This window comes from Pithys albifrons, chromosome 7, assembly GCF_047495875.1.
Source record: "Pithys albifrons albifrons isolate INPA30051 chromosome 7, PitAlb_v1, whole genome shotgun sequence".
Taxonomy (NCBI): Eukaryota; Metazoa; Chordata; class Aves; order Passeriformes; family Thamnophilidae; genus Pithys; species Pithys albifrons.
This window is the reverse complement of record NC_092464.1, coordinates 16,593,017-16,714,912: the sequence shown is the minus strand read 5'-3', so window position 1 is coordinate 16,714,912 and position 121,896 is coordinate 16,593,017. Positions and strand designations below refer to the sequence as shown.

At 42.3% G+C, this 121,896-nt stretch overlaps 3 protein-coding genes across 8 annotated transcripts; 2 read left to right on the top strand and 1 right to left on the bottom strand.

Moving 5' to 3' along the window:
- Positions 1 to 261: 261 nt before the first annotated feature.
- On the bottom strand, positions 262 to 5,122 carry LOC139674447 (microtubule nucleation factor SSNA1-like). 4 transcript variants are annotated; one of them, XM_071560782.1, is made up of 3 exons: positions 5,013 to 5,122; positions 4,338 to 4,481; positions 262 to 4,069 (listed from the first exon to the last, which is right to left on the bottom strand). In XM_071560782.1, exon 3 carries the CDS (start codon positions 4,001 to 4,003, stop codon positions 3,659 to 3,661), a length of 345 nt encoding a protein of 114 aa, XP_071416883.1. In that variant the 5' UTR covers positions 4,004 to 4,069; positions 4,338 to 4,481; positions 5,013 to 5,122; the 3' UTR covers positions 262 to 3,658. The 4 variants fall into 4 exon arrangements, with proteins under 4 accessions (XP_071416883.1, XP_071416884.1, XP_071416885.1 ...); XM_071560783.1 differs by lacking the exon at positions 4,338 to 4,481 and having other exon boundaries at positions 4,980 to 5,122; XM_071560784.1 differs by lacking the exon at positions 4,338 to 4,481 and having other exon boundaries at positions 262 to 4,064.
- A 338-nt stretch (positions 5,123 to 5,460) lies between these two features.
- On the top strand, positions 5,461 to 60,359 carry WAC (WW domain containing adaptor with coiled-coil). 3 transcript variants are annotated; one of them, XM_071560018.1, is made up of 14 exons: positions 5,461 to 5,810; positions 5,937 to 5,973; positions 7,350 to 7,545; positions 26,554 to 26,660; positions 27,415 to 27,530; positions 27,996 to 28,108; positions 29,559 to 29,867; positions 42,598 to 42,843; positions 44,830 to 44,952; positions 45,937 to 46,085; positions 48,186 to 48,304; positions 54,969 to 55,152; positions 58,219 to 58,346; positions 60,190 to 60,359. In XM_071560018.1, exons 1-14 carry the CDS (start codon positions 5,770 to 5,772, stop codon positions 60,257 to 60,259), a joined length of 1,938 nt encoding a protein of 645 aa, XP_071416119.1. In that variant the 5' UTR covers positions 5,461 to 5,769; the 3' UTR covers positions 60,260 to 60,359. The 3 variants fall into 3 exon arrangements, with proteins under 3 accessions (XP_071416119.1, XP_071416118.1, XP_071416120.1); XM_071560017.1 differs by having other exon boundaries at positions 54,966 to 55,152; XM_071560019.1 differs by lacking the exon at positions 42,598 to 42,843 and having other exon boundaries at positions 54,966 to 55,152.
- A 27,042-nt stretch (positions 60,360 to 87,401) lies between these two features.
- On the top strand, positions 87,402 to 92,060 carry BAMBI (BMP and activin membrane bound inhibitor). Its single transcript, XM_071559958.1, has 3 exons — positions 87,402 to 87,739; positions 90,515 to 90,805; positions 91,257 to 92,060. Exons 1-3 carry the CDS (start codon positions 87,664 to 87,666, stop codon positions 91,673 to 91,675), a joined length of 786 nt encoding a protein of 261 aa, XP_071416059.1. The 5' UTR covers positions 87,402 to 87,663; the 3' UTR covers positions 91,676 to 92,060.
- Positions 92,061 to 121,896: the final 29,836 nt, after the last annotated feature.

Below are 121,896 nucleotides of genomic sequence, written 5' to 3'. Positions count from 1 at the left end.
AGGGTTCTCTGTAAAACCCAAGCAGTTCAATGATGCCGGCTCATAGGAGAGCAACCAGGGCAGGAAACAGCAGCGCTGCATCCTGTGTGAGCCTGACAGGACACTTACTCACAGATGGGAGCTCAGACCCCACAGCCTCCTGCTGGAACTGCCCACTGTGCAGCCAGGCACGCGACGTTGGTGTGGCCAGAAAGAGGTAAAAGGCAAAAAGAGAAAGCAAAATGTAGGCTGCCTCCATTGCTGACTTGTCAGTGGACTTAAAGGGGGGTAAAGTCCAGACTTCAGATGAAGTTCAGATGATTCCTAAAATTTGATTTATTGGGTAGCAAGAACCATAGGCAGTAGATCAGTACAAGCACACTTAGAGCAGACAGAAATGAAAAGAAATTCATCTGCCTTTCTATCACAACCCCTCATGCTCCAATCTTCCTGAATCATGACTTCACATTCACAACCTTTTTTTTCATTCTCTACCCTAAAAATTAGTGTCAACCCCTGGTTCACTCACCTCATTTCTGCAAGGTGATGAGCAGACACTGCACTGGGGAGGTGCCTGAACTGGAGGGTGAGCAGCTCCAGAAGGAGACAGTTATGGATTCCGAACGGCTGCTGGTATAAGGGACTTCACCCCGTGGTTTCTAGAACTACTTCCACATAGAAAACTACTTCAACATACCACCCACAAGCACTTTCTTTGATAACCACCAAACTCCATCATACAAAATAAACTTATGTTTACTTAGAAGGAGTCAACAGTCAAATAAAAACCTGTTGATCACTGGAGTTTTAAGTGCTGGGCACATATTTAAGAAGCATTACTATAAAAGCTGGGAATCATCATCTCATGCAGTTATGTTCTGTTCCCTGGAAACCAGGCAGTGGTGCCTTTACATAAATCCAGAGCTTTAGACCAGTGCTCTACGTGCACTGCATGAGACCTTTGAAAGAAGCACAGTCAGGAGTTTCAAAAACCACATCTCCTCACAAATCCAATAAGATGCAAGAGACCCAACACAGCACTTTAGACACTACAGTTTGGGAACCCAACTTTTGTCATTAAGGCTGCTAGACTGTAAGCTCTCAACCAAAGCATCAGATCCAACTGAGAGAGTCATATAAATTCAATATAAAGTCATGAATAAGTATGATGCTTTAAGCTTACAATCTGCCTTATTTCAGGTAAACTTTCTGTTGCAGGCCAGCCCTACCAGAGCTGTTGCAACCTGCACATTATCATCTCTTCCAGCAATACTGTGTACCAACTGAGTTTATTGTCTCCTATTCTGAACTGAAGCTGTTTACCAAAGGCTGTTTCTGTCAAGATTTATGCTGTCTGAAAAAACAGTGAGAAAGGTTTACACCAATAAAAGGATACAGTAAGTTCATTTGGGTTAACAAAGAATATGTTTGTAAGCACTATTTTGAATTACAGCTCTGAAGGTGAACAGTGACTGCCACATAACACTCATTCTACAGTCAAGCCCTAGAGACGTATTATTTCCCCCCAATTTGTAAATTCGATTTTAAATGGAAATATTACAGTTTGGGATCACTAAATGGAATTCCAACAACATTTCATCTTTTTATTTGAATGTTGGGAAGCCTCAGTGTGTGTAAATACCAGCCAGCAGTTACGTTTTCCCCTTAGTTTTGTAACAAAAAATTCAAGCATCTGCAGTATTTTAGTTTTGACACTGTAATAGCTACAGTTAGATGTAATAATGGCTGTGAGTAGACTTCTTTAAAGACTTGTAAGGTTTCTCTTCAAACTTTAGTTTTAACCGCCTCAGTAGAACGAGAGGAATTATTTAGGATTATTTTAAGGCAAAGAAACCTGTACTTATTGTGTGAGTAATACAGGAAATTAACGGTGCTGTTATCTATAAAAGAACTTTCTGAGATACAAATTCTTTTTCACAAACCATTTTGAGTTACCTTGCAGATACAAAGAAGCAGCAGTGTACATATGCAACTAAAGTTCCCGCTCTTTAGTTAATACTTTTTTCCCCGAGTCTTCCTATTTTGATGCAAATCAGTTACTACTGCCATTCTAAGAGAAGACAATGCCATAAAACAACCAGTCAAATAAATCACTTTTTTGCTACTAAAAATAGCAAAATTTTTGTGTAACATAAACAAGGGGGTTCTGAATGCTGTGGTACTACAACAGCAGTATCCATGAGATTATCTAATATTATCACCTCAGCATTACCCTAGGGAAGCCAGAGGAAATGCTATCCAAGTAAACTGTGATTAAGTTGGTCACACTAATCCCTGATGTAACATGGCAACCAGAGAACACAACATTTGCTTCCTATTACTGGTGAAGAGCTATTACTAAACTACTCACACCTGCATTACCCTTTATACTTGCACCTCAGAGATACACCATTATCAAGTAAAGAGATTACAATGGCACTTCTTTCAATTTAGTTAATTGGTAGTGAACGAAGATTTGACTACAAGATATAGTTTAAAAATCGTTCCTGCTATAACACACAAATGAGCAGGACAAAACTCATGTGTATGTACATGGACACAACCAGAGAGGTTCACTAGAAATAGAAAACAGGATTAAACTGAGATTTCTGCAATGCTGTCCTCCCAGATCTCTAAACTAAGTTCTATTTTAATATCATCTAAAAGAATGCCTGACAGATGGAAACCACTCCTCCTTTTCTTCACCTTTCATTTCTGTTTATTTCTCACCGTTCCAGGATGTCCACTACTCTTTACAATGTTATTACAATTATTTAATAGAACAGTATAGAATTAAAGGGCACTAAAAAGGTTTCCAGAAATTCTGTTAGTAGCTTTTAGCCAGGATTATCTTCTTTGGACTTGCATTTATCTCTGTATTTTTAATGGAATCCCAGCAATTTTTTCAGGACTTCCAGTCACTGTTGCAATAGTCACCTGTTGTTTATCCCTGAGCCATCGGTCCAGGTTCACCCAGTGCAGCTGCCGGTGCTGCCGTGCCCTGCAATGTGTGAGACACCTGCACCAAACCTGCCTTTCACTACAGCACCTCTCCTTCCTAATCAAGGCTTTTCAGAAGAGCTTCAGAAGTATTAAAACACCATACAGTCTTACAGCTTAACCCTCTGAGCTCTGCATTTGCCGTGTTTTCTCACCTTATCCCTCCATATTCCAAACAGGTGACTGTGAACAAAGGCAGTCTGTGCATGCATCAGACAGAACTCCAAGCTCCTGGAGGAAACTAAATAATTAATTTCTACTTGGTCCAACAGTAACACCTAACCATTTGTAAAGTGAAAAGTTGTATCTGATGTACTTGCAGCCACTAATTTTGCAAACAGGAACTTACCAGTAGCCCTCTGAAACTAACCAAGAAAACATGCTTTTTTTTTGTCTTCAGAATAGTCTTGAAGCATCACCATGTCAAAACAGCCTCAGATCTACCTCAGCTACCTATTTGCAATACAGTTGTGTAGTGTTTAAGTAATTAGATTTTTTTTTAGCAAAACAGCAATTTTATTTAATCTATTTGCTAGAGCACTTAAAAATAATAAAACATACAGACAGGTTGGAAGAAAATATCCCTTTCTGCTTACAGTGTTGCCGTAAGGTTCCGTGACTAACCACATTTCTCACCCACTGGAATTTTAGCTCTGTAGAGTCCAAACATTTGACTGTTTCACATTACACGGTGTTTCATATCTGGTGAATGCCTGAAGCTTCCCACCTCCTTCTTCAGGACATTAAGTAAAGTTCTAGAACTATCCAAAATCTTCATGTAAGCAGCTTCAGTTTCAGCCAGAATTTTATCAAGCTCATTCCGTGAAGCCACCTTTTGGGCCAGGGTTTCACATACATGATCCAGCTGTTCACTCAGGACTTGAATTTCATGCTGCAGTTTATTCCTTTCTTCTTCTGCTTGCTGGATTTGTTTGCTCAGCTCTTCCCTTTGCATACATAAGTCTTCAATGCATTTCACTAGTTCATTATTGTAACCCTGAAGAACAGCTCCCTGCTGAGTCATCCTGTGCTCCCTCCCCGAGTTCTGCCACTGCTCCCCGAAGTCCCGGCTCAGCAATGGCCTTCTGCACTGTGATGAGAAAAACACAACAAAACCAGAAAAAAAGTCTCTGAGAACGTTACCATGAATGGTGCAATAGCATAGACAGAGCCACAGGGTAAGATGCTCTGTTTGAGGTTAACGTGCTCATTCCAAGATGTGCCACGTCTCTTCCCTTTTCAACAAGGGGACAGGACAAAATTTGGCATCTGTACTTGCACCTTTACTGAAAACTTTTGATTCCTACGATAGCCTCATGACAAAGGTATCAAAGCATTTCTGGTATATTTTATAATACCTTAATACGATCCTGAATAGAGGATGCTTCATACCGCAGACTTCGAGGGTGTGGTCACAAATGACTCAGGATCACAGAATTGTCAGGGTTGGATGGCACCTCTGGAAATAATTCTGTCCAATTTCCCTACCGAGGTAGAGTCACCTGGAATAGGTGACACAGGAAGGCGCCCAAGTGGGCTTGGAATATCTCCAGAAAGGACCACTCCACGGCCTCCCTGAGCAGCCTGCTACAGTGCTCGACCACCCTGAACGTAAAGAAGTTTTCCCTCGTATTGAGGTGAAACTTATGTTTACCTCCTCGTCCTGTCGCCGAGCCCCAGCCCATGGCGGGAGCGGCTCACCGGGCACCGCCACAGCGGGGAACTCTCCCGGGACAGCAGAGCGCCCGGGGCCCCCGAACACACCGGGGAGACCCGGAACGCTGTGCCGGAGCCAGGACGAGTCCTTCCCGCGCCGCCCCCCGGGACACCCCGGCACCGAGGCCCGACCCGCGGCCGCCGCCCCAGGGACATTTTAACGCCCTCCTCGCCGCCGAGCGCGGCCCGCGGAACACGCGCCGCGCACAAAATGGCTGCTGTCCGTGCATTGAGTCCCCGGGCGGGAGGGGAGCGGGGACAGGTAAGAGGAGCCCTCCGCACACCTGTCTCGCCCCGCAGTTCCCCTGTTGCCCCACCTGCCCGGCAGGATCGTGGCTCGTCCCCACCGCGGGCGCGGCCCCTCTGCGACCTCCGGCCCCGCGCGCCCGCCAACGGCCGCGCCGGCGCGCCAGCGGTCACGGAAACACCCGAGCGTGCACGGAAACACCCGAGCGCTCACGGAAACACCCGAGCGCTGCCGAGGGCGGTGCCGCCCTGACGCCGCGCGGAAACGCCTGTCCGGAAACAGCCGATGTATTCCGAGGGCAGGGAACGCTCGGCAGCGGCGCCCGAGGCGGGCGCGGAGGAAGGGCCGAGCGCACGGAAGGAGCCGATGTTTGCCGAAGGGAGGGGCTGAGGGGCGTCGGGCTGGGCGGGCGCGGCCGATGTTTGCCGAAGACAGAGTCGCCCGAGAGCAAAGGGGACAGAGGGGACGGAGCGCGTCGGAAAGAGCCGGAAAGAGCCGACGTTGACCGAGCGCGGCGTCGCCCGAGTTCCCCGGATGTAGTTGGAGCAGCGGCGGCGGCGGCGGGCGCGGCGGGGGGAGGCGGCGGCCGAGTCGGTGCTCCCGGTGCAGCCGGTGTGTCTCAGCGCGCGCGGGGCCGAGCTGCCGGCGTCTCCCCTCGAGGCGATGGGCCCGTGAGCGCCGCTCCAGCCGAGCTGCCCGAGCCGCCCCCTCCCCCCGTCCCTGTCCCCGGAGCGCTGCCGCCCCCGCCTCCCCCCTCGGCGCCTGTGGCCCGGCCTCGGCCGTGCCCTCCTGGTCCCCTCACCCTCACACACACAGGCCGGGCATTGATGGTAATGTATGCGAGGAAACAGCAGAGACTCAGTGATGGGTAAATCGCCCCCCCCTGGCCCCGCGGGGCCGCCCCCTCCCCCCCCCTCCGCCATGTTCGGCCCGGCCGCGGGGCCGGTAACGGGCGCTCGCTAACGCCTCTCTCTTTCTCTCGCTCTCTCCTCAGCTGTCACGACCGCAGGGGGGACTCGCAGCCCTACCAGGTACCGCGGGGCCGGGAGGAGGAGCAGGGGTGGCGAGGGGGAGCTACTCCGGCGGAGGCTCCGGCGGCCGCCGCAGGCCGCAGTGCCGCGGCCGCCCCGGCCGGGCCCCCGACGGCGCTCCGGGGCCGCGGGGCGGGGAGGCGGCGGGGAGCGAGGAGCGGGGCCCCGGCCCTCGGCCGAGGCCTGCGGAGCCGGGGCCGGCACGAGCGGCCTAGTGCGACCCGTGCCGGGCTCGGGCCTGGGAGCCGGGGAGGGTGTGAGGGGCGGGAGAGCGGGCCCGGGGTCACCTGCGGCGGAACGGAGAACCAGGGGGAGGTGAGTGTTTTCCTTCTAAAAACAAAAGGCATCTTGTTCTTGCCCTCCCACCCCCCTCCCCAAAGTCCTTTCTTCTCCCTAAAACTGCTGCTGTGGGCTGTAACCCGAGCAGGGACATGGGCTTAGACCCTGGGCAACTTGGGGTTGTCAGTAAGGCTTAATTTCTACAATGGCCAGCTGCTGGGCACGTTCAGAAGCTGTAAAATCCGTGAGCTTTTGAGAATAACCTTAGTTTCTGTAAGGTGGGTACTCTGTTTCTTTGCTGTGTCTACTGAAGAAAACAGTTCTGGATGTCTGAGTCTGTGGACAGCCGTGTGTTGTGAAACTGCTCTCCTTAGGCCCAGAATTGAACTGTTTTGTTGCATTTCAGTGTTTTTGTATTTTTCTGAAGTGCAATACAGTAGTCCAAGTCAGCTGTCAGTGACAGTTCTTGCAAATGTAAATACTTGCCATTCAAGAGCTCCCGCTGCAAAACCAAGCAGGTCAAATTGAGGCAGAACATGCAATTTTTGGTAAATATGTAAAAAAGAATTGAAACATTCAAGTTTTGGCCTCCCAGAATTTTTTTTTAATTACATCTGTTGAGAGGGTTGCTAATACTGAAAAAAACATTGCAGAAGCTCAAGGTAATGATGAAACTGAATGGTCTTGACTAGAGTATGGGGGACGTACTCAAAGTTTACGCTGATTCAGTGTAACTTTAGGATTGTATTCTTAATACCAAGTGGTGACCTGTGCTTCTCCCACCACACAACTGTGACACATCCACTGCTGAAAGGGTGCAGTCCATCAGTGGAAAAAATAAGAGAAAGTAGGTTTTTCTTAACAGCAAGTTGGATATGATAGTGGGAGAAAATGGTTTGAGTTCTAATTACAGAACTTGTTGCTTTAATGTAGGTAATTAAAACTGGAAAGACTAATGCTGATTTTTTTAATAGATGAGAATTAATTAACTTTTGAAAGTGTTTTCGAAAGAGATGTAAAATTTAGAAATAACATTTTAACATCAGTCCCAAAACTTTATTTAATGTAAATGTCTGTTTTCTTATGATGTGTTCCAGGCTCTTAAGTACTCATCCAAGGGTCACCCCAGTGGTGGTGATCACCGTCATGACAAGATGCGAGACACCACAGACCCTTCACCACCAAATAAAATGCTGCGACGCTCTGACAGCCCTGAAAACAAATATGGTGACAACACAGGGCACAGTAAAGCAAAAAGTGTGCATACTCACAGAGTTAGAGAGAGGGATGGTGGTGAGTTATCTTTAACAAACCTTTATTTAAGCAATTACTAATTTCTCATTAAAATTTAGCCATTATCACTAAGGCGATGAGTGTTACGCTAAATGTGCCTTGTACTGTGCTTGGAAGACTGCACTGAAGCCAAAGTGTGAGTTTAATTGGAAGCAATCATTTACGCTTGTAACACCTATTAATTTTCTGATTTTTACAGGTTTTATAGTTTTCCATATCACTGTAAGGACTAAATACACTTTTTTTTTTTAAACTGGTATGTCTCATTTACTTTAGACATGCTGCAACATCTGATAACTTGAAATTGTTTTCTGGATTTTTCATCAGCAATAAATACTGACTGGTTTGGATACTGTTTTAATAACTTTGTGTGTTCTGGTGTTATATTGTGTAGGTACATGTTTCATAGACTAAACTCCATCCGAAATTTAAAAAACCTTCTTCAGCTGCTCTATAGAACTCTAACAATCAGAAAAGGGTAATCAAAGGCAGCACATACTGGAGTCTTTCTTGAAAGGAGCTTGCAGAAGTGTGTTCACAGTTAACTCAGCATTCTGTGTTTTCATAGGTTATTACAGACAGTATCCCCAGTATTTTTTGACTGATACTATTTTGTATTCCCACTTCCTAGAAAAAGGAAAGAGTAGGGTTTTCCCTGCAATGAACAGTGTTAAGGCAAGAAACATTTGCAGTTTAGAAATTTGCACTTACTGTCTGAATTTGGAAAAGCATTCTTTGTTTTGATTGTATCAAGTTATAAAATGAAGTTGTCAAGTAGAGAACCTGGAGTTTTAAATCAGTGCTTTTTCTGTATAAAGCTAACAAATTGTGGTGTACAGATACATGTATTGCTGCACTAGTTTTACTTGATATCATAGTAAAATAAAGCTAGTACTTTGAACTACCTTATAGAAAATACAAGTTCCACACCACAAGTGTGTTATGAGTATCCAATTGTTCTTTCAATTCCTGTTTGTTTTTCCTTCTTTGACTTAATGCAGGGACTCTGTACAGTGTGATAATGCCATAGAAGTGAGTAGATGGATTATACAAACAGGCATCTTTTGTTAGTACACTGATTTTCATTGTGTCTAATCATAATTGAAAGTGTAGTAATCTCAGGATTAAATGGAAGTGCAATGCCTGTAGGCTGCTGTTTTGTGCTAATTTTCAGGATACAGAGGTGTCCTGTCCACCTGTCCAGAGATATATGTCCCACATACACTTGCAATTCTGCTTAGTTTTGCTGCAGTCAGTAGTTTTTCTGCTTCACCTGAGGTACATCTGGTGGAGTTTTGCAGATGTGAAAAGATCTGGAGGATGAGGCTCTATGGAGGGAGTGTATCTGCTTATTTCTCAGTTGGAATTGTTTCTTAGATAGGAAAGACATTCTGAAGTTCTTACTGAGTCTACCTGGATGTAATAGCTGGGGAATGATCTGAAACATGGATATATACAGTAAGGATAAAGGAAAATTAATTATTTCTGATTTTGTAAATGGAAGGAACACTATCCCACTGTCCCTTCTCCTGACTGTTATCAGAGGGAAAAGTTTCATTTGTTTTGATCTGAAAGCAATTGTTTGCACATCATGTGTTAACACACTGGAAGAAGGAAGGAGTCTTCAACAGCCTGAGGGAAATTACTGGTTTTAAAAGTTGAATGTTTGTACTATTTAATGGAAATAAGTAATATTTTTTGTGTGTTGTTAATAAGGTTAGATTGGACACAGTTTCACCTTTGGAAACCATATTGAAAACAACCAAAGTTGCATTAAATCTTGTGTATGCAGTAAACCAAAGCTGAGCAGGTGTGGGCAGCAGGATACTAATTTGTGTGTGATTTACTGAATATTGCTGTCAGTATGAATTGAAGCTGGGTGTTGGAATGTAAACGAAGTGCTGTGATGTAATGGACATTTGCCTATTGCTAATACACAAAAGACAAAATAACTTACCATATTCTCTGTCTATTGAGTTACACTGAAGTGCTGTTATTGATAAAGTATTCACTGAATTTTTACAGTTAGATAACAGTGGGGAAAAAAAGAAAATAATTACTAGTGCTGAAATTTTTCATCTAAGACCTAGTATGACTGAATAGTATTAATTGGCTTTGATGCTACTGTAGTTTTCTGGCTTGTTTTCTTTCTTTTTACATTCTGAGGGGAAGAAAAATGTTGCATGGTTTTTATTTTTTGTAATTGCCATGCACTATTTTAAAATTGGTGGTGCTTGATTGGAAACTACTGCAAAGGTGTTCCTGCCTTCTTGTGATTAAGAAAACAAACATCATTGAAACATCTCTAGTGTGTATTTCCCAAAACTGCATTAAAGTGCCAAACAAAGTGTCTTTTTCTCTCATAGCTCAGAAAACAAAATAGGACAGAAATCTGGAGTACTGATACTGAACATAAAGTTGATTTAACCTGATCTCTCCCTCTCGAGTCAATGTTTAGAAAGTACTCCTCTATATCTCAGTGATTTTTGCTCTGAAGTGAAACAGGAGGATTCACTGCTGTAGCACCTTGATTTAGTCATGTCTGGTCCACTTCTCTGGGGTAAAGACAGCTGGTAAATGTCATTTAAAGCATTAAGTGTACATATTTGAAATACAAGAGCTATAATTAAATTGATTGAAAATTAATATCTGAAAAATGGTTGAACCACCTTCTGTTAATATCCTTGGTACCGGTATAAAGGTATTTGTTGTTAGAGCTTATTTTTGAAATACTCATGGCAGAATCTTTTGTGTTTGTAGAACTATAATCCATAGTAAGAAATTCTATTAAGGTTTTAAAACGTGTATTATGGGTAAGCCTTCCATACTGATACAGTGCAAACAAAGCATGTTTCAGAGTTGCTTACTGCATGGTTTCTGTGGGAGAGACTACAAACAGAGACAGTCATTCTCTGGAGAGAGACTTCCAGGTTTATGTTGGGCTAAACACAGTGGAGTACTTGCAGGTTTTTGTCACATCCCTGGTTTCCTGAGAGTACTTGTACATCCAGTGTATCAAAAAACTGCCTTAACTTTGTTCTTGCTTTCAGGTCCTTGTGCGTGGGGATGTTGTGTCTGTGTTCAAGTGTTTAACACAATGAACAGCTGCCCCCCCCTCAGTGCATCCCGTATTTGTAGGTCACCTGCCATAGGCAAGTGGGGGGTTGGAAGAGATTAGGGGGTCTTATGAGACCAACTCAAGTGTGAAGTTTCTTAACAGTAACAAATAGAGACTTAAAACCAGCATTGTTTATGAGGAATAGAACTATAAAGTGCCCTGTAGCTGTGGAAAAAATGTCTCCATTAAAGAAAGAGGGAAATACAAAGATTTGAGGGCTCTCATGCTTGAGGATGGATAGACTGAGAGCATGGATGACCATTGTAGGTCTTTTTAAATGCATAAATGAGGTGATAATGGTGCACAGAAAAGAAAGAGGCAGATAAGTAGGGTAGCTTTGGGAATACTGTAAGGGGGAGATACGTATATATGTGTGTATATATATAAATTAGGAGTAAAAATGCAAGATGGTAAAGAAAGAGAAAAGGACGTTTCTTATTAAATGTATGAAGTGGAATGACCCACAAAGACACACAGTAGAACTTTTGCAGAAAAGGTTAGTTCAGTTAAGCTACTTGTGCTCAGTGGTTTCTTACTGTAGGAAAATATGGGATGTTTCACTGCATTTAAGAGACTTTAAAACTTTGTTTGCTTCATGCCATGATCCTACTGAATTACTTAAAATAACAAATGGGGAGTGTTAATGTACATAGCATGAAATCTTTTGCTGGATTTTGTGCTGTTGTGCTGTGTAGGCTCCTGTCACAAAATTTGCTTATAACTTGTGATACTCAAATTCCAAAGTATAACTGAAGCTTTGTGAATGTTTCTTTTGCATGTGGTTTTTTTTTTAATTGGCAATTAGGAATATTGTCAGTGACCACTGTTACTGACTGTAATACACTTCTTAGATTAAAAATCCTGCTGCTATTAGAGACTGAATGGAATACCTTAAATAATGAGTTCCTGGTTTTACTGAAGTAGCAGTAGGAGCTTCTGTCATGAAAGGTTGCTGTGGTTTGTTACCAGAGGAGTTCAGGGTCCTCAGAGCACAGGGACAGCACACAGCCCTAAACAGAGAGCTGTGGTGGGTTTCTGTGTTAGAAACCCTGGCAGTAGAGGAGGACAGGAGGGTAACTGCTGATTAAATTATTAGTGTGATCATTGACCAGCAGTCAGAAATAAATGGGCCACTGGAGCAAGTACAAGAGAATGGAAACTGCCCAGGCAAAGAGCATTGTAAGTTGTGGGGCAGGTGGAAATAGGCAAGTCTGAGAGTAACGTGGTGAAGAGTTGAGGAAGAGGCTGGAATAGATTCTATCTATGTAGTTAGTGTTAATTGCTGTTCAAGTAATTACTCATTACTGTGAAAACTGTTTCCTCACTGTAACTGTACAGTCAAAGCTGGGATGAGAGAATTTTGATCACAAAGGAGAGCAAGCTCTCCATGAAATATGCTTTGAAGTCCCTGCAATGCCCAAGTGTAGAAGTGGTGATTCTCTTCTCTATTCCTTGAATATTGACTGTTTGGATGGCTCTAAAGTTGGGGTTTGGTGGTTGGTTTGTTTTTTAAGATAAATGAAATTGTTTCCAGAACCATTCACCTTTTAGAAGCTTTTGTCTGGATTAAAAAAAATAAATTGGGAAAGGTAGGTTTTTGTTTTCTGTTGTTGATAAAAGCTTTCTTACAAGTCTTACTGGTACCTTCAGATGGTGGGGTTTATGTTTACTTTCAAAGTTTAGAAGTTTTAGATAGGAAATAGCTTCCATTTATGCAGGATATTTGGTGATGTTTCTGAAGTGACTTTTTGCTGGATCAGTTGTATAAACATTTTTATTTGTGTTTAGTCTGTTGTGAGGATCTCTAATAGAAAAGAAATTGAAAAGTATGTGCTCAGAGACTTGCAGTAAAGGATATGACTTGTGTATGTATTTTTTTAAATTTAGAGGCTTAGAATGTTAATATTCAAAATTGCTTTTCAAAAGTAGCTGCAAAGCTTGCTTTTATATGGCACAGAATGGAAGATAAAAAGCCCTAATTGTGTATTATTGATAATAGGTAAGAATTGTGATATTAATATGATGATACTAAATGCTAAGTCTGTATGCATTTAGGTGGATGGAGTCCTCTGTTTTCTCTCAGTGAAGTTCAATTACCTGGTGTAGATCACTAGAGTAAAGATGTGTTAGTGGGAGACTTGATCTGAAATGGAAGCTGCATCAAATGTTTGTAAGCAGTGCTGTTTGTTTGTAACCTGTTGATGCAGCTGCTTCCTCAAATCTATAGCTATTAGGACTTTGACATTGGGAACTTGCACTTATTGTTTGTATGTTCTTTTGTTTGTGACTGTATAAAATTCAGATCTGTTAATAGGTCCTGTGAAGGTTTCCATTTGTAGCTGATCTGTATAAGCAAATATGCATCTCAGTTTTAGGAACTCATAAACTCAATTTTTGGATTGTTAGTGTAATGTGTTCAAGTCAGTCTACCTGCTAGACATGGTAAGCTTTTTGGTAAATTCCCTTTTTTTGGGTGCATAAGCTAATCATAAGGGAATGATTTTTACTTAGCATTGTGCTTTCTTAATGTGTGCTTCTTGCCTCTGACTTTGCAGAAATGGAATATACAACTTAACTAAACTTGTACTTTTGGGTTGCTTTTCTGAAGATGCAAAGAAGTAAGAAAACTCTTCATTTCTGATGAGCTGCTTCTAGGCCGTAGTAAAGATAGGAATTTGTAAATTATAAATGAGCTTTCTTTGCTGTATTTGTTCTGTATTCTCTAATGGTCACTTGATTGGAATTAATTCCTTGACCATGGTTTGGGACATGGCTGCTGGCTAAGAGAAATTCTGCTTATTGACACTCTGCATTTGTTTTTTCCAACCATTTCTACCTATTCAATATAAAGTATTGAGTAAGCCAAGTGTCATTAAAGCTATGCAGAACTTGGAAGAGAAAGTTCTGCCTCTGTTTTGGCTGAGAGAGCAGGTGATGCTGTAATAACTTTGCTGTGGAAAATAGTAATTTAATGGCACGCAGCTTCCCGTGTTAACTGCATTTGTTTACAAGCCAGGCTTTCATGCAATTGCATTGGCACTTCCAGAGAAAAATGTCACAATGTACAGAGACATCGTTCCCTATGTGGTTCTTCAGGAAGAAAAAAACTGTACTGGCAATGAAAGGCAGTTCTCAACAGTAATGCTTACGTTTTGTCAGTAGTTTGTTGTAGTATAAAAAAGAATCCTTTCTGGACTTAAATGTGGCACTTAAAAAGAGAGAAACATTTCTTTGTATTTCGAATAAGATCGATACAGTCTTAATGTTTTCTCTTGAACTATCAAGGGGTCACCAGACTTTTTTGTACTTGACTGAAGATGTTCCCTGCTGTAACTTCAGTATTGGAAGATACTGTTTCCCTTCTTGAAGACTTTTCACAGACTTCCAAGCTTTTGACAATACAGCTACCCAGAAAAAGCATATAAGTCCACCAAGCTGGTCCTTTATCCCAGTGATACCTGCTAGTAGTGTAAGGGTGCTGTTTACTTCTGTGCTGCTTTTCTTGTTTTACATGTGCAGGTTTGTTTTCCTACTAGACTAGAGTGGTTTTCTGTTCTGTAATCATACAGGGAATTCATGTCTAGATTTTGACATGAACCTGTATCTCTCCAATACTTGAGCCTATTAAAAAGTACTAAGCAGAGCACCTGTGATGTACCAGAATTTTTCCTGAATATTTTATACCCTTCCTGAAATCAGAGTTTTCTGCCTGCAGTTGTATGTACAGGGAGTAATCTCAGAATTGTACCATAGGCTAAAATTTTTATTTATTGATAGTTTTGTTGAAAGTTTTGCTTTGCAGAACAGTACTGTGAAATTCATTAATCCATAATAACTGGAAAGTCTATGGCAATGAATATAAAGGGAATGAAATTGCATCAATTTTTGAAGTGTAAGCTTCTAAAATAAATTGCTGATCCTGTAAATTTTAAACACTTCCTAAATTATTCAAAGGCATCTCTTGAATATGATATTCATTTATTTTCCTACTGTGGAATTTTTTTTCTCAAACCTTCAAAGCAAAAAAAGAAAGCAAACAGTGAAAAAGCCTGTAATTCTCCTGCATAGTTTTGTATCCTACCTTTTCCACTTGGGCAGTGTTTGTTTTTCACCCTGTTTTCAAGCTTATGAATGAGATACATGTTTTAAAATCACAAATTGTACTTGCCTACTGACTGGAATAGACTTGTGGAATGGTATTCAAGAGTAATCACAGAATGGGTCAGATTGGAAGGGACCACAGTAGGGCATCTGGTCCATCCTCCCTGCTCAGGCAGGGTCATCCCAGAGCACGTGGCACAATGTAGTGTCCACGTCGTTCTTGAGTGTTCCATGAGGGAGATTCCACAGCCTCTCTGGGCAGCCTGTTCCAGGACATGGGCACTGCACAGTAAAGAAGTTCTTCCTTGTGTTCAAGGGGAACATCCTGCCCATCCTCCCATTGCCTCTGCTCCTGTTGCTTGGCACGACCACGAAGAACCGGGCTCTGTCCTCTGGACATCCTTCATTCCTGTGCTTCCAGACATTGATGAGGTTTCCCCTCGGTATATCCAGTTGGAAAGTCTGTCCTTAAGTCACTGGAAACCGTGATTAATTTTGGGTTATATGATTGACAAAAGATTTAACTGTTTTTATCAGGTGGGTTAAGATCTTTCTATTCAGCTTTTGTGGCACGGTCTTGACTTAGTTTCAGTGCATGCAGCAATGTTAAATTGTGCTGGAAATTAATGGAAAACAGGAGGCCTAAAGACCTCTGGTTAGGCCCTGTAGTACTTTGGGATAATCATCTGTTCCTTACTGTGACTGCTGTTACAGAAGACAGTTGCAAAGGAACAGCATGTCCAAGTTTAATGTTGTATTTTTTCTGCCCAATTTTATAACATAACTTGTTTTGTTTCTACAGCAGAGGTATGATAAAAATGCTAATATCTTCCTGTCATCATGCAAAAAAGAGAAGTAATACAGTATTCAAGTGCTTCATGACAAAAGACAGCCAGAAATATGAGCAATCAGTTTTCAGAGCAACATGAGCTAAATTTCATGTGTCTGAGCAGCAGCAGGAATCTTCAGGAAGTCTTTTTTTTTGGTCTACACTTTTATCATTATTTTTCTGATGTACGTTGTCTACCTTTTCTGACATGCTATATATATCTAGGCATGCCAGGTTTTCTAAAAATATTATTAAGAAGCAAATTTACAGGTCCCAGTAACATCCAGTTACACAGATTAGTTCCTCTCCCTTGGCTTCGTAGATTTCTTAAGTGTTGTGCAGTTTTATGTCCTCCAAATTGTCTTCTGCATTGCTCTTCTGGGTAAATCTGTTGCTGAGTTTCTTAGAGCAGAGCAGAGTTACCAATTACTCATGTCTACCAGTAGCAAAAATACAAAAAGAAGATTATGATCTGTCCTGGTTATCTCAGTCCTTATGTTTCAAACATACCTGTTTAGTCCCAAATGTGGAGAAACTACAAAGAATATTTTTTAATTAAGGTACATAAAAAATAACACACATTTGTGCATGAAATCTGCAGTACAAGTTAGATAATGTGTTTTACCTGTTTGCTGTGTTCAGTTAATGTAATTATGTTCTTCTGGGTGCTGGTGTGTTGATGTCAACTGTCCCCCTTGAATAATATTGGCAGGAGTGCAGACCTTGTCTAGGGGTCTAGGGGCATCATTTGAGGAGTTTCCTCATTCAGACACCTGCTGCTGACAGATTAACAGACTCAATTTTAAAACCACTCATTTCTTTTGAAAGAATGTTACTTCTGTTTGCTTTAATATGAGAAATAATATCTTCTGCAAATTCAAGAAGTGTAAAATTCACCTATTTTTACTTGCAAAATTCTGCCTATGGGTAATGATTGCAGTTTTTGTACAGACCTTTTGAGAGTGTTTGCTTAACTAGGGAAATAAAATGAGACACTTAGGCAATCAAACAATTGTAAAATAGAATTTGAGTTTGTAAACATGACGTCAGGTTTTGTGAAGAGCCTTATTTTCCTGTAGTAAGGAAATTCCAGGAAAGACCAGTTGAATTTTACATGTATATTTAAGAATTACTTAATGGGAAGAGGGATGAATTATGTTGTCACCTACTGTGCTTTAGCTACGTGAAAGTCTTGTTGCACAATACCTTTGTTAAACTGAGCTGGCTTTGTTGAGATGAGATGGGGCAGCCTGAAACAAGGCTATGAATCCAATTTATTCAAACCACAATGCTGTGTATATTAACTCTTAGGTCAGTCCTTCCTGTCTCTGTGTCCACCCTGAGCTCTGGACCAGCATTACTTTATTTTAATGATGAACTTGTATGTGACAGAAATTGATTTACTTTGGTTTTAGTTTGGTTTGGTTTGGTTTTGGTCTGGGTTTTTTTATTTGTTTGGGGGTTTTTAGTATTACTAGCATCTCTTATTTTCAAAAACAATTTCCCAGTGGAAAATTAAATAAACAGGAAATGAAAATCCTTATCCTTGTATATCTATACTGTAATAAATATGTAGGTGGCATAGTATGTCCAGAACTGAAAATGTAGTTTGTCTAAGCCTAATAATTTCTCAAGTTATCTGAAAGTTTATTGAGCAATTACTGCTTTTAATTCTAAATATTTTCTAGTTAGCTTGTTCCTTTGTGGTGAAGAAATAACATGTCCAGGGGAAAAAAGTCATCTTGCTGAAAACAGAAGTATTCCAGAATTCTGTATGAGCAGATCAGTCAGTATTCAGATTTTAGCTGAAATAATACTTTATTGAGACATGGACACTGCTGTAGTAAGAAGAGAAGCAAAGTTCTCTTCAAATGACAAATATTAATAGCACTTGAGGAATGATCTGGAATTGAAGTGGAGGTTGTTTCCTCTGTTGTATTAGATCCTAAGGTACGAATTTGAGATAATCTGACTTAATATTTTTGACACATATAGAAAGGGGCATATACCTGCCTTTTTTGTTCTTTAGACATTATGTCTTCCACAGCCTTTTTATTAAGGATTTACTTGTGTTACTTGTCTGTGACCAACCTTTTTGCAGGATTGCAGTAATATTTTGTAACAGGCCCCCCTTTTTAAATTTCTGCAACATTTTGTACTTGTTGAATTACTGATGCTGAATGGTGTCTGCTCGATTGAGATGAAGGAAACTTCTAAGGTGGGATGATGGTTGCAAGCATTTGTCGCTGCATAGCACTACCTGTGTAATTAGAAGCCTGATGCTTCATCTCCTTATTTTAAGCTGAGTAATGGAAACTTTCAGTGCAAGTTAATTGCTAAGTAATATTGTATTCACAGAGTCTACTGCTTGAAGTTCTTTGTCCTCAAGAAGCTCTACTCAAAACATTAAAAGAAAGTTGAGAGTTGCTAAACAACATGGCCTTGTTGTATTTAATATCACTTTTGCTCAGAGGGTTTATCAGGAAGGTTAAGTTGTCATATCTTGCTTAATTGTTCAGAGCTTCTGCCTGGGAGTACCAATTTGGTGCTGTGGATATATACAAAAAAGAGAAGTAGTCTCAGAGCTGTGGTTGGGCCACTGCTTTTTCTCTCCTTTGTACACAGAAATTGTTTCGCATGACTGCTGACTTTAATCAAACTACAGTTTGTGGTGACTGGGTTATGGTGTATCAGTCTTTCACAGTGTTATTGTGCTGTTTCTAATCTTAAAATATTGGAATATCCAGTGTTTATAAAGTGTCTGCACTTCAGTAACTTCCATCTGAGCTATGTGTTGCTAGAATCAATGATTCTTCCAATTTTTTATGTTCTTTGGGAAACTCCTTGAATGAAAAGTAAAATTTTTGGTGCTCCCCTGCTTATGTTAAGGGATTTGTTTATCCAGTTTTACTATCCCTCGAGCCTGATTTTCAGAAAGCATTTGAGCATGTGCCTGTTGCCCCAGATGACTGATACATTTTTAGAAATGTCTTTGAGTTCTCCAGGTTTTTTTAGCTTTTGAGAGGAAAAAACTTTAGAGTTGGAATTATCTACACTATTTAATATGTATTAGTGATTACAGAAATAGCAATTTAGGGGATCTGTCAGAAGAGCAATGTTTTTTTGGGATGTTTAACAAATTTATGCACACTCTTTCTTTGTGGTAACTGCTTGTTATCAGATGCTTAGTTTGTGCTTGTGACCTCAAGTAAAACCCTGAAATCTTGTTCACAGCTTTCTTGCTGTATTTATGTAGTGGAGCTTTTTGGGCGTATTTTTGCAGAGATATTAGACCAGTCTGAGACATGAACCAGTAGCTGTCAAGTCTTCTGCTTGCTCTTGGATGATCAGGTTTGTGGGAGTGTTGCCAGGTGGGATGGTGGATTGTGGTGCTGTTGGACCTCCATGACTGAGCTTGAATCTCTTGGTGCTCTGCTAATGTGCTCATGGGAGAGCTGCTTATTTGTGATATGTTGGTGGGGATGGCTTGGCAGGCAAAAATGTCAGTCTGTTGCCCATTTGCTGTGTGATCCACGCTGGAGTTCAGACGTTGTTACTGGTTTGTGGGAAGGATTCCAGGTGTCCCTTTAACGCGTCTGTTTTTGCATGTCATAGCTAAAAAGCCTTTTTCTGCATGAAGCTGTTTCCTGAGGTCAGAAGAACCTCTCATGGGCAGTCTCTGACACTGAATATTAGACATATAAATGTTTTATGAGCTGCAGTCCAGAATGAAAGCAGAGCTTGGCTTTATTCTCAGCCTACCATAGTTTTCTTTTTAGAGGAATGTCCCACTCCACTTCATACAGATATGGTAATATTAATTAGTATCGCAAGTTTAAAAATACTTCAAAAATTACCGCCATTAGTGATGTTGAACAAGGAGTTTGTTTTTTATTTAACACACTGAAGTCTTCTAGTGTCATGAACCAGAAAGTTGAGAATATGACTCTTGTGTGGCTGAGATACATTTTCATATTTTCCATGGGTAAAATTGCTTAAACTGCTTTTTTCGAGTTGATTGATCTAAAATGAAGTCGGTGTCTGAGTAAGTGTTCAGCAGTGTTGAGAGTGTTGGTAGCATTTTTTAATTTATTAGTTGATCAGAACCTGAGGCCCCCTAAAGGGAGGCAGTCACAAGTGTAAATCTGAAGAATTAGTTGTTCACCTACAGTAATTAATTTCATGTAAATCTGCCTTCTGGATTACAGTTTGTTTAGAAGTATCTAACCTTTGAATCTTACCAGAAATGTTTAGAAGCTGTTTGGAATTTGCCTTAATTCATGAGAAAGAGACAAATTCTTTCAAATTATGCTGCTTACTCCACTTCAGAAATAAAGAATTAACATTTTTGCAGGTGATGGTGAAATTATTGGTCCAGTCTTTGGCTTATTGTAATTTCAGTAGTTAGTATATCAATAAAATTGACAATATACTGGTTTTCTTTTGAAGAAGGAGGTTGGTAGGGATTCTGTGTAGAGTGTGGTCGAAATGCATGTTTATCCCTTAGGCTTTTTTGAATGATCAGGTTTGGGACATTTAAGTGTTGGATCATACAGAAACTCAGTGGGTTCAGTGGACCTTCTTAGTGAACCTGATCATTTTCAAAGTTATGTCTAAGTTGAAAAATGATTTCTCGCTGCTCCTGGAGGTGGACTGAGGGGAGGGAAGAAATCCCTGAATTAATTTAGTTACTTAATTGTAGCTGTAACAAGGAAAGGAGTGAATGAGAAGGGGATGGTTGAGCTGAAATAAGTTTCTATCTGCTCTACCAGCAAGGACAACCCCAGCTGTTCCCTGAATTTGGACTTAAGTGAGACCCTACACTAACAGGAGAACAGCCTACCTGTGAGCTGTTGGAGCAGTGAATCGCTGAATTGCTGTGTGAGAGCTCAGAAGTTTGAATTTAATTTGAGCCATTTTATTACCATTTGCTTTCCTTTTTGATGGCCAGGATAACTGATTTTCTTTCTACAGCAGTTTGGTCTGTTTGCCCTAAAATTAAACTTTAGTTTCTGGAGTAAATTAAGTAGAACTAGTTAAAAATGTAAGCAAAAGACACAGCAAAATAGCAAATTATGTTACGCAATGTATAAGATTTAATTTTATCAGTAATATCTTGGCATTCGTTGAGTATTGCATTAGTAAAACAATATGAGTCCTTGACTTTTCATTGATTTGCTGCTCCTGACTTTGCCTTCTGAAGGTGTCTTTTTCCTACTGCCATTGTAGAAGGAAAACTCTGTTATGAATAAAACTGTGCTTGCGCTTACAGTATCATTTTCATCCCTTACTGGTCATTTGTGCAACTCCATGCATGTACAACTCTTGCTCTGTTTATGGCAGTGTGTCTGCCTCATTTCCATGAAATTTTATGTGAATGGTAACTTGGAAAAAAAGATGAGAACTTGTTTATGTTGGGATGATGACCCTGTGGATCGGATATTGCAGAACAGCACAGGCTGCTGTCCTGGAGAGGCAGCGTGGCAGGAGAGGAGGGCAGGGGATGAAATGAGGCTTTGTAAGCTTTTCTGCTCAATAGAGCTACTTGTTGACTGGTATAAAACATTTATTTGGGGAGGCATAATGAGTATGTAATTGGGCAGTTGGGCAGTACAGTGATCAGGATAGATTTTCTTCCTTTTGGCAGAACATTGTGCATTCAACTCAGTATGTTATGAATTTCTGGAAAATGTTGCTGCGCGGTTGGTGTATTCTCTGAGGCTGCTGCTCTGCTGGAAACTTTGCAAGTTTTTATGCTTTTGGTTGCCTATGGAAGGCAGCCATATTTATTTCAATACAACAGGCCGTGTAAAAATGCAGTGAAGAAAAATTATGTTTTGTTTTATTACTTTTACATGTGGCAAATCAAACAGCCACGATAGGCTGTTCAGTTGGTTACTGCTGGGACTCTGGGTATTGTGTTGCTTTATTTCCTCCCATGTGCAGTACTTTAGGAACTGATCTGGACAAAGATTTGCACTGAACTAACAAAGTCAGTTGAAATATTCTTAACATAATTTAGGCTTATCCTAGATAACTTTCCATCATTTTCACTGTTTAAACAAGTCTTAATTAGTTATCCACATAATATATCATCACCTAAACTATCTTGCTGTTCAGTTTTTTGTTAACAACTGATTAGTGTCTGTCAGTTGGGTAGTATTTGTTCTGTTGAAGAAGTTCAGGTTCTAATATTGTCTCTAGTTTAATGGATTTGATTGCATGTTAACTAAGAGTTGGAACATAGAATCATGGAACTGTATGTATGGAGTTGGCACAACTGGAATGATCTTTGCTTTTCTGCTGCCCAGTGTTTCTTTCCACATGCCTAATTTCTGGGCACAGAAAAGATGATCGTCCTAGAGCCCTTTCTAAATCTCTACTCCCTCTGGGGAGATGAAGGGGCAGACTGAGTTCCAACTGGTGAGAATCTGTAAACTTCCTTTATATCCTCTGCACTGACACCTTTTATTATGGTTATGAGAGTTAGGATGTTAACAAGGTATTTTTCTGACTAAAAAGGAAACACAAATGCTCTACTATGGTGGACTGTATAAAGTTCACTGTGGTATAAAGTATGTACTACTGCCCCTGTCGTAATTTACTGTCTGTGCCTGGCTAATGTCTTGGGTGTGAGTGGAGCTGTGTAAACTTGTAAACGTGTTTACTGTATATTTGAAAAGGATGGAAAATAGCTGCCTTTTTTTTTTACAGTTTGTTGATCTAGATTGTAGGTTGTCTTTTGGAGATAACTCTAATGTGTTTCTCTTCCAAGTTGTGCATTTCAATTGGAAATTTTGTGTTTATGATACCGTACAAAGTTATGAGCCAGAAAGAGTCTTAATTAGGCTGAGACACTTGGATGCCAGTGGATGGTGGGGAATGCAGAGTCATGTATTTGAGTATTGTAATCAAGTAGCAAGAGAATTTATTTTAGCTGGTACCAGGTGTATTCTGTAGTTGCCAGTATAGGTGGAGAGATTTTGGAAAGGAGAGTTTCAGCTTGTTCGTGAAAGGTGACAGGGGAGAAGGGAGGGAAACCGGTTGCTTTATTAGAATAGTATGATCCTTAGCTAATTCAGAGTATGAATTTTTCGTAATTTCAAAGCTGAAATGGTGCTAATGGAGATATTAATTAAATGTAATAATTTCTAGAGAATGTTGACTGTGCTGCAAAATGGAATACTCTTATTTCACCCTGTGTTATATCTGTTTTCTAAGTCCAGCATAGTGTTGAACCCTCATTGCAGTTCAGACTGTCTTGGATTCAGCAGTCTGAATCTGGAACCTGCTTACGAAAACATTAAAGTGAGTCTTGGCATGACAGAATCTCAGGTCTGTAGTAGGCATTAAGTCACAGTCTAGTTTTTGAACTGGTTCCCAGAACCTTTGTGCTTTCTGATGGTTTTCATGCTTTGGTAAGGAGGATGTGATTGTTGTTTGAAGGACTAGGAGGTAGCTGTGATATATTAACCTTGACTCTGACCTGCACTATGACTTGTTCATCACTAAGATTGGTGTTGGTGAATGGTGGCTCACAGAGTTGCACAGTTTTATGTAACTGTAGTGCTGTTGCCCTTCTTGGCCATCTTCCAGTTAGGAGTAGCTCTTTCCAGCTTTAACTGCTTTCAAAATAATGATTAAGCTGAGGAAACTCACCCTGGTTGTGCAGTAAACATTTCCATGCGGAGTTCTGTACTGAAGTATTCATAACACAATATGAATCTTCCTGTGGTGCATCGTATTCATAACACAATATGAATCTTCCTGTGGTGCATCAAAGATAAATATTTGCAAGGGCTAAAAAATCTTAAGATATGCTAACAAGAAATTTAAAAACTAGTCTTTATCCTTTCTTCCTGAAGAAACTGGAACTAATAAGGAAGGTCTAACTGTAAAAGCAAAAGGTGGGAAGTGCTGTAAGGGACTGTTTTGAGGGACAGCAATATGCTGTCTGCCTTATCAGGCCTGTATCTGGGATACCGGCTGGTCTCAGTGATCCTTTTCTCATGATGTGCTTTGCAAGGCCTGCAGTGGGGAGGTGCAGAGCTGATTGCAAGTCACAGCCACCTTAAAGTGCCTTGGGATTAGACTTTGCTAAAGGTGAAGGCATTCAGCTAAGGGGAACCCTCTCCACGTCTTTTTAGAGGTGGACCTCTGCTTGCAGGTTACTTTCTGCATACCATTTTTACTTGGTGTGGCATTTTAAAGATCTTCAACACCTTTCTCAGGCAGCCTGAGCTGGCGCTGCTTGCTTGGCTGTGTTGTGGATTCCTCGGTGGCTGCTGTGCGTGGATTTAACCACATGCTAAACCCTTGCTGCCTCAGTATAAAAATGTGATTTTAGTAACATGGTTTTCGTGTTTACATAGAGTCTTTAAGCCCTTAACTTGTATGAAGTGCCTAAAACTCGTGTTCTCCAGATTACATCTGCTTTGGTTTTGGAAGCTTCCCAACACCAAACATCAGTTCAGCAGTCCTTTTGTATGCTCATCCCTGAAGTTCAGGTGCAGATCCAAATGAAAGTCGGTGTTACGGATAAAATGAGGCAGAGGTGTGGGTGGTGAACCTGCACCTGTAATTACAGTGTGTGTTTGCCCTGGGCACCATCGGGGATGTACTTACGGCTGGCCCTGCAAATGCCCACACGGCTTGTCCTGGTGCCCTGAGGCCGCTGGTGTTGCTGAGCAGCCACGATCAGTTTTTGTGCCACTGAGACCAGCTTGGGTGTGGCAGGATACCTGATGGATGGAGCCCCCTGGGTGTGCAATCAGAGGACTGTGGCTGAGTGCAGAGGGGCCCAGGGGCCCCTTCTGAAGAAACTGCTGTGTAGTGGGTGTTTGTACTATCGGGGCCAGCCGCAGGTGGGTGTGACTGCTGCAGCTGCTGTGATACCTGCTGGGTGACTCAGAGTGGGGCTGAGCACAGTGTGAGGTGGGGGGGGCATGTGCTGAGCTGATGGACCACGAAGGGTCTGAAACTGCACTGTGAATTTGAGGGGTTTGTTTATGTGTTGGGTAGAATTACCTTTAAAATATTTTATTGATCAGATAGGTATATTGTTGGCTTGTACTCGTGTTTGGAAAACGTGGGTTAGATTTGATTCACTGTTGTGGTGTATTTAGACCACCAGAGTATTTAAAAATGGCCATGTACATCTTGAGTGTGCTGAACAAAGTGCAGTGTTGCTGCATCCATGCTACAGGATTACTGTAAATTAAATACATTGGTGTTTTCCAACATTTAAAAGGGACTAATACCAAACTGTTGAAACAAGCCATCTGGTAAATTTTCATCTTGTTTTTTCCTTGAAAAAGGGAGATGATTTTACCTCATAGCAGAAATTAATTCATACATCTGTATTGAGTGACCTACAGAAATATATTAAGAAATTTTAATGATTTTATCTCAATAGAAAGGTAAATAAATAAAAACTAGTAGAATGATTATTACAAAATTACTGAAACAGCTATTTTACTCCATAATCTGTGTTGGAAAAAAAATTAAGACTGTGGATGTGAGTCATGTACAGTCTAGTAATTATGATATACTACTTACAGTTAGGGAAATTAAATGTGTCTATTTTTAAAAATGCCAAAATCACAAGTGTGTGATTTTGTGAGTATTGCTTTGCCAGGCCTGACTTTCTCCTGTGGTGAGTTGTTTTGCCTGACTCTGAGCATGCAGGGTACTTGTCTAGGCTCCTGGAAGGCTGTATTTGAGTGTGACACTCCTTGTTTCCTCCCCCCGTCCCCCTTCAGAGCTTTAAAGAGAATAACATGGCTTTAGTCAAAATAGTATAGGGAAAGGTTTTGAGATACTGATGGTTCAGCTTGCAGTAACTCCTGTGTGTGCAAATTGACCTTTAAACTTTGTAGGGTACTAAACAGGTTAGTCATGGTGTACTCTCTTTGCTTCTGTTTCTGACCTGCAGGGTTAAAGTTGGGGAGGAAGAAGTTTGAAGTAGTCATTTTGTCAGTGCATGTGTAGTCAGAAGGCTCCGAAGAAAGAATTTGCATTACAATATCTCTAATTCTGCACCATGTTATGTCATTTAGTCATTGTCTGTGTGTGTGGTTTTTGAAAGACTTTAAAACAAATTTATTTTTTTTATGAGTCCATTCACTCCCACCTCTCAATCCACTATAAGTAGGCTGTTCTTTACTGCAGTTGCTTATAAGAGACAGTCTTTACCATTTGCAGAGTACTTTGACTTCATATCTAGAACTGTTCGGGTGATTTGAGCTTAGGCACAAATACAGATCTAAAAGATTTGAGAATTACTTCTCATTTCAGGCTTGGGGGGTTTTTTGTGTTTAAGTGTCTTCATGTCAAAGAAAACCAGCTTGCCTTGAGAAGTAGTTGGTAGGGAGGCCAGAAGCTGGGTGTTGTTTGGGAAATGCTGCTTTTGGTGTTCTAGATGTCAATACCTTTATTGCAGAGATTGAGGTGTCAGGAAATTTGGTCTGCCTTATATGCATAAAGAGAAATAGTTGCCTAGAAGTAGTTACAAGTAGTCTCAACAGTTAAGAAAACACTGTTGCTTCAGTGAACTTAAAACCTGATGATGTGCATCTGTGTGAGCTGTTGATAAACCTGTTTAAACTTTCTGACTTCCATGTTGAGGAGAAAATGCTTGTTAATTTCTGAATTGGCGTGTTGGGACCTTCAAAGCATCAAAAATTACTTGTTTGCTTGTAATGGAATAATGTGAGAGTAAGACCAGCGAAGGGACATAACTGCATTGTTGTAACTAGAAAGGCAAAGGGAGTTTTATGCTGTGTGAATAAGAAATAGCATGTGGTCTCCTGAAATAGTTCTGCATCTGAACCACGTTGTGGCCCAGGCTGTGGACAACTTGCCTCCTTCCCTCCCCTCTTCATTCCTCTTCTACTTAGAACGCAGACTGTTGATTTCTTTGAAAACATACATTGTGAACAGTCTCTCTTTTTTTCTTTAGGGACCAGTTACTCTCCACAAGAAAATTCACACAACCACAGTGCTCTTCATAGTTCAAATTCACATTCTTCTAATCCCAGCAATAATCCAAGCAAAACTTCTGATGCAGTGAGTATTTGTGATTGGTATTCATCAATGTACCACTCCATTCATACACACTACATTGACATAATTTTGTTTGAGACAAGGAGAATGCACATTGTCTGCTTCATTGAGTTATCCAGCATCAGTCTTTATTTTATAAACACCCTGTAAACCTGAGATGTAGTCTTTGCATGTTGTAAAACTGTTCTAATTGATAATCAGTAGAGATTTGAGCTCCCTGCCGTTAATTTTAAAATACTAGATTATATAAATTAAAAAAATACTTTCCATGACCTTTGTGGCAAATATAGAGGAGACAGTATGATTTTACTTATTTAAGATGCACTGCACATTGTGAATTTTAGTCACTTTATTATCCAAGTTAAGGTGGTATTTGTTAGAAATTGCACTAAAACAAAATAGATAAATTTGCGATGTATAGCAAAATTCTGAAAAAATAATGATTTTTGTGGAAGTTTGAAGGTGAAGGAAACTAATCTTACCAATATTGACATTACTGTAGCCCACTCTGAACATACTGTTAGGTTTTGTTTAGGGGTTGATGGGAATAAACCAGAGGAAACTATTGCAGAATGCAACAAGAGTGTGATGGTCACATCTTCAAACTATCAGTGAAAGAGGCATTTAGAGATGGTGTAAAAGAGCAATAGGGGTGCATATGAGGATGCCCTCTAGTTTTAAAAAGAGTGAAAACTGTGAAATTTATGTATTAAAACTCTCAAGTGGTCTTTTGTCCAACGCTGTTTGTACTTTAAAGGCTTATGATTCTGCGGATGATTGGTCTGAGCACATCAGCTCTTCAGGCAAAAAATACTACTACAACTGCCGAACAGAAGTTTCACAGTGGGAAAAACCAAAAGAGTGGCTGGAAAGGTATGTGCTTGTGTTTGTTTTAATTGTGTAAAGAACAAATATTCTTAAGCTCGTTTAGGAGTTGAGTTTATCTAATAGATTACTGCTATAACAGATTGTGGTCTGAGTCTGCTGTGTTTCTACCCTTACTGTGACCTCTGGCACCTATTTTATCCTTTGACAACCCAGAGCCTGAGGGGGAAGTATGGTTGGTTTGTTTGTTTTGATTTTTGGTGTGGTGTTTTTTACATTTCAGGTTGTTCTATTATTTTCTTTTTCTTTTGTGCTGAGTTGGTGAACTGAGCTGGTACATGGTGGGCTCCAGCAAGCGTGGGTGTGAGGAGGCAGGGTTGGAGTTTGCCAACTCCACCTGGAGCAGCGAGCTCCTAGAACAGTTCCATTCATCCCATGTAACTTCACCCATAGAAACTGTTATGTTATTAAATGATCTAAGTTCTTACTTAACTTTTGTTTTCTTTTCCTCAGAGAGCAGAGACAAAAGGAAGCAAGCAAAATGTCAGTTAACAGTTTTCCAAAAGATAGGGATTACAGAAGAGAGGTGATGCAGGCGACAGCTGCCAGTGGGTTTGCCAGTGGAAGTATGTGGGTTTTTTACAGCAATATCTTCTTGCCTTGTTTGCATTACTGTTTTCTTTTCCAAAATTAAAAAAATCCCTTTTCTTAGATGTTTTTCTCACCTTTTTATATATAAAAGCTAAAGTGGATAGCACAGTCAGCTCTCCCAAATGTTGTTTCTTAAAATAACTTTGAGCCTTTACTAGTGCAACATTTGCTTAAATGCTTTTTATGGTGCTCCTCCTTTTTGCAGCTTTTACTGCCTAATTTAATTATCTTCATGGGTAGTTAACTAAAAAACTTGCACAATTTATAGTTCAGTTACACTGTCGTGATCATTGAGACCTGCCAATGTCATACTCTGAGCTTAAAAATAGAGGTGCAAAGTCTCTTTTTTCACATCTGAAAATAATAAGCTAATTTAATGGATTATGATAGCAGGATTTTTGGAGGCTTGTGTCTCTTATTCAAAGCACATTTTTACCACAGCAATACTCATAGCAAAGCCTTTCCTGGTCTATGAATTTCTGTAACTTAGAAATTTTTTTCCTGATACCTCGCTTTAATATTTGTCCATTTTTTCCTGGTAAATAGTTGTACTGTGGTATTCGATCTGTATGCTGATGTAGTTTGGGTGAATTTGTAGGATAGTTCTCAGGATGGTTTAAAAATGGAAGTCAAGAGTGTTAATCTTCCTCCACACTCTTGGACCTTGACAAGGCAGAGATGTATAAAGATGATTTTCTGTGTATACTGAACTGTACTGCATGTGCTAAAACATACTGGATGCTGCAAAGAGATGGCAGACGTGCATAATGCAGTATTTGTTTTGTAACAGGTGAAAATCCAAGAATCTATTAAAAGAACTACTCTGTATTTGCTTGGTATGTTCCCTGCGTAGCATATTTTAGTGTCTTATGATTGTGTGACAAATGCAGATTAGTCACTCATTAAATATATATATATGGTCTTGAATTAATTCAACTGTAAGTAAATTTGTTGTAGTGCTCGAGTGACACGAAGAGGAATTCTTTGAGGGCTAGAATTTGAAAATTAAATTATACTTGATGTTCAGGATTTTCATTGAACAAAAGAAAAATGGCACAAATTATCTCTTCACGCTAAATACAAGATGGAAGTAATAGATTTTGATTTAGATATTTTTTAGGAGACTTCAAAAGTTAACTTGACTGTAACACTTGTTATAAAGCAGCCTTTCATCAAAACACAGTGCGTAACCAGAACTCTAAATCAAGCAAAGGTCAGAGAAAATGCATTTTGTCAGTGAGTAGAATTAAATTTTGCCTTTTTTGATGCTGATCTACTTGAGGGTTTTTTTAATCATAAGAAGTTCAATCAGCCCTAGTTGTTGGTGTGCAGCTGTATTAATCAAAGTTTCTGCAATCTTAGACTTGTTTCTAATTTAATCCTTTTTTTCTTCTTGCAACGTTACTTGGGGAATCCTGAAAAAAGTGGAAGACAAGCATTCCAGTGACACCAGCAGTATGCTCCCACAGAATATTTTATCTCAAACAAGCAGGCACAATGACAGAGACTACAGACTGCCAAGGGCAGAGACTCACAGTAGTTCTACTCCAGTACAGCATCCCATCAAACCAGTGGTTCATCCAACTGCTACCCCGAGCACTGTTCCTCCTAGTCCATTTTCTCTACAATCTGATCACCAGCCAAAGAAATCCTTTGATGCTAATGGAGCATCTACTTTATCAAAACTGTCTACATCCACATCTTCCATCCCTGCACAGAAAACAGAGAGAAAAGGTATGTCTAATGAAATTCCCTCTCGTATTCAAGATGATTCATTGCATTTGTGTTGCTTGTTAAAATTATGTTAGATCTAGAATTTAAAGATGTTTTTACTGTTTCATTGTGTGTGCTTAGAACCCGATTACTGTTTCGATGTGTTTATTTCCCCCTAAAGCACTTTTGCTGTATCTTACACAGCTTCAAATTGACACTGCAGTATTTGCTATTTACGGGCTTATTCTGCAAATTAACATTTCAAATTATAATGTGAAATCTGTATTTTTAGTAGGACATATTTTAATTTTTGTCTTCTCTCTTGTTTTGGATCTTTGCCATCTATTTGAGTTCTTAACATAGATGTAGTTACACTATTTGAAAGTCATTTTGGACCAGTATGTTTTATGAACTGCTGTTACTGTTTGAAATGCCAGTGTCAAGTCTTTCAATCAACACAAGCACAATTCATACAGAAAGTGAGACACTTTTCTGTGTGTTTGTAACAGCAAATCTTCTGTTCAATCTGTATCTTCTGAAGTACTGGATCAGTTATCAAGCTGCTGAAAGTTTGTGTTTCTGTGTAATTAATACCTATCGTAAACAGTTTGAGTCCACAAGTGAAGATCAGGACATTACTGTGCATTGCTCGTGACCCTTCAAAGTCTGTATTTGGGTAGATTTATTTCATTCCTGGGGAAGAAGAGCTTGAGAAGATTGTGAGAATGAGATTTATGTCGTTAGTGAAAGTGTGATCCTTGGTATAGTTGAGTTTTTAGAGAGTGATACTGTATACAAAAACTCTGTTTTGAGGGCTTTGGAGAGGGAAGCAATTTTTGATAATCATGGCTGGTTTTAGTTTAAAACACTGTATAATTAGTATGTCACTGAATTCTTTTTTGGCAAGATGGCTTGTTGGCCTGTTCATACCTGCAAGTTGGTCTAGTTAGAGAAAAATAGTGTAGTTTTAAAAAGAAGACTAAAACAGACTCTGGTTTGACACTGGTCTTGTACTCTGTTTTTGCAGTTGTCTTTATTAAAGAATTCCAACTTTTACACAGAGATAAGATTACCTGACCATCCAGAATATTCAAACAGTACCATACATTGACAACTACTGCAGTGTACGACAATTGTGCATGTAAAGAAGGTTTTTTTGTTGTTTTCTTGAGACTTTTTGCACTTTTTGTGTGACCTAGGTCACAAATGCTGACAGTAAACTGCAGGGGAACAGATTATTTTCAGCAGACATTTTCTGTTCAGCACGATAAAGCACGAAGTAAGGGGTACCAGTTCCTGCATGAATCTTGTACTGAATACAAGTTGCTGCTTCCGTTAAGCCTCTGTGTTCTGATTGCAGTTTGATGCACTTCTAAACATTACAGTGTAGAACATCCATGTCAAATGTTCTCTTCTTCAGTGTACTCTATTTCCACTTCTATATTTAAAATGCAGTTAAAGAAAACCCTTATTATTACTCAATTCTGGCATATTCTTGATTCCTGTTTGATGTGTGATCAGACTGGATATTCTTTTGCTGCTTTACTGCACATCTTTATTAACTGAACAGCTGACTCTTACAGCAATGGAAGGAACTCCCCATTGTGACAACTGCTACAAATGTTGGCAGAGAATTCTGATGTTTCTTGCATACAACATTGATTTGAGAACATGCACTTGGGTGTGAGTAGTGAAAACGATCACACAGGGCAGTCTTGACACTGTAAATCTTGTTTCCAAATCTGTATTACTAAACATTGTTCCATATTAAATAATTCACTTTATTTCTGTATTCCTAGGTAGGTGTTTCTTTAATTTTAAATGGGTTAAATGGATACATTCTCTGTAATACTCATGACTCGTTGATCTAAGTGTTTCATGGCACTTGATTGTGAGCTAATACTGTACTTACTGAGCTTTAGACAGGATGGATTACAGAAAGTTAGTGAAAAATTGAAGAATTAGAATAGATGAATGTCAGGCTTGAAATTCTTGTTCAAGAAAATGTGAGTTTTTATATGTTGCTTGAACTTATGTCTTACAGAAACAGAAAAATTCAGTGCAGGTTCTGTCATGATGAGATCATTCAAAGGAGTATATTTAGTTGACTTGCCTTTTTCTTGTTTTGGGAATGTTGGACAATCTGTTTAAGGAAATTTAACCAGTAAATTTTCTTTAGCATTTTTCATATTTGGATGGTTTACCTCTGTTACTCATTCTCTCAGAGGTGACTGTGAACCTGCAGTATTATCAAGTACTTGTTTGTAGCTGTTATATGAAATGAAAATAAAATAATTGTCCTGAGACACTTGGTTCAAACAAATCTTCTGAAAGTGTTTGTGTAGAATTGAAAAATAGTTAGGTTTATTTTTACACTAGTAAAGCAAGCAGGCTTTGATCTTTCTCTGTTCACTGGCTATGCCATCCTTCTCTTTCTAAAAAGAGGCAAAGATGTGGTTTTTTGCCTATAAAAATAGCTTGGTCCAAATGACTAAATAATATGTGCAGTAGTCTTTGCTTAAATGAATCCTTGCTTCTTGTCAATCTGTTGCTGGCAGCCTTACACCAGCATGTGTGTACCACTAATAGTTCTGGTTTCAGTGTGTGTATTTTTTAATGCAGTAATAGTTACGAACAGCAGAACAACAAAAAACCACGAACCCAACAACATCGCTTTTTTCAGCTCAATCTCTTTTGCTGCAGGGGTATGTTGTAGTCCCACAAGGAGATTGAATAAAATCCCTGGCTGAACTCTAGCTCAGCTGTTAGCAGTAGTCCTCTGCCCTCAATGGCTGGCAGTAGTGGAGAGTTCCTGGGGAACTATTTGACCTCTGCCCTTTGGTTTGAATGTTCCAGTCAGAATCTGCTGCTTCTGTTTGTGCTCACTGTGAGTGCTTTATGCAGGTAAAGTGTGGGGTTGCTTTTCCTACTTTCTGGCTGCTTTATCTGTAGGGCACATCCCATTTTCCTATTTCTAATGCAGATACTGAATGAAATGTTGTATTGTCTGTATCTTTAATAGTGTGTCTGTCAGTAGGATACTCCTTCTCACACCTTTATTCCAAGTCCCCTGAGGCAGCATTTCTGTTTCTAGTGCAGCAATAATTTAAAATTGTTATGACAGAACACAGCAAGCTGGCCAGAGCAGTGCTGGGTGGGTTGTGACCCTGATGCTTCTGATCCTTTTCTCACCCCTGTGGTTTTCTTACTTGTAACACTTGCCAGTCTCTAGCAGTCAGTTATTAACATTGCTTCTGGTATTGTTGCATCTTCTTGGCTGGGTTTTGCAGTTTTAAGGGTATTGCTCAATTCATGTGGTGGTTGGAAAAACTTGTATGTATCAGACTGTTGGAATTTTCTTCCAGTACTTTATCTTGTTTGCTGAGCATTGCTGTTACATTTATTTTGACAGCAGAGGTAAAATACAGAAATGCAGTTCTAAGACTAGAATAATCCAAATGTGAAAAATAGGGAATATTTTGTATTTTAGGTAATTGACTGTATTTGAGAACCCAGTTACTCTTGTTCCCATAGTTTCATTTGGCCAAATGTGTTTACAGAATGGATTGCCTGTAAATATTTATATATTTTTGTTGTGGCTTAAGGTCCTTAATAGAACAGAACAGAAGTATGTAAAAGAGATAAATGTGACTGTCAGTGCTCACGGAACTCAGTTGGTGGTGCTCACTTCAGGTACTTCAGCACAGGAGATGTGTTTTGATTCTTAATAGTCAGCAGGAAATTGAGCAGTTCTGTTGGCTGTGCTGTTGTTTCATCAGTGGAACAGAGATGAGGTTTATGGGTCAATAAGGCCATTTCTGAAAATTTAGTAATGCAGTTTTCCTTCCGCAGAGCACAGTGAGAGCACATGTGCATGGTCATTGTGCAGAGAGGCAGTAGAGGGGTTGGGTAATACTGAGGTGTTGAATCCAAAGGACTTTGAAAGCATTTGTTTTGTTTTAAATGACATAAAAGTTATAGCACTAGCAAAAGCTGTTGTAACACTCAAGGACTTAGAAATTGTCTAGTCAACATTAGTGGATAATTTCTGTGCTATTAAAAAAAGTCTATCTTTGTTGAAGTAAGTCAGAAGAGCAAGGCATACACAGCAGTATTTTAGAATCTCATGTAGGCAGTACTAGTGTGTTTCGTGTTACAAAGAGGACCATGGAGGAAGGTCTTTCCTCCACAAAATTACGTTTCCCCTTTTTGTTTCTTCTCTGCCTGCTCAATTCTCTGTCATGCGGACTTGCCTGATGAGCTCAGCACGCTGAGGGCAAGAAGGGAGTAAGCAAGTACTGGGGACAGGTACTCAAAGGACTCCTGCAGATACCACCACAGTGTGACTGTGGCACAGCAGGGATGTGGGTCTGTCAGTGCCAAGCGCTCTTCATCCAAAAGGGGCTTGCTAGACAGTCCAAGGGTTACTTTTTCACCCCCCTGCGTTAAATGCAGTAGGCTCAGGGTTGCCTTTGAGAGTATCAGTCACCCGTGGATCAGCTGTTTGCTTCGGAGCAAGGGTCCTTGTCATAAGGGGCAGAGATGGGTGATGAAAAGATTCAGCATCATGTCTATATCCTGCCTCAAACCTTGAGAAGCTGAGCATGTCTAGGCTGTAACTGAAGAACATTGTGGCACAACTGCTGAAAATGATCTGTTGTTACTTTTTCCTAAAAGGATTGCTTGGCCATGGTATTAAAAATTCCCACTGCTTGGAAACACCACACCACAGTATTTCCGTTCTGACTTGACATGGTGTTTCTACTTCAGATACCTCTTCTCAAAACTTGCAAAAAAGATGCACCTGTGTTATACAGATTCTTGTCCTAGGAAATACTGACTGGTAACTTGGAATTCTTTCCTTTCTGTCCAAAAGACGGGATTGTGGGTCACACTCCCACCTGAGTAGGTTATGAATAGAAAGTTCTTCCCTAATCATTGTGGCCTTCAAAAATTATTTTCCTTATAAACAAGTTTCTTCCTGCTCCACTTTAAAGTTAAACCAATTAATAATTCTTCACATTAACTTAATCTGCACATCTAATTGTGTTTCTTTTTGCCCTCTGATTACTTTGTTCCCTCCTTTTTTTCTTTTTTTTTTTGATGACTTTATTTCTTGCTCTTTTTTTTCCTGTGGTTAAAGTTGGTGGTCCAGAAAGCTGTTTAGTTCTATCATACAGTTCTGTATGTAGGCTGCTTCTAACAAGCTTGTTTGCATGGTTGTCAGAAAGTATAATACTGTATTTTCACGTTGTTTCAGCAAAGTGAATGGATTGTTTTAAAAGTTTTCTTAAAAGCTCCAGACCTTAAAACTGTAATGTGCATAGCTTATAAAAGACAAACTGGTGAAAAGTAGTGTTTTTAAAATAAAACGCCCATAATTTTAAAAATAATCTGGTTTTTTGTTTGTTTTATTCAGAGGAAGAGATGAAACAGATTTTAGTTAATGAAGTTTTTAATACTTCAAAAGATTGCAGCAGGCTATGTTCTACTTTTAGTTTTCATTTCATTTTTTTATTATTTAGAAAGCTTTCTTGGGACTTTCATGCTAATAGCTGAAATTTTAGGTGAGGTTGAAGAGTCATTTGCACAGCATTTTTATAGAAATTAGTGTTGACAATGAGGAGGCTGCAGACTTTCCCTCTTCACTTCTTCAGTCATCGTGTAAGACCTTTGCAGGCCTTGCAGCATAGTCATAGTCCTTACTTTGTGAAAGTTTTTTTGTAGGACGTGGACTAAAATTGCATTTTCTGTTGGTAGAATTCCGGTTGGAGGTTCAAAATCAGTTTGATTGACGCATAATGATTCCGATTAGGTTTACGAGTGACTGCCATATAATCCTTATTTTGCAACAATAATGTAGATAGCTTGTTAATGAGCATGAATTGATGTTGACACAAGTGTAGGAACCAGTGCACTAGAGTTGTAAAACTGTAAGACTTAGATTTATGAAGATACTTAACTTTACTCAGCATGGTGTGTTCATCCTGACTGTGCTTCATGATTTTGAGGCTTCAAGTGCACTTAAGAACTACAGGACTGTATAATTAATAAGCATTTCTTAAAAAAACCCTAATGTTTTAGAAACTAGAAAATAGTGTTTAGATGTTAGAAAGTGTACTTAATTTTGTGGCAAAATGTACAGTGAAACAGTCTCAAAGCAGATCAGAAAAGGGGAATTAGGAAGGAAAAGGAGGGAGTGAGGAATTTTTGCTTCTCTTTATGGAAAAAGTGGGGAAAATGCACACACACCAATGGATGATGTCTGATGATTTTGATCAGGCAGACATTTAATCTTGAGAAGTTTAGACTAATTATGTTCCCTTCTAAAAGCAAAACTTGAAAGCTCTGTATAGCATCATAAATTAAAACAGTTTTAACCTTTGTAGTCATATAAAAATTCATGTGAAAATATTTAGGGGCTTGTTTTGTTGGCAGGATTTCTAGGATTTAGTGCTGTGAAATTAAACATCCAGCCTGGAACCATGAAGAAAGATAGATTGGTTTAAATTACTGTAAAGGAACTTGTGATTAGACACAGCTAATCAGTAGTCTGTATTTTTAGCATGTTTGTTTCCATCACAAAGGAGTTTCCCAGTTGTCGAGAAGAAAAGGTAAAGATTACAGGTTGAGATACGAATTTACTGGAAACAGCAATGAAACAAGAAATGAACAGTAACAACAACAATTTTAATTAAAGGCAAAGAGAGGCAAACAATTCACACATGAAAAAAGCTCATTACACATGAACCTGCAATATGGGAACTGCTGCCATGGTACCATGACTGGAAAAAGTGACAGCATACAGTGGCAGTGTCATTCAGCAAGCAATATTGTACAATTCAACATTACAGACTATTCTTACCCAGAAATCTGATCCCCTTGTGTTTCCCTGTCCCTCTGCATTACCCACCAAGTACACCCAGGTCCTTGAGCAAAAGCAATCCCGTGGGTGGGTTTGCCTTTGCTTGAAGCAAGACTAATTTGAACTTTCTTCCCTTCCTCATATCCACCGTGTGAACTTTATCCTCTTCTACAGTATGTGGAGGTTTTGATTGGGCAGGGCCAGGTTGATTGGTAGAGCCTCTAGTGTTAACTAACCAGGTGGCCTTCCCTAAATGTGATCTCAGTGTTGGAAGGTTCCACCACCTCTTGCATGCAGTGTGGTTTTTAAAAGTCCATTGTACTGTTCAGTTTTTCCAGAGGCTGTTGTGTGATAGAGAACACAATATACCCACTCACTGCTGTGCTCTCTGGCCCTGGTGCCTGTGAGGCAGTTTTTGAAATGAGTCCTGTTGTCCTGCTCAGTTCTTTCTGGGGTGCTGTGTCACCACAGGATTTGTTTTTCAGAGGGCAAGGTGGTGTTCCAGGCCATGACATGGGGCACAGGATACATCCTGTGCCATCCAGTGGGTGTTTGCACCATTGTCAGCACGAAATGCGCTTTCCTTGGCCAGTTTGTGGCAGTGTGATGTAATCAGTCTGCAGGTCTCCCCTGTTTACATTTCGACCATCATTCACCAGCCACAGAGGCTCTACCTGCTTGGCCTGATTGATTCCAGCACAGTTATGGATGACCTGGGAGATAAAGGCCATGCTCAAGTCCACTTCTTGTTTGCTTGCCCATCTGTATGTTCCGTCCCTTCCCTAATGATGTGAGGTGCTATGTGCCCATGGAGCCAGAAATAACTCTCCCTTGTGTTGCCAGTCCAGATCTACCCGAGACACTTTAATCTTGGTAGCCCATACGCTTGTCTGTTGTTGTGATGTTCTCAGTAGCCCAGCTCTTGGGTACACATGCTTGTATGTGACGTACTTTGCAGCCAACTTCTCTACCCAGGCAGCCATGTCTAGCCACAGTTCAGCAGTCGAGGTGGATTTATCTCTGCTCTGCCACTTGGTCTTTTTCCATGGGTCTGGCCACCCCTACAGAGCATTTTCTACCATCCATGAGTGAGTGGAGAGGTAGAACTCTGGCTATCCCTCTCGTTCAGCAGTACCTAAAGCTACCTGGACGGCTTCCAGCTCTGCAACCTGTCTTGATACACCTTGTTCTCTGGGTGATGGAGGTTTCCCATTGGAGCTCACTGTGTGATGAGCAATACCCACTTGCTCTGTGTAGCATCAATGCCACCATGTGTGGAAGGGGCTTTCCCTTCGAACATCCAGCCCAGTGCTGGCAGTCAGCAGGATCTCACTGGCTGATGGCTGAAATCTTTTCGTATAGCTATCAGCTCACCTGGGGATAGGGATTGAGTGATTGCCTCTTCCTCCTGTTCTGAGGGCCCTACTTTCTCTTCATCCCTCACTAAGCAAACTGATTTGTTCTTGGATTTCTTCTTCTGTAGAGGAGTGGCTGATACTGACTGGCACGAGTTGTTTGTCCAGTTTGGCTGCAGTTTGAGTGGCCACAGTGCCTGTTGGTCTGTATTCCCCCTCCTACCCTTGAGGATGCTGTTTGCTGTGGAACTGTGTCCAACAGAGTAGCCATGGCCCAGCACACTGCAGTAAGTTGCTGCTCCTGGGAGTTGGCACAGCATTCTCCTTGCAAATATTCTGCTACTTCAGCAGGATCCTGTAGTTGTTCAGAGGTGAACTTCTAAACCATTGGAGCAGAAAATTTCCCCAAAACCTGGCCCATTTTCTCCCACCTTCCATGGCACTGGTGAACATCCATCCTCATGGCAGATCTCTGAATGACCTGCATAGAATTCTCTCTCCTGACTCTAAACATGGTGTGGGCCATGCTGAGGACTTATAGCAGACATGGCAACAAGACCATGCTTTCCTTTCCTTAACATCCAGAGGAAATTCAGAGTTCTCAAAAGCTGTTGTAACAGGCCTGAAGGAGGAAGAGAGACCGAAAAGCCGGGGAAAATCATCCTCCTCTGTTCCTGCACAGACTGGGATGATTATTAATGGGGGCTCACAGCGGTAGTGGCTGAGGTAAGCAACACTCAACACAATCCCAAATGACCCTCGTTACCCTTGATGTTACCATGTCATAAACTGATATCCCACAGTACGGCAACAAAGCAATCCTGATCCCTCTGCCTGCTCTACAAAGGGACATCATGATGGGCACAGAGTACGTGTATGGGAATATACACAGGGTGAGGTACCACAGCCATGTGAGCAGACTGAGCAACATTGTGACCAGAGCCTCTGTACCTAATACAACAAATGCTTAGATGGGATTTGTTTCCACCTGCTCTGGTCGTATCTGTTATTTCAACCCTTAGTGCCCCACAGCTGGGTACCAAATAAGGCTGTTGTGGTTTAGGAATGGCATTCCCCAATTTAGCGTTCCCACTGCAACACTCCAAACCATGCGCTGTGTGCTCACTGCCCCCTCCCTGGTGGCAGGCTGGGGAAGTGAATAGGAGGCACAAAAGGTAAAGATTACAGTCGAGATAAGAGCAACTTACTGGAAACAATGAAATAAGAAACGAACAGTAACAGCAACAATATTAATAAAAGGGTGTACAACACAAGAGAAGAAAAGGTCACTGCTGTGGGAACCACAATACTCAAACTGCTGCCACACTGTCCTGGTTGGAAAAAGACTCCCTTCTCCCCAACAATGGCCTGAGGTGGTATGGAATAACTATCCCTCCTGGCCACTGCAAAACTCTGTTAACTCTATCCTGGCTGAAACCAGGACAGCTACTTAATACAAAAAAAGATATGCTTGTATTTCCACAAATATTTTTTCAGGGTTTTGTTTTGCAGAAACAGCTTTACATCTTTATTTCACTGCGAATAACTTACATGACTCAATTTGTGTAGTGTAGTGGTGCTCTGAACTGTCATTGTACTCTGCATCCTCTATGATGGTAAATAATAGAATTATAATGGGATATATGTGTAGATAGTCCTGATAATAGGGGTGTATTTTTTCATAATACTTAGTTTGTTGGGTTTGTGTTGTAAAGCATTTCAAAAGATTGGAACGTTAGTGTGAAGACACTGTCCCTGTTTTGCATCTTTAGCTGTTTTTCTGGGTGATTGTAAAAAAATACCTTTCACAGATATATTTTAACACATACTTAAAATATCTACAGTAATACAGCTGTGGAATAGTGTCTCCATACAGCACCGTGTTGTCTTAATGTAATTCAGTGTACATTTTTATAGCATAGAAACTCACCTAAGCTGGAGTACTTCTACAGACCTTGTGTAATTCCGTAATTTTGAGTGTCATGTTTTGAGTTCTGTTATTCAAGAAATGGGTTTCAGGTTTGAGTTTGCCTTTGATTCAGTATATTTTCTGTTCAGAGCTGCAGCGTGGGTGAAAAACACTTCCAGCTGTTTGGTGTTGGTGTGGTTTGAGAGTCAGATATTGCTTATGTGAATTAATAACATAGTAGTGAGTTGCTTCTTTACTTAAAATTACTCAGTGTTTACTGTGAAGGCAAGCCTAACTACATTGAGTATCTTTTTAATTTAGTGCTGGCAGTTGCTCAGCACTTGTTTGTTTATTTGTTTTGCAGTGAGGGTGTTTTGGGGCTTTTTTTATTTGGTTTTTTTTTGTAAAGTTCTCAAAACTGTCGGGTAGGAGACTTGTCTGTATAAGTATTAATGTGCCCCGTTGTGCTTATTTCCCTTGCTTTTGTCTGCCAGTGTATCCTGTCCTTATTTGAACTATGACCGGTCTGAGTTCAATTTAAACTCAACATGTTTTTTGTTTAGTGTGATAAGATTCATGTTTGTTAGTTGTGTCTTCACCTGCAGTTGTCTTAACGTTTACTTTGAACACTGTAACGTAAGATTTTATATTCAGTAGCTTATAACAAAGACTTTCACTAATGACTTACTGTTTTAATAGTGGCTAATACCTGATCAGCTGTCCCAGTTCATATGTTACTGAAAACTATGCAGAAATTTTTTAACTGCCTTTTTCCCCCCTCCATCTTCAGTGTTTGTAACGCTTTTGTCCCTTTGTACATTGTTCTTAGGAAAGCTCTTAGCCAAATGACCAGGTGCCTTTATAGTTACAGTTCAACCAACCCCTTGCCCTGAAGAGCTTGTAACTAGATAAGGCCACATCTTTTTCAGAAGTTTACGTGAAACTTCAGAATATGTGTTTGTGCCCTGGCTGTTGCATCCTTGCAAACTGTCAAATTTGGATTCCTCAGCATTTTCTTTCTGGTTCAGATTTCTCAGTTACTTACCTGGAGTAGTTGTCACCGTTATAAACTATTTAAACTGTAACTGTATGGAAGCAGAAGTCCCCTTTCTTTTCACTGAGATTTCTAATCTCATTGGATTTACATATTGATACTCACTTGAGTAATTTTTTATTTGGTTTTTGAGGGCTCTTCTCCAAATTAGTCTTGTGAGTTGCAATTAAAGTTACTGGAAAGCAAAAGCTGTTAGAAATTTTGTAACTTTTTTTTCATATGTAGTAAAACAAAACAAGATTTTTTGACTTCTTTATTAGTAAAATCAGCATCTTCTTACCTTGACCATCTCTCCAACCAAAAAAAGACAAACAAAAAAACTCCCAAACAAAACAAAAAAAAAAAAACAAAACAAAAACCAAACCACAAGCACACCTTTAAAGTAAAATAATTTCCCAGCCAGTTATTTTGGGATTTTTGCCTGAAATATGGAATATCCAGGTAGAGACCTCTGCCCATTTTGAGGTGGGTTTAAAATCCAGGTCTTCAATATTATGGAAAAATGTCCTGCGAGAGATCTTGGATCCACAGCTTTATGCTCTGCATCCGGCTTGTTTGGTCCTATAGAGGCATCAGTTTTGACTGAATTTGGGAGCAGAGATCTCTGAGCGTTTGATGAGGGTGAGAGAAGAGGAAGCCAAGATTGAAGTGTAGTGGACCAGGCTTCTTAAAGGAAGGATATTTGAAGTCACTAATTGTACACCTGTAGTGAGTTGAAATACTTTTCACTGCAGAAATTTCTAACAGTACTGGAATGAAGGAGCAGCTCTCATGTTAACTGGAAGTCAAATTTAAATAATTAAGTAACTTTTATTAATCAGAACAAATTGCCATACAGTACAGTTGAATTTAAATTGTATGTATTTCTGTGGATAATAAGTGGTGGTATTTGCTAAAATGATATTAATAAAAGAAAGGATATAGGTCTTGATGCTTCAGGAGAAGCTGACAAATTAATAATTAATTATGGGAAGATACATTTTTAGATATTTTTCCACTCTGCTGGGGGTGTTAACAGCACTTTTCTTTACATTCCCAGTACAGCTCATTTTCCTGTCTAAATCCTCAGCAATGTAGCTGTATTTTGTATGATAAACTTAAGCCTTTATTTTGCAGCTTCCTGTAGTCTGGTCTCTTAACAAATGAAGCACGGCTTGTATCCTCCCATCAAGTTTGGCATAGGAGCTTATGTGAAGTCCATGACTTAAAAAGTTTTTGTTCACAATATATTTTCCAAAGAAATACTGAAATCATAAGTAAAAATGTAGAATATGAAAAAATGCACAGTAAAAGAAAAGATTGCTAAGGAATTTTTGTCTTGCATTTGTCCTGAAAGCTAGGCGGAAAAATGTCCCATTTTTCATACAGTATCTTAGAGTGGAAAAGTTGTGTGTGTGCATTCCTAGTAATTATTAGGGTCAATAGAGTAAATAGCACTACATATCAAATATCTTCAGATTTTTTCTATTAATGTTGTGGGGTTTTTTTCTTGTAACGAATGTTGTACTAGTGAGAAGTTGTGAGGTTATATTGGGGAAAATGAAAAGTGCTGTCTGTCTTCTGTTCAGAGTCTGCATCTGTGGACAAGTCTGTATCCCATTCTTGCACAACTCCTTCTACATCTTCTGCTTCTGGACTGAATCCAACTTCTGCGCCTGCTTCATCTGCTCCTACAGTTCCTGTTTCACCTGTCCCACAATCACCAATTCCTCCATTACTTCAGGACCCAAACCTCCTTCGACAGCTTCTGCCTGCTCTGCAAGCCACCTTGCAGCTTAATAATTCTAGTGTAGATATATCCAAAATCAATGAAGGTAAGGACACTTTAAAGTTGATGTAATCTCTCATTTACACACTCTAGTATATTATTGGGTACCAAGCTGTACTAAGTGAAGGCCTTATTTTAATTGAAAAGTGAATAAATGAATCCCTAGATAAAGTGGGGATTGGTTTTGTTTGGTTTTTCTTTTTCTGTTAAACCTTTTTAACATTTAAATTTTTCAGTGTAATAAATGTTCTGATGTACATGAGCGGCCTAATTGAGACGGGTGACTGAATCGCTGTATCAGCATTTGTCTGTTGCACAAAATTGCATTAAAGCTCTTTGTCCTTTTGTTTCGTGCACTGTTCTTTGTGTTCTGTAGTTTGTGCTGCTGTTGTATTAATGTGTGTTTGCAAATACTGAAATTTCTAGGGATTCTTTAATCTTGTTGTCTAACAACTTTTTTCTTCAGCGTAACAAGTTGGTCTCTGAATAAAGTTAGTGTGTCAGTAGCTGTGCCAGCAGGTTAAATTCTGTGCAGGTAGTCAGTGTATCCCTTCGATTTTTGTCACTGTGGCCTAGTCTATTAGAAAACAGTTTATCACTCAGCTGTAATGCCTTTTGCTGCAAGTACAGGTAGAAGAGTTGATGCATTTTGAATTCAGTTCTATCCAATGTGTCTGCGTATGGCAGGTTACTGAGGAAGCAGGTGGTGTGGGATTTTTTGTTTGCTTCTTTGAACGTCTTGTGCATGGATCACTGAAAAAGGAGGCAAAACATTTACATGTAGAGCCCAGAGTGAAGTAACTTTCTGAAAGTGCAAACCATGACAGTCAAAATATGTCCAAAATATGCTGTACATTGCAGTTATTTATAAGAAAAAGCTGTCAGTTGCTTCCTTTTAATCTGCAAATACTCTGGCTTCATTCAGTACTAATAGGGGTGATTAGGTTACTGTTGTTTGTTCTTTTATCTGTGCAGGACGAAACTTTTAAAATTGTACTGCACCAAGTTGGACTAAAAGGACTGTCATGGTTGTTTATGTTGAAAAAAAAAAGGTCCAGTCAAGACTCCAGTTTTGTTTTATTAGAGAGCTGCCAAGTGAAATTTTTAGTAATTTTTTCTTGCTCTATCTGAGCAGCAGCTGTGTCTGTCTTGGAACAAGAGTGTTTAGAGTTGTTCTGGTGGGATGAGGGCCTGTCTGGGTCCGTGTGGGCAGAGTGACCTCACCTTGCACAGCAGGGCTGAGCACGTGATTCAGAGTTACTCTGTGCTTGTACTGGTGAGTCAGTTTTTTCAGGTTTGTGCATGGGTGGAATGTATGTTCAGGAAGTATCCCACAGAGCCTGTAGATCCTTTTGGAAGGATTAGTTCAGAAGCTCAGAGTTAGTTCAGAGTCTCATTGGCTCACACAGTAAGATCCTGTGTAAGATTCCTGTGTAATGCAGTTTTAAAATAATTAAAACTGGTTGATTTTTTTACTGGATGGGAACAACGTGGGACAGCTAAACACAGAACAGATAAGGTTTTTTGTTTGGTTTTTGGTTTGTGTCTATTTTTTAAAGAAGAAACAGATTTTTAACTGGAAAGATCGGGGTTTTCCCCTTGAGCAGAAAGTCTGCCCCCCATCTCTTTTGCTGGGTTTAAGTGGTACTGCTTTTTGCTTTTTTAAAGATTATTGTAGTGTAAAAATTGTCCACACACATTCTGCTTACGGTAGCCAATTGAACAAATGTTCTCTTGATGTTTACAAGAATTATTATTGATCCATAGGGTCAAGCTGAAGAATTTAAGTTATTTTTTAAAAGATTTTTTTTGAGTGTGTGTCTCAAAAATCAAACTACTAAATAAAGGACTTGCTTGACATTCCAAGTCAACTTGAATTCAAGTAATTGAAAAATAGTTCAGGTGGATCTTTGCTCATTGTGGATATGGGAACAAAATCTGAAAGAAAAGGTGGTTTAAATGTAATTAGCCAATTTGAACAGTTTAAAGTGATGTTCTAGAATTGTCAGTAAAACAGAACATTTGTTTTCAGTTCTAACAGCAGCTGTGACACAAGCCTCTCTGCAGTCTATACTCCATAAAATTCTTACTGCTGGACCATCTGCTTTCAATATCACCTCCTTAATTTCTCAAGCTGCACAACTGTCTACACAAGGTACTCAGAGTCTTCTTTTCACTTACATCAAATTGTATGTTGCATTTTAAAAAGGCTGATACAATTAGAATTTGTAGAAGCTCTCTCATATCTTTGGTCACCCGGTGCTGGAGGATGTTGAATGGCTGCTTTTTTCCAGAGATAGGTTAAAAAATTGTTACCTGGGGAGCAGGAAGCTGACACCCAACTAAGTAAATAGGCTTCTCTGTCTCTCCTTTGGGATTTCTTTGTACGTTAACTAACTCTATATGAGTAATGTGAAACCTGCGCAAGACCCTCTCAATTTTTTCTGAGCCTTAATTGGATGTTATTTAATATTCAGTTGAAACACAACCTCTTCCTTGGTTGAACACCCTTCTTGTATTCCTGTGCAACTGTGACACTTGGGGGAGGCCTTAAATGCTTGAAAGAAAGTTTGCTCTGCCTGGTGAGGGATTTTTTTATTGCTTCTAGGCAAGATATTCTTTCAAAATATCTTCAGTATGTTCTGGTCTGTAACTTAATAAAGCTAGAAACTTAAACCAAACCAATAAATGCAGTCATCTTATTGAGTAGGTAATTAGTATTACACCAGTGCTAATTTCTAACCTTGGGTGGGGGAACTGTTGTTAGGTGCCTAGAATGGGTGAACAGGTTTCTAGATAAACTGTTCATACATTCTTTCAGTTAAATCAAGTTGAGTTCCCTAAAATAGGAGTTGCAAATGAAACTGATTCAATGTCTTCATATGTAAAAAAGCATTGCCTAATAGTTTCATCTTTCCCCCTCCCCTGAAGTTTTAGAAGTGGAATTTGTGCAAACACAATTCTTTAGCTAGGATTGTTGAACATTGGATTGTTCCTGTTGTTCACCCCGCAGCCATGTCAAGGTGAACATCTTTGTAAATTATCTAATACAGCATAGTCCAAAATACCAGAAGAAAATCTAATTCACGTTTAATATAGGATATGGTTTTATTGAAAACATTTCTTTTTTCCTTTACAGCTCAGCCATCTAATCAGTCTCCAATGTCTTTAACATCTGATGCCTCATCACCAAGATCATACGTATCTCCCAGGATAAGCACGCCCCAGACTAACACTGTTCCACTTAAACCTTTGATGACTACGCCACCAGTATCATCCCAGCAAAAGGTAAGATCCTTTTCATTTTTGCCATACTATAGTAAGAAATCATTGTCCGTAATATTAAGTATTGCTCCTGTATATCCATTGCTAGCTGTTGTATGTAGGATGATAAAATACCTATGGTGTCTTTCCCAAAAGAAACAAGTGACTGGAAGTAACTACTGAACTGTATTTTGTCAGAGCAGCTCCAGCATGAAATTCTAGTACACTTTTCTTTTCCTGAAAAAATTCTTGTGCTGGCTTCAGGTGCATCAGTACTTTAGTGGAAATTAAAACATATTTCAAAGGCAACAGCTGATAGAATTCTCTAGACTTCAGCCAATAAAAGGTTTTTAGAATGGGAGAGAAATTCTTGGGGAAGTTGACTTGACGTAGTCTCAAATTTGGTTTAGAAATGTTATTGGTGTTTACAAATCAATAACATGATGTCCCTTTCTCTTCCTATCCCCTCACTCCCATTCATTCAGAATTCCTTAACTGAGTCAGTGACTGGGAAACATTAACTGAAGCTAACGTGTAATAGCTCCTAAGGTTCCTCCTAAAAAGCGTAACTCACAGATCCCAGTTTTTCTTTACAGTCCATTTTCTTTATTTTTACCAGCCAAGGAGCTCGTTACTTTTCCAGTGTGGATCCGCAAGGTGATTTTATTATCTCTAATGGACTTTCCTTTTGAAATTATTCCTTCTATTTGAACAGCCTCAATAGTCGATATCTGCTCACAGGCTGAGCAAAATTCAGGCATTAATAGCAAAGCTCTTTATGTCATACATTTCATAAAGGTACTTGGGTTGTCTGTTTTCATAAATCAGCTTACAAACTGTGAGTATTTTAGTCCCCTCAACAACAGAGTAATCATACAATAATCCTGCTCTTTCTTTCTAGAACTATGGCCTTTTCATGTGCTATTCAGACTTTTTTTTGTATGTGTCTATTAATTTAAGAGCCAGAAAGAACACACTGATGATAATTTTAAAGTGACTTTTATAGACGTATAACTAGGTTTGGATTTACATTAAGATTCTAAGTGTATTTAAATAAATCCAGATATGTCTTAAGTTTACTTCAGCAGATACTGTCTGGCTTGCTGTGGTCTGTTTCACAGGAGTCTGTTTCTGAACCTGAGAGAGTTTCTAGAGTTTAGGTGACCACTAGCTAGTAATCTACACCTACTTGATGTCAGCAAATGCCAAACAGGCTGCATGATTTGTCTTTTCTTTATGAATCTCTAGGACACATTTTTTCTTTGCTCCCTCCCTCTCAAAATTGTTAGCTTGGTTTTTGCAGAATGGGAGATAAATTATGAAGCTGATCCTCTCTTGTACTTATTTTAAATTGACTGAGGTATGTATGCAAAGCATTGGGCTAAAACAAGTATGTTCAACTTCATTTACTGTAATTTAGACTTTAGTATATCCTCAAACTTCTCATCCTGTTGTAGTTCAGAAATGCACAGAAAAAAGACTTGTCTCACTGCTACTGTCTCAGTATCCTGTACTGAGTGCATTCTACAGGAAAAGCAAGAAGGTACTGGTGACTGTGGTTTTAGTCATTCGTGAGATTAGAGCTTACAGAACAGGTAATGGAGGAGTAGCAGACTGATAAATACGCTTTAGGTTTTCTTTTCCATTTCTGATAGAGATGTTATAATATGGTTGTGGCATAACTCTGCACTTGACACTGTGTAATGTATTTTCAAGTGGGAAACTCTTAAATTTTTAAGTGAAAATTTTTGTTTGGGTAATGAACTTGTGAGGTTGAAAATGAGCTCATATTGAAGGTACAATCAAAAGTGATACTGAGTTGAATCATTTTACCTAATAAACTTGCAATATGTTGACATGTTAGATGGTCTAAATTTGCTTCTGTTATGTCTGTAGGTACCTGCTCTTTCTATTTTAGTAAAAAAAGCTCTCTATTACAGCTGTGGAACTAGAGATGATTTTTTTAAGAAAACACCTCAAGAAGAGAATAAAAATTCTGTCAACAAAGGACCTTGTATAAAAATACTCCCACCAGTGCCATAACTTGTAATTTCCATGGTTTTCTCTGGTTCTTACCCTTGCTCTTTCCTTTGGAGGAAATCTAATGAAGTTTTGAACTTTCAGGTTGCTACTCCAGGTGTTAAACAAGGACCAGCTCCCCAGGCAGCACCTCAGCAGCCAGTAATAGCTGACAAGCAGGCAGGTCATGAACCTGCCTCTCCACGAAATCTTCAGCGTTCAAGGTATGTTGAAAACTTCTCTGTTCTGTCCTCAATTTTTTCTCTGGATCCAATCTGTGCTGTATATGTTGCAGTTAGTAGACTCTCCTTTGGTCTGTTTACTGAACATGTAATTTAACTCTGCTGCAACTAAGAGGATGCAGCTAAATATCTTTGTTAGAGAGGTATTGTGGGAGGGTCTTCATTTTGGGGCAACCACGAGAGTTCCATTAACAGAAGCAAAATAGAATTCATATTCACGCCCTGTCACTGGAGTTGAAGTTGAGTTATTCCTTATACTGTGATTTCTTGATTTTGGAGTTTTTGTTTCTCTGTGCAGCTATGGAATTAAATGCTGTAATTCCATGTGATTTTCTTAGTGTTAGATGTTTTTAGTGTCTTGCTGTAGTGTAGTTTGATTTTTAAATTAGTATGAATTTTTGTCAGGTGATTTTTCTGCCTCAGTGAAAAACATTAAAAATTAAGTAAGTTCCTCAAATACTTTTCCTTGGCCAGACTTATTTGTCAACATTGCAGCCTATTCAGATGTTGGATGATAGATATGTTTAACCATTGATTTACAATACTCTGTATCTTGTTTGAATTTTTTCTGTTGGGAGATGGACTCTCCATAGTGTTGGATGCTGTGTATTTTGTCATACTGTTCCAGGGGCTGTAAACAAAGATCTGCCATAAGATGATAGTCTAGAACTGTGGGAGGAGGTGGTTGCAAGTTGACTTTTTTAGAAGTTCTGTAAATCTACAAGGTGTTGCACTTCAAAGCTGGATTTTAAGAGTGGTTGAATAAGGTGTGCAGTATGGTATTAAAAAAGCAAACTAACAAACAATCAGTGCTCTTTCATTGTCAGCATACCTGAAGCTACACAGTGGTGCTTTCCAAATCTTTAAATAGTGAGGTCCTTTTATCTGCCTTTCTGGGACTAACAAAGGGGGCCTTTGTGTGTCACCGGTGCACTAATTTATTGTTAGCTTTTCAAATCTTTGTTGGTTTTGGCTGTTTTTGTGGGGAGAAGGGGATTGGTTTGTGATTTTTGGGATGATGGGTTTTTCTTTGTTTGGCATTCATATTCCAGTAAGTGGCTTTACTGGAGACCCTGTGATTTGATCAGTTTGAAGGCAGAACTGGGAGCAAGTCAGCAGTTCTTCAGTTTTTAATGTTGACTATTTTGCAGACACTTGATTCTAGTCTTTGTCAGGTTACAAACCTAAAACGCATTTATTTCTTTGAGGTGAGTAAAGACAAATTGCACCAGCTCCAGTCTCTGGTAATTATGGATGGTGCTGTTTAAATCTTTTTGAGTTACAGTAGCAAAAATAAAATTACACTTTGCAGCAAGCTAAACCTTTTTTATCAGGAGTGGTGAAGTTTAGAGGTACAGCTCCCAGTCAGACCCTTTTGTTCTTTGCTCGTCACTCTTTCCCAGTAGGAAATGTTCCTAAGAAAGATGGTCCTATTCTTGTACCCATTCAGCATGGCCTGGAGCCTGAGTGAGTTGATATTGGTGGGCATTTGGGCTGCTGATCCATACCCCTCTCCCTTTGGCTTACAGGGCTTTCTACTCTGGCATAACCCTTACTCACAGGGAGTGCCTTTAGGGACTTGCTTGCCCTTTGCAAACCATTGCTCTGTTTGGCACAAGCATTTTGTTGGAGAGAGCTGAGTTTATCCCAGCAGCTGTTCTGCTGCAGCAGAGGCTGTGCAGGGCCACCCCCAGCCCATGCTGAGGGGGAGACAGCGCAGGAGGCACTGCAGGCCAGTGTGAGAGATACTGTGACCACCTTAGTCCTATATCCTGTATCTCTCAAATTAATACACGTTTGTGAGTGGTGTATTGTGAGCTCAGGTGTTTCAGTTTGCTTTGGAAGCACTTCATTTGCAAAAAGTGGAAATTTAAGGAACTGGGTGGCTTGGAAAAACTTGTGCTACTGCTACTTTCTTCTCTTGAGTGCAGTGGAGTTGAATGAAAGTGGACTGGCTCAGATGTAGGTTACTTATCTGTGTCCAGGCGGTATTTCTGAATTGGTGTAGAACAGATTATTCCTTTGTAGGTGAAAGCAGTCAGTTGGATTGGGGACGGCTCTTGATGGCCTATGTAATTTACTTTCATAGGAGTGAACAATTAGTTAGCAACCTGAACTGTGGATAGATGGTCCAAAATCATTTTGGCTCTGTGAGTTAATTAGGTTGCATTTTTCTTCACCTTAAATAGAGATTAATTGTGCAGAAGTTAATTACAACTACATTCCTGTTGCTCTTAGTATTATTCAAATTTTGAAGTGAATGGAGGTAAAATTATTTTTTAACTTGTTGGGGAGGAAACAATGTCTAAGAAATACCTGAATAACTACTACTAACTTGCAAGTTGTGAACATTTCAGCCATATAAGTTAGGAAATTAACACAATGCAGGCATACAGTGAGTCTGTCTGTTAGAGATTATTCCAAAGACGTGCTATGAATTATGGCTCCTGTAAAATTGAAATTGAATGTTTCTATAATTATTAGTTTCATCAGGTTGGTAGTTTTTTTGTTTCCTGAAAGGATTGAGAACACTTTACCTTGGAAGAGTGCTGGGAAGGGAGGTGTTTCATTCCATTTTTTGTAGATTGTAAGATTTTGTAGTTTGCAATAGTGTATTTGAAAACATCCTGTCCTCATACTCTTGTACAGATATATTTGCCTCTCTGGAGACATTCCATTACCCGTGGCATAGTGAGCCTAACTCAGCTAAGGCAGGTATTGCCTCAGTGAAGCATTCAAAAATACAGTGATAGTTTGGAGCTACCATTGCTGCATTCGTAGCTCCCCCTGCTGATAGCAGAGCAGTGTTAGGATATCTTGTGACAGTGTTTTAGTCGTAATTAAGATACAACTTTATTTTTGAGAAACCCACAGATTTATTTTCCTGAAACATTTCTGATGTATTAGAGTGATTTTTATGGGTCAAGTAGGAGTAAGAGCAGCCAGATGGATAAATGGAAAGGAGGCAAGTCATAGGGGGAACTTAAATTCTATTAGAATTAAGGAGTAAATAAGCATTGAAGGTTATTCCTGAATTCTACTTGGTTGAAAAATGTAGCATTTCTCTGCAGCATCTCTATGGTGATGGTGTATGAGTATGTAGAAACCTAGAATGATTTAGGTTGGGACTTCTAGTTATGATCTACTTAAGTCCCAGCTCAGAATAGGACTGGCAAGTTTGAACTGCTAAGGGCATTATTTAGGTGATTTTTTTTCCCCGTCTCTGAACATCTTCTAAGGTTTGACTACCTTTATGGTGATTTTTTTTGTCTTATGTCTAATTAGAATTTCCCTTTTGAAAACTTGTGTCTCTGTCTCTTGTCCTATCACTGTGCATCTCTGAGAAGAGCCTGACTGCTCTCCCCATAAGTAGTAAAAATCTGCAACAAGATTCTTCAATCCCCGTTTCCTCAGCCTTCTCTTTTCCAGATTGAATAAGCTTTTAGGTTCTCCTGTTATGGCCTGTGCTTCAGCCCCTTAGTCACCTTCTGGGTTCCTCTACCAGATTCCTTTGGTGTGGTGATGTAATTCTCGTCCGGTTTTGGGCTCCCTACGACACAGTGTGGCACATACTGTGAATCTTGTAAGCTCTGAAGAGAGGGGAGGAATTGCTTTCTTCAGCCACACTCTTGCTTATACAACCCAACATCTGCTTGGCCTGCTTTGCCACAGGGATACATTGCTGACTTGCATTTATTTTGTCACCTAGGCTCCTCAAGTCCTTTTCTGCCCACTCAACCTGTTCTTTTCCATTGGTCGTTCCAGTATTGTTACACGGCTTTATTGCACCCCTTTTTCAGGACTCTGCATTTGCCTTTTTTGAATTTGTTTCCTGTCTGCCCATTCACATACTTCTGAATAACAGCCTACCCTCCAGCAAATTGTCTGCTCCCCCCAAGCAGGTGTCATCTGCAGACTCAACAAAGGTGCACTGTGTGCCACTGTCTAGGGTTGTAATATAAAAATATTAAACACTCTTGGCCCCAGTGTTGATCAGTCACTCTTTCGATTAGTCGTCATACTGCTGACTGCAGTCTTTGAGTCCAGCAGTTCATCCAGTTTTCCCCCCATCATACACATGAAACATGGACTGGGTAAGTGAACAGCTTGGCTAGGATAATCCTATGGGAGGTGGTGGCACAGACCTTGCAGAAGTCAAGTCACTGCTTTGACCTTACCTTCTGAGCTATTTATCTCATTAGAGAAGGCAGTGAGGTTGGTCAGGTATAATATCTCCTTGGGAACTCTGTGCTGGTCTGGTTTTGTGTCTTTTAGTCTTTCATGTAGCTGGAAACCACTCCGGGAAGATTTGCTCCATAACTTACCCAGAGACTTAGGGTCAGGTCAGCTGGCCTGTAGTTCCCCAGGTTGTTGTCCTTCTGCTTCCTGAGGATGATTTTAATGTTTGGAACCTTTAATGCTGCTCCACGGTGATGCAGTAGCTGAGTTCTACTGGCCAGCTCCCTGATTGCTCTTGGGTACATACTGTGTGGTTCATGGGTGTGTGTCCTCTTGGATTAACTGCTCCTTAACTTACTCCTCTGCTGTAGGTAATACTTTGCTCTCAGTGACTGCTGATGTTCTTGGGCATGTAGGAGGTCCAAGGGCAAGACCATACCCATAAAAACCCAGACTAAAAGTTGCACAGTCCTTGTCTTTTTCATGTACTTTTCCTCTAGATCATCTAGAAGGGCAAACCACACCTGTTCCTGAACCTTTCACTTGCCCTAGATTTACAGCCCTTGTTGCCCTTCACCTTCCTGGCTACTTTCAGCTCCAGCTTAAAAATCTAAATGCTGTTTATTCCTAATCAACTGAACATTTCTACACTTAAGGGTTTGTACTGTAAGTGGCAATGAAATTTGAGCCAATTACTGAAGAGGACACAGAATACAAAACCAAAGAACACTTTTTTTTACACAGTACATCATAGGGACGTAACTTTTACAACTTCTGCTGCCTGCAATCGAGGGAAATTTAACAAAGTGCCTGCCAGAATTTTTCTGCATGGATTTTTTGTTTCATATTCTAAGCTTTAAAAAAAACAAATTTGAGGATGCTGGAAAGAATGAGGTTAAAGTCTTTGATGCTGCAGACCAGTGTGTTGTACCTAATTGCATAGAATCAGAATGGTTGGGCTTGTAAAGGACCTTAAAGATCATCTAGATCCACCAGCCCTGCCCTTGGGCAGGGGCATTTTCACTAGACCAGATTGTGCAGGGCCCCATCCAGCCTGACCTTGAACAATTCCAGGGATGGGACATCCACAGCTTCCCTGGGCAACCTGTTCAGTGCCTCACCACCGTTCCAGTAGACAGTTCCTTCCTAGTATCTAATCTAAATCCCCCACACCCTGTCACTACATGCCCTTGTGAAAAGTCTCTCTCCCAGCTTTCTTGCACGCCCCCTTTAGTGTACAGAAAGGTGCTGTAATGTCTCCTCGGAGCCTTCGCTAGCCCAGACTGAACAGCCTCAACTCCCTGAGCCTATTTTCATAGGAGAAGTGCTCCAGCCTCTGATCAGCTTGATGTGTCTCATCTGGTCTTTCTCCAACAGGTCGATGTCAGACAGCCAATTTATTGGCTGTTTGTAATTCTTAAGGCTGTAATTAGTCACAAGTGCAAGTTGATGACAATAAATATCTGGGCATTGGACTATAAAGTTGGATTCTGTCAGGATGTTTGCAGTCCTCAAGGGAGTAGGTTAGGTGATGAATCAAGAGTCTGTTGAAATTTGGTTTTCCTTCATAATACTTTCTTGTTGTTGCCTGCGAGTGACACAGAGTTTTAAGAAATAGACTGAAATTATTCCCTGTGTTGAACAGCTGCTGCCAGTTGGAAGGTTGTTAGAAGTTATGTCTAGGTACTTAACAATGAGTACTGCTATTTCTCAGTATTGTATAGCCAAAGAACATGGTAACTGTGGGGTACCATCATTGTTATGGTATGTTCCAGTAAAGCAGTCAGGTTGATGGGTGTAAACATACTGCTGTTGTGGTACTTCTGTTCTCCTGAGCGCATTAAGGATGCACAGTGTAGCAAAACCATCTAGGTATTTGTGCTTTGGCACTAGTAGTAAGTGGTGATATTCCTCAAATCCCATATGACTGTATTTTTACATCAGGACATCAGGGTTTGTTCTTAATGATGATTATGACACTTGGCAATACTCTGTTGCATAAACCTGTTTGACTCCCATCTGAGACAAAATTACTGAAAATCTTAGGTTTGTAGCTATTTGAAGGAAGAACATACAAGTATATTCTCTGTCCAACACTGAATTGTAGTCACAGCTTACATCTCTTGAATGACTATTGGAGTTAAGTAACAAACACAAAACCCCAACAAACAAAAAACCAAAAAAACAAAACAAAACAACCAAACCAACCAACCAAACAAAAACCCCAAAACCAAAAAACCCCACAAAAACAAACCCCTGTTCAATTGTAGCACTCAAAGAGTTCCCATAAAAGCAAGAGGTTAGTTGAAATGGCACAGATTTGGTCTACCAGAAGTATTTATTTGTGGTTTGAGTGCTTTATATATTTTTGTGCCTGGAAGCAATGAATTTTCAGTGTTTGTTTCTCTCTAGCTTCACAGATGTTTTTAAATGCTCACTTTTTTTAAAATATTCTTTCTTCTAGTAGTCAAAGAAGTCCATCACCAGGTCCAAATCATACCTCTAGCAGTAGTGCATCAAACTCAACACCTGCACCACAGAATCCGTCTGTACGCCCCACCTGTTCATTAACACCTACACTAGCAGCACACTTCAATGAAAACCTTATAAAGCATGTTCAAGGCTGGCCTGCAGACCATGCAGAAAAGCAGGTGAGTACAGTTGTTCTTTGTTCCCTGTCAGAGTGCATAATGTGTAGCTTAAATACTGGTTTTCTTAACTCAGGTTGCTTTTTCTAGGAATTAAAAGTATTTAAAAGAAAAAACCCTCATGCTTGTCCTTAGCCAGAAAAGAAGAGAGGGAAGAAAAAACCCTCATGCTTGTCCTTAGCCAGAAGAGAGGGAAGAGAGATTAGGCCAGGCTACAGGTTTTACATGTGATTGCCATTCAGCATTTTCAGTCCTGCTTAAAGTTCCTGTGCTTTTGAATTGCAACAGATTTTTTTAATAATGATATTTTCATTATATGAAAAATGTTATGAATTAGTTGACAGAGTTAAACTATTTGAAACTACTCCACAGTTTGAGTTACTGAGTTGTCAGCTGTGCACAGTGAAAAAGGAACTCTGCCTTGTTTATTGTACCCAAATTTTAAGATGATGTGTAGGACTCAGACTGAATTTGGATTTTTTTTACATAATGAGAAATACAGTAGAATTGCCATCCATATTTTATATCAAACTGCATGAAACCTGTCCTGTTGTTGTAATATGGGGAAAATGGATGCATGTCAGCAGCTTGGAATGTATTACTCAAAGGAACCATCTTGATTATTGAATCTAGTTCAAGTCCTTTCACAGGCAGCCCTGTCTGATGGAGTCTGTTTGGGATGTTAATCTTCCCTAGCCCAGTTTACTTTGGTCTTTTGAAGAGTGGTTCCCTGCTGGCATAAGCCTGTGCTGGAGACTTTTGGGTAGTAACTTACAAGATGACTCTTAAAAGCACAGTCTATACTGATAGATACCCTGTTAGGGATTCTTATTTCTTTTTATTATTTCTTTTAAATATTAGGACATACCAGCATGTACTGAGTCAAAGCACTGAGGTGCTGTTGTGGAGTGCATTTAAGGAAATGGTGCAGCACAGGCACTTCTCTCTGTGGTCTTGGCCCATAGTTTTAAAAATAGTATTTTCACTGTGTACTGAATTCACATGTATCTTAATACAGAAATAGATTCACATAGTGCATAGGTTTTTGAGGGTTCTTTCCCTTACTGGTAATAAAGAGATCAAAAAATTCAGCTAATGGTAGACAGTCATGTACTCAGTTGGATACTTTTACCTTTGTGCCAAGTGTTACGTGCTGTATTGTCCTGTCTGCCATTTCAGATGATTTCACATGACAGTGTTGTTTATAGACCAGTTTTGAATAGTAACACTTAGAGCAATAATTGAGATATTTGATACAGAAGAAAAAGTGAATGAAAGTATAAGTGCAGTACATAGTGAAGAAGATGAGATAGATCAAACTGGAGAGACTAAAATATGCAGTGCCTTGTTTTCTTTAGGTAGGTGCCAGGTGCATAGTGTAAATTGAAATTAGGGTATAAGAGAACATGCCATGGTAAACTAAAAAAAAATAAGTAAATAAATTAGATGAGCCAGGACAAGGTATGTGCTAGAGCAGTCAGACTTGAAGAAATGTGCTGTGCAGTAATTAGTAGCTAAAACAATTTTTGAACCACTAGCAGTTACCTTGCATAATTCATAAAAAGAGCAACTAATATGGAAAACTGAAAAACAATCCAGTAACTGGAGTTATTCAGGGAAGACATGTGAAATGATACCCTACTGGAGACCAGGGTACTCCTGAGTGTTAACACAGGCAGGAAAAGAAAACTTGGAATGTAGGGAATTAGAAGACAAAGGGCTGCTTTGGATTGGAGAAATGCCAGAAGCTGATGGAGACCTGGAGACACTATTTTTGGGAAGGAAAAATCAAGTATACACATACTTAAGCAGATCTGTGGATGAATCCCTGTAGGCAGCTAAGCACCACAGAGCTGCTTGCTCACTCTCCCCCAGTAGGACAGGGGAGACAACTGGAAAGGTAAAGGTGTGAGAACTCATGAGTTGAGGTACAGACAGCTTGATGAGTCAAAGAGGGTGGGAGAAAGTGGTGCAAAAGCTGTTGCTTAACACCAGCCAGCCAATGCCCAGCCAGTCCCCTGGAATACTGCCCTTCAGTTTTACTGCTGAGTATGACATTGTATGGTATGGAATATCCCTGTGTTCAGCTGTCCCAGTTTTGTTCCTTGCCTGCCTATTCTTCACCCACAGCCTGGGTGGACAGGGGGTCAGAGAGAGAAAGGGAAAAACCCGTGATGCTGTGTAGGCTCTGTTCAGAAGTAGCTAAAACATTGGTGTGTTACCAACACTGGTTTGGTCACAAATCCAAAACATGAAGAAAATGAACTCCATCCCAGCCAGACCCAGTACAGCAGAAAATAACATTGCTAAACAGTAATGCTGCTGGCAAGGCTGTATTTGAAAGAATTTTTTTTGCCATGTACCACTTGCAAGAAGTTCTCTTTCCTTACTGCAGTGTAATACAGAGGGCCTCAGAGTAGTTAGACTGATTTTCTTGGTGCTGTTGAGTTCTCTGGAGCCATATCCAGTTCAGTGGGAAGACATAGAGAAATAAATAAAAATTGATGATAGGTCATGCCCTCTAAATTTACACTTCTGTTTATCTCCAGCTAACTGTGTGGGAGTATTAAAATAATGGAGTTTGTCTGGAAGAAAACACCTGAAGAGGGTTGCAAAGCTTTTTTTTTCATGTATAAGGTAGCTGCAAAGAAGAAGGCATTCAGTTATTTTTGTCATTAGGGCTTAATTTAGATGGGATATTTAAGTTTGCCATTGATATAATGGATGGAGACTATTAACTACTTTGAACAAATTACTTTGGAAACTCAGAGCCCTGTCACATACTGTCTTTCAAGATGGTCAGGTAAATATTCGTTAGCATCAAGAAAATCTAAACTGTCCTTGCCTTAGCATAGGCCTGGGTTAGACAGTTTCTGGGCATCTAGTGTTGTTCATTTCTGGTTCTGTATGGGCTTTTATAGAGAATTCAATGTGCTTCTAATTCAGTACTCCCTTTTGAAGTTAGTGCTTTGTTGTTCCAAGACACACTCATCCAGCAATCCTCTGGCTACAGCCAGTTGTTTCCAATGCATAATTCAAAATCCTAACCTTTATATGTGACCATTGCAGGCATCAAGGTTACGTGAGGAAGCCCATAACATGGGAAGTGTCCATATGTCAGAAATTTGTACTGAATTAAAGAATTTAAGGTCTTTAGTTCGAGTATGTGAAATTCAAGCAACTTTGCGTGAGCAAAGGTAAGCGTGTACTCCGTTTATCATCAGGTAAATAGGTGGTAATAGAACTCTCGTTGTTGCGTTGCTTTGCACCAGTCCTGTTTACTGGTGACTTTGTAAGTGTGCTGGTACTTGCCAGATGTGCAAGCTGACTACCCTGTGTACATTCTACCTGTTTCCCGCACAGACACCTCCCAGCCTCTAGTGGATAGAACCAGATATGCAACTTCTGTATCTATTTCCACTTGGATAGAAAAGTGTCTTTGCAGATACCTTAGTGCATTACAAAAAACCTGACCAACTCACAGTATTTCAGCATGCTTCTAGAATATCTGCCTGTACAGGATGCACAGATCACACAGAATGCACATCAGCACAGTTTATGCTGGTCTGAAACACTAAAGGTTACAAGACATTTGTCAGGCGTAAAGCTGGAGCAGGTTTGAACATGTGTAATTTGTATCATAAGCTAAGGAAAAAATAATGTTTGCTTATATGAAAGTAGACTTTGCTTCTGAAGTCACTAACAGCAGGTGTGTTATCTATCACTGAAGTGATACACAACCACGCTGTTAAAGACTATTGTGCAAGACTGAAAACTTTAGTCTTACAATACATGCTCAAACTTTTTACCAGAAGTCATGATCCTGATTCTACTTTCACACTCAGTTTCCTGAGTGATGTTATGCAAGCTATTAAGTCTCACTGCAGTTTGAACACAGTGATTCTGATTTACTGTCTGAAGCCACCATAGTAGCACTGCATGATGTTTACATAGGTATCTTTATCCTAGAAGCTCTTGCATTTTGGCAGTTAGTAAAACAATCCTTTAGTCAGAAGTAAGCTATGATATATTTGTGAATCTTTCCTGATAAAGAATTGAAAATATCGATTCTTTCTGAAGTTTTATTTCAAAACTTCACTACATAAATTGCATTTTCTGTAGTGTTTTCAATGAACTGCTTGGTTTCCTACAGGTTTAATTTCCTAAGGTGTCTTTTCTATCTCTGAGTGAGCGTTTGATCTGAAATAACAAGTTAAATGTCATTGTTAGCTCACTAAATAGCATCTCGTTTCTTGTACACTGTGTCCTTAAGCTGTCAATGGAGAATGATTATTATGACTTTGAATCTGTGGTAACATTTATCTTTTATTTTTGCTGCAGTCCCAAAGATGTGGAATACACGGCATAAGTAACAAGTTGATGGGGGGAGGCTTTTGCAAAGGATGGGGTTATCAGAGCCAGTATATTTGAATGATAATATTTCTGAACTTTCACACAGAAGAGAACTATTTAAATTTCTTCTATGAAGGAACTTCAGCTCTAGGCAAAGCAAATACATTGTTTTAACCATAACTGAGAGAATGTGGAAAGGCACTTTTCATTGACTGCTATATTTTATATGCCTATACCTTTAAGTTAAATGGCATTTTTTCAGTGTGTATATCTTAATAATTTTTCACCTACTTTTTGGTAGAAAATGCATTTTTACTGAACTGGGCTCCGCTTTGAAAACTGTTCCACAAAAATCTGCTGAATTGGATGCTTTTTCTGCATTGATTAAAGCTGCTTCAGACTTTATAGAATATTTATATGGGACTTAAAAGTCATCATGAAATAGAGCAACTTAGTTAATTGTTTGAACTAGGGTATCAAACACACCAGTTCTCTGTGCATCTCTGTACAGTGTTTTTAGATTATTGAACAGATTTGAAATTAACTTAATATTTGATTTTTTTAATGGAGCTATGGAACTTGATATCTTTCACTGAAACTGTGTACAAGAAGTACTTGTGTAGATGCTTATTCAGTATATCTGCAGAATAAAAATGTTTATACTAATTTATTTCTTTTCTCTTGCAGGATACTATTTTTGAGGCAACAAATTAAAGAACTTGAAAAGCTAAAGAATCAGAATTCCTTCATGGTGTGAAAAGTTGTAAACAATTGCACATGATTTTGAGTACAGGAACTATTAAACTGATGCCCAGTCTTAACACTTTTGAGCTGCATTTGAGTAGACTTTGGACCGTTGAGCTGGGCAGAAAAAAAAGTTGACATGGGGAAGGGGACAGGAGGGAGTCAAATTCAGGGGAAAGATACAAGAATGATTTGTAAAACCCTTGAAATGTAGATTTCTTGTAGATGTATTCTTCACGTTGTAAATATATTTTGTAGAGTGAAGCCATGGGAAGCCATGTGTATCAGAGCTTAGACATCCAAAACTAATCAATGCTGAGGTGGCTAAATACCTAGCCTCTTACATGTAAACCTGTCTGCAAAATTAGCTTTCTTTTTTTTTTTTGGTTGTTTGTTGTTTTTGTTGTTTTTTGTTTTGGTTTTTTTTTTTAGTTAATTTATCGTTCAAAGATCTTTCGTTTCCTAAAATTCAATGCAAGCGCCAGGCGATCTGTGTCTAAGGCTGCAACAGTTTGGGCAATGTACAAAATACCACGAAACAACTGTTTCCACACTTGCACCGAATCGAGAGCAGTGCTTCTCCATTTCTGTTTTACAGAGAAATGTTTTTCATCTTCTGTGTTCCATTTCCCCGTGAAATCCTAAATCTGATTTTATCAGCTTTTTAATGCTTCTAATTTTCTCTTTTCTTAAGGCACTGTTGCTATGGCACTTTTTCTATAATCTTTTCATTCCTGTGTACAGTAGCTTAAAATTGCAGTGATTGAGCATAACCCACTTGTTTGTATAAATTATTGAAACGTATTTCCATTTGCACCCTGTAAGAATGGACTTATAGTACTGCTGGGCATGTGTGCTGAAAGTACATTACTTGCTCAAATATAAGGAAATAGCCCAATGAACATGTTAACATGGTTGTGGGAGGGGAAAGAGGAAAAAAAAAGCTAGTCAGATGTGAATTGTATCTGTTGTAATAAACATGTTAAGCAAAGAAACACTGGTTTTCATTTCCTTTGGTCAACACATTAAAATTTGGTCTGTTTGGGGATTCTTTATTAGAACTGTTCTTGTTGAACATTTTTGTACTTAAATAATTCCTCAAGGGAGGTTTTGTTTAAAACTTGTAAACAGGAAAATGTGTATAAAATATTTAATGAAATATAAAATTCAACAAGAATGATTTAAGACACCTCCCCAACAGTTGTCATATGTTAACTCCTGGTTTACCTGTCTTGATATTATGACATTTCATTTCGAAGGATGTTTGTGTTGTAGCTAACTGTTTAAGTCTGGTGCTGACTGCTGTTCTTAACCATCACAAAACGCTGAATTTGTGTAATTGGAGCAACCCACCATTTGAAAATGGTGGCAAAGCTCAGCTTTGTATATTGTTTCCTAAAGTATATTAAAAATAAAAAAGAAACTATTGCTACTACAAAATAAATGTGACTTTTTCTTTGCTTAAAAACAACAGAAATAGTGATGGCAGTGCTAGTTTAGTATTTGCAGAAGTGTGTATGTCACAGCAGTCTGTTAAGTAGGAAAGATTGTAGGGGGTGGATTGAAAAAGAAGAAAATGGTAAGTGTTGACATGTGATGCTGCGTGTTTTCTTCCTACAAAATACTTTGAGCACCAGAATTGTTAACTTGATTTTTGTGTTGAGTGAGCTTGGACTGCTTATTAAAATGAGGTTTTCATCAGCGGAAGCTGAATGATCTGACCTGACAAGACATTGCAAATGGAGCAAGTTGAAAAACTAACAACAACAATGGGAAATCTGGATAGATGAATTTGTAACTGTTCTTCACTTTTCAATCTAATACGTGCTGTTGTGTTTCATACCATGCACCTGTTTGATTTTTTTTCAGAAAATGGGAGTAATCTCAAATTAATTAATTTGAACATACATTGTTTCTGCATGTTTAGAGACCAAGGCTGAGAGACAAGGCTTTTCCATGTTTGACTTGTATTTGCCTCACATCCTGTCATGTGATGCTCATTATCTTGAGGTTGCCCAAGCACAGGAAAATAGCATGTGAAATGCATGGATGTATAAGGGATCTCTCACAAGTGGTTTTTCCTTATTTCAGGCATTTTGCTGTTCAGTTACTTGCTGAGACAAAGGTTCCTTCTGTCTTAATAGATATGCTGCATCTATTTAATATATTTAAATATATTTATTTAATTTATGTAAGCTAAAAAGCTTATTTTATTTCCTTTTGATTCTTACATTGCCCTCTATAACATCCTGTATCAATAAGCTTCACAAGTTAAATTTTATTTGTAGAAAGTTACTTTGGATTACTTTTTGAAAATCTGTTTTGAATTAATTTTCTTATGCTTATCTACTGCCTGTTGATCTTATTATTCATTGTTTTACAGAAGAGTCTCACCTCCAGCCTAAAGAGTGTAGTCTGTCACTTGAAAACTTCCATAGCGTATGAATGGTCACAGATAACTTGGGAGTAACAAGGATTAATGTACCACTTTAACCCCTTAAAAACATGGGCATTCATGTACATCCCAGCAAGATATGCCCTAAGTAGTGCTGTGAAGGCGGTGCTTTGTCAGCATCCCATGGCATGCTGACACCTTGTTGGGGTCTGTATTTGCTCCCCAGGCATTAGCTTTCCTCCCCCATCCACACCCTTCCAAAGCCTGGAGCTGTCGTTAGCTGAGGAGGAACAGCTTGCCAAACTTTCACCAGCATTAGAGAAGTCGGGGAACAGGATTGCAGGCACTGCTTTAAAGTCAGCAATACCGAAGGGCAGGGTCTGAGTTAAAATCCTTCAAAATGGCTTCACTAGCATGGAAAATTCAATCCTGACCTTACTGTGTGGTCTGGAAAGAAACTACAGTTTCTGTAGTGACAAGCAGAACCTGGCACACTCTAGATTGCCTGGTGGGAGGGAAAACCCACCGGTTTTTCTCCTTCCTATCAAATCTTGTATCTGAAGCTGGACAACAAAGAACTGAGCAGGTGCACTGAGGCCTATTACTAGATTACCAGCTTGTCATTAATTATCCATACTGAAATTAGCTATCCTTCCCATTGTTTAATGAAAGGGTCTACATCTGTAAGTCAAATCTATGAACTAATCTAATGAACTGGTCTACATATGTAAGTCAAATCAAGTGAAATGACCCTGGATCAAACCTTTCCTAGGCAGGTGTTCAGAAGGTGTTTATTGGAACTATGATGTATGTTTTCTATATTAGTTCATTAATACAGGTAAAGGAACTGTTGTTGCATATGTTGGTGATAGTTTTCCTGTTATGCATTTGCTGAACAGCTGTTTGGTATTCTAGAGAAACAGTCTTCAGAATTACTGTAGAGATTGAGCGTGTACTGCAAGCAGTGCCATTGGGGTAGTATTTTACCACGTGTGGGGGTATGCTCAAGGACTACAGCAGGAGAAGCTTAATTCGATTGTAAAACCACATGACTGATCCAAGGCACTCCTATTTTTCACTAGCTTTGATCAAAAAGGGCTGTGGTCAATTGCTCAGCGTGGATCAACTGCAGCCTCCTTTCCAGACTTGTTTTATTAGTTTTATCTCCTTTTAGTAGGAGTGTCTTTGGTGGGCACTGTTGCTGTCTCTACTGTTGCAACTCAAAACCTATTTGTAAAAAGTATCTGTTCCTTTTTGCAGTAGCCTCATTGCAGGAGTATCCCCAAAGATATATGAACAAATACTGGGTAGTTGTGCCATGTCTCCTAAGTGTGTGGGTCAAAGATGACCATGTCTTACCTTTGGTTCTAGTGTCACCTTGCCTGTGATGACAACCTGAGAACTTACCAAAGCAGAGTCCTTGCTGTCAGTTTGGCTGCAGTGGCCAAATATTGTGTATTCTGCTGCAAGGAGGAGTGATGTGCCCTGAGCATCCCTGTCATGGTGCCTCAGGGGACTCCTGAGTCCCCCGTGTGTAAGGAGCAGTCATTCCATTTCTAAATTGCCACATGACTACTGTGTATATGGTTAAATATCAAGTCCATTCTTCGAATTAGCTGGATGTTTCTGTGCATATGTCATCCTTACTGCTGTTCCTGGAAAAATATTCTATCCTCACCAAAGTAATCTCATTTACAGATTTAAGATAATAGGCAATTCTGGATGTTTTAAAAATGATACCTTGACTTCGGAAAGTTTTGTACAGAGGACTTTTCTGAGCTAAAATGCCATCTCATTGGCACTAGCCCATCTTCTGCCCATCATCGCTGATTAATGATATGTGGAGGTTTCTTTAGTGTTTTGTATTTGTTTTGTATTATTTCTTAAAGAGTCAGAGCTTTGGATGTAGAAGGAATTTGTTTCTTTGCCTAGCTTTTGGCAGTTGTTTTCCTGCAGTCAGTCAAGCAAATGCTTTCATTTGCAATTGAGATCCATATATATGTTGACTTCTGCAAAGAAAATAGTTTTCAGCTGTGATAAAGTTTTGGCTTCCAGTTACACACCACTCTTTAGAAACCTGTTGAGTTCCTCTGTATTCTATGTCTTTGGTCTCCTACAACGGATGCTTCAAAAGATTGTCTTTCTTAGCTGTGGGCATCAGCTTTATTCTTCTGACCTTCCTGGATGCCTGTGTTGCTGCTGCTGGATTAATTCATCTGGAATTGTTTCTACATGTGCCTCAATACAGATTCCTGTTTTTCCCAACCATGGCTGTTGTTTGGAGAGCCTGACTGAGGGAAAAGACTGATGTAGGCTGCACTAGGGCTCCAGGTAGCTGAGAATCTGGAAGTTTTGGAGCACTTTTCTGATCCCTAATAAATACACTAATGCACCTGATACAGGGCTTTCTAGGGCATGAGTTGTCCCCCATGGGAACTAGGATCATCTGGCAAGTCGTCTTGCATCCCGGACAGGACCTGCCTGGAGCTGCTGGGCCGTGTGCATGTACTACGTGGCTCCATATACCAGATTTTGCACAGCAGGTTTGCAAACATGGTTTGGACAACCATATCTTTCCAGCAGTTACTCAGTATGTGGGACAGTATTTTGTCACCTTCTGTTTAGTCATATGTGCCAGAGAGCATTTGCGAAGGCATACTATCTACACCTGCATGCAATGCCATGCTCAAAGATCAGTCACTGTGCTCTGGCTTGGAATCTCAGAATTTGGGCTGAGTAAAAGCTATGTGTTAATATAGTGAAGCTCAGAGTGATCTGTTAGGTTCATCTTCCTTTTCGCTGTATGTTGCAAGAAAATTAATCATGGATAATACAGTCATCTGCACCAGCAGCTAGAATGGTGCAATTCACTTACATTGATTCTCTCCTTCTGAATTTCTAAAGTTGGCGCATGGAGGTCAGTTAGCGTGTTGGCTCAGGGTTCTGAACAGCCTGGACAGCTTCCTTCTGCCTGGCCAGGCATATTGGCTGACAAAGTATTACATACCTTTCTGGACAAAAATCTGTGATTGGATCTTTTTTCAGTGTAATTGGGATGGTGTGAGTTTGACTGGGCTTCCTGTTCTTGGGCTGGATGCATCCTCATTAGCAGCAGAAAGCTTGTACTGGAAGAGTTATTTGGTAAAGTGACCAAAGCTATGGCAGATGGTGCTACAGAAGGTGAGTGTATTGTCAGCAGGTCTGGACTATGTGATGGTGCCAAGGGGCTCTGATATTTGTCAGTTCAACCCAGGTTCCTTTAGCTGCTGCTCTGCGTCCTCAGAGTAAAGGCTTTTTCTTTCTTCCACAGTTTGAAATGTGTATTAAACTTCTTGTTGGGGATTCAATGTCCCAGTAAGTCTTCTATCTTTTTTAAAAATGGAAAAGCTATTAAGCCACTATTAAGACAGTATGTCCCTTGTCTTCACTTGCTAAATAGAACTGCCTTTCTGCTTGCAATAACATTGTTAGTAGAAGCATGGATAACCGAACCTCTTGATACTGCTCTGTTTTTAGGATATAAATTCTGAGAGTCCACTTTAACCTAGGGTAGTATCTGAATTTCACTTAATTAGGAAAAGAGAATTCATTTGTTGTATATTTTGTTATCATGTCCCCTGACACCTCTTCACCTGAACAATTAGGGATGGAGGTGTGGGTGTGCACAGTGTGTGGTATATGTAACAAGGACAACATATATGTATAGGACAAGATCTTTAAGGACTCCTGTTTACTTCATGGATGGCTTACTGGAAAGACTTGCTCGGTGAGGATGAGGCTTCACCCAGTGGGAAAGCTTCTCTGACACCCAGCTCCTTGCAAAAAGAATAGAGCCTTCCTTACTGCTTCTTGCTCCTGGAGATGTGCTCCTTCTGAGTCCTTTTTTGCCAGCCCTGAAGCAGCAGTTCAGAGAGCAAAGCCTCAGCAGAAACCTGCCTGGTAAATATGGCACTGACTTCAGAGTAGGAAGGAACTCACACCGGGGGCCAAGCGTGGGCAGGGCTGACACCTTCTGACATTGAAGGGCAAGTCAGAGTAACTCTTGGGTGAGCAGTAAGCTCAAATAAATGGTAAGGATTACCAGCTCTTAAGACTCTCGGGTACATGTGCAGAGGAGGGCTTGGGGCATGGAGACTGCTCCAAGTTATCCATGTTTTTCTGAGGTTTGAATGCACGTAGGCTTTCATCTGAAAATTTCATCTCTGTATATTTGTACCAGCTGTGCATCTGAACAAAATCCTAACAACCAAACTGCCCTATTAACTGCTACATGAATTTTCAGGTAAACATAAGTAAAGGTCTAACTATCAAGCAAATTCTTAATGTATTTTAAACAAAGCACCCATCCCAAAATAAACAGTGCATTTTTAATAGGTTTGGTATATGAAGGGAGGAGTGTCTCCAAGGAAATGCTATTCATCTTCAACTACTGCTCCCTGTTAAACTAACATTGAGCTGCTCTTCTTGCCCTGGGTGGTTTCTTCAGATACCAAATCTCTCTCAAAAATGAGAGAAAATCAGCTTGGCTTGTCCTCATCTGCCATCTGACGAGTGTAGAGCATTTCCTGAACTCCTTAGTTGTTCTGTGAGAATTTGTGGGCTACCCCGCAGGAGCTCTGTGAGCACGCAAGTGCCCTCACTGCAGGTGCTGAGCAGACTGCCAGGCTGGGGAACTTCCACGGTTTGGGGGCTGGTTTGGGTGCTTGGCAGACCTCTGCCCTTGAGCCAGTACATGGAGAGACACAGGCTTTTTCTCTGCATGTGTTTTTTCCCTCTTTCCAGACAATCTGCCTCACTTCTGTGGCAGCTGAAATTGTTTGGTGCCTGCAGAGGTGGGGGGAACATGTATCTGAGCTGGTCCAGCACTGCCCCTGGCTCAGCAGACAGACTAGTGCATGGCCTCTGCTTCAGCTGGCACGGCTTTATTCACCTAGAGATTTTAGTGCTGTAGTAGCTGAGGAAATTCCATGGTGCAAGAATCTTTCTGGCACACGCACAAGATCCAGCTCTGGAAGGTCGGAGCAAGAGAATCACTGAAACAAGGATTCAGAAAAGCATGTCAGAGGGTCAGTGCTCACCTGAGCAACACTGACCACTGACCAACTCGCACCTAATTTTGGCAGTGCTAGGTCAGACCCCTCTTCCTCTGGAAAGTGGGTTCCTTTTGCTTAATAATCAATGTCACCAACTTTGAGGCTCTGATATATCACCTAGAATAATCTTTGATATATGTCCCTAAATGTCTGTATTTTTCTTCTTGCTAAAATGCGTGGGTTTCTCTCTTAATTGTTAATATATTTGAACTTGGTTAATTCTGTAGCACCCAGTTTCAGTACTGATCATCCTTGATCAATAGAAGATTAAATAGAGTTTATATGTTAGGTGTAGTCTTTTGACTGATTTATTTTAATCTGAAATGTCAGCAATTGTTCCAAGATACTTGAGATTAGAGGTTTAATTTTATATAGTTTATTGATCAGAAGGAAACATTCTGGTAGCTGGTTCCTAGGAGTTTGCTACATGCTTTTGCAGTTTCACATGACTGATCTTCATGGCATGGGTAAAGCGTAACTGTGATCTGAGTTTCACAAAAATATACCTTTTGCAGTGGGGAGTGGGATTGATACACATCATTCCTGGATAATACTTGGTACAAGACTTTGCTTCGGGCATGCTATAGGTTGATTATTCAGCATTTTGTGGTTTGAAAACAGGTTTTCATTATCAAGCACTGACCCCAAAAGTGCCTACTATTTTTAGGTAAGCTACTCATATTGCAAGATTAACCTGCTCCCATCCAGTGTGCTCACCCACAGGCACTAGATTTTGGAAGATGTAGTGTGAAAACACTGGGATGTGGAGAGGCTTAAGCTTACTTCAGGCTTGAGTGGTGGTACATAGTTTTAGATGAGGGCCTCCTACAAGAAACCTTCCAGTAACTTCTTACACAGTCATTAAAAAAAATAAAAATCTCGTATTTCTAATGATACTCTATTCTTTTGTACTGCCCTGTTCAACTCCAGTGGGATTTGGATTATTACAAGAGTTTTCACAAGGGAAATTTTGTTAAACACATTTTCCAGCAATGGCATCCCAGGCTGACAAGTAGAAATATTAATATAACTTCATGTCTTGTACCTCTTCACGGTAGAGTTTATAAGATTTTCCTTTACAGCTTGAGTGATTAATTCACTTACACAGAGTTATTCAAGAGAGAGTATTTCTACCTGAGTACCTGGCATAGTTGTGATGCTTTTGATGTGCTTCTTAATGACTTAATCTTTTTTTTTTCAAGCAAAGCATACATAAATGAGAAGTGTCTTCATAAACAGTGTATCCTAAAAACCCCAAGTTCCAAAAAAGCTGTTGAGAATCTATTAGTTTGCTGAAGAGAGGAAAAAGTTTAAAAGTAAGTCAGATTTGCTTGCTCATTTTGTTAAGCAATTCTGCACGGACTTGAAGTTTTCAGTGAGGTTGGATTTAATTTCATTAAATACCATCCCTTCTGTGTGCTTTTCCGTTTTGTGGAATTTCCTGGGATGAGTGACAGGACATTCATGGACTATGGGAAACAGTTTAATCTGCTTTTCAATATTAATTTAAAACTCAGAGATTATGAATACATTTAATCAATGCAGAAGTAGGCTGTAGTGGCTTTAGAGATTTCCCTAAACTGAGAAACCAAGCTGGTAATTTTGTCCATTTTGAACCATCCAGGCCATTTTACTTGAAATGTTACTCTTCCTTTTTAATATTTGCTGCTTGTTTTTCTTCTCAGCCCCACTTTTATGTTTCCTACATTCTTTACTACACCCTGTCATACTGATCTTAATCTTTGGTCAGACATTGTGCCCCCTCTTCATGCCTACATCGAAAGTGTCTTGTTGTGATATTTCAGTCATGCAATTTCTCTTCTTCGAGGTAGGATTTGATCATCCACTGCAATCTTATGATCTTGATGCTGCAGTTTTGACTGTCACGGCCTGATCTTCCTCTGCCTAATTTTGTTTTCCTGCTGCTCTTCACCTCCTTTGGTCAGTGTCCTTCTGCTGTTTAAAGGGCAATGCCCTTACTCCTCCTCTGGTTAAATCTCCCGTGGAGTTCTCAGTGGACAGCATGTACAGAAACGTAGAATCATAAGGGCTAGAAAAGACCTCCAAGGTCCTTGAGTCCCAACTGTTAATGCAGCACTGCCAGTTCACCGCTAAACCAAGTGCCCTTGAACACTTTTGAACACTTCCAGAGTCAGTGATTTCACCACTTCCCTGTGCAGCCTGTTCCAATACCTGGCCACTCTTTCATAAGGAAACTTTTTCTAATATCCAATCTAAACCTCCCCTGATGCAACTTGGTGACATTTCCTCTCACCCTGTCACTTCTACCTGTGTGAAGAGGCTGCCCCCACCTGCCTACACCTTTCTGTCTGTTCCAGAGAGCGACCAGGTCTCCCCTGAGCCTCCTTTTCTCCAGGCTAAACAATCGCAGCTCCCTCAGCTGCTCCTCATCAGACTTGTGCTCCAGACCCTTCACCAACTCCATTGCCCTCCTCTGGACACACTCCAGCACCTCTGTGTCTTTCTTGAAGTGAAGAGACCAAAAGTGGACACAGGATTAGAGTGTGACCTCCCCAGTGCCAAGTACAGAGGGACAATCTCTGCTCTGGTGCTGCTGAACAGACTATTGCTGATACCGGCCAGGATGCCATTGGCTTTCTCGGCATAATATGACACGTTGCTGATCAGTTCCCCTTGGATTATGAGGGGTTTCATTCTGCCCCACGCCCCCGTCTCCAGCTTGGGAGCTGAGTACCCAGAGAACAACTGGGCTTTGAGAACTGCGGCAAAGGCGGCCGTCAGTACCTCGGCCGTTTCCCTTTGTCAGTTTCCCCGCGCGTCCAGCAGAGGATGGAGAACCTCCTTATCCCCCTGTCGCTGATGTGTGTTTGTTTTCCGGGAGCGCTCCCGCTCCTCGCTCGGCGGGAGGCGCCGCTGGGTGGTGCTGCCCGCGCGGCTCTGGTGGGGCCGGCGGCGGCCCTGTGTCCCCTCAGTGCCCCCATGTCCCTTCACTGTGCCCCCATCGTCTCCTCAGTGTGCCCCCGTGTCCACTCAGTCTCCCCATGTCCCCTCAGTGTGCCCCTGTGTCCGCTCAGTGCCCGCATCATCCCCTCAGTGTGCCCCCGTGTCCGCTCAGTGCCCCCGTGTCCCCTCAGTGTCCCCATGTCCCCTCAGTGTGCCCCTGTGTCCGCTCAGTGCGCGCATCATCCCCTCAGTGTGCCCCCATGTCCCCTCAGTGTGCCCCCGTGTCCCCTCAGTGTGCCCCCGTGTCCCTCAGTGTGCCCCCGTGTCCACTCAGTGCCCCCATCATCCCCTCAGTGTGCCCCCATGTCCCCTCAGTCTGCCCTCAGTGCCCCCATGTCCCCTCAGTGTCCCCTCAGTGTGCCTCCGTGTCCCCTCAGTGCCCCTACGTCCCGTCCGCGCGTCCCCATCTCCCCCTGCCCTGGCACGGCGATATCGCGCCCCGGGGGCGCCGTCGGGCTCGGGGCGAGTTTCGGCTCCTCCGGCGCTTTCCCCCAAATCGGCATAAGCGCGGCGGGTTGAGCTGCTCCAGGGCCGACCCAGCGAGGCCGGTGGGACCCCGCAGAGCTGTCGGATGAGGGTGGCGGTGCCAGCCTTGCCGGGCACATCCCGGGGCTGTGCTCTGGGCTCATTTGCCATTTCCCCTCCTCTTCATCCCCTGCACCTTACTCGGATTTCCATGGTGTTTCCCAGAAGAGAGGCTCGTTTTGAGGCCAATTGTTCGAACTTAAGTAGTTCTTCACCAGGCACAAACCCACGAGCTCCCCCTGGAACAGCTCCATGTTCTTCCAGTGCTGCAGCTGGATTCCTGTAACCAGATGCCCAGGGGACCCATACTTTTTCCTGCTTAAAGCTCAAGTGAAGACACCAGGCTGGGTGAAAAACTGAATGTGTTTCATCATTATTTTTGTGCTACTTGTGCTTCTTAATGTTACCTAAGCTGCCATTGTGCCTTTCTGCAAAAGGTGTTTTGGTGAATGGAATTTCTAAAGGGTGCTTCTTTAAAAATTAAAAAAAAGTTTTAAGAAGTCAGTGCTTGGTCTGTGTGAGGGTTGCAGGGATGCCCGCACCTCGGGATCTGCTCTGTGTGCAGGGGCTTGCAGCACCTGGAGGGAAGGGAGATGCTCAGCATGCTGTCCATGTCCAGCCTCACCTTTCCTCCCCTCTCACAGTGCTCATCCAAATCTGCCCCTGAAGACCTTGCCCTCAGATACCATAAAGTAACGGCAAGCAAAAGGCTGTGAGGAAGAGCAGGGCTTTGGGTACTTCTATAGCATTCTGGAAAAAAAGCTTGATCTTAAAGCCTGTATTTGATCTGGTATTGCAGATTACTGCACTTCTTTGTTTTTCTCCACCCTGAGTCCCTCCTTTTTTAGCTGAAATAATTAGAGTTTTAATGTAAAATATGACATAAATACAATAGCATAGCATTTGCTAAAACAATAAAAGGATCCAGCCATGAGGCTTAGCTCTCACTACTGTTAATTAACTGAAGTGGGTTATGTCATTTTGCAACGACTGCAGCTTTCACCAGGGCTGCTCTGGCAGTGTGGCTCAGCCCTCTGTCTGGCCTATTTGGATGCTTGCTCTTTCAAGAATTTTATATACTTGGGGACAACACTGGGAAATTACTGGGGAAAACATTGTTTTCATGTTGGTTGTTTTTACTGTAAGTGTTGACACATTCTGTCCCTCCAAATCTTGGTGATTAATTGAGGAGGCTTTTGACCCTGGACATGACAAGTAAATTCACTTGATTTGCCAAACTAGAAATGGAGTGTCTTGTGATGAATTTTTTCTGCCTCTCTTACCCTTGTTCTTCCTCTCCACATCTGTCCTACTTTCCCACTTTCATACGTGGCAGAGCTGCTTTAGTCCCTTGGTTGGTGGTGACCTTGTATTTCAACTGCAGGGGCACTGTGTTTGGGTTTGCATACCCAGCCCTAAACCCCAGCCAGCCTGGAGGTCACTGTGTGATTTTAAAGACTTGCTCCTACCTGGAGGTCAGGGTTTCAACTTGCTGCTCTTTTCACTCCATGGTCTTGAGAATCTCCATCATCAAGTTCAGAGGAGGGGACACATCAGGTTGTTTGTCACAATCTACCAACCTGAGATATTCCCTCAGTGTCATTGCTCGTTAAAGGCAGATCTGAGCAGCCCTGAAATGGCCAAGTTCTCTGGTACCCACTCCCCTCTGGTGATGAACCCTTCTGCTCCATTTGCTCTCCTGTAGTGGGAATAAGGCAAAAGACCCCCTCCAGGTAAAGTGCTTGCCCTTTAGAAACCCCAGAGGAGGATGTAAAAGGACAGGAACCCGTCACCCAGGACTGGCCTGCCCTCTTCCCAAAGAAATGCAGCTTGACTTCCAGCTGACCTTTAGGCTTTTACAAGCTAAAAGAGAGAGAGTTACAGAATTGTTAACAGCTATTTTATTGCACTTACAGATTGTGTGAGTTGCGTTTTATTGGAACGCAGCACTTGGCAGGTTCTGAGTTTGGCTGCAAGGGGAAGCTGAAGGGTTGTGGTTACTCTGACATGTTAACCCCCTTCTTCCAGCATCTCCTGCTGTGCTGAGCTAAGCCAAATACTTGGGCACAGCTGCAACCTGTTTCTTTACAGAGATGTCATGCCAAAAAACAGTAATGTGAAGCTAATAGTTTCTGACCATGAGAAAATATACCACGGGGTTGAAGGTATCTAGAGACAGAGGAATCAGAAAGTTTTTTGATCAAAATGGCATTTACTAAGGCTATGGCTTAGTGCTTAGTTTTGAGGAGAGGTGATGTTGTTCAGGATCTTGCAGGGTCAGGCTCCAAAGCTACTTTCTTCCAAATGTTTTTTGACTAAGAGCTCTACCCAGAGCAACACCACCTAAGAAAGAAAATCTCTCCTTCTTTTTTCTTCTGTAGGTATCATTTTGCAATCTGATTTATTTAATTTTTAATTAATATTTGCAGTGATGGTTCATACAATAATGCCTTTCACAGTGGTAAAAGGGCTGTACCAAAGGCATTCTGTGCAGCGAGAACTTGATGTCAGAGGTGCTTTAAAACCTAGAACTTGAACTTGAAGGCAGAGTGTGACGGTGCTCAGCCTCTGCTAGGATGAGGCCCTGCCTTCTGTGGGCATTTTCTGGAGGTATTTTCCTCGTACAGAGCTGGCAAGTGAGTGAGACTGCAGACTGAATTACTTCCAGAGACATTTTCACAAGGTGCTTCAGTTCATGGAGGACAGAAGCAATGCTTGTTCCTTGAAGGAAGGTTAATATATGCTTTTGAAAGTGTTTTTGATTAATATCTATACTAAATATAATACAGAACTGTCTCCTTGAATCTTGCCAGTCAGCTTTGTTTTCCTGTATGTCTCTTCTCGTACAGCACAGCTTGTTTCTCCTTGTCTCCAGCTCTCCTCTGCATTTATGCCTAAGTGTCTCTCGCCTCTTATTGGGCTGCATAAGTTCATTTTATTTCAGGCCTTCACAATTTGGGAGGCAGAAAATTTGGACAAGAGGATGGGAATGCTGTAACTGCCCGTTCTCTTTGCTCTGCTCTCTGCCCTAATTTGGCATCTGTCTGTCCTCACAAAGGAAGTGGCACTGGCAGCTCCCACAAGGCGTGGGATTTTGTAGACGGTTTTGCTAGTCCCAGGGTATATTGGAGAGAAAACAAATTCTGTTGACCAGCCCAGCTTGGCAGCATAAACAGGATGTTGCAATGAGATGATTAAGAGAGTAATTGGTTGACTTTTAGTGTGAGAACTAGACTTGGCTCCTGTATATCAGACTTCCCAAATCTGCTTGGACACAGGCTGGTCTCTCTGCCAAAATGCCTCCTCTGTACCACAAACCCATATCTCACATTAAGGATACATTTCCCTGAGTGTGACCTGGGTGGAGACCCTGTCCCTTACTTGTTCATTCCTGGGTCAAATGTAGCCAAGGGTCACAAGGGTCTTCTGTGGCATTGGATTGTGCCAACAGTTGATCAGTGCTCATGCTGAGTGAAAACTCGCCTAGATCTGGGAGGAATTATGGGAATGACCCTCATAATTTTAGTTGAGAATAGGGAATAGTTGCTTCTGAGTCCCAAAAAGGATATGGAGCATTTCATAAAGTAGAAAATGGCCCTCACACTGCCCAGCATATTGATGCTATAAAGCAAGATGCACTGACAGCCACTAAAAGTACTGGGAAAGGAAGGAGGAATCTAGGTATCTTAGCTTGATTTGATCATTTGATTTGAACCTCTATGAGCAGCAACTTAGCATATTAAATGAATTAGCTTGTCTAAAATTCCCTCTATCATTTGCATGCATCTAACTGATGAATTTTGTGATAGATTTCCTAGTTTAAGTATGCTGACACCTCCCTCCCCCCCCCCCCCCCCCCAGTGCCTACATAGCTTTATCTAAGTTGCCCATCAGGAACAACTCTATAAACTCCCTTCACTTTCTTATCCCACCCTCATCCCCCAGCAATCCCTGCCTACATCTGAGAGCACATGAGACCTCATCCCTTCCAAGGTCCCAGGTCCTGCAGCTAAGGTACCAAAACAGCAGTTTTGGGTACCATGGAGACATGCAGGTGCCCACTGCAAATATGAGAAGTTACAAAAAAAAAAAAGCAAAACTGGAAGTGTTTCTGGAGATGTCAAAAATGTGGAGGCTTGCAGAAATCTCTTGACTTAATATGTAGCGATGCTTCTTTCAACATTGAGATGAGGCACAAACTTGAGTTATTGATTTCTGTTTCTTTGGCAATGATTTTAAGGCATCAACTGATAAACAGTTTGGAAATGGCCATGTTTGGGTAAGTTTGATGCTTAGTCACCTGTCCGCATTTGGGCTAGGGAGGTATAACCTTGATCTTAACAGTTCTTCTGTCCTTTCTGAGACTTTAGAAACTTGGTGGCCTGTGGTAGGTCGAAACACAAGCTGTCTGAAGAATGGACTGGAAAGAATTGAGGAGACATCTCTTTCATAATGTTCAACACAGAATGCACCAACCTCATTATATTTTCAGAGATAATGACAATGCAGACTAAGAAAAATAGCTAAAATAACACAGAGGAAAACTTTTACCTGACAGAATTACGTGTTTCCCAATTTGTAGACCATCAATTAACATTTATCTTTCTTCCTTGAGAGTTGCCATGTGTGTTTCTATTCAGGATCATCACCCACACCACAGTTGAGAAGGTGCAGGTCTTTTAATCAAATACCATGAGAATTTATCATTTTGGCTAGCAGTTCTTCATACTGGGCTTTGGAGATCTTTTAGAAGAAACATGCTTTATAAGCTGAAGGTATCTCCTGACACATTATCTGCCAGTCCCTCCTGGTTGTTGGTGGTAAGTCATTGCATACCACCACATTTTTGAGCAACCTCTGCTGAGTGAGTCTGAGGCAGCTGTGTAGATTTAAGGATTAAGGTAGGACCCTGGAACAGTTTCCATTTCCAGATTTCTGACAAACCCATCTTTCAACACAAATGAAGTAAATCTCTGACACAAATGTAGTGGGGAGGACTGCTCCAGATGTGCCAGCAAAGAGGGAAGGGGCGTGCCTTCTGAAAAAGCCATGTCATTTCTGCTTTCCTAATTACATCATTGAAATCAGAAAGGAAAAACTCAGTCAGCTGTGGTGAGATACTCCTCACCCAAGTGTTGCTGCAGGACAGTCAGGGATGGAGTAGGCTTTGGGGAGACTTGTTTTCTGGGCACAGTGAAAAATCCTGAACTTGGCATGCTGGAAATAATGATCTGTCTTTGGACCAACATTCCAGGTTCTAGGAATGAAAGTATGAGTGCTGTTGTAGATCTGCCAAGAAGGATGCAAAGGGGCCATTTCAATAGAGAGAGGGATCCTGACAGCACTGTCCCACATGAGGAATGTCCCTGAAGGCTTCTGCCCCCCTGCCAAACATCTACTCCTCAGACTTCAGGTGCACCTCAGCCTCTTTTTGCTCCCCCTGTACTTCTCCCTTTTCCCCTGTTCTTCTAAGCACAGCCTCAGTAGCAGCTGGGCTCCTGGGCTTGTCAAGTTGCAAAGCAGTTGAGAGGACAGTGAGGACAATTTTTCACACGTGGGTTGTTGGTGGTGCCAGTTCCTGTCAGCCAACATGTCCTCAACCTTCATTACCACATCTCTTTTTCCTGGCACATCACACCTTGTTACCTCAGCATGGTGCCAGGACCAACTTTTCTCACTGCAGGGTTTGTGCTCAGATCCACTCATTGCCTTTCACTTTGGTGGCTCATTTCTCATCCTTTTTCCTTGATAGCTTTTTGGACTCCTTTCCATTTGGCCTGTTTTCACTCCACATTGTTCAACAGCTTAGTACTTCTTGCTGTTGATCCTTTCTAGCTTCATGTGTAAAGACCGGGAAAAACAGTGTGAGTGAGAGGCAAGTTCAGGTTTCTGGGGAGAGACCTGAAGAGTGTGTCAGTAGGGGTGATCTTGAGCAACCTTGGTGCTGACTGTATGTGAAGAGCAGAGATGTACACGGGTGCCCAGCAGCCCAGGGAGGCAGATGGGTAGTTATTCTCAGCTCCTTGCCATTTGCCACTGCTGCAATATTTTCATTTCTTTCCCCAGCCCCTCTGGTGAGGTTGGGGACACAGGGCTGGCACTGAATGAAAAGCAGCCCCAGAGCTGTGTGAAGTCCTGGAACCCTGCTGCCTGTGCTGGCCAGCATGTCTTGCAGCCCCCATGTGACAGGGAAGCAGCCACCACCAGCATCACACTCAACTTCACATGATAGAGCTTCACTATGCATACAGGAGTCCCAGTATGTATTTTCAACATATTTCTCTGGAGGCAGAGAGTGAAGGGGTAGGGTGAAAGTGTAAGGCTAGACACTTCTTCTCTAGAAGGCCAGAGAAGAAGGAGTAGTTGGATAGTAAGTCATTTAATGCAGGGGATGAAACACTGAACAGTCTTTTAACTCCCCAGAAGGGATGGGAGGAGGAGCAGGTGTGCAGTGCTCTGATGCGGGGGTGTGCAGTGCTCCGAAGGAGGGCTCAACTGGCAGGATACCCAGCCTCCTGTCTGCAGCCCCTGAGCATCTTCAGCCCATGTTGGCACTGCTCTAATCTTCGTGAGTGACATTTCCTTCTGCTTCTCTTCTACTTCTGTCTCCCCTTTACCTTCTTGCTGAGCTCCCCTTTTGCTTTAATAGTACAAAAATGTTGTCTAGTGCATGTAAGATAACTTTGGGCATCTGAGTCCATCTCTGTTGCGGCAAGGGAGGCAGGCAGAGCTCCCAGCAGACAGGCAGAGAAATCCTGCACCAGGCTCTCCAGAGCTGAATCCAGTGCTACTGGAAATAGGAGTGTTTCAGCTGGTATTTTCATCATGAATTAGCCAATTTTGGTTTAATCTGAGGGTTTCAGGAAGGGCAAAGAGATCCGGTCAAATGAAACAGTGCTGGCTGGATGTGGTATGGGGCAGAGCTGGTGCCAGTGCTCCTCTCTGCCACACCTGCTCTGAAAACAACATCTTGCAGGATCTTCCTTTGGCACAAAGCTTGAGTCCAGCTTTATTCATGGGAATGCAATTCAGATTAATATTACCTGTACTTATTTAGAAATGCAAGTATCTAGGGTTAACAGCAGAGATGCTAATTAATGCTAATTGTTGTGTTTGATTTCTATCATGCTAATAGCCATTCAGTCACTAAGTGTTCAGAAGCAGTTTCCCTTATTTTGGCTCCTAATACCAGCCCTTCTGTTACTCACATGGTCAAAATAAGATGAACTTAAAATCTGCATTTGGGAGGGAAAAAGACAATCTATGCTTTATCAGTATTCCTGGCAGGCTCTCCATGAAGACCTAGAGACACACACTTAATATCAGGCTGATTATGTCTTTAAAGAGATTGATAGAGTTTTGTTTCATTAGGACTTGATAGTGAAGATAAAAGTGAAAACTAGGTTATGATTGAATTGATTAAAAAGGAGACGTTCACAGGTGTGCCACTGGGACTACATGTTCTGCCTGCCGGATGAGGGTTGTGTGGCAAACAGGGCTGCAGCAGGCACAGGCAGCATGGTGCTACCATGAGCATCAAAGGCAATGAAAACAAGACAAAGCAGTTTGCCAGTATGGTCACGCTCTATGGCAGAAGGTTATATTTGCTGAAGGTCTTAATTTAGTTTCTTCACTGCTTTTGGTACATTGGATCTTCATCCTCACAGCCTAGACTGTAACAGAGCCACTCTCACTGCCTCCTTTTTTGACTTCTTTCTGTCTAAGTGAAGGAAAAATATTCCTCCCTCCTCCCTAAATGTGTGACAGTAGCAAACACAAAAAGGTTGAAGAGCAGCATGTTGGAGGTACGGCAGAGGAAGAGAATGGCAGCATGGAGGAGGCAAGCACCAGCTGTGTTCTGCAGTTGCAGAGATGTGAAGCTGGAGCCTGGGGGCAAGGCTCTGCAGTGACTGGCAGCGATGGCTATGGGGCTCTGGGTAGTACTCTCCTACTACCCACCTCCAATGTTTTTGAGTCGCATTTTTCACTACTGCCTTGAAAGGCTTTACTTGTGAGGAAGACCTCAGTTTAATGTCCTCCTCTGCTATATGATACTCTTTATTACAAAGATGCTTTGAGAATAACAAGGACTGCTTTTTTACGCTGGGGCTTCTTAATTTTGTTTTTAGTCCTGTGTAAACTCTAATGTCTTGCACTCATGGTTATGAAAACATAGGGGCCACACTTCTTCCCCCTTCCAGGACTATCAGCTCTCTCAGCTCAGCTCCCCTGCTCCCTCACTGCTTCAGGGGCCTGGACTGTGAGGAATCTGAATTTCTATAGCACTTCGTATCACTTTCTGCCAACACTCTGCTTCTCTCCACTCGTCCTTTCCTCTGCCTGATTTGCCTTTGATCTCACAGAGCTCCTAATGATGAACCCCTGTGGCATCTCGAGGTGTTACTGGCAATGAGCTGCGGATCCTTCTCATCTGCCTGAGATTATCCTCTTGGTCAGAGGGTGGCAGTACAGTGCTCAAACCTGTTCCTTGGGCGCTTTAGTGCCAGGCTGTGGATGAAGAGGATGGGTCATCCTATCTGCAGTTTCTGACCAAGGGTGGAAGTCCCTCAAGGAGTGCTCGTAGAAAGCTGAAGATATAACTATCTTCACCCTCCTTGGTTAAACCCCCCAGAGCTGGTGAGTTTGGGTTTTCAGATGCTGTTCTGCCTGGTGTCTGGGGCATTCAGTGCCTCCGGCTTGTTACATATTTGCCAAAGCTCACTGCAGCTCCTGTTGCCCTGTTTGTCCTTTTTACAGTTCTTCTGACTCACAGTTATCAGACTTACAAGCTGTCTCTGACGTAGTTACTGATCCTGCCACAGAGCCAGGGGGGAGAAGTGTCCATACTCTCACTTTGGAGCACACCATGACATGCTGCTAGACTTTAAGCAAGTCCACAGCCTTTACTGACTCACAGCTCCTCAGGTCCCATCACACAAATACTCTTGTCCCCTCTACTTTTCATGGCAAAGTTAGAATTATAGTTTTATTAATATTGCACATCTGTGCTTAGATGTTCTGCTGACTTCTATTTCAAACAGCAGCTTTCTGGTGCTGAATTATTAAAGTCTTATTAAGATACATATCCATCTTCTCTAAGCTGCTGGCCCTTGCTCTGAGATCTAGCTCTGCCTTTGGACTTTTCTATTGTATTTGCAAATGCTTGTCAGAACTGGAATTTGGTGTAATCTGGCAAAGTGCTGTCTACTTAAGTAGCTGAGACTCCAGTCTATTACAATATATATAGGCTTTCCTGACTTCCATTGACTGCCTTGTTGCTGTCATTTGGCTCTGAAATAGGCGACTCAGAAAACAGAGCTTGAACAATAAATATTGACTAATACTGAGTAACTTATCACTGGAGAGTTTCTTTATCTGCATCAAAAGCTTTTAGAGCTACCATTGTGGAGGGGCTGCTGAGAATTGATTTGCAACAGTGGAGAACAGCCTCACATAGTCCCCAGGCCCTGCAGAGCACCCAGGATTTACCTGATGGGTATATTAGGGTAAGTCCTCCAGGGAACTGACATCTCTGTTCAGACTCGTGGACAGTCTGTCTTGAATGTGCAAATATGAGCCTGAGACTCTTGCTTAGGCAATAGGCTCTTATTCAGAAGAGGCTCTGGTTTCACTGACAAACGTGACTGTTTCAAATACATGTCCTATATCCAAACTATAGCTGTCTGTAAGAAATGTCACTTGAACTGTATGTTCCGTCCTGCTACAGTGATGCTCAGTTTCCATGGGTTTTGGGCCACATCATGACTACAATGCTGGCTCTCCTCTACTGCACACTGTGCTGTGACAGGACATAACTAATGGTTTTTCATGCTTGGAATCTAAAGCAAATTCCTAATATTTGCCATACCTTATCTCTAGACACTTGATAACTCAGATCTGATAGGTGGTGCTTGACTTTTTAGGTACCATTTATGAATTCTGACATATAACACCTGCACATGGATGTTTCAGAAGGTGATGGCTGAATCCTGGATGTTAACTCCAGCGTGCAGGATGTGGCTGGAGCTAGGAGCCGATGTGAGCCCCGGTATATCAGCGAGTCCCGCACCACTGGCTCTTCAGGCAGTGGGATTACTCATCCCTATGCCTGCAGACAGCCACGTCCTTCTGGTCCAAAGGCTGTATCTCTACCCAGTGCCTTTTCGCCCCGCCTAAGCACGGACAGGTTCCTGCTAGGGCTAACTCTGCCGGCAGAGGGCAAGAGGTGCCCGCGCTGAGCCCCCGCTGCCCGGGATGCGCACCGGGAGCCGCCGGGGCTGCGACCGCCTGTCCGCCTCCCTGACTCCGCGCTGGCCCCGGATGCCTGAATCTCAGGGAGGGGTCTCAGTAAACCCGTCCCGGTGCCGGAGGCTCACTGACCCCTGGCGGCCGAGGCTGAGAGGGGGCTCTGTGCCTGCGAAGGCGCAGCTCTGTGTCCAGTGCAGTCCCCTCGCCTCAAAGCCAGTGTAAGCTCTGCTCCGGGACAGCGAACGTGTCGGCCGGGCACAGGGTTAGAGTCATTACACCACCTGCACCATGCCCCGGCTGAGCATCAGGGAGAGCCGCAGGGCAGGTGGAGCTCCTCACATCATTCTCTCTCTGCTCTCGGGGAGCCGCTTCGCCACATCGGGGAGCTGCGGGGAAGGAGGCTGCGGTGGGAGAGAGGGGATCTGCAAGTTAAGGGCTTGGGGCTGAGCTTGTCCTGCCACGGGGCCACGGGCCAGGACACCGTTTGTCCCTGGCCCAGCGACTCGGTGGTCAAGGCGTGACTTTCAGTGCACAGTTACGATAAACACACCCAGAATTCTACAGACACGGGAGACTCTGATGGAAAGGGAAAGGAGGACTCTGGGACTCTGAGAACAGTCAAGTCCAGAGTGACTCTCCCAAATGCATCAGCGCAGGAGACAGGCCTGTCCCGGGAGCATCCGTGCCGCTGCAGACGAGGAGCCGGCCGGGCGGCGGCTTGCGGGGCTGGGTGCGGGGTACCGGGAGCCGGGCTGGGCCGCCGCGGGGCCGGCCGGGCTCCGGCCGTCTCCTCCGTGCGTGTCTCACTTTGTATTGAATGATGTTAAGCAGAGCTGGAGCTGGCGCCTCGGCCTCATTACCTTCAATTACAATAATTGTTGCCTTTCTCCAGTGTTTTGCATTTCTCCCTGGGGGAAATCTCTCTGCTGCTTCTTTTCCAGTCTTACTGCAGCTTTCCCCTATCGACTGGATCGCTCTGGCCCCGGTCCTAGGAGCGATGCCTCCAGGAGGATAAATGCAAATCGTCCTATTGATTGAGAGGAGTAGAAGTGCTCTCTTTTGTGGGTGGGAGGACTAGTTTTAAATGAAAAAAAAAGTAAAGTGATGAGTATGAGAGTAAATGCTTCACTTTCTGGGCCTCTTAAAGAGTGTCTCTTTATCATGTCCTGTGTCTGAGGGGGATGCAGATTGATGCAATCTAGATGACACGTAACATGCGCATGGAGAAGTGGGTCCTGCCACACAAACACTAGACTGGTTTCTTACTTACGTGAACAGGTATCACTGATCATCTCTGGAATGTAGCTGCCCTCCTTCAGTTTGCAGGTAACTGAGTTTCACTGGGGACGCGCTAATTGCTGCCGAAAGTGAGGGAATGATGTGCAGCTCTCTATCCACCTCTTTGAACTGCCCCAGGTACGGGGATAAAGCTCCCTGGGAGTTATTAACCTTGTGGGAACCTGCTCGGCAGCCTGCCTATTACAGGGGAGCGGCTGGGGAAGGAGCCAGCCTTGGGCTCTGCATAGCCTTAGATTCTGAAATGGCTACTTGATTCAGTAAATTCATGGCCAGCCCCAGAAGTGGGAAGCCAAAGGGATTGCACAGAGTCATATTATGTTCCCTGCCCCCTGGGCTTTATGCTGAGCTATGCTAGCTTAAGCCTTAATTATTTTTTTAAAGGCAATAATCAGCATAAATAAACGTAATTCAGTAAAATTAACTTGTATGTATCATATCCAAAATGCTAGCAAAATAATTGGAAAAAGTTAGTTGTTTCTTGGCTAGTATTGAGCAGTTAATGAAAGACCCAAACTACTCTGATTAGTATTGCTCCAAAGATGCTTTAAACAGTCTCAATACTTTTAACTTCATATAATTTCCGAATGAGAAATTCTCAGCTGAATTATAATTGCAAGGTGCAAAAAAGAATGGATATGATGTGCAAATGTTGCTTTTGACACCAGTTTGAAATTACTCCAATGTAGCAGTACTAACCTTTCCTTGCTAGTGAAATGAGCATCTTATGTGGCAGTACTGGCAAATGCCGGTGTGCACATCCAGCAGTATGCAAATATTCAGCTCCCTGAGGAATGCGGGTCTCCCCAGGACACCGCTGCCCTGGTGCCTTGACTGTAGAAGTGAATGGAGAAAGTATTTCCAAATTACAGCTGTTATCCACTTCCATTTTTGCCCCCCCCCCCCTTTTTTTTTGGCAGGAGGTGGTTGAAAGGTTCAAACAAGCAAAGAATATTGCAAAAACACAGTTGTTGTTTGTTAGACATTGGTGGAAGGGTTGCATCCAATCGTTTGAGGGAAATGGTGGCGAGCTGCCAGCATGACAGGCAAATTCACAGAAGGGTGAGGAATTCATGATAATGTTCAAAGCTGCCAGATGAAGGAATTACTTTTCACTCCAAACTGTTTTTCTGGGGTGAGTTACTTAAACTCGGGGCACCTGCAGGCTGAGGTTTTAACTTAATTTACTAGGTTTTGCAGGCACACTGTTGCAGTGGTGCATAAACAATAGGCAGTAGCAGCAGGGACAAGCATTAATGCCAATTCATGTGTAAAAGAAAAAGGGAATATACAAAAGAAGCAATACAAAGGGAGGAGGTTGACATTTCTAAAGCTGACTTCCCAGTGCCAGAGTGGAGCTTTTCTCTTACTCAAAGTTATGTACTCGGAAATTGCTGCCAGGCTGACTTCTGTCTTGGCTTATCTTATGTTCCTTCTTGACACGAGAAAGGCCTGAACCCCTCATGGCAGCCATCCTTTCATGCCTGTTCTGGGGCTCTCAGGCTCATGAAGCTTCTGGAAAAGGTGGTGGATGTGGTTTGGCACTTCATTGGAGGCATTTCACCAGCTGACATTGTTAAGGAGACTTTCGCTTAGCTGCACTGCTCACATGCTCCTCACAGAATATAGTGAGCCTTTTCTGGAATGTGATTGTAGGGCAGAGAAGGGTCTGTCCTGAGCAGCTGCTTGCCAAATAGGAGAAATCCTGGTTTGGAGTAGTTCAGGATACTGGATGCTCATCTGTATTGGTCAGAAGGACTGATCAGTTCTAAAGTCCTCCTGCCAGAATCTTGGCACTATAACTATTGGCTTGTGAAATGAAGTAAAAGAACCAAACCAGCATTTGTGGGGCCTGCAAAAACTCATTGCGTAGCCCTCTTCTTTTAGTTGGCAATTTCATCTTGTTAAAGATCAAATTTTTTATCTGTGACAGAGTTTTGAGCTGATGCAGAGGAGAACGTGCTCCTGCGAGATGCTTCCCAAAGCAGTACCTTTCCCTGTAGTGCCCAGAGGCTGGTTTTGCAACCAGGTCCTTCTGTTCATGTTGGCTTCAAAGGGCTTCAGCGTATCTGGTGGGAGGGAGCTGCCCTGTGCTCTGCAGGCTCTGACTACAAGCTGTGTAGTCCGTTCAAGTGGAGGCTCCAGGCTGCTCTCCCATGGCTGCTGGAGACACGTAATGCGGCCTCAGGCTTCTGACGCTTTCCTTGATGGTTCCTTGTAGTCATTATCCCACATTCCTTCTAGTTGCAGAACATGTTGTTATTATTGCTTTCTTCTGGGTCTGTCTCCTGTCCCTTTTTTTACAGGCCAATCTGGCCCTGTTGGCTCTTGCTTCTAAAACAAAAGCAAATTATCACTGCAGAAGCTGAATTATCTTGTTTATGTTATGGTCTGTCAGAGGACCCCACATAACCCTTGCAGGGCTCTCTGAGCAGAGTTTCAGTGATTGAGGAGACACAGCATATCAGTCAAACCCTTCTGACTCCCTGATTTGATCCACTACAGGTTCTTTGGGGGGAACTAAGTCTGTGCAGTGATCCCTGCTGTCCCTCCCTCACTTGTGGTATTTCATGCAGGCTTGTAGCATACAGAAAAAGCAATTTTTTACAGTAAATTATACCTCACAATTCAAACTTGACAGCTGTCAATGAAATTTGCTGTTCAAACCTGATCTCGAGCACATTGCCCTCTGGTTAGTCTGTCTGTGCTCGCTTGGCCAGGATGTTTATAATACTCAGGGAGTCTCTCATGTTACTTAGTGCAGTAATGTGGCTCCACGAATAAAAGCCATTTCCAGTCTGTTGGTATCACATGTAACAAATGAGATCTGCTAAATGCACTTGTCACCAGTGGCAGGAACAGGAGAAACAAAATTGTACATGTTTATATAATGATTCTAAGTCATAATGAATGATATTTTCGTATGTTTGCAAATGAGTGTCTGATAGGCGGTGCCAGAGTGGGAGATACGGCTTGGCTGTTCTTGCTGTTTTTGTAATTTCTAAACAGAAACAAGAATTAGGAAATTACATTGTGGTGGAGTGCAAATATGTATAACATAAGTGTAAAGACTGCAGTGCAGCACACGTGTATCTATCTTATACATATGCAAATCACAAGACTCACAGTAAAACCATTATAACGTGATGGCATCAGCACTAATTAGCTGGAGGTTCAGTCTGTTCCTCTCTGCCAAAGTAAACTGGAGTTATCTCAATCTCAGATTTCATATTTCCTCCTTTCTCTTTCAGGGAGGAATGTCTCTGTCACAAGGTATTATGTCCTGTAGTGAAAATGTCTTTAAAGACTCACAAAACATTTCACATTAATATTCTAAAATAATTTTTTGCTCTTAACTTATTATCTACACATCATGCAACAGTTTTAGTTCTAGCAGTGGACCCAAATATTAAAGCATTTTGCCCATAAATGGGAAACAGTGCTGTAGAAATCAAGGCTTATAAAATGTAATGAGAATAGAAAGAAGAAAACTAAGTTAGCAAAGCAATTTTAATCCATGGGCACATTTTTCTCAGCACCAAGACATGAAGGAAAATTGTCCAGTTTAAAGATAACCTGCAAGAGCTGTGTCAGAGCTCAGTGGTAGAACATCACCTTGTGCTTCCATCCCCAACAGGTGCTCTTGGAAAGGAATTGCTGGAAAGATAATAGAGTTACTGCCGGGTATGTTTGCTAATGGCTCTGTCCCACGGGCCTGCCCTTGCTACGTGGATGTGACAGCTGCAGGTAAGACCCTGCAGGGCTGAGCGGGAGGTACAGATGCCCCCTGAGCCACAGAGTGTATCGCAGGCCGTGAGAGCGGCCAGGGATAGAGATCGCAGCTGCGCTCCGGTTCCGGCGGTGGCTGTTAGCTCTGCGCTGCTCCAAGCCCGAATGCAAGATTCCCATGTACTTGGAATAAAACCCCAGCTGCAGTGAAACTACCGGCGGACCCGCTGTGGCACCACTGCTGCACCTCGTACAGCCCTGGGCGTCGGGGTCGGACAGGCGGGGCCGGGCTGGCGGCAGCGCCTCGTCCCGCTCCGGCTCTGCTCGTCACCAAGAGCCTCGGGCTGAGAAACTGCCCATCCATCCATCCATCCATCCATCCATCCATCCATCCATCCATCCATCCATCCATCCATCCATCCATCCATCCATCCATCCATCCATCCATCCATCCAGGCCAGGACATGACATTTTCTGGTGGAACCCAGCGCTGCTGCCTCCGCAGGGGATTATCCCGGAGAACCGGCGGAGCCCGTTCCGACGCCCGCGGACAGCCCCGAACTTAACGCGGGGACCGCCGGCGCTCGGTGCAGCCACGGCCGCTCCCGCAGCAGCGCCGCGGGGATGCGGGGCCCGCACCCGGTGCCACCCCCGGGTCCGGCTGAGCGAGGTCACCCCCCGCGCTCCCGCCGGGCCGGAGCCGCCGCCGCCGCTCGGGGGCGCCGTGGGCGGGGCGCGAGTCGGGAGTCGCGCCGAGGACGGGCGGGGTGGGCGGGGCGAGTCCCCGCCCACCCCGGGGGGGCGCAGCCAATGGGGAGGGGAGGCGGAGTAGAGGGCGGGGCCGAGCGGCGCGCCCGGCCTGGGCCGTATTTACGGGGCGGGGGCGCCGCGCTGGGGCAGAGGCAGCGCTTGCCGGGCCCGATACCGCGCTGGGTGTCCCCTCTGGTCCCGCCACGGGCCCGGAGCAGCGAGGAAGGGCGGAGAGCCGCGGCCGTCCCCCCGGCCCGCCGCCGCAGCGGTGGCCGCGCCACGGCTCTGCCCGCAGGCGAGCGGTTCCTCGGCGGTCCGGCGAGGCAGGACAGGGCAGGAGCGGGCGGCGGCTCGGCCGTGCCTGCGCTGCGGGCTGCGGCGAGCGGCGCCGGGTAAATGGATCGCCATTCCAGCTACATCTTCATCTGGCTGCAACTGGAGCTGTGCGCCATGGCCGTCCTGCTCACCAGAGGTGAGGGGGTGCGGGTGGTGTGCGGGGCGGCGCTGCCCGAGGGCAGCGGGGCTGGCGCTGTGTCGGAAGCCCCTCGCCGGGCCTGGGCTGGAGGCAGGAGCCGTCGGGGCTGCGCTTCCCGCCCCGTCCCTGCCCGCCCGTGCCGTCCCACCTGGCGGCCGGGGCCGGGCAGGCCGGGCGCGGCCCCGCGGGGGTCCCGGCAGCAGCGCTCGGCCCCGCAGGGCGCTCCGGGGCGCTGGGCTGGGCGCGGGGGGCTGTGCTGTGGCCGCCCCGGCAGCGCCGTCCCGGGACAGAGGCGACCCGCTGGCTGCCGGTAATCGCCGTGCTCCGGGGAGAAGGGTAAGGAGTAAGTTTAGCACGGTGGTGATGGGCGACGGTATTTATTTATTTTGGAAGGAAGGCTGTAATTAACCTTAAATAACAGTCTTGCAGCGTGCAGGGGGGAGCCTGCTGGCCCCATCAAAGCGGGCAGAACAGGGAGTGACTGAGTGATGTGAAGTCGCAGATACTGAAACTATGTGCCTGATAATGATATAATTAGGGGATCACAGACTTCTGGCTGCTGTTGACTTCAAAAGCTTTAAGAGAAGCCTGCAGTCTCTCCTGTAGCCATCTTGACTAAAAGCAGACATTTTTCTTTAATAGCTACATACAGTAACAAGAAAGGGGAGGGAACAGAAGGGCATTGTTCACTGTTTCAAAATACTAAATACCCTTTCTGGCCTTTTGCATAGCACAGGAAGAAACTTTATGAATTGACAGAAATACAGTTTTAATACAGTAATACAAAGCCCATTCTGTTTCTCTCAAAACGTGGCTTTAATTAAAAAGCAGTTGAATTAACCTGACGATTAGCCTGTCAGATTTTGTTCATAGGATTGTTGTAGGTCAGTAAAACGTAGATTTTTAAGCGTGATTGTGTAAGCAGTTAAAATGAAAATATGTGTATTGTTTCACTTTATTCCCATGCTGTGCTGAGACTCATGAAAGGGCTGTCAGCTCTGGTACTGTGCCATGTTTGCATCTTTTAACTCTCATACAGTGAGAAAATTTTGAAGAGTATTTTTCTCAGAGAGGGTAGGGGGGAAGACCTCACATAGAATGCTTAGAAAACGATCGAGTCTTTTTTCTGTAACATGCTGGATGACAGTGAGTGTGAATTCATGAAAAATTGGGTTACTTAGTCTAAAAGCCCACGGGAATTGGACTGGAGACAGTTAGACACTCCATCATTTGGCTTCTATTAAGCAGAGTTATTAAAGAAGCAGCGGGAACTTCAAGGCCTGGAGCCTGCAGTAGCATTTTGTAGAAATTATTAAAGTAGCCTGATGAGAGGAAGTTAACTTGGATGGGATGACTTTTAACATCTTAGAGAACAGGTTTTTTTAGCTATAGGTGGTCGGTGGTATAATAAGAAGGGGTGGCAGCTGAGAAGTCTGTAGTTTGATTTTTGAAGTGCAGACTGTAGAAGGAAGATATCTGACAATGTGGTTGACTTTGAAAGCCTTGATGCTACTGTAATGGCAAGTACAACAGACACATAAGAAGTAGTTTTACGTACGATCTTCCAGGGATGACTCCAAAATCTGGCTCTCTCTGAAACCGTGGCTCAGTGGCACATTGAATTATGTTTGAGTTGCAACTTGCCTATAAAGAGTAAGTTTTCACTACACCACAGAACATATTTAATTCGTACCAGAACAGTCTGGATAGCACAAAATGAAGAATTTATGAAGGGAACCTTTTTATCACATCCTTCAGAAATTTTTGAGGTTTCCTGAGATTTTTTTTCATGGAGCTGATAGAGAATTTTCAATCTGTTTCCCCTTTTTCACTACATGTTGGATTGCATGTGAAACGGGAGAGAGGCAAGGGAGAGCTTTTAGCCTTACAGTTTCACCCCATTTAGTAACTTAAATTTGAGTTGAGAGACGTTGTCTCAGGTGAACAGAGTGGTTACAAACAGAAACTTTTTGGGTGTATAATACTGATAAAAAAGCCTTTTTGCATGAATAACTAAAAGAATTTCTTTCTGGCGAAATTACAAATAGTTGCTCAGTTTCACACACACATGACTTGGGAGACTTGGATGGTAATGGTTCTAGCTAATAGCTTTATAAGGTGTTAGTTAAATCTTTTAAATTTTGGCACAGTATTAAGAGGTAATAAACAATTCAGCAGTTCCGATTTTTTTTCATTTTTCTCATAAGTATTTAAACCTGTTATTTGTGTTGTGTGCTTATGCCCAGTTAAAAGAAATGTTACATTTATAAAAATAGAATGCTGTTCATGGACTAATGGTAAAAACATAGATGTGACTTCCTTCTAGGACTGAAGGTGTGTTGCTTTTAGAACTGGGATTTCACTTTAAATGTGGTTAAATGCAACTACTGACAGCAAGTGGAAGTAGCTATAAAATGGTCTTGTTAGTTACTCACCTTGGGGAAAAAAAGCCACTGTAACCTCCCCCGCCAGTTCTCCACCCCTCCCTGTTTTAGTGAAAAGCTTTTGCTTTAATTCAAAGGACTGTAGTTCTAGTAATTAAAGCAAGTGCCCCAAGGCATCTACAGGGATTAAGGTTACAACGTGTAGGCACTGAGTGGTACAGTGATGGGAAGGAAACAACTCCTGCTCTTGTGGATCTACAGTCTAGAGGAGTACCTCGAAACTGCCACTGAGTTTGGTTGTGTGATGCTTGTGGCTAAAAAGAATATCTAGTGAGGTGTCCTTGTAGGATCAAATTCTTACCTGTCTTATACAATATTTATTTTTTAGGTGAGATCAGATGCTACTGTGATGCTGCACACTGTGTTGCAACTGGCTATATGTGCAAATCTGAGCTCAGCGCCTGCTTCTCCAGACTGCTTGATCCTCAGAATACACATTCCCCGCTTACTCACGGCTGCTTGGACTCTATTGCAAGCACAGCTGATATTTGCCAAGCCAAACAAGCACAAAACCACTCTGGCACCACCACCATGTCCACATTGGAATGCTGTCATGAAGATATGTGCAATTACAGAGGACTGCATGATGTTTTGTCTCCTTCCAGGGGCGATGCTTCAGGTAGGGCAATAAAGCTTTGGTGAAATCTGTCTTCTGGCCATCATGCTGGCGACAGTCAAAACCTTGTGCGTCTGCTACTATGGATTTAGTTGTTAATGTAAATAGAGACACCAGAGGGAGAAGAGGGTGACTGGATGCAGAGGAGCATCCTGGCCAAAAAGCTTTATAATCTGCATTAATATTGGAAGTCTCTCTTGCCAACTTGACATTGCTTCTAGGGATCAGTGGCAGTGGTATTCATAGTTAAATTGGCTAATTGGGGTAAGAAATTCCATGGTAATAGCAGCCTTAGAAACTCATCTTTTTCCTTTACAGGAGTATTTTCTGCAGATACTGTGGAGTGTAGCTGTTGCTAGTTACACTTGTCAGTGTGGGATTTAAGGGAGTTGCTTACATGTAAACCAGTATATATAAATCCTAAAATAAGCTTCACAATCTTTCCCTTTTTCAGGACAAGGGAGCAGATATCAACATGATAGCAGCAGGAATCTCATCACCAAGGTGCAGGAATTGACTTCTTCAAAGGAGTTATGGTTCAGGGCAGCTGTAATTGCTGTTCCTATAGCTGGTGGGCTAATCTTGGTGCTCCTTATCATGCTGGCCTTGAGGATGCTCAGGAGTGAAAACAAGAGACTGCAAGATCAACGACAGCAAATGCTCTCACGTTTGCACTATAGTTTTCATGGACATCATTCAAAAAAAGGGCAGGTGGCAAAATTGGACTTGGAATGCATGGTGCCTGTGACTGGTCACGAGAACTGCTGCATGACCTGTGATAAAATGAGACATTCAGACCTCAGCAATGATAAAATTCTTTCGCTAGTCCACTGGGGAATGTACAGCGGACATGGAAAGCTGGAATTTGTATGACCAATTATTTTTTAATCTGAGCTAGACTTGCTCTCTGAACTCTTGAAGAAGGCCTTTGGGTTCTGCTGGACAGGAGCACTTTATCTTAAAACAAAAACTCTCATAAATCATCTTTGAGAAACAAAGGACCTCTACAAACAGAATCTTGGATATTTCTTCTGAAGGATTCCAAAAGTTGTCTTATTTGCACAGAGTAAAATACACTCAAATGTATTGTTTGCTTCAAAGTTATGAAAGCAAAAATCAGAAGTTGTAAACACTGTCACCAGGGTTATCTGAACTGTAGGGAGCTGAGAACTGTGTTATTATAATAAACTGTGTGCAAGCTCCTATGTTTCCTGACTTATTGTAAAGATTTTTTTAAATATATATATTTTGTCTGAAACTTGCTTGTGACTTTTGTTTTGGAAAACGGTTTTTTTTTGGGGGTGGTAGTGGGAAACAAGTCAAGGTGGCATGCATGGTAAGGCTGTGCATAACAATTAGTTTCTGAAAACATTCTTTTCCTACTCTGGGAAGGAAATAAGGTGGTTATCCCAGAAAGAAGATGGCAGCTGTATTTTTTAATACTTCAAGTAGCAGTGAATGCACATACTCAATTCTTGGCTGTTGAATTTTGTTCTTAACCTCAATGACTTCTTCTGAAGCTTTGTGTGTATGTGATAACTATTTCTTTCTCTATGTTAATGAAGAAAGACTTCCTCTCTCTCTGCAAAACATGTCAGAAAGTAACTAATTCCTTATAGCTGATTTTCCTCCTGTCTCACAATTCTTGTTTCTATGATCTATTTTCCTTTTGTACCTCTTACACTCAAGCTTTTTTTGGGAGAAGAGGGAAACCCCAAAACTATACTGCCTTATTCCGCTGTGGTTTGGGGTTTTTGTTTTGGGGCTTTGTTTATAGCCCCTCTGGGCACAGCGGAAAGCCTCTGCCTTGTTCTTCATGGTGTAACTAAGAATCACATGCTGCTACTTTTGTGTGAGATTGAAGAATCAACAGTGTACTTTAATCTCTGGCTCCTCCTTTATGCTCTTGCATAGGTGGCTTTTCTTCCCTGCCAATGTTTGTGCCCTTAGTTGTTTCTTACTCCTTCAGCTAGTTGGCTTAACTTGATCATTTCATTTAGTCGATGCTTAGTTGCTAAAAACAAACAACCTCTGGATTATTCAAGGAATTTATTGTATTTATTTTTCTTGCTTTATTAGACTTAGCAGTAATTAAAGTAGACTTGCTTAAAAGGCTGATGCCACATCATGGTGAAAGAAGCATCCAAAATGCTGCTTCAGAAGATAAAACTTGGCAAGACTCTAGGATCCATCTGTGTTTTAAACAGCTTTAGAAGTGCTTCTGCCTCCTATTCTGGCTGTGACCTTGAGCTCCTACTGTTGCCAGCAGTGAAAGGGGGATGGCACACATGGGGTTAAAACAACCTTGCAGCAATGCTCTGATCCCGAAAGCTGTTTACTGTAGTAGTCTGCTTTGGGATATGCAGCCTGACGTGCAAAGGGGATGTAAACAAGGAAAACCTGTCCCTCAAAGTCACAGGCTCATGTTCCTGAAAGTACACTTAAACTTTGTGGTAGGGTTGTTGGAGAAAAATTGGTCACTTGCTGTGCAGACAGAGGTATTGATATTGCAAACTTCCCCCTACCGTTAACCACTTGTACCAGCCAAGTGCAGTGAGAGCGTTGGGAATGCTGTGCCCATGTTTGCAATATTAAAGTGCACCTTAGAAGAATTAGTTTCATCTGTGTACCTTAAGCTGCTGACCCTTTTTACTTTCTCAGAATGCCTGCAGAGTTGCTGTTAATGCAAAGAATTATGGTCTTTGATTTCTACTCCTGCTGCTAAAGTTGAAGAAATTACATGGCCACAACTTCTCTTGGAATCTGGCCTGTGGTCTTCTGGCTGACCTTTCAAAGTGCTGCTTTCCTATAAGAGCTCTGCCCTTCCTTTGCACTGATCTGAAAGTCTAGGGCAGTTGTCTGCTCCACCACGTGTATTTTTTTTTTTGGGGAATAGCTGACTGGGAGCTTGATGCTGAAAGAGACAAACCTGAAACACTGTCAGGCATAGCTGCACCAGTAGTTACTATGACTAGACAAGTTAGAAGATCTGATGGCTAAACCTTTTAAGTGTTTTCTCCCGAAATCAGAGGCCGTGTATTGTATAGTCATTTAAGCATCCTGTGACCTTCACCACTCATTTGCTGCTGATTTGAATACATAAGGACCTATTTATGCTTGCCATTAAAAGGCTAGTAAGACCGGGATACTCTAATTGGCCCCTTGCTGTGGAGATGTTTTAAAGAAGAAAAGAGCTTGTTTGCCATCCCCTGCAGTCATGGGAGCAGTGGCACAGTCACTGGGGATGGGCCTTGGTTTAGCAGCGGTTCTGTTACCTGTTGTAACCTGGTAGCTGATGTGGCCTAGAAGTTTCTGGGCTATGGTCTTCTCAGCTAGCAAGAAGAAAATTAACTCTATCCCAGCTGAAACCGGGAGTGTATGAAATCTGGATTTCCAATTAATTTTAAAGCATCTGTATTCAGGAAACTATGTTATGTGCTCTGGTGTCTGTCTGGCAGCAGCTAAGTGAGTTATGGAATGAAACACAAATCTTTTCCCTGAAACTACTGGCTACAGAGTCCAAAGGGTGTCAGAGCAAGCAGTAGCCAGCTGCGCTGCTAGGATGTATTTTCTGTAGTGGCTGCTTGTGCAGCCTTGCAGACATAAGCAACACCAGCTTTCCATTGCACTATTTAGAAGATTTGTAGTCCTGTGCCAAGGAGAGTTCTCGATGGTGTTCCCTGGGCTTCCTGACTGCTGGGTGCCGTACCAGCATGGAACCAGTCCTAGGCAGCCACCGCACCCAACCTAGTATTACAACAAATCTTATTATTACTAGCTGAAGAGCCTGGCCAGAGGCTGAAGAGGTGAGACAGTAAGCAAAGGCTATCCTTTTAAAACACATTTGAGTTAAGAGCCTGGATTCACCATTGTGCTACCACTCTCGAATTTCCCCTGCAGACAATAACAAACACTCCTTTCTTTGAAACCCCTGCAAGCCTGGGAGTATAAGTACAGACCTCTCTATTACCAGTTGAGAAAGTCTCTCGGATTAGAATAAATGAAATCAAATGTCCAAGATTTAATTTAGCATACCCTTTGCCTCTCTTTCTCTGATTCTTTCCTCAAAACAATAATGGTTGTAGCTTTTCTTATGTTTCTGCCTCTCCTGGCTTTGCGAGCTGCTGGGTTGGTATGTCTCCTCTTAACTCCTGCTGAACTGATTCTATTAAAAACCCCTTACTCCACAGGGGGCTTGACCTTTTTCTGAAATACCAAATGCGTCTGCTTTGGAAATCACAAACTTCTCCTCTAAAGAGCTTGTAAATCTGGTTTCAATATTGAGTGATTACAGGCTGTGCAGAGGGCTTGAAAGTAAGCAGCCACTTCTGGTAGCAGAGCGCTGGGGCTGGGCTGCTGGAGCTGAGCGTGACTCTCATTTTTCACTAGTGTGTGTTTAGCATAAAACCACTGACGTCAGCTGATTCACCCAGATTAGCGGTGGGGTGATGGTCCGGCTCTGGTCGCAGGACGCTTGTCTTCTCTTATCAGGTCCCTGGAATCCAGTTTTTGTTGTACAGCCGCTTGTTATGTTGTAAATCCAGGGATCTCATTGCAAATGGATGATGCCCTGAAGGGCAAACACCCAAAAAAGCCTGGGAAAAGATCAGTTTTTCCTTAGGTTAATGGATGCATTTACACCTTCTCTCGCTGCTGTTGAGATTGCTAAAACAGGATATGAATAGGAAAAATACATCGCCAGGCTTGCCTGTGTGGGATGGGATGTGGCTGTTAGCTACTGGTCAGTGAAGTTCCGCAGTGAATAAATGAAAGCAAAATTTGGCCTTCTCATTGAAAGGGAAGGAGATGAGAAGATTATCTACCAAGCAAAAAAGATCTATGGTCAAAAAATCCCCCACCATAATGAGACGTAAGTTGAATGAATAAAACAAGAAGGTAGCTGAAGGAGGCAAAATTGCCTTTTCTTTTTTCAGATGCTTTCTCAGATGGAGGTCATGGGAAGCATGTTTGTTTTGTTCCAGTGTCTGGTCACTTTGCAGGAAAACACTCTTCCTTATTTTGGTTCTGCAACTTACTTGGGGAAAATGGTATTTTGGATCTGTCATTGTATTTTATTTCTGGGAAATAATAATCAAGAGGTGCTGTAAAATTATGGTTATCTCTTGGGAGGGGCCCAGTGTCTCCAACATTATGAATTCTGGCTCCCTCTAAATAAACAACCAACCTCATTTTCTTTGTTTCACCTCTAACCCTCATCTGCAGCCTTTTCAATCCCAGGGGGTGAATCCTGAAGTAAAACAAACTGCAAGGGAAGAAAGCCAGGAGGGAGCCGCAGTGCCTGCAGATTAACAGAGCCTTCTGCTCTCCAGCCAACCTTGACAAAAGGATTCAATCCTGAACTGACCTTCAGGGGGAAAAGCAAAACAAAAACCACCTTGACTTGAACTTTCAAGACAGCAGGAGTTTAATGCTCAGTTTGATGTCTCCTAAGGGGAGCACGGAATTAGAAATGTCAAACACCTGTCTTGCAAACTCAAATCCTAATAATTTTCCTGGAAATCTGAGTCCCAAATCACACGGCTTGGAAACAGTGATGAGAAAATCCTAAATTTTTCAAAGTCATCCAATGTTGCTAAAAAGGCTTAAAAATGTGTTTTTATTCCCCAGTGTGATTGTCTAGGCAAATCTCTCTGTTAAGCAAATAGTAAGTTTCATTGAAACATCAATATTTAGATGCAACTTCTCACCGAATAAATATTTCTCCTAGGAAGCATGTCCTGCCCCCAAGCCCAGCCCTGCTCTCTCCCCTGTAGGCAGAAGCGGGAAGTCAGCCCTGACTTCATAGAAACCACAGTGGCATGATTTTAGTGTGATTCAATTTTTTTAAAAAGTTTTTTATTAAAACTGATATTTTACAGTATTTTTCTAGTTATCAAACTATTTAAATATATCAACATCCGTGCATTTGGAATAAAATTTATTATTTTACTCCCTTTGGCTATTTAGCTGCATTTGGAAAATACTGACTCACGACAGCTTGTTTAGAGTGGACTCTCTTCTGTAATTGCTTTTTTACCTGTTAGATTAAACTTTCAGGATAGCATCTGTGCAGCGGCAAGGTGTTCTACACTCGCCTTTCTCTTAACATTTATTTTAACATTTCTATTTTCCAACCAAAAAAAAGGTAGAAGTGGCGCAATGATGAATTTCTAGCATCTGTCTGCAAGAGACTCCGGGGGATGGGGGACCATCACCCCAGCAGGGCCGGTGGGGAAGCCAGTGTGGCTGCCAGTGTGCCAGGCTAGTCTCTGCTTTTGGCATCATTTCACTCCAAAGGCCTGTGGATTGCAGATTTAAATCCCTTCCCTGTCAATGGGGAGGAAAATATTGGTGCACTAAATCTCCTCCTAACACTTGGCTGTGACAATGGGGAGGGAGGAACAGTGTGGGCTCAGGGTCCTACCCAGGCTGGGGATGCTTGTATTGGTGTGCAAATCAGGGCTTGTGTCAAACAGGTTGCTTTGAAATGCTCAATTTGTTTAGTTCTGGCTGTGAAGTAGCTATTTTAACAGTGGAAGAAGATTTATTAACCAATTTTTTACGGCTATCGACAATGGCTTAGCTCCAGCAGGGTCCCCAGCATTTTTATGAAGTGTAGTGGGTTCCAGAGGCAGAGGTGTTTTATATTGTTCTGGTATTTTAACCCAGTGTACTAAGGCCTCTATCCTGCAAATACTTAAGGATGTGCATAATTCACTCTGGTCGCAGGGTCTGTTTTGTCCCAGCTGCTGGCTGGGCTTTACTGAGCTCTGCCCTGGGTACCTACACTCTCAGTGGGCTTGTTGTTGGGGGGGCTGCAGCAGGCTCTGGGGAACTCCCTCCTGCCATGGTATTTACTTCGCTAAAGTCTTGGGGCAGGGTATGTGTGTGTGTGAGAGTTAATGCCAGTGTTCAGCCACAATGATGGTGGCGGTCAAATCAATGTTTAGCCCAGAGTGGTTACCTGGCTGCCCTGGCTGTGGCTGGCAGGAACAACAGCCCACAGTGGACACAGTTCAGGGTCCAGATTAATGTGGATGTATGTTTGTCAGGGCAGGATCTCACCTGGCTCAGGAACCTTGTCGTAGGCTGCAGCTGGCTCTTTCGACAGGCAGTGTAGGGAGGAGCACCCTGACAGCGCAAAAGGGAGGAGGACTGCTCAGGGGTGCTGGGCTGGCTCCACTGCACAGTGAGACTGTGTACAGGATGGGGCATGGTTTATAGATTTTGAAGTTGTGCTTGGTTTAGCTTCCCAAACCCAAAGCAATGCCCCTCAGCAAATCCACACCATATCTGCCCTGTGCTTATGGGCACCTCACTGGCACATGCGCCCCAGGCCAAGACATGGTGACTGATTTCCAAAGTCATGAGATGAAGCATTTCCATCCTCTTGCACCTCCATGCAGGAGCCCTGGGCTCAGTCTGGAGCATGGTCATGGCACAGGCAAGAGTAGCACAAAGCAACAAGTGCAGAAGCACAGATGCTTGTGCAGCAGTCTGGTTGCTGGCAGGATTGCTCTTTTCTATGTCTCCCTGCAAAAGGTTTCCACCACCTAAAATCTTTTATGCTGTTGCACACAACAAATCACAGCATGATTGCTGAGCCTGCAGAACACCAGCTCTTGAAGTCTACCAAGTGCCCACAGCTGTGTGCTCTGCCACGATCCCACTCTTTCATGCACAATGCGTGACAATGAGTGTTTTCATTAGATGAACACATGTAATGATTTTTCCACAAAACCCTCTCCTTGACTCTCACTTCCTAATTGTCTGAGCCCTGGCCTGGCTGCAATCTCTCCTCAGCTCCTTGTCTTGCAGCAGTGCTCCACTCTGGCTCTCCCTCCCCTGGATGCCTTTCCTCAACCTCTCCCCGCAGGGCCAGAGGTGCAGGGGGCCCTGCCTACGCTGGAGCAAACTCTCCCTAGCAACAGGTACCATTCCCAGCCTCCCTAGCTGTTATCAGTCTGCAATAACCTTTCCCTTATTTGATTTTTTTTCCCCTAGGGGACTGTAGGGTCAGCCACAAATATGTTTCTTCCAACCCAATTCCACTTGCAGTATTGGGAGAGCAGATAGGACTGTGGTTCCCTCATTATGGGCTTCTAGGTGGATGATCAGAGCCAGCCTCCACTGACTAGCAGCTTTCTCTCAGGATGGAACAGGTCCAAATGCTGGGGTCTTCCTCTTTACAAGCAAAAAGTATAAAACGTACTCTCTTGGAAGTGATTTTTCATTAAGCTTTTGTCAGAAGCTGGAAATACATTTTTTCCTGCATCAACAGATGACAGAAATAAATCCTTTGGTTTGTATGTTTGTTTGTTTGTTTGTTTGTTTGTAAAAAATGCACTAAATGTGGGACCTGCTCAGACCCGTGTTCATTTATTATAGTGCAAATGAAACTTGTCATATGGCTTTTGCTTTTAAAAACATTGTGCACCAAAGCATAACATTTCTAGTTGTGTTTATAGGTTGGGCTAAAATGGCTTTACAGCAGCTTTTTGCTGCTGGATGGATTCATTGTGGAGTTCTGTAATCTCTGCCTTCATTACATGGTGTGTTATCTGTCCTGATTGCTGCTGTTCTTTACTCACTGCAGGATAATTTTGTCTGTAGAAAGGTTGTCACCCTTTACCTCTTTTAAATGAACTTTGTCCCTTATATCTGCTGGTGGCAGTCAGCACTCCTGTCTTTTTCCTGCAAGAGAGAAGGACCCCTCCATGGCCCCAGGGACTTGTGCAGTCTTCTGCATCTCTGACACATTCCTCAGTGCCCCCCTTGCTGTCCCCACTGGGTGAAACAAAATGCTGGTGGTTCTGCTGGCACCTCAGCAGCATCCAGGAGAGCTGCAGCCTCCAGGAGGAATTTTATGGCAAGTACCTTATCGTAGGTTATGACTGAACATACACAAGCACTCCCAGTGACCAGTGTAATCCACTCTTTACTGGCATAATTTGGCTTTATTTTTTATTTACACAGGGAGGCTTGGGTGGAGTGTTATGTACATGGTATCAGAAAAACAGTCTGCTCCACCTCGAGGCTGCACACGTGCTGGAGGCAGCACACCCACCGCCCAAGGGCTTCTGCAGCTCTTTGTACACAGTGTCTCTCCGCATGTGGGAGGGGTTTGACTTTCTCCTATAAGCATCTTAGAAAGCAGGTTATAACACCCCAGTAATCTTCAATACATAGCCAAATATTCAATGACATTTTCTGTTTTTAAATGGCAATTAATGAGTCAGGTGTAACAGTCCTGAGGACAGCACCAAGTGGGTGCCCACTGAACACGGCTAATCTCTTATCAAAACAGTGGATCCCTTCTGGTACTGCACCCTATCTACATATTAATATTTGATCATTCATGAGCAATTTGCAAATTTGTAATGAGTAATGAAATACTCTCAGAACTGTTTGCTCACAAATAGTTTCCAGAGTATTTCATTACATATGACAAATTTGTAAGTATGTAGTTGCCAGTGTTGGGCTTTCTGAGGCGTCTGCTCTTGAGGAAAGCACTGCTGCAGGACAGATGGCCTTGTGTCTGTTTAATCACAGCAGGAGATGCTTTTGGTGGGTTTTTGTCACAGCATCATTTCATAGACCTGGACTTATAGATATTAAAGCCATTTTTCCTTGATTTTTTTTTTTTGTGTTTCACCCGTAGCTTTCTAAAAGTCTGGTACAGTTGAACTGCAATAATTGGAGAGTAACAGCCATGAAACATGAGGTTTCAGAACAGGGCAGTGGAGTATGGCCAGAGAAAATCAGTGGGAGTTTTTTCCTGGACCAAAGTGGAAGAATTTGGCACAAAGGGAGGATCAGAGCATGCAAAAATCTATTTTGTCCCTGAAAACAGCCATGTGTGTCATACTAAAACAGCAGAAAAAGCAACAGATGAACTCATCCCAACACTGATGATGGTCCCAAGCACAACATGGCTGAGCAGGGTTCCAGCCTTCAGTGATCCCATGGAGTATGAAGGACTGGGTTTTGTTGCAGCCAGTGGATGACTGCACTGAGCAAGGGGCTGATGAGATGGCTGCAGCAAGTGTAAGGAACTGTATGGGGTTCAATTCAATTACATACAGCTCTTCAGTAATGCTGTACTACACAGCCTGTGGATCAGGTGAGTTTGGACCTCATGGTGCTTCATGCTTCATGGGCACTGCAGGAGGCATCACCCCCGTGAAGCTCACAACTCCCAGACAGGGGCAATGGTGTCACCAGAGCCAGCTGCACAGCAGTGGGAGCCCCTGGGTGCACAGCACAGACAGGTGTCTCGCAGAAAGATTTCACCTCCTTAAACAGCCCAGCTTGCAGACAGAGCACAAAGATAAGCTCAAACCCTGAATTAAACACCTAACACCAGGCTGCAGAGGCTGGCAGTCTGTACTCAGGGACAGCCTGGGTCAGACTGCCTTGCTGGGGCACTGTCACTTGTCACGGCCATTGCTGTCACTAACAGTCCTCTGGGCATTGCATAAGTGAAAGCTTGACCAAAGGTCTTCTGTCTCTTAGGAAAGCGTCCAACTTGCTAAGCTTTGGGTTATACATATTCTAAAATACATAGAAATGTGTTTATAAAACTTATCTATGAAATTGTCTTAGTCTTCTGACTGAGGATGAAGATTATGTAATTAATTTGTATATAGGTACTATACAAATTATTTTACAATTTTTTAATGTTTTTGTATAATTAGCAACATATCCAAAAGGACCAAGTTACGTAAGTGTCCTGTCCAGTTGACTACATGCTCATTCTTTGCTCTTTTCTCTGCTTCTGGCCAATCTGTATGTTCTCCATCTAGGAAGCAGACTTCACCCCTCAAGGAGTTTTTGGGTCCATTCCACACATGAGCAGCAGATTTCCACCAAATATATCTGTGTACAATGATACCTGCATATGTGCAAATGTGTGTGAGGAACTCTAGGTGTGTGGGTATGTACATATGTAAGTACTTCCCAGGCAAGGATATGTGACAGCAGCTGGTTCCCCAAATAAGCCTTCAAGATGTTCAGTGTTCCTCCCAGGAGACCTGCTTTTGGAGGGCTCCATGTTTCTGGTCTACGTCCTTAGAGAAGTCATCCTTACAGTTGATCTTTCCAGAGCCAATGTGGACTCCTCCAGGGCACTGGGGAGCAATCTGCTTTGTGTTGTGGCAATGCTTGGTGCTCAGAGTGGACCATCCCTCTTCTGTGGACAGGTTAGAGAAACTTATTCCCCAGAGCCTGCACCAAATCAGAAATTGTTCCTTGAAATTTCCTCCCTTCTTTTCCCACTGGTCAAGAAACATTAATACTCTTTCTTTAAATAAGTACTTAAAATACTGCTCTAAAATTATAAGTATATGGGAAAACCCCTACTTGGCCAGAGGAGGAAATGGTAGAGACATAGCAACAATTACTGCTAAGTCTGTTTATGATTGTTCTCCCCAAAATATGAAGAATGGGACTAAATACAATTAGTCACCAGCCACTGGCGAGGGAGAGGAGACTGATGAGTCACAGTCCCACTCAGCTCTGTCCCCGGAAAGGTCAGTGCCAGCATGCTGTGCAGTGGATGGACCACAATGGCTCCTGCACCCACTCTCCTTAGGAACAGTGGCCCTAGATTTGGGGTGATGCAGGGGCCAGGTGGTGGTCCTACCACCTCCTGCATTGCCTGTGCGATGGGATGTTCACCTGTGTGAAGGGATGGGATTGCTCCTCCACAGGATTTATCTGCTCCCTCTGGGCATAACTACACTGTTGTTTGAGGTCAAGCTTCCACAGCATGCAGGATCGAGCCACTTTGTCACTGCTGTTGAAAAAATTGCAGCAGGAGATGGCACAGGTCTAGAGAGGCAATCAGGCACTCTGGAAAAAGGGACCTTGAAGGAATCTTTCTATCCTGATGTATATAAAATGAATTTTTAAGAACTTATTCCAGTTGGTGGCTGGGATGACTCCCAAGCGGTTACATCTTACCTGATACTTTTCTGCCTAGTGAGTGTGCAATGTTATCTTTTGAAACCTCTCTCTGATTTCTCTGCTTTGCCCCCTCAAGGCAAACAGATGGAATTTTAATCCTCTCCCCTTAGTGTCTCTGGATTGCAAAGCCTTTGTCAAAATGGAGTCTGAGATCTTAAAACCTAATGCTTTTTCCTAGATATCAAGATAATTGCTATAGGCTGGATGCAAGGAGAACAAAGAAGCCAGGCTAGGCAAACGGGAAAGGGCAGGAAGTGAGAACTAGATAATGGAAGAAGTAATTCAAAATTATTTTCTTCATGTCTCCATATACTGATTCGTTGCTAGAACAAATGGAAATGAGCTTAATGGATTCTTCTCTGCTCTGAAGGTTTGAGAATAGGTGAATTGAATTTATGCCAAATTAGGGAAGAGTCAGGGCATTTCCTATCCAACAAGATGAGAGAAAAGCAAAATAAAAGAAATAAGGAGTCTTTCCCATTAAGGATTTCTAATAGGTTAGGAAGTAATGTAGGTAGATGTAGCAAAACCTGGGGTGACTCTTTTCCAGATTCCTTCTTACTGAAAAGCAGCCCATGTATAGGACATACACAGCCAGGTATAGAGGGGAGGCAAAACTTGGTTGCTTTGAGTTGAGTTGTCCTTGATTAGGTGATGCTGTAACTGGCCTGGTTGGCCTCTAAGTATGGCCCTTTCTGCAGGGGGATGTTGAGGGAGCTGACCTCCTTTACAGCCCACACTTTGGGGATTCTGAGGTCCTTCTGCAATGGCTCTCCTGACAGGAATGGCTTTTCTCCCTCAGAGTGTCTTTGGAAAGCAGACTGTCTTCAAAAGGTGCCTCTCAGTGTGTGCTCACACCTACGTGAGTATATGGAAACCAGAAAACAATTTAAAACCGTGCAGAGTATTTTACTTCCCAGGCCAATTTACCGCACAAATTTTATTAGTGTAAATCTGTTATTTGTGTAGCTCTTACTGTCTGAAAAAACAGATGACTGTAGATGGTTGTAAACTGATGTTTTCTTTCAAACAGGAAGAACAGCAGCCCTGGAGATGCCTGGTCATATATGTGTTGCTGCAAAGCAGCTTTGTGGCATTGACTTCAGCAAGACAGCACCAATCTCTGCATCTCAGGCTCTGTGACTGGGCACGTCCTTATGTGTCATGGCTGTGGCTTTGTTTAATCCTCACTGTACACAGCCAATAACAGGAAGATGCTTGGCATTTTCAATTGTCAGACAGAAGGTCCTATCTGAAACCACCTCTTGCGAGCAGTGTCTGTGCAGAGAGAGAGTGAGGGGAAGGTCCTTTGGCCTCTGGGTACCCAGCAGTATTTGCATGACACCTAACCTTTGGATAGGTGACAGAAACTTGCTCCAGCAACAGCCTCAAGATTTGGCTGTCTACCCCCATTAAGAAACCATGAGAGAAGTGGAAGCAGCTAATTTGTGTTTGGTGGTAATTTTAGGAGGCAAGGTACTTTTGTTGCATGGAAAATGTGTGATAGTCCCTTTTAAACTGGAGGTACAGCGTAAAGTATTGTGGTGTGTCAGAGGAACAGCTTATGCACAGCTCCTAGGTAGATCAGTCCAGTGAAAAAGGAGAGATGAAAAAATCATTTTTTCTGTATTCACCTAATGCACATTGCAGTTTCAGTCAACCATAGCACAAAAAAAATATTAGAAGGCAAACTACACAAATGATCAAGGATGTTAATTACAGTTCTCAGTAAGGGGAGATAATAGCAATGCAAGGGAAAGTAAATACTTATTAGTTCAAAGGAGCATCCTGTTATCTGTATGAAAAATAAACACATTTATCTAGGCATCACCTTAGTCCAGCTATGAAGAGGTGGTGTGCTTACTTCACACAGAGGTTGGCATGATTTATCATGTCTGGTGGAAAAGAGAAGAAGCTTTGCTGATGCTAATGCATGTAAAACTGGTCTGAATGGCCAACTGGACCTTTATATTCACCATGCTGTTACCTTGCAGCTATGGCAGTTGTTAAGTATTATTTAGCAATATGCTATACATTATATATGTAATATGGTGCATTATACATCCTCCGTCCCTCCTGGTCATCTGAAATCCTTTTGAAGATATTGTTAGCCCTAATGCAAAGTCAATGGGCACTTAGTTTATAGATAGGTGGGATGTGTTGAGGGTTTCTGGAGCAAAGATGGCAAAGGATTTAAATCTCTTCTTTGAGATCCAGATGACAGTTTTGCTGAAAGCTGTTGTGGTTTCATGTTTGGAGGTGCTAAAAATCCCAGTGGTTACAGGGTGGGTGGCAAGTGCTCAACACCTCTGGATGTCAAGGCCAGGCATGTCCTCACTGGCCACTTCTCTTCAAAACCACCTCCAAATGATTCCCCAATTTATTGTCACTAAGGGCTTCAGCCATGTCTCAGAGGCTCTCCATTACTGGTATAATTAACTGATACAATGCTAAGTCAAAGGATTCAGAGCTAGTGTGCAGTAAACATAAACATATGTTTAGCATTGGGTTATAAACTACTGTAGCCAAAGTGGGCAAGTGTTACAAACTTCAAACATGAAACAGATGCAAGTTAATTAGAGGCATAAAAGTGATGACAATAGAAGTGAGCTGTAGCAAGGAAATGAAATGTTAGTTTAGGCAGAAGTTGCTGCAGCTCTGCCTTACGCTGGAAATGCCTTTACTCTTTGCTGAAGATGGGAGGCACAGACATATTTTATCGGGACAGCCAGGAATGTTGCCTATATACCAAAACTGTAAGTCACTGCTACGAGTGAATGCACAAAGGAAATGCAATCTGACAGGCTTTTGAAAGCTGGGAAGTGGCGTGCCATGAAGTCAACTGCGCCTGAAGCTGGACTACAACATAGAATCATAGAGTGTTTTGGCTTGAAAGGGACCTTAAAGATCACCTGATTCCAACCCCTCTGCCCTACATGAACGTCCTGTACCCTGTGTCAGGGCTCACACTGCCAGTGTGCCATGAGGAAGCAGATGTCCCACTGGCATGAGCATCCTCTGGGAGAGTGGGACTGGGCTCCCCAGGCAGCGCTATGGGCTGGCAACTGTACCACACTCAAGGGCTCAGTTTTGCCCTTCTCCTCCAACTTTTCAGCCCTTGTTCCTTGTCATGAGGGACTTCCAGGCCCTTACTGGGGTCTGTTAGGTACCCAGCTGGTGACATGAGTCCCACTAAGGAGCAGAACTGCTTCACTAAGGCTAGGCAACCCTTGTGACTACTAAGCTTCTTGCAATCCCAAGGTGTGTCCCTGACTTGCTCTTGGCTTTCCTCTTCCCTGTCACTGTGGACAATAGGTTTAGTGACGCTTTTCTTGCCAGTAACTCTCCTCATCAGCTGCTTATATTCTGCTCATCTGTCTGTCACGTGAGTAGTCCTAAATGGAGTGGTTCGGAGCAGTTACTGTTTTATTAGATTCTTTTGAGCCAGTGTCCTTGTGGGCAATGCAGCTTTCCATGGTTTGCATGGAGATTGTGCAAGAAGAGGGGTGTCTGGTGTTGGAAGGAGAAAAACCCCAGATAAATGCCTTAGTAACAGGAGCTCTGAGGTAACTACAGAAGCCTTGGATATGTTTGTTCCTTTATTCTCAGGTGAGCAAGTGTGCATGTACCTCTCAGTCCTGTGCAAGCCCTTGCTCTGGCAGACAGACTGTGTTTGCCCTCTTGGAGTGCTGGTCTTATGTTCTGCTCTCCAACGTGTTCTACAACTCTGCCTCAGACAGACTTGGGAGCCAAAAGGACTATTCACAAGGAAGATGGTTTAAAATAGCTCCCCTGACAAAAAGCGCATTGCTGTTCAGCTGCTCCTCCTTTCCTCCCACGGGCACTGATGCAGATGGACATGGAGCTGCTGTGCCCGTAACAACACTCCCAAGCAGCCTGTTGGCTCCACGGGCCAGCAGGCCACTAGAACTCTGCTGCTGGGGCACTGCAGCCCCATACCCTGCCTGCTCAGCCCACCAGCATCTCTGTGTACCTCCAGTGCTTTGTCCTGTCAGCAGCAGCCGACAGAGCAGAGGCTCACCCTGTCATTTGCCAATTCTGCCCAGTCCAGCCCCATGCCCCAACACTCCCATGCAAGCTAAGGCCTTGGAGAGGCACTTGAGGGATTAGCAGTAGTAAAAGTCATACTCTAAATGAGAATTTCAGGTTGGGACCTGAAACTGGAGCAGTTTGGAAAGCACCCAGTGGCTGTGCAGTCAGGGAGTGCTCACAAGCAGTAAAATAAAACCGTTGCCTAATTATAGTTTCACCATGGGGCACTGTAATGCTATGGTATTAACTCCTTGCACATAAACAGTGATGGGCAGGGGCTTGCCAGCAGTACTTGTACCTCCAGGAGATAAACAGGTAACGGTATGACAGTGCTGCCATGCAGACAGTAGACAGCTGCATGGTAAAACTACAGGCACACTTACTCATTCTGTAGGAAATTACATGTGACTGAGGCAGGAATTACACCAAAGTGTTATCCAGCCCTTCCTTCACTGGGGTGTGGGGGGGAAATACCACAGTAGAGTGAGGTAGGAACAAAAAAAGGGACTTCCCACCATTTGTGGAAATTGAAATTAAAACAAACGGAAAAAAAAATCAGCCCAGGGAAGGCTGTAATTACTCTATAGTCAACTATTCATTTAACGAAATCACACACTGGCACAGTGCTAATAGGAAGGTCTTTGGCTGTCAGAGGGGTACAGATTAAAGTGGGAAAGCTCAGATGTTGTTGATATTTTTATTTGTGAAATGCTTTCCCCTTTAATTATTTTAGACAGATTGATTTTAAAAATAAAAAAGAAAACTAGATTGCTGGAAATTACTTTATCAAGAGGAAGGCTGGGGAGGTGTGCTGATAGGTGTTTCTACCTGCACTGAGCTGTTCCTTGGGGATGGATATTTTGGGTATAGGTGCTGCCCTGGCAGAGCAGGGCAGGGGCATGTTACAGTGCCAAGGTGAGCTCTGCAGCATGAGTGTGGGCTGGCTGGGGTGAGACCCTTCTCCTGATGCATGCTGGCTCTGGGAGGACATGCTATGCAGGAGTGTCTGGGTAGTGCATGTGTGAGTATGAAGAGGGTGCAGTGCCTTGTCTCAAAACTCAAACTTGCAAGAAATTTCTGATGCCATGAGCAAATGCTGTAAGTTGATTTCATCCTTCAAATCTTAGGTAAAAGTAAGTAGTTTTTTTAGAGCTCCCAGGTTGATGAGTGCCAGGTAAATGAGTACAGCGATGTCACCTGTGGTGAAGGCTTGCCATGCAGGTAACCACTAAATGGGGCTCCTTACACAAGGAAGGGTTACTCACATGAGCAAGGGAAAGAACTGGAAATGCTCAGCGACAACAGTGCAAGGTCATATTTCATTTCCGTAGTGTTTTTTTCTCCCCAGGAGGCAGCCAGCAACCAAAGCAAAGCTCCAGTCTCTGAAGAATTCCCTTATTAAAGTTTACCCAGCTCCCTTGCTGCTCCAAGATGTCTCTTAGGAACTGCTTAGTTCATACAGAAGGTATTTTGCTTTGTGTATATGATTTTTTTAATTATTATTTTTAATTGAAACATATCTTTCCCTTCCTACCATCCCTTCAGGTCAGAATAGATGATCTCTGACATAGAAAGGGTTTTTTGGCATGTTGAGTTAAATCTTCCTGACTTTGGGAAAAATCAACTGCAGGGCCAAGACAATTAACTGGGGCTGATGTGGTGGCTTTTATCCCTAGTTCACTTTCAGCAGCACTGTATTCTACAGAGCTTTGATAACTACGGCCAGACACCCCCAAAAGTAAGAGTGTAATCATCTTTCAGGAAGTTTTTCTATCAACCACTTCTCTGCAGTTTGATAAATTCTGTTGCTTTGGAAATGTCTTCAGACTTCCTGACAGGTCTGAATTTGGTCTATAAGAAACATGGGTGGTCCTGAGGCTCCTCACCTCTCAGGTGCCCCACAAGTGGTGCCAGTGCTCCTGTTGCTTGCTTGTCCCATCCTTGTCTCTCTGTAAAGTCCAGCAATGGAAAAAACACACAGGTCTATATAGAGTGTGCCCAAATTCAGAAAGGGCAGCTGTGGAGGATGCTGTGGGACTGAGCTTAAGAAGGTGTATTGGGAAAGACAATAACATTGCCTTCCCATTAGACAGTAAAATCACCTGGCCTTAATATTAGTGAATTTGCCCTAGTAGTGACTAATTGGTATGTTTTGAAAAATTAGAGATCTTTTTTCTAGCTAGGAAATTGCTTCTATTTCTTTGTATGACAATCTGAAAAGATAATTGCCCAAACTTACCATGCCTGGATTGAAAAGCTCCCTGAGTAGAAAGAAGACATTTTATGTCCAGCTCTTTCTTAATGGGTGTCTGTGGTAGTGAAATGCTGTGCCGTGCCTCCCTCTCCTTGGGCATCTCTGGACTCCCCACTGCCTCCTGCTGAAGACTGCCCAGACTGCTTAAGGATCTTTCCCAGCCTAGTCAAGTTTATATTTGGGAGGACCATACTCAGCAATGGGATTAGGTGGCACACTATTTAGCTTTCAGTTACCTGGTCAAAGTAAAAAATCTTTAAAAACTCATTGTATGAATCACTACTGAAGTAAGTCCTTCACTAGTTGCCTTTTACAATGTGGTCCTCCTCAGCAAGTTTGGCAGGTGCACATTTCTAAGTAGCGTTTGCCTTCAAGAGCTCTGCTTGTGCAAAAGAAGCACAACACAAATTCGGGTGGCATCACCACTTAATAGCCAAGGAGATTTCAGTGCTTACCTGGATGGAGTTGTCTCCAGGACTACAGGGCTCAGATTATCAGACAGATGTGTGTTCCTCACCCATCTCTTTCAGTAACAAGAAGGGTATTAGCTGTATCATGGCTTTAGTCACTTGGCTGCTTGCTCTTTAGGCATCGCTCTTTTCCACAGCTACTTCGAGGCTGTCATTGAATTGGCCACAGTGACTTCTGAGCCAGACTGGACTTGGGCAGGTGAGGCAGAGAGGTTCCACAGCTCAGGGATAGACCTGCACCAGGTTTGGCTAAACATGAACGCCAAGAGCAGATTTTGGATCTGCTGGCCAAGATCTTTTTTGCTGTGCAATAAAGTTTCCTTGATATAAACCAAATGAAAGTATCCTGTCTGACTGAGTATAACAGGACATATTCTCTGCAAAAGCTGTGTTAAGCTTTGACTTAGAGTCTAACAGCTCTTAATGTCTCTCCTAACCTTTCCTGCTGAATGTTTGCACCATTTCAAGAGTACTAGAGATTATTTAACTGAAATAGCTTTGATATATTTGAAAGCTCCAAAGATCAGCTGACTTAAAAAGGGAAAAGAGAGTATTTAAAACCAAAGCAAGGGTTACTCTGAAGGTTCATTCTTTATTTGAAGACAGCTTAGGAATGATTTAACAGGGTTAACTTCAGAAAGAAATATCCTGAAGTCCTCTAGGAGACATATTCTTGCAAGTTTGCCAGCTAGTTTATAACTGAGATTCCTCATTCTCCGTGGGGGTAATTACTGCAGCTGGTCGGGAAAGGCTTTGGTATTAAAACAGCAGTCAATGAGCTACTGAACACAGGCTCAAATCCACAAGGAGACTCTCAAAGCCTGAGCTGATTAGAGCAGAATAAATCTTGGGCTGGATTGTCTGTCCCTGCCTTAATGTCTCGCACAAAGGGGGATATGGTATGTAATGGGGTAGGCTGGTGTAAGCGTGTCATGCATTTTATCTGAGAAATGAGCTTTCTTTTTTCTGGGAGGTTGCCTGGAGGAGCCACTTAAAGTGAAAGCCCAAGGTAATGAATTCAGGACCAAGTGGTGTAATATCCACTAGCAACATCAAAACAAAACAAAACAAAACAACACAAAACAGAAACACACACACACACACACACACACACACACACACACGCGCACATACACACACACACGCACATACACACACAAACACAAAAAGAAAACCAACAAAAAAACCCCAACAAACTTTCTCTGTCAGCCATGAATTTTTTCAAGATATAACATTTTAAGATCCACAGAAATTATAGAATCATAGAATATCCTGCATTGGAAGAGATCCAACTCCTGGCCCTGCACAGGACAGCCCCAAGAACCACAACATGTGCCTGAAAGCATTGTCCAAATGCTTCTTGAATGCTGGCAGGCTGGGTGCTGTGACCACTTCCCTGTTCCAGTATTTGGTCACCCTCTGGGTGAAGAACCTGGGTGAGGAGCCAAGTGACATCTTTTTAGCAATGCTTCTTGGGCAGTTGCTTGTCTTCAGCAAATTCAGAACAAAATCCACATGCTTTAGGGTCTATCAGTGCTTCTGTAGTCTGGATGGGTGTATGGGAAGCTCTCACTCCTCTGCAGGGTGTTGCCCAGTTCTATCTTTCCTGCCCTGTCGAATGAGGGTCCAAGGCGGGTCGCAGATTCCTGGGCTGCTGAGGTGTGGCCATGTGTCTCCAGAGGCGTTTTACAAGATGCTGCTGCAACACTCTGCTGCTGTTTTCAGCCCAATCCTCCTGTTGCGACTTTCCCAGCCCTTCACTTCTCCTCCTGACAGCAGGGCCAGGTATTCCTGTCATGGTAACAGAGGTATTTTCCCATTGCTTTTGATTCAGTAGAGCTATGTCAGGATGAAAAGGAAAGGGAGAAGGAATGGCAGGAGCAAACACTGATGTTCCTGATGTGCTGATGGGCCACCTCTGATTCACAGTCTGGCTCCAACTCAGATATCATTGGGTCACCTTCATGCTGCCTTTGCCACCAATCTTGGCAGCCACTGCCATGAGTGGCAAGGACCCTGCAACCCAAGTCCACCAGATACCTGGGTCTCACCACAGGCAGCTCTGCAGTAAGTGAATGAATAAAGCACCCTTCGGTCAGCTGTGACCTCCTGGGTGGCTCTCCAGTTCTCAACATATTTGGTCTTGCACGTGAAAGAAAGAATGATCTCTTGGGGATGTATAGGGCCCCATCACTGTGGCAACCGAACACTTCATCTGGGTCTTAAACTTCTTTTTCCTTGTAGACCTGTTGTAAGGGCAGAAGTGCTACTAACCCTACTTCGAGGGGGGAAATTTGGGGGCAGAACAGTGAAGTCAGGAGTCGAGCTGTAGGGTTTGGGGCTCCTGAGTGTTGTGGGGTGAGTGCAATGACACTGTGTTTCTACATTAGAGATGTTACCCATGAGTCATTGCATTGCATGTTGGGATTTGAACTCAGAATAGGGCAAATATAGAGCTGTAAGTGACAACACTTCTTTTTCAAACCCCTGCTGAAGTGCTGGGTGCTGGGATATATGCAGTTCAATAATACCTGCTTAGGGAATTCTGAAAGGACCCAACACTCAGCCTCTTTTCCCAATTCAGTCTTGCTTGGGTGATTCATTAACCTGAGCATGTTTGGTTTATCTGCATAGAAGCCACAAAAGGGTATCTTTACACACAACTGGCATATTTATTTTACTAATTATATTCTGAAAGAAAAACAGTTAAATGAAACAATTTCACCTTTTTTGTTTCAGTTTAGAGAGACAACTGAAAAATAATCATTAGGGAGGAAAGATTAAACACCATCAAACTGGACATACATGAACAGTCTATCTGGATGTGGGCATGGTCTTTTCAAAGCCCATTGGAAGTTTTTGCTTGAGAACATTGGTGATTTCTGCCATTTCCAACTCTCCCTGGGCCAAAATGCTCCATGCCTGCAGGTTATGTGCTCAGCCAAAAAGTCCTTTTGCTAGGGACCTTTTGGATTTAGAAAACAATATTCCTTAAACAACAAGTAACAGAAATGAAAAGTGAAGCAATAAATGTTTTTGACAGAAGCAGTGTGGTGACTTGTCAGGAGTTTGGAGGGTGCCTGTCAGTGCTTATCCCACTTTGGGCATGGGGAAGCAGGAAGGATGTGCTCTAAGAGCCCATTTCAGGATCCTCACTTGAACTTCCCATTGCTGGACCAAAGAAAAGGCACTTTCCAGGTCTAAGATTTTTGGCTTAATTTTCAGCAAAGCCCTGCAGACCCTGGCCACTTGGAGCCAGACCAGCAGGTAGTACCAACAGCAGTGCTGTAGCAGTGTTAAGAGGCTTCCTTGAGTTTTCATCTGGCAAATAGCTTGTTCCCTTGCTCTTACTGTGGGATTGGGAAGCAAGTCATAACAAATACCTGTGTTTGAACAACTAATTGTTTTCAAAAGCTGGAGCAATCGTGATGACTTGAACTTGTTGGCTAGTGGATCCCAGGGCAATCCCTGTAGAAAGCAAAGGGTTTTTTCCCTTCTAGGGTTCTGGGAAAGCTGGCAGTGTAGTCCCTGTTAGGATAGCTGCCATTTTTATTCTTCTATTGTAAGGTTTGCTGAGATCTTGCAGGGTTAGGTCAGTTTGGGACTGTTCAGCTGGAATGAGACTCTGGTCCTTCCCTTGAACTGCAGTTGGAGCTGGTGGGGAGCATTAGACTGAATAACCTTTTTATTCCTTGTATCAGAAGCTTGTGGATGGCAGCATGCCAATTTTGACGAAATTCCACTCAGGGAAATATCTCAGACCCAGCCCAGACAAAAGTCATTCTGCAGAAATGCTGATGCTGGGGTGGGTCTGATGGCTTCCTGGTGGGACAGGACTGTGTCCCTGGTCCTTCTTGCTGGGGCCACTGGAGGTGCCTTTCCACAGCTCTGTGGTTGAGGCTGTTCTTCCCTTGGTAAACAGTAAAAGTCTCACAGAGAAGGAAACTCGCCCAGGTTACATCTCAGGGCTTATCATGACTGGAGAAACATCTCAGTTGCAGCAACCCTTGTTACACTGTGCTGACTTGCATGAGTACTTTTTTTACAGGCATGTGTAGAGGTGGGGTTTTTTCCTTTTTCTTTCAAAAAAAAAAAATTCCCAAGGTCTCAGCTATGCTCTGATGCAGCATGAGAACATTTTTGAACTCTTAAAATTGTTTACTGAACAGGAAAACTATTTCTTGTTCCAACTCTGCCTGGAGCTCTGTGGAGGCATTGCCTGTGCCTCCTGGAACGGCTTCACCTTCTGGAAAAAGTGCCTGTGAAACCCTCTTTGTCTTTTTTTCCTTTTTTTTTTCCTCAATCTTTAGCCTTGTCATCTGGCCTTGTGAACTGCAAGCACGATGTTTCCTATCATTTTTGAAAAGGCTGTTCACTGAAAGATATAAAAGCATAAACAAAAAGTTCATGTTTGTTGGCACAGTTTTTAAATGCAGACATCTGGGTTAGAGATGTGAGAAAATTGTAAAGAATTTGAAAGGTTCAAAGGCTCATGTTATTAAAGTTTTAATAATCTCCTTTTCTGCCTAGCCCCAGCCCCCTGCTAGTCTTTGAATCTTGAAGGAAAATGCCGTCTGAACAAGATTATAGTTAATTAGGGTAGGATCTTCTCTTTGAAAGCCTGTAGGAAGCTGTCCTGCCCTTTTATTTTTCAGACTAGAATGAGCTGTGTGTAGGAGGAGATACATGGCAAAAAGCACTTCAGTAAAATGTTCTAATTTAAGGACTCCAGGGGCTCTACTAAGTTTCTATAACACAGATGATGGTATTTTCACAATCACTTTGTTATGTAATCCCTGGAGAAATAATTCACCTGAGGTGAAATTCACACCTTGTAGAGGGGCCAAGGAAGGCTGGCAATAAACATATGTGCCTACATACACATGCACCTATAGGCACACAAGCCCATACAAACACACAAATCCCATAGACACATGCACCTATAGGCACACAAACTCCATAGATATATGTGTACAAAGCTCATCATCCAGCAGCTTCAGGAAGGCTGGGATGAGCAGATAAGATTTCCCCTGAATGAGTCCTGATTCCTGCTACCCTCCTGGTGCTGGGTGATGAGGAAGGATAGGGAGTGGATGAAGCCTTTGCTTTGTTGGCCATGCTTGGCTTGCCCTAGGGCTGTCTCCCTCAGTGCCCTCAGGACCAGTGGCTGCGGAGTCCCTATTCCTGTAGATGTTAAAGGCCAGGCTGGATGGGGCTCTGAGTAACCTGGTCTAGTGCAGGTTCCCTGCCCATGACAGTGGGGCTTGAGACTAGATGGTCTTTAACGTCTTCCAGCCCAAACTGTTCTATGACTCTATGACCACAGCTCCAGGTGTGCAGTGGGCAAGGGGGTTCAGTGCCTCTGACTGCTGGCCCTGCAGGACCATGGTGTGCTTCTTGTTACATGAATCAATCTGTCACCTTGTCTTACTCCTGAAGTTTTACATGTGCCCTGTCTGAGGTCTCCCCAGTAGTGCCAGTGGGGAACCCATAGCACCTGCTTGTGCCTGATGTACTTTCACAGTGACTGTGCCGGCAGCTTGCAAATAACAGCAGATCTGCACCCTTCTCACCCACCCCCTGCACTGCAGGCTCTTGTGGCCCCTTCTCCAAAGAGCTGAACGTTCAGCTCCTGCAATGGTATATGCAGATGCTGATACAACCCCAGGTGACATGCAGGAGCATGGCCTCTTCACCTGAGATGTCACTGAGCCTTAGGAGCACAAAAATAACAGGCTGGACCCTGCATTGTGTCACTTAGCCTGCAAGAACCACAGGAGAGAGTGTACAGACAACATGATGTTGGCACTGTATCTATAAGGACTCTGCTGGTCAGCATTCCAGGCTAACACAAACTGAGCCTGGATGCTGTCAGTGGTTCTTCACAGCCTCAGGCATCACCAAATGAGAGGTGGGTTTGGGCTGACGGTTTGTTTTATAAAAGGAAATGTGTCTTTTTTTCCCCCCTAAGTTTGCTATAAAAAAATAAAGCCAGTTATATTTCTGGTCTATTTTGCTTTTAGTGCTTGCAAGATGTCTCGGGGGAGCTATTTTTTCAGAAAAATAGGGCGTTAAGTACCGTAATTTCCCTAACATAACAATTCCATATTTATTTCACTTTCTTTTTCTTTACGCTCAATGGCTTATAATAGCAGTGCTTTTCCTCATCTCCTTCTGTCTCTCTACCCTGCTAACAACCCAATTAGTGAGTGCCCAGAGCATGAAGTATTCCTGGCCTTGCTGCTGTTCCAGCCAGTCATTAAGTAGGTGGAGAAAGTCTAACAAACACTGGAAAAAAAGGGAATTTGTTTTTTAGAAGTTGGTTGAGTTTTACAGCATTGAAGTAGAAAAGGTAGTAAAAGAGGGTAAAGGGGGAGTAAGCACATTGCCAAAATACTAAGTCAATGAGCTTAGTTGAAGGGCCAGGATTTTCTGATGTGGCCTGGAGTTTGGGATTGCTCTCTTCAGTAAAACACTTCCAGAAGCTCCAAAAGGCAGCTATGCTTCTTTTTTTTTTTTCTTGTTTTTTTTTTTTTTTTGTTTTTTTTTAGTTTTAGTTTTTTCCCCAGGGGTTTTGGTATTTGGTATTCAGGCCTTATTCTTTTGTCTTTCTTGATATCACTGTATCTTGGATACCTTATACTCCACTACTGGGAATTTTCTCCATGCCCTGTTCGCGCCAAAACGCTTTACTAACTCTTTAAAGAAAGTTCCTTTGTCTTAAGAGCATGAAATCCAAGGCTCAAGAGTCTCACAACCAGTGTCCCCGGTCAGTCTTCTGAGCCTTTATTTGTGTGCCCAGATACAGTTCTTTGATGTGAGACCACCAACAGCATTTGAACTCTGCAGCACAGACACATCATTTGCAGGAAATGGTGCCAGATAAGTGGCCATGAAGTGACAGGAGAGAGCAGTCTATGGCACTGAACATCACTAGGTAGGAGACACTGCCCTGCAGTACCACTGAGGGCAAGGTGACTGGTCTGTAGAGCACCTAGCTCATTGGACATGGACAAGGGAGCCCGTTTTTAGGAACATATGGTGTGGAAACACCAACCAAGCAGCTCAGGACCCCATTGCACTTGGCCTTTACAGGCTCAGCAGTAGAAGTGGACCATCATTCAGTTTTCACCTCACCACCCAGGCAAAGTCTCTTTTAGAAAGATTTGAAGGGAAACTTCCTAAGAGATTCAGGATTGGAGCCAGTCATTACTTAACATACACCACCATAAAGGGTCCAAGTTTGCTAAATTCACACTTTTCAAGTGAAAACTTGGATCACTCTAATCATAAACCCTCCCATCCCCGAGGTGTATTCCCACCTGAACCTCCTAAAGCAGCAAAGCCCTCGAGTGCCCTGCCTTCAGCTATCTGACCTCTGAACGAGAAGATGGCATGGAGCCCAGAAGTAGAAAGACCTGTTTGCACTGATTATCCTAGGTGTCATTGGCAGGATTCTTTATAAACAACTCCCTTCTTTGAAGGCCAGACATCCCCTTGCCTTTGGAGAATGACAGCAAGCATTGGCTGGCAGATTTATCCTTCCTTTGCAGTGACCCGTTTGAGCTGACTGCTCTCAGAAAAGAAAGCTGAATTTTCCCTGGTGTGTTCACCAGTCCTGTCAAAAATTTTTCGTCCCAATGGTTTTAATGAGGTGGTCTGTGAAATAAAGTTGAAAAAAATCTATTGTCAGAAGGATTCTGTGACGAAAAGGTGCTAAGCACCTTCTAAGTGAACGCCTGAAGCCTGGTGAAAGAGCTGTTGGGAAAGTCGTTAGCGTTAATTTGTATTTTGAAATTCTGATATGGAGAAGCTAAAGAAATGCAAAAGTGCATTTGTCAGGCAGCCCCTTTTGAAAAGTGCTGGTACACGTGGTTTCTGTTCACAGAGAAACAGAGGTGGATGTGATGTTCTGTAGCATTCAGCTTTGCCCTTGACATAGGATTACCCCTTGGGGAGGATATAGCATGCCAATAAATTCCTCTTTGTAAAGATAATGAGGAATATGATCTCTTGAAGTCTTGCTGAAGAGGATATAAAATATATGGACATATTTTTCCCCCTCTTATTACATCTTGGTTTCTGGAATAAATGAAAATCCTACAGAGGAAAGAAAGCCTAATGTTGCCACATAGCCGGGGAAGAGGTAACAAGATGAAGAGCAGTAAGTAGGCACCTAGAACAGAATCTAGAGTTATTTCCAAATGCCGGAAAAGTCATCCCAGTTTTTCCTTTTCTGTGTAACTTTTGCACTCTAATGGGTTGACAAGTGTTTCTTTGTTTTCCTTTGCAGACTATACATTGGCCAGTGGATATGAGATTGGCCCGTTAGTCCTATCATATAAAGCAATGCTAGTGTCGTAATTCGTGTAGTAGCAGTAACTTGGATCACATCTACACAAGTCTTTGCATTAGCTCAAGTGTGCTGTGTGTGTCTCTGGGACGAATAAGTCTGCAGTTATAACAACGTACTCTGTACTACTAAAGTTTCTTCTCTACAGCTTGGAAATGTAAACAGGGTCTGTTGGCTTAAGCACACTTTATCTAACCAAAGTGGAACAAAGCCTTAGGCAAAACTTTGCAAAATAGGTACACCATCTCAGTACTTATCAATATTATGCTATCAAATTAAGGAATGGGCTGATACTCTGTATCACACAGAGATAATTTAAGACAGGTTTTGGTTCTTTGTAATATTTGAAGATAAAGTGGAAAAATATTGCATCAATTTTTTTGAGAGAGTCATCTGTTTGGTTTTCTTTTCAGGAGTGGTAAATACAAGTTAGAATTTAATGGTACTTGATATATTAAAATAATAAAATATAGCCAAAGAATATGTTCAAAATGTTCACAGCAGTTATTTATTTAATATGATTATCCTACCTGCATCAGTCATATGACAGGAAAATTAATCCAGTAACCTGCTAACTTTTGTATGTGAGAAAAGTAACAAAATCAAGTAAGTTTACCTCCATCAATTGCATGAAAAGCAGGTCCAAAAGATAGAATATGTTCTTATAGTGGTCATTAAAAATTTCTAGATGATGAAACTGTGAAGTTGTATGTGACAGAATTCTGTAGTTCAGTAACAAGGACTTTTCAACACTATTTCTCATAGGAAATTAAAATGGGAATGCTGAGGTATGTTCAAGACCTAGCCTACAGTTTGAAGGCAGACTATGTTAAGGAAAGGAAATAATTAACTATGAAAGGCACCAAGTGGTTTAATAATTGTTATTCCAAGAATGAAAGTATCAGTTTAAATGGTACTGGAAGGGAAAGTTGGATAAACATAAACGAGGAATATGCTGTGTACTGAGCTGATGGGGCTACACACAGGAAAGATCCATTCATTTTTTGATTTACTAGGTAAAAGAGAGATAATGCCAGCAAAAGATTGAAAGAAAGCATCAGTAAACACGAACTGGAGATTAAATGTTCCTCTTACAACACTTTTTAAATGTATGGTGCTTCTTCATCTCAACCAGCAGTCCCCAAATGACAACTTGGTGTGTGATGGGCTGTCCTGCCCCAGCCCTATATTTCTTTTAGCTTAGTTCCCTGGGTGGCTGCACAAGCTGCCTGGAGCAGTGATCTCAGTCCATGACATCTCTGCAGAAGGCTGAAGCTCAGTGACTGGAGAGGGCCCCTTTATAACTTTGGTTTACAACTGCTGTAATAGGCACTCAGAAAAAAGGTGGTTGAATTCCCTGAATGTAAAATGTACCTCTGAGAAAACAATTGTGGGGAAAAGGACAGGAATATGGGAATGGTCAGTTCACAAAGCATTACGTTGGGTGCAATTTCTAAACATGAACAGAAGATGAAAGAAAAGGTGGGATTTCACCTTTTTTGCTTGTAAATGAAATGAAAGAATGAGGCCAAGAGGAAAAAGTGATTAGACTGGATTTGTAGAGAAGACCATCTGTGGCCTCTCCTTAGTTCACTCCCATTTTACTGCTTTGTCTTAGACCAACTGTGCTCAATTAAACTAAAGGACAACAGTCGTAAAACAAACAAGGGAAAAACTGCAGTACAAAAGTGATACTCAGCCTCCTGGAGCTCGCTGCTCTAAGGGATTGCTGAGTTGCAGGGCTAGCATGGTACATGGAAGGATTAGATTTTCTAGAGAATTCTCAGACTATCCAGGATATAAATGTTTTGATCTGGACAGGCAGTGTGAAATTGAATAAGGAATATGAGCAGCCATGTATGATAAGTGAACAGAGAGACTTACTATCACCTGGCAGTAGGGTCTCCTGCTGCTTCCTCCTGGTTACCCCTTCCCAGGAACCCAGCATTCACTGGGAAGCACCAGCTCCGGATCCTGCTCTGACAGGATTGGGCACTATCTGGGCTTTTGGTTTCTCCAGCAGGAAAATTAATATTTTCCTCTGAGTAATGAGAATGCAAAACATGAATAGGAAGAGGTAATACCTGCAAGTGGAGAGCGACTTTATTTAAACCATCCCCTTCCCAGCTTGGGTCTATTTCTTCAAATGAGGTTGCATAAGCAGTAGGGAAGGGGTAACCTCAGAGTCTTTGCATGAAACATGGAGCTGCTTCCTTGCAAAGAGCATTAGCTCTTTAATTCTTTAAGTCTCTGCTTATCTCGATTTTTTGGTATTTCACAACAGCTTTGAATTGATTCCAGGACTCAGGTGAAACTGTCATATCTGCCTAGTCCCGGCTATAGGCAAGTGCTGCACTAAAGGAAGGAAATTATATTGTTCAAAGGGGAAACAAAATTAGGCTTAACTTGTAATAAATGTAGATAAATTTCTAACTAAATTTGGAAATTAAATTTCACTACCTGGAAACTGGCTAGGAAATAACAGATTTCTTTGTGAGACTTCTGATAATTAACCAGCCTTTTTAAGGATGTGTTTTTGCTTCTGAATCTGCTTAAAAGAGCAGTGCAGAGCTGAATAAAAATTTAGAAAAGACCATGAAGCAGATGGAATTTTCCAGACCTCTGCAACATTCCCTATTCTATTGAATTTTCAGTTCCATTTTTCTGAGCGTCTTATTTTATTTCAAAATGTCTTATTTTACATGAAGAGTCTCTGAGCCCAAAGTGCTGGGCTTCCCAGTAGGTCCTGAAACTGTGACAGATGGGCTAAATGCCATATCTTTAGAAGAGATTCCAGGATCCTGGTTTTGTGTAACTGAATGGTGCAGAAAGCCCTTCATTGTTCTAAGCCAGAGCAGCCAATTAATTGCTCTTCATCCAGTGCTTCACCTCATGGCATCCCAAACAGCCCAAGGAGCCTATGCTCAGCAGCTGAGAGGGATCAGGGATAAGGATTTACTGAAAAAGCCAAGGACCTTACTGGTAGAGCTACATGTCGAGGGAGTTTCTCTAGCATTGTTTGTGGGTTGTTTTAGAAGAGTTATTTCAGGCTCTTCTATTTCAGCAGGCTTCTCCTTTCTCCGCCTTTGAGTCCTTCCACTTTCCCTATTTTACTTTTTGCTGCTCTTCTTTGTTGACATTAGTAAGGAACTGGTCTCTTGGTTTCAAGTTTGGGATTGGTTTAATGGTATATTGATCAGCCACCTGTTAGTAAAACTCCAGTCCAAGGTTCAGCTGCACAGATGAGCTTGAACTCTGTTGACTTCAGTGACACCTCTCTGATTTCAACATCTGAGGACCTCCCTCTAATTCCATTGAGCAAAAGCTAACACATGCAAAGTTTTTGTGTTTTTTCTTTAAAAAAAAAAACCAACCCGACCCCCTTGCTGGCAAAGTGCATCTGTTTAACCAGCATTGGAAAAATGCAGTTATTGTGGACTTGGTCTCATAGTAACAGCAACAATAAAGCTGTGGTAAGAGCTTTGGGTTCACTGACAATGTTGGAAACACAAGAAGCACATCCCATGCTCGAAAGAGCACTCTACCTCCATCAGCACCGATGTCCACCAGCATTGCTGGTGAGGACTCATCACCCTCAGCAGAGCTGGGGGTGGAGCTATGGGATGCAGATGTGTATAGTGGGTCTGGGCAGGGGTGAGGAGCTCTGGCCCATGAGCAGATGGAGGTGGCGTGGAACAATGCGACTGGCAGCGTGGCTGCTCCTCGCAGAGGCTCTCGCAATGAAGCCCCAGCACCGCACATTGTTCTCCTTTGGTCGAGGCCTCTATTCAGTTACTGAGCAGGAATCCTCTGCCCTGCTCCAGTGCTGTCTTGACACTATCACACTAGTCCTTGTGTAACCACAGTGGTTTGACACAGTGCAGCTCCGATTGCAGGCTGTGCAGCACATTTATATGGACTTCCTTGGAAAGGCCCTGCTGACATCTGGTCTGAATCTCCCTCCCATTCACATCCACAGCCCCTGTCACTTCCCAAA

Coding starts and splice junctions, on each gene's coding strand:
- LOC139674447 (XM_071560783.1), bottom strand. CDS start 4,003: ATGACTCAGCAGGGAGCTGTTCTTCAGGGTTACAATAATGAACTAGTG.
- WAC (XM_071560017.1), top strand. CDS start 5,770: ATGGTAATGTATGCGAGGAAACAGCAGAGACTCAGTGATGG. Junction 5,811..5,936: donor CAGCAGAGACTCAGTGATGG/GTAAATCGCCCC, acceptor CTCTCTCCTCAG/CTGTCACGACCGCAGGGGGG. Junction 26,661..27,414: donor CAAGCAAAACTTCTGATGCA/GTGAGTATTTGT, acceptor TGTACTTTAAAG/GCTTATGATTCTGCGGATGA.
- BAMBI (XM_071559958.1), top strand. CDS start 87,664: ATGGATCGCCATTCCAGCTACATCTTCATCTGGCTGCAACTGGAGCTG. Junction 87,740..90,514: donor GGCCGTCCTGCTCACCAGAG/GTGAGGGGGTGC, acceptor TTTATTTTTTAG/GTGAGATCAGATGCTACTGT. Junction 90,806..91,256: donor TTCCAGGGGCGATGCTTCAG/GTAGGGCAATAA, acceptor TCCCTTTTTCAG/GACAAGGGAGCAGATATCAA.